At 45.8% G+C, this 144,179-nt stretch overlaps 1 long non-coding RNA gene across 1 annotated transcript; it reads right to left on the reverse strand.

The window, feature by feature from the left end:
• Positions 1-765: 765 nt before the first annotated feature.
• Positions 766-3,317, reverse strand: LOC125934202 (uncharacterized). Its single transcript, XR_007461267.1, has 3 exons — positions 2,243-3,317; positions 1,354-2,100; positions 766-1,006 (listed from the first exon to the last, which is right to left on the reverse strand). It is a non-coding gene; the product is annotated as an uncharacterized LOC125934202 (long non-coding RNA).
• Positions 3,318-144,179: the final 140,862 nt, after the last annotated feature.

Here is a 144,179-nt window from a genome sequence, read left to right on the forward strand (position 1 = left end):
AGTCGCGGTAAAGGGGCTGAGTTTTTCTCTGTCACTGGAAAGACAGAGGTGCAATGGAGTGAGAGTTGTGTGCCCTCCTCATATATGTGCTGCAATCCCAGCCCTCAGTGTGATGGTGTCAGGAGGTGGGGCCTTGGGGAGGCAATTAGGTCACAAAGCTCTCGTGAGTGGGCTCGACGCTCTTGTAAAAGGGACCCCAGAGAGCTCACTTACCCTCTTTCCTCCACATGAGGACACAGGGGGAAGCTGGCCAGAGGAGGGTCCTCGCCAGAGCCCCTCCGTGCCAGTACCCTGATCACAGACTAGCTTCCGGTCTCCAGGAGTATGAAAAGTAAGCATTGGCTCTTTAAGCCCCCATTCCATGGTGTTTTTGTTACAGCAGCCAAAACGGGCTAAGACAGAGGCGGCCGCAGAAGGCCTAGCCCCGGCCGGAGTAGCTCACTCTGGCTCAGGCGGTTCCCTAGGGGGGGGGGGTCAGGCCACAGGGGCATGTGCGCCCCTCCTGCAGCGCTCTCTGGGCAGCTTCCCGCGACATCGGGGACCCAGACACCTAACCGTGTGAAGCCTGTTACCCTAAACCCGCTTCTGTGCAGATGACCCCCGGGGCCGACTTCCTCTTGGCAGGCGGGCGGTGCTCCCTGCCCTGGGCTCCTGGCCACCGGGAGGACCACCGCCCTTGTCCAACGCAGTTTATGTTTGCTTCATCAACAAGTGAATGAACCAATTAACAGCAGGGTGGTTGTATTTTTTCCTTTTTCCAAGCAAAATAAAACAACTCCTTACATATTTACCAAGGCTAATTATGAGAGATGAAAAACATGTTTTCTCCTTTTGTGAAGCCTCTCCCGAGCTTAGAGGCCCGCCTGGCATCTTTCCGCTCTAGACAGCGCTGTCTCCCTCTGCGCCTCTGCTAATTCCTGCAGGGAGAGCGGCCACGTGGGAGGGGGGCCGCCGCGCGGCTCTGTGTCTTTCAGTGGTGTCTTGGGACAGATTCCTTTGGCTCCATCTGCCAGATGCAATTGTGAATTGGACTTAAAGGTACAGCCTGAACACATTATCTAATTAATTAGCATCTAAAGGCTCTCTGAAGAAGAAATCACTGGGCAGGCGGTGTGATACGAGAACATGTAAACGATTAAACGCCAGATTTGGGGAATGTGAGATATTTTAATGGGCGCCCAAATTTATGTGCTCGCTGGAGCCCTAGGGATTCGGGACACGATTAACAGGTGCTGGAAGGAAGCCCATTTTCCAGCTCAGGTTGGAAAACACGAACTACTCAAAGTCAAAGTCAGTCCTTAAGAATGTATTTTTCTTGCTTACTAAATAAACTGTTGGCCTGTTTTCTCTTACCAAAACTACGTCTTGTAGGAAAATGGAAACACGATGATAATAGCCGTCTGTACTCCGTGATGATACCAGGGGAAATGGCGCTAAACGCCATTAACACGGCACACGGTGTATCCTTCTCTGGCTCGCGATGTTTCCTGCAGAGGTTTGGCCTTCTGAATTTGTCCTCACCAAAACAAGTCAGCAGTGGAGGCAGGTAATGAGAAGATACATATTAGGAACATAATCTGAGTGACTGAAGAGTTTCCAGTTGCATCAGAAAAGCAGGCCTATTTTTTGGCTCTGGGGCTCACCTCCCCGCCTCCTTCCCCGCCCCAGGAACCCACTGTCATCTCTATCTGAATCTAGATACATTGTGACCATAGCTTTTTGGCTCAGTGTGTAGAGTGGAGCCAGCGGTGACCCGGGACTTAGAAATGTTCTCTCTCCGCTGTTCCTGCCCTGGGATGACCTCAGTGACATCATGTGATCTCCAGCTGTTAAAATGCATATGACAAGTGCATATACTTCCTCACTGCCCAGAAGTGGCCATAAGACCCCTTCCCACCACCTGCGGACGTACGTGTAGAATGTGGCATCAGAGGGACCGTGACACGCTCTTATGCCGACCTGCTCCTGCTGCGTGCACCTATGAGTGACACGTGGTCTGCTAGGAAGTCCCCCGGTGAGGACAGGACAGCCAGGGAAGCGTTTCTGTAGGGTGTGTAACCAAGTTCACCCAGATGCCAAGGGGAAAGTGGGCCAATTATCCTGCGAAGGCAAAGAGGAGACAAAATCTCTCCTGTTCTTTCCGAGTAGAGCACCTCGATTCTCTGCTCGGTGCCCAGGTACCTGCTGAGAGCAGAGCCCCACCCGCCACCACTTCTCCCCGACATCAGAGAGTCCTGCTCACCTGTTCACCTGGGAAAGCGGTTCAGCAACGCTTCGGAAGTGCACGCAGAGGGGTACCTGGGGGGCTTGGTCGCTGAGGCATCCGACTTCGGCTCAGGTCATGATCTCACGGTCCGTGAGTTCGAGCCCCACGTCGGTCTCTGTGCCGCCAGCTCGGAGCCTGGAGCCTGCTTCCGATTCTGTGTCTCCCTCTCTCTCTCTCTGCCCCTCCTCCGCTCATGCTCTGTCTCTCTCAAAAATAAATAAACATTAAAAACAAAAGAAAGTGTGCACAGAGGGTCTGGGGTGCTGGCAAGCTTCTTCACCAGCACGGAGACCACGCAGGCTGTCCCCTCTTCTCTACAGTCAGGAGAGGTCGGGAGGGGGATTGCTGTCATCAGCTCACCTACAGACGACACTGACACCAACCAGCAGTGTGATTTGGACCAAAATGATAATAATGTTTCTCTGAAGAAGGTTACCAAATACAGGAATCTCAATCTGCTGCTAACGCAGCCTTTTTGCACCACGTTGACCAAGAAGACCCTCAGACGGAGTGAAAAAGTCGGTTCGCCATGGTTGCAAAAGCCTGGGGAGGCAACAATGTGTCACTGATCCGGGACAGTGATACCGATCTGGGCGCATCTGTCTCTCTCTCCAGCTGAAAATGACACCACTGTGACTTCCTGTCACTAAAGCCCAACAGACTCTGCTTGGGGGGGGGGGGGGGGAGGAGGGCAGGCAGACGCACGGGCCCAGCTCCACTCCAAGCTGCACTTCGGGGGCCAGGCATCACTTGCCTTTTGGAGGATGCGCCTGTGGCTCTGGGCACAACACTGCCAACTCCCTGCACACCTTCCTTCCAGGGTAACTCGCCTTCATTTCCATTGGCTGCTATAACATCAACAGAACATTAAAAAAAAAAAAAAAGTAAAAATCGTACAAATCAAGCAATCAGGAATAAAACAACCTTCAAGGAGAGCGGACCTTCTCAAGCTTTGCTCCTCAGGGTGAATGCTGTGATTTATACCTGTTGTTTTATCCGCGGTCCGCAGCACTGGGCTCGTGCAGAATACATTATAGCTGGAAAAACATAAAATACTGTCGGCTCTGTTAATGCCCGTGCCCTGGCGGGAGAAAGTAAGACTGTGCAGGACACCCGGAATTTTGCAAACCCCCATCTAGTCCTGGGCAGATACAGTTCTGACCTCAATGTTTTATTTGATCATCCCTGAACAGCCATGCCGCTGTTAATTGTTACTTTCACCCAGGGCTTTCAAAATATTTTGCAAATGTTAAATGAGTATCTCAGGTTGAATTAGAATGTTAAATGTTTAATGCTTAGGGTTGAGAATGTAATTATTTTAAGAGACATCAACTTGATATATGCTTTATTTTCTCTCTTTTTTTTTAAATGTTTATTAATTTATTTTGAGAGAGAGAGATGGAGAGCAGGAGAGGAGCAGAGAGAGAGAGAGAGAGAATCCGAAGCAGGCTTAGCACTGTCAGCACAGAGCATGACATGGGGCTCGAACCCACGAACCGCGAGACCATGAGCTGAGCCAAAACTGAGAGTCAGACTCTTCACCTACTGAGCCCCCCAGGTGCCCTTATTTTCTCTATATTTTAATATGCACGATATGTATATTTCTTTTTAGGCAAACCACAACTGGACTTACACTGTGGCAATAATAGGAAAGTAAGAGAGTCAAGAGGAAAAGACAAATAGCACCTACAGTAACATTCACTGTTGTGGATTGAGTTGTGTCCCCAGAATGACATGTTCAAGCCCCAAGCAAGCCCCTGTGCATGCAACCTTGCTCAGACAGGGTCTTTGCAGATGTAATGTAATTAAGATGCGATGTTAGGGTATACCCTAACCCACCGATCCGTGTCCTTATAAGAAGAGAGAAAAAAAAAAGACACACACACGTAATGATGGAGACAGAGACCAGAGTGATGGCTCTACCAGCCAAAGACTGCTAGCAACACTGGGGACTGAGAAACCCAGAACAGATTCTCCCTTAGAGCGTTCAGGGACATGGCCATGTAGACACCTGGCTTTCAGACTCCTGGCCTCCACAACGGTGAAAGAGTACACCTCTTTGTTTTAAGTGACCCAGTTTGTAGTAATCTGTAACAGCAGCCATGGGAAGCTGACCTGGGCAGCAAGGAATTAGTGCAAAGAGAGGCCGCGTCAGCCAGACCCCACTGTGTCGTTAAGCTGGAAGCTCAAACAATTCTGCAGAGAAGCAAACGGTTTGACCAACCTTCCGAGAGAAAGTGATTTCTACTTTGGTGTGAGTTACTATAAAAGCAGAACCTGAGTTGCAGATTTGCATGAGTCGTTAACATGAGAGACAGTCCATAGCAGGGGTGTGGACACAGGAAAGGTGGGGTGGTCAATAGTTCAGGAGAGTGTTGGGGGCAATGGGGCACCTTCCTGCTGGGAGGCCGTCCAGAGTCATCCAAAAGAGGGGGATTCAGTCACTCGGCCTCACTTCTGGTCTGCCCTCTGTGGGACAGAGAATATCCTCAGGCAGAATGTCCAGAACACCTAAAACATGGCGGAACATGGCACGTGGGGTAGCTGAGGGCATAAGCGTGGAGGTGTTGACAGCATCCGCCACGTCCCTTCCCGTCAGTGAGTCCACGTGTAACAGCACACAAGCACAACATCACCCTTAGTGAATTTGAGGGTGGTGTGGAGGGTCATAACCTGGGGAAATATTTTTAATTCCAAGAGATTTTCTAAGAAGAGACAGTAAGGTAAAAAAAGCTGGGAATATTCAGAAGTGACAATATTCGTATTGGCAAAAGAATATCTTAGAATATAGATATCTTAGAATGTAGATAATTTACATGATTCTTTCAGAGTCCAGTCAATCCTCATTATGTATAGATCCTATATTGGCACACCCATCTGTTCATTAACATTTATTTGTAAGCCTCCACCCCTCCAAAACAAGACTCAAGACGGTTTTTCCTCTCACTCACACACACGCACAGAGTGGCCCCAAATTTGTGTGGCCCGCCGTGCATGTTCCCAGCTGAGGTGGAAACAGGCTACACCCTGCCTCTGCATCTCAGTTCCCGGGCTGGGACAAGGGTCATCTTTGTGGTATTTAGCGTCATGCCTTCCACATTTTGTGTTTCCTATTGGTAATTTCACTGTTCAAAATAGCCCCCACGTGTAGTCCTGCAGAGTTTCCAGTCGCTCCTAAATGCAAGAAGGCTGGGAGGGGACTTACGGGGAAAATGCATGTTAGATAATGTTTGCTCATGCCAGATGTCTTCAAAGAGAAACACATATAGGACAAAAGTATGGACTGATTGGTTGGTGAAAGTGTAACCAGAGCTTGGAGGAACCCGACCCAGTATTTCCCCTAGGAACAATGGCTCAGCCTTTGCTCATCCTGTGTTCATGGTGGCTTTATGGAATTTAACCCCTGCTAATAATGAGAATTAGCTGTACTATAAGAAGTTTTCAGCAAAACATTTTAGCAAACTGCCTCGGTCCAAAATACAACTACAATCAACTTCTCAGTAGAAACAATACTACCCAAAATATCATTACTCCACTTTCATTTTTGCTCTCCCATTGACTTGAGGTGCAGCAAAGGGGAGGATAATTTTTTCCCACTTTGCTCAACCTTCACCTCATGTTAATGAGGCCCTTGGGATTGAAAATAAACAAATGTGGGTGGCTCAGTCGGTTAAGCATTTGACTTCAGCTCAGGTCATGATCTCGTGGTTTGTGAGTTCAAGCCCTGCACCGGGCTCTGTGCTGACAGCTCGGAGCCTGGAGCCTGCTTCCCATTCACTGTTTCCCTCTCTCTCTCTCTCTCTCTCTGCCCCTCCCCTGCTGGTGCTCTGTCTCTCTCTCTCAAAAATCAATAAACATTTAAAAATTTGAAAATAAGCAAATGCATGCATATGTAAATAATGTTAATCCCCTTTGGTTTTGAGCCCAAGGAAAAAGCAGTTAAAACCAAGTCCTATGTTAATGTCTTCCAATGAAGAAAACCGGAAACACAACCCAAGAGCACTTGACCAAGGAGCTGTTTCTGGAGATTATTACTTACGAAAGCTCAACAGGTAAACAGAGGCAGAATACTCAGAAGGAAGTTACTGCAGCAAAGTTAGGAACAAAAGAAGGATTATGGACTTTTAAGACCAAGGCTGAATTTAAGTACAGATTTCGAATCTCTTATTTTAACTTGAGTGCCCCTCAAGGCAAAGTAATGATGTTTACTGTTGTTAACTGCTGGTTTTAGCAATTCTTTAGGGAATGAAGGGAAATCTGTCAGTGCCCAGCTAGTGGGAGGTTCCTGTGTCCCACTGTCCTGCTTGTGTTTACCCAACTCAAACTCTGGCCACAAGCTCTTCAGATCTCATCCAGTTAGAGAAATTAAGAGCAGAGACTTTCTCTATTATTTCGGTGCCCCAGGTTGAGCGAAACAGGGTATTATTGTTTCAGAGAGTGACTTCTCTTATGGACTTACCCAAGGAGAATATTCATATTGTTTAGAAGGTCTGGGGATGCATAAGAATTTTGAGATTTCTGAGTTTCAGCCTCTGGCAGCCGGTTTTGTTTTTGTTCTTGTTTTCGTTGTTGTTGTTTCTAAAATATTCCTAAACACTTCCTCTCCAGAAGGCACGGCACGCTTGTGTGGGATCCCAGATTGCTCGGGTGGCTGCGGTAGGAGGTACCGTGGGCTTTCAAGGGCACGCATGCAACCAGAAGAATGCGGCCTTTGTCGCACGCCTCCCTCTGGAATTTGAAACCTGTCCCGTCCCTGGAGGAGGAGGCTGACACTGGCCACATACTGTCCTGGCTTCTGTGCCCAGATGCCCCCAACACCTGGCCTGGCTGCCCTCCTGGCTCCCGGCAGGCTCTTTCCTCACTGTGAGCCATACTCACTCCGACACGCTCTTGCATTTTCCGGGTCAGGACGACGCTCAGGCAAATGGGCTGTGTGGGAGTTGAAAGCGTTCCCGATGCTGCACAGGAAAGTTGTGGGCGCCACCACGGCCTGCAGACCAGAGCCATGAAAACGGAAATCTCTTAGTGCTTCTGCGGGAAAAGGCAAAAATAACACAGTTGCGGCAAAAGTTGCCATGCGTGGAGATCTGATTAAATGTCCATTAGAAAAGAGAAATCCAAGAAAAGCTGGCCAGAGAGAAAAGCTGGAAAACATATTAATGCGTGGCCTGGACTCGGCCTCAGCACAGCTCGTAGGGTCTCAACGATTTCACGGGATTGCGCTGTAATGGATTTAATGCACAGCCTCCTCCCTCCCTCCCTCTTTTCTCCCTCCTTCCCTTCCTCTCTCCTCTCCTCTGTCTCTGTGTCTCCCTCTTGGACAGTCTCAGACATAACACTGTGCCAGTACAGATGGAAAGTCAGCTCAGGGAAGACACCAGGAGAGTAGAAAGCCAATGTGGGTGGAACTGTGGACAACCTGACAGCACCTTGAGGGAGACCTCTGAGGCGGGGGAGCTTCTGTGAATGGGGGGCATCTTGGTGATCTTCGACAAATAGAGCAGAAGAAAAGAACGCAGATCCCAGAAGTGATTAAGTGGCGTTTCAATAACCACGTGAAACAGAAGTTCCCTTTGAGGCCAACTACAGACTGGTGAATTTGAAGTAGATCCCTGCGAAGAGTCTAGAACAGGTTGCTAAGATAACAGTCTGAAGAGGAAACCATGGTAACTAGGACCCAGGAAGGGGGGAGAGGATCGTTTCTTTCCTTGACAGGATTCCTAGACTCAGACTTCACGCCAATGTTTTAATGGGCAATTATGTGGACTTCCATCACAGGGTATTATGTCCTTCCAGAGGAGACGAAAGTTCGAAATACGGCATTCGGACAAGCATCTTATCCAGCCAATGTTGTTTGTAAACACCTGCCTTGTTGCTTGGCAGCCTGGGCTACGCAGATGGGAAGACCTGGCCCCCACGCCGTGCTGGTGACGCTTCGGCTCAGAGAAGAGAATCGGGAACAAGGTAACAGCCACACGCGGAGCCCCCTGACCGATGCATCGGTGTCAGTACGGAGAGAAGCGTGCAGTCTTCCATTTGTGCTCTTGGGTGTTTTTCTCAGTGACTCAGTGCCGAGGTGGAAGAAAGACATTTCCTCACACCCGTGAGTCCCAGAGGCACAAGGGACCCAGGGACAGCAAATACAATGGACGGCAGGGTCCGAATCCAAAACTCCTCTCAATGCCCTGCAGGCAAAAGCTGCAGTTTAGGGAGAGTGGGTGTGACGTCCCAGTCCTGAGCAGGGACGGTGCTCCTGCCGGGTGGGGACCAGGGGGCATCGGGCTCCAGTGCGGGGCTGTGTGTGGCTCCCAGACCCTGCCTCTGAGAAGGGGCGGGAGGTGGGGGAGTGACTGGAACAGGGAAGGGAAGGGAAACTTCAGGGAGAGACAGGTGCTCCGGGAAGATAGGAAGTTAGGCCAGACAAACTCTGCGGCTCTGAGGGCGAAAATTTAGACAGCTGGGTGGACGCTCCCAGCACAGAGATAAAGCAAAATAAAACAAACACAAGTAGATCGAGTAGCTCAGGGCCTGCTCAGGCCTCCAAATATGGAAATGTCTGTTCTCAGCCTTGGTGAGTTCATGACTCAGGGGTTAAGATAAGAAGTTGGAATAATTAGCAAGGCAACGCTGGCGGGAATCTGGGCCTCGGATGTCCTCAGAGCGTCGCTTCCCCGGGGCTCCTGTCCGCACAGAGCAGCTTCGCAAAAAGATTCCGCCGTGGGCTCAGGCTAAATCTGGACCCTCGTGCTGGAGAGGGCATCCAAATGAGTGCATTTCTCAGCGGCTCGGAGTGTTTGGTGACCTCGCGTAGGAGGGCCCGATGAGTCGGGTGGCCCTGTGTCCTCTCCTCGGCTTGCATTCTCTGGGCCACATTTCTCCAAAACCTGTCCCTCCGTTTTCACCTTAATGGGACCCATAGTGTGCCACAGGGGATCCTAAAAAACTGAAAATTCTGATTCCTAGCCACAGCGCTGCCTGTGATGTCGTTCTTTACATGTTTCCTCCGTCTACGACACTGCAAACGTTCAGACGACAAGGGAAGTGGGCACATTGTGAAACGGAGGCGTGTGAAAGAGAGTTTGGAGGGAAATGGGATGAAAACAACACGCTATTGCACACCAACATAGAGTGCAAGGAGGCTCCTCCGCGTGCCCTTAGAGGCGGTGGCTCCACTAGGTCGCTGCCCCCTCGCTTAGGGCAGCATCTACTCTGACCGCAGTGGACGAATGGTTGTCTTTCCCGTAACTTCCCAGCAAACAGGTGGACCCAGGGAGTGGAGCAGGATTTGCCTGGAGAGAGGTCCGAGGGGCAGGGGTGGGGGCATCCCAGGGGAGCGCAAGGCCGCTGTGGGGGAGACAGGTGCACACGTCACCCTTGGGACGCGGGTTATGGGTGTGGCACATGCCAGGTCTGGAAGTTGTATACCCTAAATATGTGCGCTTTATATTTTGTTAAGTTTATTTATTTTTTTCGACAGAGAGATGGAGTGTGAGCAGGGGAGGGGCAGAGAGAGAGGGAGAGAGAGAGAGAGAGAGAGAGAGAACCCCAAGCAGGTTCCATGCTGCCAGCAGACACCCCGACTCAGGGCTCCCTCTCGCGAACAGTGAGATCATGACTGGAGCCAAGATCAAGACTCAGATGCTTAACGGACTGAGCCATCCAGGTGCCCCAGTATGTGCACTTTATGATTGCCAGTCGTTCTTCAATAAAGCTGTTAAAATTAAATGCATATCGTTTTTCTCCTAGAATGAGTTGGGGGTTGCTCTGACCTGTTTGCATATTGCACCAAATGTGTAAAGTATTCTACCAAATCCAAAATTGGGTTACTATTTCTCCTTTCACTTAATTATCAGAGTAAATTTTCCAGCACTTTTCCTTATACCTTTTCAGGCTTCACAAATCGCTGAACCATTTTCTTCTTCCTTGTCGTTACGTCAGCTGGATTCCTGGTTCAGCGGTATATCCTCACTCTGACTTCACTATCCTAGGTGCTTTTTGTCAGCATGAAGCAGGATAAAACGATCCAAATGTGTTTCCTTATGACGATTTGACTTCTTGCTGTTTGGTTTTCCTCGTGGAGGCTTACTTCGTCCGGCAGCCTTTGCTTTCCAGGAGGGCAGGAAGAGAAGGAAGATGATGCTGTCAGGAATTTACTAAGCTGGGAGCTTTGCGTGTGGCCCCAAATCGACTCTCTGCATGGAAGGCACTCGTGAGATTTCAAGGTGTGGGTGAGTCGGACCAGTACTCCCGGCCCGGGGCCGAAAGCTGCTGGTATTTGTTTGCTCTGCTGGGGACGATCCTGGAATCATTGTTCTTGGAATAGTGAGAGCAGGCAGAGAGTATTAGGCACCGGGCACCTGCTCTGGCCGTCAGACACCCACTCTGGGCTCCAGCGGCCCCCTCATCAGAGGGGCCCTGACAGCACCCAAGTCGCCCCTGGGGCAGTAGGACCTAGCTCAGCACCTTTCAGCTCCTGACCACACAGCATCCATGTGCCTCGGTCCCCAGAGGTTGTCAGGACAGTGAACACTCGCTGTGATCTTTCCCACTTTCCACAAGGAATTTGAATTAAACCAGAACCGGATTACAAGCAACTATCCAATTGACTAACAGCTCCGATCACTCAGCTTGCCTGTGTAGAGATGTCCAAATGATTGACTGATTTTCAGCCCTTAACTTGTACTTCAACGAGACAAATCTGGTCAAAGTAGAATATCTTTTGCTACAAAAATTCTCTTTTAAAAAACGCTATGTCTTGAAAATGTTCTAAGTGTTCGACCTAGCATTTCACTACTGGGTGGGTGGGGGGTCTATCTGAATGCTGCAATCAGAAACACACATGAAGGGGGTACCTGTGTGGCTCAGCTGAAGCATCTGACTTCAGCTTAGGTTGTGATCTCATGGTTCCTGAGTTCGAGCCCCGTGTCAGGGTCTCTGCTGTCAGCGCAGAGCCTGCTTTGGATCCTCTGTCCCCGTCTCTCTCTGCCCTTCCTCTGCTCATTTTCTCTGTCTCAAAATAAATAAAATAAAAAAAAAGAAAGAAAGAAAGAAAAAGAAACACATGTAAGGATTTACATAAATGATTTAATTGTTAAAATTTTATTATGCTAATATTTGTAGTAAATTACAGTGAGAATATTTACATTATTTACATTAATGAAAATTGGAAAGAGCCAATCTTTGAGTTATATAAACCTGCTATTGATGTGTCCATCTTATAAAATGTGTAGATGTTAAAAACATATTTACTAAGAAATTTTAGTGATATGGAAAAGACTATACAGTAGAGTGTTAAAAAGGCACAATAAAAATTAGTGAAATTTGTGCAGAATTAATTGAATAAATCAGCTGATGCTGACCCAGTATACACCACGGTGCCTGACTGATGCCCAATCAATGCTCATAATCACCTCGACCAATGCACACCTGGACACTAGAAAAAAAGTCAGGCTATGGAACACAGCCTTCAGAACAGGATTTCTGGTAATTTCATTTTTTATATCCTTATGCATTTTCTAAATTGTGTGCAGTGATTTTATAATATAATTAAAACGAAATTATTTACAGAAAGGGGGGAACTATATGTGCATGGCCACGCATTTTTGAAACAATAGCAAAGATTTGGGGCGCCTGGGGGCTCAGTCGGTTGAGCATCCGACTCTTGGTTTCAGTTCAGGTTATGATCTCACAGTTCGTGGGTTCAAGCCCTGTGTCAGGCTCTCTGCTGTCAGCATGGAGCCCACTTCGAATTCTCTGTCCCTCTCTCTGCCCCTCCCTTGTTCATTCTCTCTCTCAAAAAAAATAAATAAATAAACATTTAAAAAAAGAGCGAAAAAAATTAAAAAAAACAGTGAAGATTTCATTCTGATATTCACAAATGAGACAGAGGACTGAAGCTGTCATGCGCTAAAAATAAAACCCATGATTTAACCTCCAGTGTGAACTTTTCTTTCAAAGGTAGTTGTTATTAGCTTTACTGATTGACTTAATTGTTCTGAAAATTTTTTGAGTTATTTAAATCTACTGATTACTACCTGGGAGCTTACTGGTTAAGAGAGTTTTGCCTTTCCAAAATTTATTTATTGGGATTGTGTGTGTGTGTGTGTGTGTGTGAGAGAGAGAGAGAGAGAGAAAGAGAGAGAGAGAGACAGCATGCGTACATGCACGTATTTTCTTCTCAAAGGTGTATTTTGCCCCATGCAGGGGTTTTTACGACAGATTGATTTGTGATGGGCTATCAACAATTACATGTAAGTGGACACTAAAGCGACCTGCCGGGAAAACGCCGTCCTTTGGTGCCTCCCAGAAGACCTGCTGGTGTGAGCTTAAGCCCCCCCTCCTCCTGAGCTCTTAACTTGGTGTCGGGCAGCTCATGCACATCTGTGCGGTTGCCGTGGACCTTCCGTGGGCTCCCTGGCTCTCCCTCTCCTTTGCGAAGGGGGCGGTGGGGACACTACCCTTCAAACTGCTGAATGAGCTCTTAAAATCAGGAACAGTCTGAATTCTTTTAAGGAACATTGTTTCCAGCAGCCCCTGAACTGTGGTCTGCGTGTGTTCTTGTCTCCACTTGTCCCCCAGGCCCTGCTGACATCAGAGCCTCAGGCTCAGGGTGGCCCTGTCTTGCCCTGGGCCTCTGAGCCGCCGTGGAATGCTTCCCGCAGAAATGAGGCCACAGCTCAGGAGCGTTGCTAAGCACAGAACATTTGATTCTCTGCTCGTCATCAATTCCCAGAATACGTGTGTTTCTGTGCTCACTTCCTGATACTTAGAAAGGGCATTAAAACAATGGATAAACCACCCCTAATAAGTCACCGGGTGCAGTGAAATCATTTGCCACTGAAAACTTGTTACTCAAACCTGCATGATTACAAAGGAGGAAAAGCCACTGGCCTTCTCCAGTTATTGCTACATGATTGCAGAAGCTTAGTGGGTTAAAGTTGTTATTTTATTTTTCTTCAGAAACTCATAAGAGGCTCTCAAAAACTGAGAACAAACTGAGGGTTGATGGGGGGTGGGTGATGGGCGTTGAAGAGGGCATCTTTTGGGATGAGCACTGGGTGTTGTATGGAAACTAATTTGACAACAAATTTCATATAAAAAAGAAAAAAACAAAACTCTATTTGCCGGAGAACACAGACTGCACCATTTCCGTGGCTCGTACTGATAACTCCGTAATATGGGCTGTTTTCAGAGGCAAATAAATTTGCAAAATCAGACCTCATCTTCCAGATTATGCTGCCTTAGCTACAAATATCAACAAAGTCAGCAAATAAACAAGTCTCAAAGGAGCTTTCTAGCAAGTTCTGCTAACTTGGATTCCCTTGGGAAGAATTATACTGTTTATTCACTCATCTGTTAATGAAAACACTAAATATGCTTTGCGAACCTACTGTGAGCAGTGCACTGTGCTAGGTGGGAGAGGAGACACACAGAGGCACAAAAGACAGCCCGGAATGTCATAGAGGAGGTAAATTATATATGCAGATACCTAAAAAATAACAGAGAGAAGGTAACTCCCGTCTTTTCTTTTTATTTAAAAAAAAATGTCTCTTTTAATGTTTATTTATTTTTGAGAGAGAGAGAGCAGGGGAGGGGCAGAGAGAGAGGGAGACCCAGAATCCCAAGCAGGCTTCAGGCTCTGAGCTGTCAGCACAGAGCTCGACGCAGGGCTCAAACCCACAAACCGCGAGCTCATAACCTGAGCTGAAGTTGGACACTCAACCGACTGAGCCGCCCAGGAGCCCCAAGGTAATGCCCATCTAAGGGAAACCCAGAAAAAGCCAGAAACCCCACCCTCTCCTGGACCCTCCATATTCTATTCTGTCTGTGCCTGACAATTTCCTCCTCTTTCTCTTCCGCCTCGGAGTAAATGGCACCATGCCAGCCTCCTAGGTGGCCCTGAGCACCTGCCCTTGTTCACTTCCATTAAGTTCCCCCTTACTGCAGTAAGTATAGTTTAAAAGCCCAGATCTCATCACTGAAATAGCTGCATAAAACCTTACATAGCTTCCCATTACATTGTAGAATAAAGACTGAAATTCTCACCATGGCCCACCCCGTCATGGGTGCTGACGTGGACGGCTGGCCCCTCCCACCTCTTCAGGCTCATGCTGTGTCACGCCCCCTCTTCTATGCTGCTAGAGGCACAGCTTGGGGATCTCTGAATGTGCTACATCCTCTCCCATTTTAGGGTCTTTGCGATACCACTCCCCACACCTGGAATAGCCTCCTTCCACTGTGTCTGAAATTCCACGTCTTCCTGCTGACCTCAGCTACATGTCGAGTACCCCTCAAAAAACTCCTTTATGTCACTAGACTAGATTAGATTATACATTCTTAGAGCGTCCTGCATTTTTTGGGGGGTTATTATTTGCCCATATTTTAATTAGACCCGACTGTGTGTGACAGAAGAGTTGAAATACCAATGGCTTAAAACAATCCTATACTTTCTTATCTAAACAGTTCAGTGCCAGATAGAGCCAGATGAAGCTCTGAAGGTGCCAGGGACCCAGGGTCCTTCCAGAACCTTACCCTAATGAGGCTCAATGTTTGGCTTCCACCATATTGTCCGTGATGGTCAACCAAGCTCCTGAGTCCAAACTGCATTCCAAGCAGCATGATGAAGAAATAGGTAAAGGAGAGCCATGCACCCTTACTTTAAGAATACATTCCAGGGGTGCCTGGGTGGCTCAGTCGGTTGGGCATCCGACTTCGGCTCAGGTCATGATCTCACGGTCCGTGAGTTCGAGCCCCATGTTGGGCTTTGTGCTGACAGCTCAGAGCCTGGAGCCTGCTTGGGATTCTGGGTCTTCCTCTCTCTCTGCCCCTCCCCTGTTCATCCTTTGTCTCTCTCTGTCTCAAAAATAAATAAAAAGATTAAAAAAAAGGAATACCTTCCATAAACTGTACATGACACTTCTGTTTACAAACCATTGGCTTGAACTGATTCACCTGTCACACCTAGCTGCAAAGAAGTCTAAAAATATTGTCAACAACAGATGGCCAGTGCCCAGCCAATAATAAGGGTAGACAGGGGATAAAGCTAATAGGGGTGTCTTCTCCTTCATAGCACCTTCTCTAGATTATAAACTCCATGAGGACAAGACCAGATCACTTTACTCACTACTGTCTCCCTGGAGCCCACCTGGCATACTTCCAGTACATCCTAGATGATCCAAAAATATTGATGGACGGATGGATGGATAGATGGATAGATGGATGGATGGATGGATGGATGGATGGATGGATGAAAGCTTTATGGCTTTCCAGAGACAGAACTTACTCCGTTCAGATTGGAGGGAGCAAGGGAAGTGAATGGGAAGTGTCATCTTGAGGGTATTACTTGGACTGGAATAAAAGAGTTGACCCATTGCCCTCGCAGAGGTAGGATATGAAACTTCCAGCCAGAAAAATGATGGGAATAAGGGCCCAGAAAGAGGCAGCCTCAAAAGAAGAGGGAGGAAAAGTGAGAAAGACACAGCGAAGTGGAGAAATGTAAGAAAATATCAGAAATGTAGATGGGGCCAAGACTGTAGAGCATTGTTTAGAGAGTGGAGGCATGTCCTGACTGTGAGGGGCGTATGCAGGGCACTGGTCTCAAGCAGTGTTGGTGTACGGGCATAAAGTCATCCCAGAGCGCACAGGTCACACATGGAAATCATTCCCACGGGACCTCCACCCTGTAGCATCTTCCTAAGCCCTGCACTTGCCTCATATTTCATTAAGAAGACAGAAAGAATGGGGGAAGAGCTCACTCACTGCCACCAGCCAGACAGCGTGGTGCTCCCATGTCTCTCTCCCTCCTCAGCTTCCAGTGATGAGGCGATCTTCTTCACACAGATGGTCACCCATTGGTATCCCCCACACCATGCCTCTTCTCCTCCTGCAGATAGCTACCTCCTCCCCCTGCCACATCTCCGCTTTCTCTGCACTGGCTCGTTTCTACCTGCATACAAATGTGTTCTGGCTTCTTTTATTAAAAAAATAGAAACCTCTTGATTTCTTATTTCTGTCCGGTCACATCCAATGTCTTGGCTCCCTTGGATGACAAAGCTTCCTGAAAGGATCTGAGCCCTCCTCTTCACTCTCGTCACCTCTCACTCTGGCCTGACCCTCTCCCCTCTGGGCTGGTCTCTTCCCAGAGGGTGTCCTTTCCCGGGGGACGACTGGTGGTCATGCTGCTGGCCCTAAGATCTCACCGCCCCCCCCAACTCTCCAGGCCTCTGAGCACACAGTAATATGCTTCACCTATTGAAACATGTCTTCTCTCGGCCTCCAGAACCCCCATCTCCAATATTTGCCCCACATCACAGTCCCCTTGGCGTGGAGTCTGGGTGGGACTCTTTCCCCGTCCTTTCTTTCCAGATTACCCCATTCTGTCCACTGACTTTAACCAATCTGTATACCAATGACTCTCTGGCACTGTTTTATGATTTCTTTCGTGACAAGAAAAGGTGGATCTAAATTAAATGCCTACTGAATCACTTTTTCCCAGGAATAAAGATGCCTGGAAGAGGGTTATAAAATCTGAGAGAAGTAACAACTTCCTGGGTAAAGAGACCATCACAATTTTCCCTCTGATGCCTTTGCTCTTCAGCATGAAAGGAGGGACTGTTGGCAAGGGCCACAGCCCAACAGGTAGAGAACTAGGACCGTCCTGGGCACCAGGGAAAGCTCTGGCAAGGAAACTGAAAATAGTATGAGCAGAGAAAAGAAAGGCGAGAATATGGTGAGACCTCTTGAAATCACGTTACAATGAAAGAGCTCAGTGGACAAACAGTATGTAGTAAACAGTATGTAGTAAAACACATTGAAAAAAAAGCCGCAAAAACGTAAATGAAACCAAGGAAAAGGGCAGCGCTGGAAATTTAAACATCCCTGCAAATAGGCAGTGCTGTGAGCACAGGGCAGAGAAACAAACAAAAAGATTGCACGGGGTCTCGTTGTAGAAAGACTAACAGGTTCAGAGTAACTTGTTTAAACAACCCTGAGTATCGGCCTCCGCGTGAAGGACTCACACACACACACAAGCAGGGCTGTGTGGGAGATACTCAGCCACACCATGGAATATACTTTGCAGATGCTCATCCTTAGTTCATCTTGACACAATATTAAGCAGCAATTTGTCTTCTGATTATTCACTTAAGGCAACTCAGATAGAAAACAACAGACAGCTTCCAATGCTATGGATCATCGCCGATGGGAGGGGAAGTCGCGCAAACAAGGAATCGATGATTAATGATAGGAAATTGCAAAGCAAAGAGAGAGGTCATATTGCATAGGCATAGAGAGAAGGAGGGTAGATGAGTTATAATCCCATCCTGCTGCCCTCAGCTCTATTGATTTTTCCACTCCTTAAACATGAAAACTGAAGAAAGGCCAAGGGAATGACTCCAACAGATTTTTTTTTTTAATCTTTGGTTTGAGTGGAACCCATTAGGGCCCATCATGCTTGATGGACAGGTGAACGTGTGGATCTTTCAAGCGGTAACAAAGCGAAGTTGTGCCTGCTTCGCTTCCTTTGTGCTTTGGAAAACGGCCCAGTCATTGAACTCCTCTGAGAGGGGTTTTGGGGAGAAAGCAAAGGGGAACGTGAGGCAGGGAGGGTGCCCCAGGCAGCACACTGATCCAGAGCCCAGCAAACCTCTAGGGGCTTGGGTGCCTGCCGCCCGCTGGCCCCATTGCACACGCGACAGAGTGCTGCCCGAGAGTTCTTTAAGAAAATGGCGATTTTTTTCTCCCACAAATAACACGACATTCAGTTTCACCCAATATTCACACCTGGCCTTTGAAGGTCAAAGAGGCGGCTGTGTGTTTTATTTTATTAATGGTGAGAGAAGAGTACCAACATGGGACAGCACTCGACACCTGTTTTATGATGTGCACTGTGATTTAGAGGACCCTAAGGAAAAATGTCAAACGTGACCTATGTCATACAAAACAAAGCAGAGATAATCTCTCTGTAGTAGAATTGTCTCAATCATATCATATCCCCTGGTCAACCAACAGTCTTTAGGTTACTCTTTTATTTCCCAGATTTAATTCGCAAACTAAATTTCTTGGAAATGTTCCTCTGAAATGGCTAAAACGTGGTCATATTGGGTCAGTTTATGTTTCTAAATATTTGAGTCTCTTTCTCCTTATTATGTTATCTCCTAAAGGTTTCCAAATTAATAAACAAAATGTTGAGAAAATAAACGTCATCAAAACGTAGGCAAGTCGTAGCTAAACATGATGCATTAAGGACCGCATACACTTGCCGTGATGTTTTTTTCTACTGCTTCCTGAATTTGCGCATGGCACTGTGCTCTGGGCTGCTCGACCCTGTTCGACCCTGCTAGGCCTTCCAGCATTACTCAGCAAAGAGGCAGAAAATGGCCCAGCTTCATCCCCAGTAGCCCTGAAGAGTTATGTGCTAATTACAAGGGAAGTCATCCAGCAGAGACAAGCAAAAAATGACACCGAGCAAGAAGATTTTGCCATTAAGTACCAACAAGTGCCCTAGACTCTGAACCGCAGTTTCCCTCCTCATAAAGAGAAGGGTTGCAACAGATCTTCAAGGTTCTTTGCGAAACCAAAACCCGTTATTGTTCAGTGCCTTCTGGCAATTGCCTAGAAAGCATCTTTTTTTAAGAAGAGATTCACAAGTAGGCAATGCATGAGCATGGTGTCTTCATATATGAGACAAGATCAAACTTAAGACCATGACATAAGTAAACCAAATATAGAGTCATCTGTTTGAGACCTGTAGAAAATGGGAATATACAATCTGCTTTTTCACTTGCCATGCTGGCCCTTCTCTAAATTGGTTCCAAATTCTTGATCTGCCAGAGAGCCCGCAATTAGACAAAACAGGTGAGGAGAAATCTCACCAGTATTAAAGACAGAAGACACACTTTTATAGGGATAGTAAATAAATTGAGAAGAGATCTGTAATTAATTTTTTTAAACATAATTTTGCTGGCTTAAGCACACCTTCCTTTCCCATACCCGCATCACTCTTCTCCCATAGGATAGCAGATAATGAGCTATTTGGAATTTGTTCTCTTTACTTTTCTTCTCTAAATGAATTATCCTTGGAAACATTATTAAGTACCTTTGAAAGTATAATTTCAGTAGCAGCAATATAATTCATTATAATTAAAAAATTCGAGTCCTCATTATTTCTCGATTTTCAACTAAAATAACTAACACTGCAACAAATATCCTTATAATAACTCCTTGCTTCAAGATTATTTATATGATAAATTACAACTATTTTTTAGACCCTAATCAGATTGCAAGTTCTTCAGGCTGGGGACCCTATCATATGTCATCACCATATCATTTAATATTTGTGTTACCAAGTCAGTGATAAGCTGTAGTCTGTAATGAAGGCCTTTCAGGAAGGTGCCTGTCAATTGCTTGGACATTAAAAATTGAGATTTATTTTAGAGAGCCCAGCTCTGAAATAAACGTGTCTCAGAGCAGAGATAGAAAATCAACTTAGAGAAACAGACAGGCTCTCATGTCTACAAAACTTAACTTTAGCATCATGACTGAAAAAAAAAAAAACAACATTGTCAGGGGGTTGAAGGAGAGGGGTGGGGCCACGCACACACTGATAAAATTTTAACAACTGACACAAAGGTAGACATTGGTTCCCTAGCGTTTATGTAGTCAGATTTTTGTGCCAAATACCTCAGAGTGTTCTTTTCCCCATGAACAAAGCCATTTTATTTACAGAACTAATGCCAGTCCTTCTCAAACTCTTCCGAAAAATCGAAGAGGAAAGAACACATCCAAACTCATTTTATGAAGCCTGCGAATGCTTCATAAATAACAAAGATACCCTGATATCAAAGATAGATAAGGACACTACATGAAAAGAAAACTGTAGACTCCGATCTGAATATAGATGCAAATATTCTCATGGAAATATTAGGAAACTGAATTCAGAAACACATTAAAAGGATCATACATCATGACCAAGTGGGACTCACCCCTAGGATAGAAGGATGGGTTCAACATGCACAAATCCATCATTGTGATACATCGCATGAATAGAATAAAGGATTTGTAAAAACACGATCATCTCAATCGATGCAGAAAAAGACGTTTGACAAAGCACAACATCCATTCATAATAAAATCCCTCAACAGACTGGGCATAGAACGAACTTACCTCAACAGGACAAAGGCCATGCATGACAAGCCCACAGCTAGCATCCTCTTCAGTGGTGAAGAAGTTGAAGGTTGAAAGCTTTTCCTCCAAGACCGGGAACAAGACAGCGGTGCCCACTGTCACCACTTCTGTTCAGCATCGTACCGGAAGTCCCAGCTGTGCACAGCTGCTATTTCTCAGCTTCTGTGCCGGCCCTTGGGGATAGACGGACAAGCAAACCCCACGTTACCCTCAGGGAGCTCGCCATCTGAGAGAGTCCCAGCAGGGGGAATAGGCTACTTCAGCGGTAATTCCTGCCACGTGGTCAATCCAGGGGCCATAGAGGTCGAGAGCGCAGGTGAGCTTCAGAGAACGTTTCTACGATGACATAGTAGATCTGCATGAAAATGTCCAGGAGGCGGGGTGGGGCATGAATTACTAGGGTACATGGGTGAAGATTGGTAGCATGGGGAGAAGAATGAGGCAAAAGTGGCTTCCAGATAGAGAAAAGTGCGTAAGGCATTTTGGGGTCAGGAAGCTGCGCGTCGCCCCGAGTGGCTAGCACACAGGGTGTGTGTGACCTGACATCCCATTAGAGGCAGAACACACAGCGCGGGGATCTCACGGTCATGCTAAGGCACGGACCCAAAGGTTTGTAAGCACGGAAGTGACTCGATCGTTGCCTCTTTAAATGTCTCCAGCATCTATTACACTCCTGCCCTGCTCAGTCATGTTATAAATGCGTGCGTTGTGCTACGAGGTAGGAGTTACTACCCTCATTTTCCTGCTACTCCCCGGCCCCTCGCCCAGAGTCACACAGGGGCAGCCGCGGGGCTGGCTCCCTGACCGAGGTCTCGCAGAGCCTGGAGTCTTCCTGTTGTTCAAGCTTGCCGACCACCAAGCTCAGAGCCGGCGACTGGACCCGGGCGAGGGCCGAGTCGGCGTGCGATCGGTGCCCTCCTTGCTGACGACGGTGGCAAAGGCTTCCTAACCCAGGTCAACAATGACGACATGAAGTAACACCGGGTTCAGGGCTGCCCACTGCCAAAAACTGTGGCTAAGTTCCTGTTAGGTCTAAATTGATCTGTTTTTAATGATCTGGTTTTACTTAGCTGCAGGCTCCAGCAAATGTGTAGTTTAAGCAATGCCGAGATGAAAGTACATATGGTCAAGGCCACGGGCTAACCACAGCAGCAGGCTTCATCTGGAGGAGGGAGGCTTTGAAGTGTCCTGAAGTGTATTTAATGGCAGAAGAGAGTGCTCTGGATACACTGTTGAGTGAGAAAAGCAGGCTGAAAAATTGATATGCTGTATATTGGATAATGTGTTTTATAGTCACTCATACACACACACACACACACACACACACACACACACAGTATGACTAGAAGGGAAAATGCTGGAATGGAATGTGTCAAAACAAAAATGGTGTACACAAACAGAATAGCAGATTTATAGATAACGTTAACTTTTCTGTATTTTCAAAATTCTTAATAATGAACATATATTGCATTTTACACTAAAGAATTATTTTCGGGGCACCTGGCTGGCCCAGTTAGTAGAGCACGTGACTCTTGATCCCGGGGTCGTCAGTTCGAGCCCCACAGTGGGGGTAGACCTTACTTAAAAAAAAAAAAAGAATTATTTTCTTCAAGAAATGTCACAAGAGGGGACGCACCTGGGTGGCTCATTCAGTTAAGCATCCAACTCTTGATTTCAACTCAGGTCATGATCTCATGGTTCCTGGGATTGAGCTCCACATTGGGCTCTGCACTGACAGCATCAGTGTGGAGCCTGCTTGGGATTCTCTTTCTCTATCCCTTTCTGGACCACCCCTGTTCTCTAAATAAATAAATACATAAATAAATAAATAAACATTAAAAAAAAGTTGTCATAAGAAACTTACAAAAGCATCTTTTTTATTGAGATATACACCAATAAAAGTACACAAATCATAATGGTAAGCTGGTTAAGTGCCCCAGGTAGACACCTCCATGTAACCAGCACCCAGATCAAGAAAGAGAACATTACCAACATTTCCAGAAGCTTCTCTCATGCTCCTCCAACCATCACCACCTTTCAATCATAAATTCTAACACCACAGAAAAGTTGTTTCTTTTTGAATTTTATATAAGTGGAGTGGAATGCATTTGGCTTATTTAGAGCAACACGAGCTTGTGAGAATCCATCCACACTCTTGTACGTAGCAACGGTTTTCTGTTCTCTGTGCCACATCATATTCAGTGTATGAGAACGCTGCCTTGAGATTGTTTCCATGTTGGAGCTGTTAAGAACAGTGTTGCTCTGAACACTCTCAAGTATACTTTTTGGTCAACATGTGAGTGCATTTCTTTGGGTACATCTTTAGGAGTGGAATTGCTGGGCTATATATATATATATATATATATATATTATTTGAAAGAAAGAGAGAGAGAGAGGGAGAGAGAATCTCAAGCAGCCTCTGTGCTCAGCACAGAGCCCGACACAGTGCTCGATCCCACAGCCCTGGGATCATGACCTGAGCCGAAATCAAGAGTCTGACGCTCAACCAACTGAGCCCCTCGGGTGCCTCGCTGACCATATGTGATGCACATGCTCTCCTTCAGTGGGTGTTTCAGAGTCTTTCCGAGTGACCGTGCCTTTTACCCTCTCACTAACTGTCCATATGCCCTGGTTGTCACACATCCTCACTGACCCTTGGCCATTTTAGAGGCTTCAGTTTGCATTTCCCTCACACATCATGAAGGTATGCACCTTTTCAGATGTCTAACAGCCAGTTGGATATCCTCTCTTGTGATGTGACTTTTCTAGCCTTGTAAACCAGTCTTCCTCTTGCATTATTTGTCTGTGTCTTATTGATTTATGGGAGCTGTTTGCACCTTGCAGATACAAGTCTTTTGTCTAATAGATGTACCTGCAAATATCTTTCTCTGCTGTCCAGCTTATATTTTCAGTCTCTTAATGGTCTTTTTTTGTGAACTGAATTTATTGACTTTAATGTGGCCCAATTTATCAGTTTTTAATGATTAGTGTTTTGGGGGTTTTAGTTAAGATGTGTTTTTGTATTCAGAGTCACCAGGATATTCTTGTATGCTTTATTCTAACAAGTGTATTATTTTACCTTTCACATTTCTGTGTGTCATCCAACAGGGATTGATTTTTATAGATAATGGGATGTACAGGTCAGGATTTGTCTGGCCACTTTTTAAGATCCCCAAACAAATCACTGGAAAATAATTTTAGAAATCTGTACTGCCACCTCTGTCCTCAAAGACAACGATTCTTTCTGATGAAACAACAGTCAGCTGAGAAGAGCCCTTGGTCAGGGGAGAGGGGGCAGGGCCACCAAGGACTACACAGCAGTCACATATGCTCTGCACACTTGTTACTCAGAGCGACGCTGCAAGCTAGGTCTATTTATTCCCACTCTATAGATGATGATTATACGAGAAATAAACCAGTTCGCCCACAGTCATATGTTTAATAAATGCAAGAGGAAGGATTCAGTCACATCTTATCTGACCCAAACCCTTGCTTTATCACTGCTCCCTAAGCACAAAGTAAGAGAAACAGGCAGAGATCATTCACGGGGGTTTAAGTTTACAGCTTACTTCCACCAAGCCCACGAGATCCAGTCACATGGGCCTGTGCACCATCAGTCTTGTGTTTCTGACCCTCCAGATCAATAGGCGGGCAACTGATTGGATTGACTATATTCATTTTGATTTGTTTTCTATGATGGCTTCAGGAACTGGATTGATTCTGCTGTGGCCTAGTTATTTCAGAGAGAAAGACAGTCCCGAGGTTAAAATTATGTAGCTCACTCTGATAAATAAATTAACACGGCATTTGTCACTAGTGTCATTTGCATTTGAATGAACTTTTCAGAGACCTCTCTCTGGAAGAAAAGAGGATTCCATAAGTTACTCAGCTGCTGGGAGCCTTCAGCAACTCACTTCCAAGAATCGTTTATCTGAGAGTGACCCTGATGAAAAAGCATCACTTCCCTAATTGTTGTGAAAATCAGAGCTCTATCTTGTGTTTTCCTAAACCCTCGTTCCACAAACACATTAAGGAGCAGTGGCTGCTTTATGGTCTCAAGCATTTAAGAGGAAAGGAGGCTACGGCTGTTCAGCATTTGCATGAGGCGGTCCCGTTACCTGGACATGTGCAGCAGGATGTTAGGTAAGTGGTTCTCTGATCCACAGATCAGCTGATGCCTGGTATCGGAAGGACATTTCTTCTCCCTTCCCCCTCCTCCTTCCCCCTCCCTTCCCCCCTCTTCTCCATCCTCTCTCCTCCTCCTCCTCTCCTACCTCCTTCTTCTCCACCCCTCCTCGCCCCTCCTCCCTTCCCCCCTCCTTCCTCTTCAATACAACATGTCACATCTATCTGCTGGAACGCACTTTTCTTTTCTCATGACGTTAATATTCTAAGCAAACAGACATATTACATCAATCTAATCAATACACTTTGAAACTCATGAGCATCAAAGTTATGGAAATGTATTTTGTACGTCTTCAATGTTCAGCTAAAAATCAATAAAAATCCATTATCTAATATTTCAACTGCTGCACACTTGAGACAGTTAAAAATAAATATCTCCAAAGAAAAAAATTAAACTGTCTTACGCAATTACTAATTATTGATATTTACTTCTTATAATATTATACCTAGTGGACAATTATTGGTAATTAAATGTATAGAAGGTCAGCCTCAAAGGAGAAGAAATGTGAAATTGTTAGACTGAGACAGTTCAGATACGTTGGTGACTGCTTCTGTGAATATTAACATTTTAAGAAACACCCACTAGTTCGATATTATTGGTCACTGTTTCTAAACATTGATTTAGTTTTAAAATGTGTATCTAGGAATCATAGATAACTAATGTCAAGTTGAAGATAAAATACTTACCATAATAGCCTAAAACTTTGCTGGATTTAAAGAAAAAGTAAGAGAGACACACAGATGCTGAGCTATTTAAAGACTGACACCCAACATCCTCAATGAAACGGAATCTGAAGAAAAAGTTGAGATCTGACCAACTATTTGTTGGGAATGAGGTAGTCAATCGTAAGCTTTGACACCCATAATTGGATGTTGATTTCTTTAAAGCTCTTCCCACCCCCACACGGGGTAGGAATTTGATGTAAACACGAGGACACAGGCTTAGAGAGGTCAGTCCTCTGCTCAGGCCGGGCTGCCAATCTGTCACTGGGAAGCCTCCTTATCCAGCAACCCCGAGATTCGAGTGCATTTCCATGTCCCTTATTATCTCACACCTGAGATGCTTAATACAGGACCAGGTTTGAAAGGCCAAACATCAGTAAAGATAATGGCGCATCTTGTCCTTGACAGTGATGAATCATATCTGACACCTGAATGGCTCCAACACCTATTTACAAATAGTCATAAACATTTGCTGAGAGAGCCTCTATGCATTCACTCACCCGACAATATTTATTGAGTTCTACTATGTGCCAGGCACTGTGCAGGACACTGGGAACACCACCCTGAAATGAGACATGGCTGCCTTGAAAAAGCTTAAAATGTAGGGCAGAAAACAGTGGCGGAGACAAATACATACCGTGCGAGAACCCTGGATAGGTTCCTAACTCAGTTTTGTAGCGCTCAATGGAGTCTTTTTGGAGGAGGTGACCTTAGATCCCAGTTTGAAATAAGAAGTGGGGCTTTGGTTGGGCAGGTCATGGGAGCAGGGCCTCTGGGAAACAAGGGCTGCAAGTTCATTGTCAGGGACACTTGAACAAAAGGGGCTCCTTAAAGAAAGAGCAAGTATTTTTGTGTTAGGAGAGGAGTGGCAGATTATGGAATTGCTGGCCCAGCCAGCAAGTCTGAATTCACCTCAGGGCAATCTGGAGCAGAGAAACAAGGTGACGAGACTTGGTTTAGGAAACGAAGTCATTCCGGCAGCTATGAGAAGATGAATTGGTAGAGGAGGAGGATGAGGGCGACGTCTAAGAAAACCCATCGAGAGGCTCCTGGTGATGGTGAGGGTGAGGAGGGCGAGCACCAGGTTGGGACGGAGGGCACTGCATTGGGCAGAGGCAGGAGGAAGACGAAGGAAAGCCTGAGGCTTCCATGGAGGTCCCCACAGAATGGCAGCCCCGCCATGGCGGACTGGGAATGTGGGATGGGGAGAAGGGGAGTGGAGCAGATGACTCAGGCTCAGAGCTGAAGGTGCAGGTGCTTATGTGACATAGCCTGGGGCCTGCCTGGAGGTGACTGGGGTCTGGGACTGGAGATTCAGCTGTGGAGGCAATCAGAGCATAACCTGGAAGTCAGGGGGGCTGGAAGGCCACGTGTGAGGTGGGACGAAGGGCATGACAGGAAGATGCCAGAGGCCCCAGAGAACAGCCATCACTGGGCTGCAGAGAACGCAGAGCCTGAGAAGGAACTGGAAAAGGAGCGGTTGGGGAGGGAGCTTGCATTCTTTCTAGTCCAGCAACATGTAACGTCTCCTTGTTTACTTAAAAAGATTACTCTGATTATTTTTAAATTATCACGGTTCATTGTTTAAAGCTTGGAAAATATACACTTGTATATATAAAAATACAGTTTCCCATAATCCCATCCTTCTAGAAAGACCACTTTTCACCCTTTTCCATGCATCTCAATTATATGCATCACTTAAACTACTGCCACCTTAAAAAAAATATATATATAGGGACACCTGGTGGCTCAGTAGGTTAAGCATACGAGTCTTGGGTTCGACTCAGGTCATGATCTCATGGTTCATGAGTTCGAGCCCTGCATCAGGCTCTGCACTGACAGCTGGAAACCTGCTTGGGATCTCTCCCTCTCTCTCTACCCCTACCCTGCTATCTCTCTCTCTCTCTCTCTCTCTCTCTCTCTCTCTCAAGAAAAAAAAACACAAAAAGTTCCAAGTGAAGAAAGAATTTGTTTTTTTGTTTTTTGCAGTTGACTTCTACACTTCGACATATAATAATACACACTTTCATTTTGAGGGAAATGCAATTATTGTTTTAGCCTCAAACATAGAGAACTGATAAACATTTCCACAGAACTATGTATAGATGAGCTGTATCTTATCTGCAGAAAATTATTCTTACGGTGGGAATTTTTCAATTAAAATATTTTAACATAGCCTTCTTAAATATATAAACTCAAAAAACATACATTTAAATTTTGCAGAACAAAATTCAAAGAAACCAAATTTCAGCTTTTCTAAGTCAGGTAAAACCTTTGTATACTTTTCAAACAAGTATCTGGAGGGACCAGTTTCCATACAGTAGCTCCTTCCTGTGACTTGAGTAATGTAGCTGCTCTTTGTTGAGTAATGTAGCTGCTCTTTGTTGAGTTGTAGCTGCTCTTTGTTGAGTAATGTAGCTGCTCTTTGGGATCTTCCATTGATTTCGCCATTTTTGTTTGTTTTTACATTCTTCTCTATTCTGATTGCCTAACCATAGGCATTTTTTTCCAGAAAAATTTTAGATTCTACATCAGGGATAGATTTAAGTGCTGGCCCACATGTCCAGAGTCCACAAACCAGACTAAAACAAACGCTCAGCTGTTCGTGGCCACCTGAGGCTTGAGGAGCCTTCATTGTGTCTGGCCGTGTGCAAGCAAATTCTCAGCTTCTCCTTGGCTGGATGCTAAAGAGGGGACACCACAGACTGGAGAGACAGGCTTGCAGCCACAATGCACAAGAAACCACGGATTGCCACGTGGGTGGGAGTGGAAGAGCATCAAGGGAAGAACAGGAAACTGTCCTCAGGACTAAGGTATAGCTGAGCCAGCTTTGGGGCAGGTGGCATGGACTGGGCTCACTCCCTCCAGAACCTCGAGAGGCCACCTCGCTGCTGGGCTAGAGGCTGGTGGGACCCACTTGGTTCCAGGCTCCAGTGATCAGTGTCTCCACGCATTGTCCTGCATAACCCAGGCTCACCCCAAGATGAGCTCAGTCTTGACTCAGGGACTGCGGGCAAGGACACAACCCTCCCGGATCCCCGGGCTTGAGTCCGTGTCCTGCCCTGGCACACAAAGCCCTGAGCAACCCAATGGCACAATGCCCGCTCTGATCCCAGTCACACCTTCCTCTGCCAACAGAATAACTCTTTTAAACCAGGACAAGCCCTGAAAAATTCCCTGCGAGGTATCTTTCAGAAAACTCACCTACCCAGGGAGTTTAAAAATCGCACCTTGAAATAACAGTGACGGAAACATCTACATCCTTACCTTTTAAGATGCAACGTTTCTAGTGAGGCAGAAACATCTTTGGGACTCTGGCCGTGGCTTTATCTCACAGGGTGTCTTGAATCTGTATCATCTGTATCCAAAGGCAAGATATTGCACCAGTCTGTGAGCAGAGGAAGCAGTGTTCATCATTGAACGGGTACCTGTCAGCATGCACCCTGAGATACACTGGGACTTCTTTCCTCCCTGTCCCCATCAGCACAGAGTACAAGTTGCTCAAAGCCACATACATTTTGCTGTGTTCCTTAGAGCAGAAAATATTGAAAGAGAGATTAAACTGCTATCCTCTGAGGTATTCAATAAGGGTCTAAGAGCAAAGTAAGACCCTTAAGAATGAAATGTACCTCAAAAGTCACCCAGACTTTTGTCTTGGATCCACTAATGACCAAGAGCCTTTGCTTGCACTGACACATGTGTCACAGGAGAGACAGGGCAGCCAGGTAATTGCCATCTTTTATAGCTGTGAACCCAGGTGTAAACTGAGGAGAAGTGTTTTTTTTTTTTTAAGTGTGAAATTCACCAAGATTTAAAAACACATGCCTTCCCAATAACATTTCCCTCAATCATTTTTCTCTTCGACACCAAATCCAAGGAAATCTAGGTGTTGCCTACGGAACTGTTTGAATTTGGAGCTTCTTAATTCCGGGGTTTGAAAACGGATTTTAAGATAAAATACCCAAACAAAATTTCGTTTTTCCTTTATAAGCGATCTCAGACTCAACATAATTTACTCTTTGCGGTTATATCATTAAAAAAAAAAACACCAAACAAACCCATGTGGACTGCTTTTGCATCTGGCCTGTGTCTAAATTCGTGTATGATAACAGGAGCCTCACTCAGAGATCTGCACACACACACACACACACAGCACGAGCCGCTGCTGAACCGGGTCCTGCTAATTATCCAGCAGACACTGCGGCTGTTTTCGTGTTTCGCTCCCTCACACGGGGGCATCGTGGGGCGCTCAGCACTGCAGTGGCGCCCAGACTGTCTGGCCTGTGGAGACCTTTCTGTCTGGGACAGTACCATTCTGTCTAGACAGGGAGAGACCGTATGTTCTGGTTTTTATTCTCAAGGCCGACAGCACCCAAGGCAGCTCTGTGATGAGGCTGCCTTTCAAAATGTTTGAAATCCACGAGCGCTCCTCCTGAAGATGCCGCAAGGTCAAAGTTGGGCGCAGTGGCTTCGCGTGTGCCCCCGAGTGTGCAGGGAGGTTTACCCTCTCCGGTGGGGAGCTGCCAGCTGCAGGCGTGGCTCTCCCAGCCGCAGCAGCTCTCTGTGAAAGAGAGCACTTTGCTTGCAAATGATGAGCACAGCGTCCCTTGTTGGGAAGGAGAGGGAGCCTGACCAGCCAGAAAGACGTGTTTAAAAAACACGGTTGCTCTCAAACAGCTCGGCCCTTCCCAGCTCCCAATTAGGCCTCGCCATAAACGCACTCGCTTTAACCTCAGAAGTCAAAATCTTGGACGTGCACGGTGATTCCAAGAAACGTTCAACATCAAATGGAAATGTTATAATCCACGCGAAGCTTACTGCTCTGCAGGTGTTAACCCAGCGGTTCAAAGTGGCTTCTCCTATTTAATGAGGGGAATTAGCTCCATAAAAGTTTATATGCTGGGTGCTCTCCATATCGTGCGTGCATTTTTTCTGTCCTGTGTTATTCTCCTTGCTCTAATGAAACCTTCAAAGAACTCAAATGCCCTGTGGCTATCAGATTTTCCAGATCAGACACCGTGGGACAAATAACTTGCATTTTTTTATTGTACCTAGTGAAAGAAGTTTTATTTTGTTTTTCATTGTTCTTGGACAAAAATCCAGAATTCCGTTGCTCGGGCTTTTTAAAGCATCGCTCAGGAAAAGGGGAACTATCATAAATTCCCATTTCAAAGAACTAACTAATATTCCCTAAAAGGTACTTTTTGAAGAGATGTTTTGCATAAGACGTCTTATGATAGCTCGTAGTGAACTAAAAATAAAACCCTACAACTGTACATAGAACTCATTTATTTCCTCAGAAGATAAATTTTAAAGAGATATCTTTTTTTTTTTAAGAAAAAAGAGCTAACTATATTCCTCTATGTGAGCAGAGTATAAAATTATCTACATTTGCAAAATTAACTTGGAAAATTCAGACTGGCTTCGCTAGGGGTTCCTGGGGATAGAGTTAAATCTCCTTCTCCACCCCCAGTCACAGGACACGCACGCACCCACAGCTGACCCACCATTTTTCTCGTCCTGTTAGCATCTCCCTCTGCTAAGGCACATGTGTTGCCCTAGGTATGACCACGTAGTCCACATTTATTAAATATTTGAGCCTTGCAGACCCTAAAGTGAAGTTGTGTGGTTTTTTTTTTTTTTTTTTTTTGCTTCCGTCTGACTGATGATAGTAGTAACACAGAGACGTGTAGGCTAGTACTCAAAGAGCACACATGTGGGGAAAATATTTAACTCTTACCTCAGACCCTAAACTTTTACATCCTTGTTTTTATCAAATCTGAATGATAAGCATATTAGATAGCATAATTCTTATCTTGAATAGCACCTTGCACTTTTAAGGGCATTAAATTGTGTGTGTGTGTGTGTGTGTGTGTGTGTGTGTGTGTGAGTGTGTGTGTGTGTGTGTGAGAGAGAGAGAGAGAGAGAAAGAGAGAGAGAGAAATATATAGAGAGAAATGGAAGGAAGGGAAGGAGGGAGGGAAAGAAGGAGGGAGGGAGGCAGGGAAGAAGGAAGGAAGGAAGGAAGGAAGGAAGGAAGGAAGGAAGGAAGGAAGGAAAGAAGAATTTTTAACAACAATTGTTGGCCAGGACACTCAGTGCTTCCAAGTAGTGAATTCTTGGGGCGCTTCTATAATTCCTGTCTAATAAAATGAAAACCCAAGGATCCACAGAGCAGTTTCTTACAGAAACTGCCTTTTATTTTGGCACCTGGTACGGTATCTCAAAGAAAATACCAATTTAACTGACAGTTTTTAAAAGAAAGTGGATATCATAATATTTTAAGTTTTCCAAATATTATCTCGTGCTTGGCTGACTAGAACATGTGTTCAACCTAATTTTGCATCCTGAGAAACTGAGGCAAGAAGTGAGCACAAATCATTTGCATAAAAGCAAGAAAATTTGAAAACAAAATTACCCTCTCAGAATTCCAGTGTCAGAGGGCATCTGATCTCTTAATCATGCCTTGCCATCATAATCGTCACAGTTTATCCTGAGATCTCTCTTCTTTCTCCTGTTTTAATAATAAATTTCCCAGGAAATTGCTGTATATCTGCCACATAAGGAAGACAGATGTTCCAGAGAAAGGAACGATTTTATAAGGTATCTTTTAACATATGCACGTGAAATCTCATAAATTGTCAAAGAACAGCAGCATTGGGTAAGAAGTAAGGCTAAAACAGAATTGGGAAAAGGCGAATTCGGCAAAAAGCTAATATGAGATAATGATGTGTGCCTCTAAGGATCAAAATTTACCAAAGAAAAGGATGCTGGGTACCTACAGAAGGATGTGCTTGGAGCTGCCTCACCTTGCCCGCACACAACCCCTTTCACTCAGTGTTATGTCACCTCTTTGACTCTGATCGCTTTGAAAAAGGGGGAATTTTTGTCCTGATTACAAAAGTAAGTAATATTCCTGGTGAAAATTTTGGGGAAAAAAGTGAAAGTAAGAAAAAAGAAAGAATTTCTCACCCTGTTATTACCTGTGCAGAAACAATATTAATCTGTCATAATTTCTTCTAGTTTTTTTTTTTTTCTAGGCTAAGGAAATAGGAGAAATCGTTTGAAAAACATGAATATAAATGTGTTGGGGGATCTTTCGCTTTTATTCAAGAGACAGTCTGTCTGCAGTTTCCCAAATACACAACTGCTTTGGGGAAATTGAGATTTTAGACCAAAAGTGCCCAGAGAAGGTTCCGCTTTTTACATTCAAATGAGAGTTTTCCCTGTAAGACACGGCTGAGAAAGAATTGTTTCTTTTCATCTCAGGCTCAGAGGGGTCACTGATTCACCTTCTAGGTTCATGGGACATTTTCGTATCGTTCTGCCCTGAGATTTTTCTAACTTCCACCGTCTGATCCTTTAACACGTCAAGGGCCAGGCTTGGTGACTCAGAGTCCAGGTTTATACTGGATGGAGCTCCAGATCATGAGGAAAGAAAAGGTGGGAGCTGTCTTTCTGGTGGGAGTAGGCAGCATGGAAAATCCAAAGGTTAAGAAATGAGTGCAGGCTTGAGCTGGACACTTCCTCTCCACCTCTCTCTCTCCACCCTACTCGCTGCTGGAGTGGTGGGAACGGAGAGAGGGGGCCAGAGGCCCCCTGCCAATCTCTGGGCATTGGGGCATCCCTCCACAGCAGACTACTGCTCCCATCAGCTTCTTGGAGTCTTGGGTGCTCGACACCACTCCTCCCTCTTGACCCATCAATTTAGCGACCACAAAGGCATTCTGCAGTTGCTAGCTCCAGCATGGCTTTCCACCCTGAGGCTGTGTCTCCAAACCAACATGTTTCATGCCTCATGTTTGAAATAGTTACTCTATTTTTTATCCTTTAAGTTTTATTCACTGTTTACTTATTTTAGAGACAGCATGAGCAGTGGAGGGGCAGAGAGAGGGAAGCAGAGAATCCGAGGCAGGCTCCAGGCTCTGAGCTATCAGCACAGTGCCCGACGCGGGGGTCAAACTCATGAACTGTGAGACCCTGACCTGAGCTGAAGTCAAACACTTAACCGAGTGAGCCATTCAGGTGCCACTGAAATAGTTACTCTGGTAAACACGGTTTAACTTAATGAAATTTGAGCAAGCCCTTTGTTTCTTGGAAGAGATCTTGACCTACACAGAACAGACACTTGGGTCCCAATTTTCCCTACCAAATGTGAATTCTTCGGAGGAGGCAATGTAATTGGAAAATGGGGGACATCAAAGATAGACAGATCCTACCTGCCTTCTTGAATGAACTTCTTGAAAGAGACCCATATGCAGAAAACCCATGGTCCACAGCATCTAGATAAGAGGTCAAAGGATTGGACTCCTACCACCATAAGAATTAGTTTTTACTCCCAAGCTTGCCTAGATCCCTTATCCCTGATGCAGCGTGGGGTGGCTGCCTCTGTTAACAATCAGTCCATCTCTCTGTCTCCCTCCATCTCTCCCTGTGTCTGGGTCTGTCTCTGTCTCTCATATTTCTATCCTTCTATTTGTATACCCATGCAAAATTTGTAAGGACATTGTATATTGTAGCTTGTATTGGTATCATGTAACTTTTCCACGTGTAGTGGCTATGAGTGGTTAGTGTCTCAGACACTGGTGGTGACTGCGAAGTCACCAGCAGCCATGTACTTTACTTAGAGGCTATTTGTACAGAGGGTTTTTGGTGTGTGTGTGTGTGTGTGTGTGTGTGTGTGTGTGTCTTACACCAGTCTTTACAACATTTGGAGAAGTCCTAGAAGCTCAAATAGTCACCACGAGGTCTGTGCAATTCTCTGCGTCTCTTCCAGGAGTGTTATATTTTTTAAAGTAGCAAGACACATCTGAACACATCATCATTGTAGGTCTATTTGCTAATGAAATGTACCTGAACTCTCTCAACTGATTCTTATCCTTGGCTACGTATTCTTCCGGGGATCTTGGCAAGGCTTGGGATTTCCCTGTGTATAAAACCTCCATCAAGCTCTCAAAAAACCATGTCATCAGAAAATATTTAAATAAATTTTTTTGTTGTTTCCACAGCAGTCTTTCTATAAGTATATTGCATATATATGAAAATTAAAATGTTATGAAAATTTTTATAATGTACGGTTGTTTTTTTTTTTTTTTGCCCACAACTCTGATTATTTCTTTAGAGTTGTTCTCCAGAAGTACAAAGTGGGAAATGGTGAAATGGTGTCCTCAAGTATTTCAACAAATGATTTTCAAAAGGATTTGAAAGGATACATCCTTTTCATCTTTAATTCTTTGTTTCTTTTTAACTTTTCATTTAGCAAAAGTATGTTGACTTTAAAAGTTACAAAAATACTACAAAGAATTCCTGTATATCCTTCACCGCAATTCTGCCCACGATAACATCTTGACTAGCCAGAGCACAGAATATAAAAATTAGGGCAAAAAAATAACACTGGTATATTACTATTATCTAAGTTGTATATTTCATCCAAATTTCACCAAGTGCCCCACTCATGTCCATTTTCTGGTCCAGGATGTCACTCGAGATCGAGTGTTGGTTGCACTCACGGCTATGTCTTCTTAATTTCCAAGCCGTAGCCTCAGTCTGTCTTTTAAGACCTTGACACTTGGAGGATAACTGGCCAGTTACTTCACATAACGTCCTTCATTTTGGTTTGTCTGAAACTTCCTCATAACTAAATTCCAGTGTTGTGTTCTTGACAGAGAAGGTGTTGGGTTCTTGGCATATACACCTGGAAACGCGAGGCGATGTGCCTGCCCCTACCGATGTTTGCTGGGATCATTCGGTTAATGTGGCTTCTGCCTGGTTTGTCCACTAAGGGAAAACTCTGTCTTCACAGTGGAATCCCAATTAATATGTGTTGAAGGAAAGATAGAAATAGAAAATCGCCATTTGGTAGACACCATAGGTGGTGTTGTCTGCCAGGTTTCTCCACCAATAGAGAAACCTGACCTTCGGTAGCATTCCAGCGAATAAATATAGAAAGAATGATGAACATAGAAAACCCCCATTTGGCAAACACCTCCGTAAACATTGTTTCAGGCAAAAATCATCCCTGGATGCTAAAAGTAGTACCCCAAATATGATGAGAAACAAGGTTTTTACATAATCTCAAATTATCTCTCTATGTGATACTCATTAATTACAAAGAGGGAAAATAGTAACTTTATGAGGGGAAAACACAGCAAACCGCGACATATTTTCGTAAGCCTTCTCAAGGAAAAAAATGTTATTCATATGATCTTAAAAAGTTGTTTAATGTGAAAGAAAAGATACTACGTGTAACATACACTGGTTAAATGCTTTTCCTTTAGTAAATGGCCCGTTCACATTCTTTGCAAACTTCTCTCCTAGCTGTATTATTGTCTCATCTATTGATTTGTGCCCCATTTTCATGCATGAAGGACATTCATCTATTGTCTGCCGTATTTGTTTCAGTTCTTCCTAGGTAGTTGTTTGCCTTTTAATATTATTTATGCTGATTTATGAAATAGGGGAGCTTCTTATGTGGTTGACTGTATCGATCGCCCCATCACTTCATGAGCATAAGATTCGTCGCCATCTTGAGAACAGAAAAATAGTCCCCAGTATTGTCTGTCACGTGTAACGATAGCCTGATTCGTTTTTTTCTCTCTCAAAGAATAATACATTGCTTCATAAATGTAATATGGAATCCTGTCTTTCTTCTCTTCATGTTGCTTTTATTATTATTTGCTGTTTTTGCAATATGTCAATATGTCTCTAATTCATCTCTTCAACCCATCGACCCGTTCACAGGACCAAAGTGATTCATCTCTCAAGGCTTTAAGTCTGTTGGAAAATGTCCCTCATTACTCTTCTTTCTCAAAATTTTACTCTTCGATTTCTTATGGGTGATATTCCGGGTAATCTTCAGGATGAATGTGCCTATAACCCCCACCTCCAAAGATTTCCCACAGGGATTTTGATTGAATTTGTACTAGACATACAATATAGGATGACTCTGAGAGGAAAAAAAGATTTTTATTCAGTTTCCTGAGTAAGTTTTTAGCTCTTATTTATTTAAGTATTTTTATGTACCTTTGCGAAAAGTGGTAGTTTTATGAAATTGAAAATTTTAACAACTGTTATTAAAATAGAAGTATATATGAATCAATGTATGTGCCACAGAGTAAAAATACGTCCTCCTTTGTGCATTAACTAGTTGAATTAAACTATACATATTTTTAAATGTTTACCATGTGATATGCTTGGCATAACTTTCTCTAAAAGTTTCAAATTATTTGTGGATCGTTTGGAAATTGTTTCTATAATATTTTGGATACTGCTATCACCGTTTAAATGATGGTCCAGTCTATGTCATGACTAACATAGGCAAGTGCTTCAGAGTCTTCCAAAGACAACCCTATTTTTAAAACAAATTATTTATTTATTTTTTAGAGAGAGACAGAGACCGAGATAGAGTGTGAGTAGGGAAGGGGCAGAGACAGAGGGAGACACGGAATCCAAAGCAGACTTCAGGCTCTGAGCTGTCAGCACAGAGCCTGATGTGCGGCTCGAACTCATGAACCATGAGATCATGACCTGAGCCGAAATTGGACATTTAACCGACTGAGCCACTCAGGCGCCTGGAAGACGGGAATCCTATTGAATGGACAGTCACGAGGTACCTTGTCGTCTGACCAAGGAGACACTTTATATCCTCACCCACATTTTCAAACTGCTACTGAATAAACTCTTGCTCACAAGCAGCAGTTAAATTTCCAATAATTTCCAGGTCCATAATTTCTTTATACTTTCTCTGTTATCAAAGTGGCAAACATCATTTATTTTGGCGTGTTCTGTGTATTTGTTGACTTACCCTTGCTCATTAGGTCACTTTCGATCCAAGGAGATTTTCAGGAACATCAGCAGCCTTACTGACTGAGGACATGGGTGTATTTTCAAGCCAGAGAGAGTAATGACTGTTTCCGAATGAGTTTTGCTGAAGTCAGATTTCAAAAGGGATTGTTTACTAATGTTTTCCTGTTTCCACATTCAATTACTATTAAAGTGAATGTACCAAGTGTGATGGAATTTTCAACCCGTTTTTGCAACTCCCGCACTTCTCTGCTACAAGTGATACCCCAAAATTCTTCCAGTTTTCTTTCATTGAAGCCCTATCTTTTCAGATACGTTATTTAACTTCTCCGGTTTTATTTGGTGCACAGTAGAAACATGAGATTACCTGTGCAGGTGGTAAATAAAGTGCTTATTTAATTTGTATCTTTTAGAACACATTTGGATGTAGTTAACTTATCATGGCTCTGGTGTTGCAAATGTAAATGTGTAGAAATGTTTCTAAATTTTGGTTGCAACTTCAGATTTTCTCCATAAAGTAATCTGGATTGCATCTGTACAGAATCTGGTAAAATTTTATTGTAAATCTTTCACTTTAAAATATTTTCCCTTGTACCAAAAAAAAAAAAAAAAAAAAAAAAAGAGGGACACCTGGACGGCTCAGTCAGTTGAGTGTCCAACTCTTGATTTCGGCTCAGGTCATGATCCCAGGGTCATGGGATTGAGCCCTGTGTTGGGCTCTGTTTTGAACGTGGAGGCTGCTTGGGATTCTCTGTCTCCCTCTCTCTCTGCCTCTGCCCTGCTCATGCACACACACTCTCTCTCTCTCAAAAATTAAAGATATATATATATTTTTTCCCATGTACACTTGATTTTTGAGACTTTGAGGCTTAATTTTATTTTTCAGATGACATTTCTTGGAGGTGCCGGGAAACAAACATCACTAAGTTCAAAAATAACTGATTTTCACTCGAAATTATTAAAACAGTTTTGTGCGAAATGTTTTTCATCAATAAAAATTGAAATTTTACTACCTCAATGTTTATGTTTTTCCGAAAAGGTGCTGTCTTACTTGAATAGAAAAAAGTGCTTGGTGTCAAACCTCATAATTTTAATTTGCAGTGAAACATGCTTATCGATATTAATTTTTTTTAAGTGGTGGTTAACATTTACCTTCTAAAATACTCAACAGTTTCTAACAATTAAATAATGGTAAAAATCCTGGTGGTTCATTCTATATATTTTCCTCTCCTTTATCAACACTTTTTTGATATGTATTTTTGGGAGATTTTATTTTTTTATTTTTAATTTTTTTTAACGTTTATTTATTTTTGAGACAGAGAGAGACAGAGCATGAACAGGGGAGGGGCAGAGAGAGAGGGAGACACAGAATCTGAAACAGGCTCCAGGCTCTGAGCTGTCAGCACAGAGCCCGACGTGGGGCTCGAACTCACGGACCGTGAGATCGTGACCTGAGCCGAAGTCGGACGCTTAACCGACTGAGCCACCCAAACGCCCCTTGGGAGTTTTTATTATGCCAATACTTGATAGTATCAAAATGATCCATGATGTTATCTTAATATTCTTTATTTAGGTGTCTTGCTTCCCTGCGAGCCTTTTGCTGGCGAATTAGGGTGAAGGGTCACTTTTGAGAGAAGGGTGGGCTTCTCCAATCTCTGACTTCGTTCACCTGTCCCCTGCAGTGACAGACTACCTTTAGATTAGCAGACACTTTGTGCAATTTTAGAAATATCACAGCCTCTCATCTTGTGTATGTGCACGTGCTGGATGGTATTTGGATTTATGTCTGTTGAACAAATCCCCGCCCCCCCACACACACTCAGTAATTCATTAGTTATCAAACCATGAAAGGATCCTCAGTAAGAACCTCAGAATTCTGAACTTGGCTCTGCTCTGTCCGATACCCATTTTCCGTAAAAGGTTTATTGAGGTATAATTCACATACTCTGAACCCCACTGAAGTGGACAATTTGTGTTCTTAGGATAGTCGCTGGGTTGTGTGACCCTATTACCATCCACTCCTCAGTCCCCTGTCTTCAGCCCCTGGCCCCCGCAAGTCGACTTTTGTCTATGGATGTCCTGACTCTGGACATTTCATAAAAATGGAATCATGCAATATGTGGTCTTTTGTGACGGACACCTTTCACTCAGCACGACGTTTTCAAGGTTCCTCTACGTGGTGGCTTGTGTAGTGATACCTCATGCTTGATCATGATCATTGTCTCTGATCACTGTCGCAATAATCACTCAGATAATCAGAGCCCTAGAAACACACAGTTTGCCTTTTTGCCTTGCTTAAGACAAAGCACACTTTCCAAATCAATGCTCTCATTTATTTCATCACAATGATATAAGTTCAAAAGCAAAGCTGTAAGGTAAGTAGGGGCCAACGCTTACTGAGTGGTTATGACACATCAAACCCCGGGACGTATGGACACATCTCGTGTGAATAAATTTAACGACATCCATATGAGGTGGGGCTGTTATTGTCTTTCTCCCCCAGCTGGGGAAAATGAGACTCCGCGATATTAAATACCTTGCCCAAAGTCAGCTAGTAAGTTGTGGAGCTGAATTCCAAACCTCCATATCACAGACTCTCTGCCTGAGAAGGAGCAGGAGGGAGAGGGAGGGAGAGGGAGGAAGAGGGACAGGAGAGAGAACAGAAGGAAAGATCTAGACCCCCTGTTGACTGCACTCATTGTCAGTTAATTGTGCAGAATCTTTTCAGTGTTCTTGCGTGACAGGGACAGGCAGTTCTTCTGCCTCCTTCAACGTGCGATAGGCAAATACCTCTTCTAAAACGATTTTTTTTCTGTTTTTTCCCCCCCATCTCTTCACGGCCCTAACAGGACCCTCTTCTCGGTGCAGGTAAATACATGACGTTGACAAATACCCCAGGTGAGCAGTTCCCAATACACGTGTGGAGCCTCTGGGGTGTTATATTGGAAATGGGAGCCACACCAGGATGAAATGCTCGGGCATTTAAAACAATATTCTGGAATTTATGGGTTGGTGCTTAAAAATAATGGCCCCAAAATACCTCAAAATATGCAGGCACCAAACAGGATCTCCCTCTGTATTTATTGTGGGGTAATAAAAATGTGCAGAAAAGGGATTTGATGGTGAATAGTCTTATTAAACATAGGAGCCATGCAAACAGCCACGACGTAGCGTTGGGCCACATAACGTGCCCCCAGCTATAATTCTGTCCAGGAGCGCACATAAACCGCCGGTGGAATTAGGGGCTCACACGGAATGGTAAATGGGCCTTATTGTTTATAAATATAATGTCAGATTAGACTGTGGAGGGGACCGTTGTGTTATAACTTCTTCGAAGCAAAACGGCATATGGAATTCGGTAGCTTTTCTCAGGAGAAGTGAAAGTGAGATGTGAAACGGGGCTGCGGTGAGGGATCCAGGCTGCTGGGCGCAAGGAACACGGCAGGGAAGTTCTCTTTGAGGGACATATACAAACGACACAAAATTGTGAGCATGACAAAGGATTAGCTGTGACATGGGGTAGGGGATTTTTTTCTTTGTCATTGTTCGAAGCTGAATAGCAGTTAAGACCGTAAACTGCCCTGCTTCATAATAGAACAAGGCCACCTTGCATAATGAGGTTCATTATAAGGGACGCGCATAATTCCAATCCTGTCCTGTGGTGGCTCCGACTTTTGTTGCCGAGACAGGCCGCTTTCATGGGCCCAAGGAGCCACACCACACTTAAAACACACTCAAAACTGTTTCGCGGGAGCGTTTTGTCGTCTTTCCTTTCTCAGCTGGTCAGGCTACACTTTAGACAAAAATACCCATCTGGAGGTGGTGTCTTTGTGTGATAAAAAGTATTTCATCCCGCATACTCTTGATAAATTCGCCGGTGATGACAGTGCGCATGTAAACATCGCCTGGTGAGTTAATTTCATCTGCGACTAACCAAAATATGCAAACGACATCAGGAAATTGTTTGATTAGTGTGCATTTCCAGGGGCTGAATATTTATGTCTGCCAGCCACCACTGTGCTACTCCCACCTTCGGAGGAAATCAGCCCGGGTGAGAGCTGGCGTGAAAACAAAGCCATGCCGGTGAAATACACGCGTGGTCCCCTTGACAATGGGTCGCAAAACCCCATCACGTAAAATAGGACAAAGACAGGGTAACCACAGTGCAGAAACGCCCCCGCGCCCTGTCCGGCCACCCTCCCTGCCCTCCCCCCGACACATTGGTCTGCCACGCGGTCCCCCAGGACATGGAGAAGCACATTCCTAGGGATCCGGCATCTGGAAGAAGGCGTCCAGGAGGGGTCTGCCTCCTGCCCCAAGCTGTTTTCTCTGTCTCCCAGGTTGTCTCCTTTGCTGTTTGGTTGGGCCGGAGCAAAGAGCAAAGTCGGCAGGCTTCCGAAGTACTTTTGGAGCGTGCTGTCCCGCGCTAAGCACATCTGCCCTAGAGCATCTTAAATTTCCAAGTGCGTTCCCCACGTGCTTGCCTAAACTTAGGCGCAGGGCAGAGGATTCTGTGGTGTGAGTGGCTCTTTCTGGAGCTCTTCCTCGGTCGTTCTGAAATCTGGTGAATTTCAGTAGCGGCCAAGGCCGCCAAGTCTTAGACGCACACTCCCTCCTCTTTTCAATAATACGAGCTGTTTGCATCAATATTTAATGCGAATGTGCTACGTCAGATCCAGTCACAACCAAAGAGCAAGACCACAGATTCCATGGAGAAGTCACACATTCCTTTGGGGTGAGGTTCTATATCATTCCTCGCTACTGACACCCACTAAGTTTTTTCCTGCTCTGCACAGAAAAAGAGTTTTCTCTTGAGTTTCTTCCTTCTCTGTTAAATGCGCAGGGCTGCTGTGGAGAAGTTGACAATTCAGCAAACGTCTCCTGCATGGATGGATATCAGAGCTGGAGAGAAGACGCCGGAGAGAGTCACAGAGTGGAGGCAGGATGGCAGGGTCCCAGGCACACGGATGCTGGCAGCTGGGGATAAAACCACAGGAATGGCGTGCCTCTATAATTAGAATCCTATAAATTAGACATGAAAGAGACCGATTAGTTCGTCTCAGTCATCCCTAAAGGGACCAGCTTGAGACTGTTCCCTGCAAAGCATTTTCTATACTTCGTTTATATCATTTTTAACAGGCTTATGGCATGACGTGCTCTCATTAGCTGTGTGGACAGGAGCTTTACGATGATTAAATGACACGGGATCTTTGATCTTAGCTGTGTGAGCCCTGAAATTTTAATACGGAGTTGACGCTCGCCAGGCATATATGAAAACCGTGGATGTCCGTATTTTCAAGTTCACTTGAAACTCTCCCCCCAACCCTGTCGTTTCACACTCCCACACTCCTGGGGACGCGTGCTCTGTTCTCAAGAATCAGGAAATCAATAGACCCAGGAAATAATCTCTTATCTGTGAGAAGGTAAAAAGCGGTGTGGGTGGGAGATGGCTTCCTTCAATTCTTGAGCCCAAGATTCTTAAGAAAGGACAGAAGAGGCAGCCGGGAAAGGGGGCGGGCCCACTTTCTCCTCCTGAAGACCTCAGCACCTGAGCCATCATCTTCAGCTGCCCAAATGTCACCCACAGAGAAAACAAGCATGTCCTACCATACCCAGGACTGGAGGATGGGTAGGCGATTCTGACTGAAACCCTAAGCCATGCTCTGAACCGGGTGGGTGGTAAGCCCTCCCGCAGGGAGCTGTGGTGCCTGGACCACCAATAGCCCGCAGGGCCAGGAGGGTCTCAGAGATGGGGACAGACACCCGCTCTCATACCCAGTGGCTGGGAGGCCTCTGGTAAGTTCCTGGATCTCTTGAAAGTCACTCTCTTCATTGCAAAAGTCCTTCGTTTTTCTTTCGAAGTGTTCCCATTAAATACTACAGTGGGCCGGGCCCTCTGTGGGGTGCGCCCAGCCCCCGGGGTTGCCACTGCATTGCTGGGGGAGGCGCATTGCCCTACACGTGACAAGTGCCCAGACTGTATGCTCTTAACCCCTGGTCTTATAATAGTATCTGGGCTGGGTAAAGCATTAGAGCAATTTTGTAGGATTTCTTGATGCTTCTCTCTGAGGACAAGACAGAGGACTATGGACTGTAGGATAACATATTTGGGAGAATTCCATGTCTTCACTCTTTCATTTGCTGAAATAATCACACTCCCAGGAAGACTGGTTTACATGTCTCTAATCCCTTCCTCGCCTTCTCTTCCCTAACCCCTGGGATCTGGGTTCTGGGACTCTGCCGAGTCCTAGAGCTGGACAGTCCTTGAGTCTCCGTGTGGCCGCCCCTGCAGACAGGGACTGCAGGAACTGAAGGGACCTCCAGGCAAAGGGGCAGCACCCCAGTTGGAGGAAGGACCCTGCATGGATGCTCTGGATCAGGGCTGGGGGCCCAGGAGGCTGAGACTCCTGGGGAGAGTGGGGATGGGGTGCTGTACGGGGCTGTAGTTGGGTGGGGTCCTGTAGGGTTGGGGCTAGCCAGGTGACCCCCGTGATGGACAAGAGAGTCTCAGGCTTAGAATAACCTTTCTGCCTGTGGCCGGTGGTCTCGCCCTGGCAGGTTGACAGCATCCTTGTGCTGTGCTGTGTCCCTGGGGGTCCCAGGAGCTGCGGTCACTCCTCTGCCAAACTTCCTCCTTCCCAGCTGGTGTTTGTTTGCTTTTTGTTTTTATCCTTACCTCCAACTTCTCCTTCTTTAACTGCAATTTTTTTAATTTTTTAAAATTTTTATTTATTTTGGAGAAACAGAGCATGAGCAGGGGAGGGGCAGAGAGAAAGACACAGAATCTGAAGCAGGTTCCAGGCTCTGAGCTGTCAGCACGGAGCTTGAGGCTGGGCCTGAATCCACAAATCTTGAGATCATGACCCGAGCCGAAGTCAGACGCTTAACCAACTGAGCCACCCAGGAGCCCCTCCTTCTTTAATTCCTTTCCAGACTTTCCCTTTCCCTGACTCCAAATGTTTAATCTAGGTGATTTCTCAAGTTTGGTTTGGTTTCCAGGATCGGTTCTCTTCTCTCCTAAGAGCTAATATTTCCCCCAGGATTCCCTTGCCCAGCACACCTTGCTCAGACACCTGTTCGAGGATTTCTTTTTCTGTCCTATAACTTGGCCGGGTTCCATACACGGCTTCTCCCATGTGTGCTGCCTGTGTCCCACATTCTACAGTTGTGTGGCGAGCACCTATCCCGGGGTGAGCGCAGTTCCAGGATCTGGGGACACGGCACCCAAGAAGGTGGACAAGATCCCTGCCGCTGTGGAGATAACATTCTGGAGGGAAGAGACAGGTGATAGACAAGTAAGCAACTGTATACATAGAAACTCTCCTTTAATCATGGACATGAAGAAAAGAAAACAGATAGTGATGGATGCCTAGGGCAGGCGCGGCCCCATCTCTGTTCCCGGGACTTCCAAACACCTTCAGAATCAATTTGCAGTCATTCAGCAAGTATTGAGCTCCTACCAGGTGCAGGGAATTGCAAGAGGACTGGCTTCATTCACACGTCATCCCAGGTCATCTCTGAGTGCTCCCCGCTGTGACGGGCCACCCAGAGACCTGAGCATCTTCCTAAAGGCGGCCTTCTCCCTAGAGCTGCCATCTAATCCTAATTTTCTGGATTCTGTCCCTTAAACATTTTTGCAAATGCGTCCATTGCTTTTCTTTCTCTGCCGACATATTGTCAATGCAGACACACCCTCTCAGCTATTGTCATGACTCAGGATGTGACACCAGTCTCTCCCTCCATCGGGGGTCTCTCAGCCTGGGCATGAATTACAACCTGGGCTGGTGATTTCCTTGTCGACAGTGGTGTCCTGTGCATTTTAGGAGGTAGACTTGGGGTCTACCCGTGAGTTATCAGCAGCCACCCCCTTTTGTGATGAACAAAAATGTCTGCAGACACAGTCAAAAGGCCTCCTGGGGACAAAATGGTGCCCAGTTAAGAGCCGCTGCGACGCTCTTTCTAAGGTCCATGCGTGTTCCGCTCACCTGCCTCCCTCAGGTGTTCTATGACATGTCACAGTGTTGGGGAGGCCATGCGTGGCCATCCTGTGGCAAATCCACCCACCTGCACCCAGACTGGACTCCCACGAGCTTCTCCCGCTCACTGGATTTACTCCCTAGCACTTACCACCCCCCTCTCTTGCTTGTTTATCTGTAACTCCTCCCCAGTAACAAACACAAGTCCCATTTGTGTCTGTTTCCGGTGGTTTATCCATACGGTGCCTCCTTACTAGTCTCTTCTTGGCTTTGCTACGGCGCCCCCCCCCTTTCCCCCAACTCTAACTCCCAGATCCCCAAACGTCTGCAGTCATCATTCAGTCAAGAAGACGAGATAGCAATGTCCTGTGCACAGTTTCTCATCACACCCATATCCACAGCTGATCATTGGAGGCCTGTTAGGTCGCCCTTCCTGCCGGCTCACCCCGTTTGACGTTTTCAGCCTCAGATGCTGTCTCTCCCTCGATCCCAGCACGTGTCACTGTATTTTCTTACATCTTTCCTCCTCACCCCGAATGCCCTTCTTCCATCTTTCTGCCCATTCTTTTTTTTTTTTTAATGTTTATTTATTTTTGACAGAGAGAGACAGAGACAGACACAGAGCAGGAGAGGGGCAGAGAGAAAGGGAGACACAGAATCCAAAGACGCTCCAGGCTCCGAGCTATTGGCACAGAGCCCGACACGGGGCTCGAACTCACGGACCTCGAGATCACAACCCGAGCTGAAGTCGGACACTCAACTGCCTGAGCCGCCCAGGTGCCCCTTTCTGCCCATTCTGTCTCTTTGCAAGTATTGACCTGCTGATAAATCTCTTCTGATAAATCTGATAAATTTCTTCTGATAAATCTCTTCTGATAAAACTCATTCGGAGTTTGGCTCTTTTTTTCCTGTGTTCCCAATGCATTTTTCACATACCTCCCTGAAAATTAAAATTTGACTGTATTTTAGCTACTGCAGATAGTTATTTTCTCAGTAGCCTCTAAGGTTCTTGAGTGAGGAATTGTGTATCTTTACATCCTGGGCTGCGCTCAATTCATGCTTGTTGAATAAGTGAAGGGGTCCTCCTTGGTGTATTAGTTTGTATCCTGTACGTCTATAACACTTTATATTATCCTAGAGCCCTGATTCTTAAACTGCGTGCTGAGATGCCCCCAGGGAGGCTCAGGAAACACAGGGGAACACGGGATATTTTGCACACTTGAGGGGGGCACAGCCACGCTCCACATCAGTGGGCCATCTCATGAACTACCAGCTCCCAGTAATTCGTCTCAACATTACATCACGTTACTTTTCATGGGATGACGTCATACCTCAGTAAACCAGATTTTTGGTCTCACGAGGATAAAAACGTGGTACAGGAACATCAACGCCAATGGGAAAGGAGGGTACTGGACTCAGTCCAGTCCAAGATTAAACGGGTTGTTCAGTGGCCAACAGGTGCGCATGTCCCGCGGTAAGTGACTGCTTAGGTAAGAGCGAAATCCATATTTTTGCTTTCAGTATAGCTACATTATTTTTCATATGACGACTAAGTTGTTAGGGTGTAAATACTCATTAAAATGTTTGAACCTGTTTAATACATTTTAAGTGCCCATATGAATTTAACAAATACATACTGTCAGACATTTCTTTCGGCCTCAGCATGCTGTGAAAAACACAACGGCATTTCGGATGCTTTGAATAGAGAAGGTTTGGGAGGCTCTTCCTTAGAGTGAATTACTAGTTGGAGTCCTTACTTGCAAATAGTAGAAACTGGTTCCTGCTGGTGTCCCTAAAATAAATGAATTTGTGGACAACGTATTGTGACGTTCACAGAACCAGTGAAACAGCTTTAAGCCCAGGCTTGGAGCTAAGAGTCCAGGAACAACGCTTCAAACCACACCTTCCAGAACTTGTCAGAACAGCAGCTCCATGGAGATTTTCGTTGCTGGAAGTTCAGCGCTGCCCCTGCAGAGAGAGATAGAGACAGAGACAGAGAGAGGCAGAGAGACATTGAGGAAGGAGTAGGGACAGAGAGAGACGGCCTCCCATCCCCTGCCCCCAGGTCAGACCCCAGGTGGCCACAGCTGGTCGGCAGAGACAGAACCCACACGCACCTTTGCCCGCCTACAGTGGAAGTGGAAAGGGGGGCCTTCCTGCATTAGACCCCCCTCCAGATGCGGGTCCCCGCTAGAGACCGAAGTGTGGTGGGGAAGTTTTGAATTATTCCATTTCCGGGGAGGAAGGACCAGGCAAAGAGGAAATTCAGAATGTTTCAAGAACTGTCTTCAGATACGTCAGCCTCTCTGAAGAGCTGACTTGGGCTTGTTTCCTGGGGCCACATAGACACAAAACGGACACAGGCAGGGAGGCTGGAGTCCAGGACAGGAGGCAAGGCCCAGGGCCAGGCTGTCCGAGGCTCCCGTCCCCTGCCGGGTGCAGGTGCAGCCGAGGTGACTGGGGAGGACAGGCCAGCGGTCTCGAACAGGGCTCCCAACTCCCTGACAGTTGGCAGCTGGGACCTAAGAGCATAAACGTGTGGACGCATAACCTGTAACGCAAAGTGGTCTGAATAATTACGGCTACGTCAGTGAGGGGGCTTCCCAATCTGTACTGGCAGGTTTATGCTGTCGTGATCTGCTGACACGTTCTCATCGGTGACAAACCGAGCGTAATTGTTAATGAGACTTCTCTCTCACGGCACAGTATCCTCTCACCGAAAAATTAGAAGGGACAAAAGAAAACAAGTCAGGTAGTATTCACACCATGTGACCCCACAGAGGTTACTTTTTGGGTTATTTCCCTCTGGATTTTCCTTTCTGGTTTTCTTTTCAGAGTTGTGGCCCCATTTCACTGTTTTTCTCATGTGTCCTGCTGTATTGAGCATACCGTGTAAAGTATAACATACTTTATCAATCGAGTGTCTGCCTTTCTTTAGAAAATGAACACCGGATTATCATACAGCTACTCGTATTTAAAAGCATATCAACATAGTGAATTAAATTCTTACTACGTTAAGATAAATATTTTTTTTTTTACTTTTTTAATATTTATTTATTTTTTAGAGACACAGCATGAGCGGGGGAAGGGCAGAGAGAGAGGGAAAGCTATTGGTATTTAAAAGCATTTCAACCTAGTGAATTAAATTCTTACTTCACTATAATAAATATTTAAAAAAAATTTTTTTTACATTTATTTATTTTTTAGAGACATAGCATGAGCAGCTCCAGGCTCCAAGCTGTCAGCACAGAGCCCGACACGGGGCTCGAAACCACAAACTATGAGATCATGACTTAAGCTGAAGTCTGATTTTCAATGCTGTTAAACGACATGGAAAGAAATGCACGTGAATAAGTCCACATATCTGTGTAGATGGAAAAAATGACGGAATTCTTAAAAGACATAAAAAGAGAGTTTCACAACAATAGGCCCTCCTTTCCAGAGGGCACACCCTGGCTGCTGAAACCCTTCTTGGAAGATCCCTCTTAAAGAAAAGGACCCCTTATCCAGCGGAGACCAGTCTCGTGTACGCAAGGACTCCTGCTAATCCATGTTCAACAAAATAACAAACCAAATAAGAATGGACTTCCAGGGGGCTGGGAATAAAAAAAAACATATTTTCAGAGAAAGAAGGGCCCTCGCATGGATCCGTTTGAGTCCGCTGCTCCAGGAGGAGTTGGGTTGGAGTTAACTGAAAGATGAGAAGACACCTGGAAAGAGGGCTGAGCTAGGACTGCTGACAAGAGCTTGGGGAAACTCTTTGACAGCGGGAGAACGTGAGTCCTGATCATTCCTGTCACCAGCCGTCACCAGCCGTTGAAAGCGTGTGGTCTGTGGAGTGCCAGGAGCAGAGGAGAATGAGCTGGAAGCTTGCCTTCATGTTGTGGATTCATCCCAGTCTGGAAGCGCTCAGCCTTTGGGCAAGTGCACTAAGTTTTCTGTGTCTGGCCACGTCCGAAGAAGCACCTGCTACTTTAGGGCAAACCACAGCCTCTGATCACCTATCCCAGGGTTTGCACACTGACATGCTCCAGTGGGGATGTTCCCCAGGCAAGTGTGGGACAGCACGACCATGCTTCCTAAGGCCATGTTCGTATTGTTCTGGGTGGACAAATCATCAGTCTGTCCGGCAGGTGTCTGTAGTTTGCTCATGAATGCTTCCATGCCTAGGACATCAATGACGCCCGGAGACGATGAGCATTTCTTGCCATTGAAACATTTCAATTTTCCTCAGTGCATTGTCTACTGGTCTACCATGAATTAGAATGTGGCTGTCCCAACCCAATCACATCGGCCATTGTCCAAAGCAATGCCCATCACCCTGACGAACTCCATTGTATGCAACTCAGTCACATAGGTTTGCTTTGAACTAGAAGACATTCTACATTATTGCAACGGTGCACTGGGTTATCAAGACTCAGCTGGTTTCTCTTTTTGAGGAGTAGACTCACCTACACCAATAGCTAGTTGTTTAGCACCGAGCCTCACTACAGAGTCTGTTGGAAAGAGTATGAATGTCCCAATCCAGAGACCCAGGTCTGAGCGGAGAGTCAGATGCCTGCTGGTCATGCAACCTTAAAATAGCTCTAAGTCCCCCTGTGTGTTGGTTTTCTGTATGGAAAACACAACCGATATCTCCTATGGTTTCCTCTCATTACGCAGTGAGAATTTTTAAAACCTTAGAATTCCTAGGTAATATTACATTTTCTATTCAAACTTTTTGACATCCTCAGTCTTGTTTATCTGAATCAATTTTTAATTTTCCTTTCATTCTGTGCTATTCTTTTCAGCCTTATTACTACTGACTTTTTTAAATTTTTTCATGTTTACTTATTTTTGAAAGAGAGATAGAGAGTTCACGCAGGGGAGGGGCAGACAGAGAGGGAGACACAGAATCCGAAGCAGGCTCCAGGCTCCAAGCTGTCAGCACAGAGCCCGACACTGGGCTCGAACCCACGAACCGCAAGATCGTGACCTGAGCTGAAGACAGACGCTTAACCCACTGAGCCCCCCAGGCACCCCACTACTTAATTTTGAATGTTGTGCAACTTGTCCTCGTGTTTTTGTTCTTACTAGTTGGTTAATTATAAATAACAAATAAATTGATCCCTGCCTTATCTTCCAAAGCAAGCATTTGCAAAAATATAAAATAAATAAGTAATGTATGTGAAAATATTTTGGAATTGTAAGGCATATTATATACACAGCTATATATAATGCGTATACATTATGCATGCATAACACATGGACATACGTACGCGTACGCGTGCGTGGGTACATACTGAGAACAAGGGAGAGGGAGGAGAGATTACCGACGAAAGTGCAACAGTAACAACAAAAGAAACACTGTCATTCTTTGCTTCTGTTCCGGGCTTGAGTTCTCATCCTTCTTCTGTAACTTATCCGTCCCAGCAAACAGAGGTGGCACGGGAAATAAGGCCAATGGAGCTGTGTTGACAGGAGCTGGGATTCATGGCCAGGGGTGCGTGGGAAGGTCTCCTTACGTGGCTGACCACCAGCATTATCTGTCACCTCTGCATGCCACCAATTAATTCTTCAGTTTCATTAGATAAGCTGATTAAATAAAGCAGCCGGGCACCTCTGAACAGCAGTGCCATTTGCCTTAATGTCTCAAGTAGCTTTGCCTCCTAGAAGATAAATCTGTAAATACAAACGGAAATCAGGGTTTATGGGGGGACCTGGGTGGCTCAGTCAGCGGAGCGTCCAACTCTTGGTTTCGGCTCAAGTCATGAGCTCACAGTTTGGGAGTTCGAGCCCCGCATTGGGCTCTGTGCTGAGAGTGTGGAACCTGCTTGGGATTCCCTGCCTCTCCCTCTCTCTCTGCCCCCTCCCCTGCTCTCTCTCTCTCTCTCTCTCAAAATAAAAAAACAAAACTTAAAAACAGAGAAATTATGGTTTATTTGTGAGATGTATTCTAAATGGCCTTTTCTGACCTTTTTTTGTTGTTGGGGCAACACTAGTGTCTTGCCTCTGCTGGATTACTTTAATTTTCTGCTGCTTTTTGGTATTTTGTGTTCAGGTGTTTTGTGGCCTTCATTAAAGGAAGGCTTTAAAAAGTAAGCATCTCAAAATGTCCCTCTCATCTGGTTCCATAGCTGTGGGGAGGTCTCAGCCACACCACAGCACACACATGCACACTCATGCACACTCATACGTGCACACACACGGAGACAGAGAGGTTGGTTTATCTTTCTTTCCATTCATTTTATCCAAATACACTTCAGCCGTAAGAGAGACTTCAGCCTTGACCTTATCATAGCATCCATGTCATTGGAATTTGTGCTTCATGTATAGTTTCTAATCTAAATTTGATGCATAACTTACGGACAAAAAAATGTATATGTTATAACATCTGTTTTTCCCCCTTCAACACACCCATTCTTTTTTCTTTCTTTCTTCTCTTTCTTTCTTTCTTTCTTTCTTCTTTCTTTCTTTCTTTCTTTCTTCCTTTCTTTCTAGCTTGGAAAAGGACCATTGTAAGGACTTTGTTCTCTGAGGTATTATACACTGCGTCCCAGGCATGGGAATAATATATCTCAATGGGGTTCCGCCACGGTGAGCCAGTCAGAAGCTGGGCTCTCCCAAGAGCAGTCCCAGGAAAGGAAGGGACCAAAAGTTCCTAGATGCTGCCAGGTGGTGTTGAGAAAGTTGAGTCAGCTGAGGAGCCTGCCCTGAGGGGAGCTAAGCCTGCAGTGGGACCTCCCCGCAGACCTCCAGCCTAGGGCTCCGCACACAGCACTGTGGGTCCCTGGGGACCCTGTAGGCCCAGCAAGAGTCAAGACGGCTCATTCACGCGGACTCAGAGCTGAGCTGGGGGAGAACAAAGCAGGAGTTGACCAGCCTGTGGCTGGGCAGTAGAGGTCCCATCACCCGGGGGTACAAGCGACATCCCTCTAGAAACCGGAGGAAGAGGAGGCAGTGTAAAGACCAGCACCTTCCTTACCAAACTCGACTCAGTGAGCATCCCAGCATCTCCTGGGGAGTCCACCAGGGGAAGGGGAGGGACTATGAAAGACTGAGCAATTGCTCTAAACAGACCAACTTCAGTTTTCCAAAGAATGTTCATTGAATGCCAAGGACATGCCAGACACTGTTCTAGGGGCATCGGGTGCCCAAGAGACTGGTCGAATCCTACCGAGTACGACAAATTTGATTACATTGCTCCCATATCCAAACTAGAGAGAACTTGTGAAAAACACGGATTTGCTAGAAATACAGAGGTTGCTTTTGGTCCTGCGCCTGTGGGTTCAGTGCTGGTGACTTTGTGACCAGCCCTCCCCTGCCCTCACCTGCCCTCGCTGTGTGTGGCTTGGCTCGCTTGTCTCTTCCTTCCCTTGTTGGGCAAGTATGTGTGGTGTCCTTATCATGTGCCAGGCGTAACCTGCCTACTGGGTACACAGTGGTGGTCAACACGGATCCCCAGCCTCCGACGAAAGAGAGTGGGGAGGGCATCAGACCCAGACTAAATAACTGCAGAATTAGAAATGGAGGAAAGTGGTATGTGAGTCAAGAACACAGAGCCCTGACTCAGGGTGGTGTTGGGGGCAGCTGGGCTGGGGGCCAGTTGGGAAGAGGTCTGGCTGTAGGTAACTGAGCCTGGGGGTTTGAAGGTTGAAGAGGAGTCCATCCTGTGAGCTTGCATCATCAGGACTCAGCTTTCCAAGAACTAAGGCAGAAAGGAGACCTGTTGGAAAATCCAGACACGCTCATAGAGAAAATGGGGGCGTGTTCATTGTTAGCATTTCACAACACACCCTTCCTGACCTCACACACAAATGCACATTGTTTACTTACAACGTGGGGAGAGTCGTTGCGTATGGTTGAACATTCTTCAACGTGACCGGAGTGGCTTGCAAAACCGTGCTTGTAAGGATATGCTGTCATCGATACACCCTGCTTCGGGATATTGAAATAGCCTCTAATTTTTTGCTATTGTGAATAGTCCTCTAAAAGAACATTCTTGTTATCCCACAGATACATTTCTAAACATGAATTTGCTGATTCAAAGAGAATCCAAAATTGGCTTGAAAACATAGTATGATATTGTAAGATTTTCCTTATTTAAACCCTGGCTTGCTCCGTGCTGTGGGCAATTTATATTTAGTTGAACATTTTCAAATCAAATACATGCACACGGTAAACAATTTTAATCGGGCGGAAAGTCAGGTAATCACCAACCTTGGAGCCCCCAGCCCTCCAGAGGTCTGCCTCCCTGGATGCTGATGTGATCCCCAGATGTTGATGCGTATTTGCAGGTCTGGGTGATTACGGATACATCTTTTGCAAACATTTTTGTAGAAAACTTACCGTGGTCATTGGTTTCCTTTCTTTGAGGAGTAGAATTGTTGGCCGGTACAGTAGATATTTGTTCAACTTTTAAGAAACTCCCAAGTCATTCTCCACTGTGCCCTACCATTTTAGGCTCCAGCCAGCAATGGGAGAGTTTCTGTGAATCAACACCCTCACAATGATTTATTGACAGACTTTTAGAAGAGCTGTGCTATTGGTTGTGAGGTGGCATCTCACCGCGGTTTGAGGTATCATTTTCTAATGACTAATGAGGACACAGCATCCCAGGCAGAAGAAACAGCACTTGTGAAGTCCCCAAAGCAGAAAGGAGGTGCCTTTTGGAAAATTCCTGTACCTGATCTTAGAGAACATCCAGGCGTAACCATTACTAGCATTTCAGGTGGTTTATTTCCAGATCGCTCTCTGTCTCTCTCACATACACACACGTTTCGTTTAATGTAACACGGGGAATATCTGTTAGGGGCTGAATAGGTCCTTCCCAAATTAGTATGTTGGAGCCCTACCTCCCAATGTGAGGGCATTGGGGGATGAGGCCCTTGGGAGGTAATTAGGTTTAGATGAGGTCAAGCGGGTGTGACGGGAGAGCCCCCTCTCGGCTTGCACGCATCAAGGAAGGGGCCGTGTGGGGACAGGACCCAAAAGCCCCCACCAGAACCGGACCATGCTGGCACCTGAGCTCAGACTTCCAGCGTCCGGAGCCATGAGAGACAAATGATGGCTGTTGAAGCCATCCAATCGGTGGGACTTTGGGATAGAGGCTCCGGCTGGCTAAGGCAGCACCCTGGCCTGGGTGGTGGCCGAGTGCCCCGGGGCCAGTGTGGGGCACTTTCTCTCTGCCTGCAGCATCCCCCACTGCTGACAGCTTCCCGGAGCTGCCCTTTCCCAGACCCAGCCACCCCTCCACCCCCCGCCCAACAGCATCACGTTGCCTTTGCCCACAGACGTGCAAGGACCGTGGGCAGTTTCTGGAGCTCTTACACTGCACACGCTCCTTCTCCTGGGTCCTGTCCCCAGATTCCAGCCACTCGGAAGCAGCCCCCCCCCACCCTCATCCCCTGGGGCTCCCTTCCTTGCCTTTGGTCCACCAAGGGGCTGGGGGCAGAAAGGTGGTTGACCCAGGACCACCGTGTGTCTCTTTTCTGGGGGAACCCCGTTCTGCACTTGCGCTGTCCGCTGCAGCTGGAAATAGTTGCCTCTGCGATTTTGTGCAGCTTCATAGTTACTTTTACCAGTTACTGTATGGCAGCCGAAAGCCCTTGTCTTCTTTTACTTATAAAATCGTTCTGCTACTACAGACAAATCTTCAGCGGATGCATATGTAGCTCTTTGTATTTTATTTGGCTGCTTACTGAAAGTAGTAACACTAACTAGTATCTAGTTTTTGAAATTGGTCTCCTAATGTTACCGTTTCTTTTAGCTGCATCCTGGCATGCTTCCAGTAAATGGGAAACTTTAGTTAATTAGTTTTGCAATTAAAAGCAACAGGTGTACATGGTATGCTTTTCCCCCTGCAGAGTCAAGTAGAAGTATAATGAAAAAGCCACCTTGTCTCATTCACTATCTTTGGAAGAAACTAGCACGAACAGTTTCTTATGTGTGTTTCAGAGGTTTCTACGTCTGTGAACACCTATATATATATTTTTTTCTTTGTTTTATGGTACAGATGAGAGTTTATTCTTTGCATTGCTGTGCATCTTTTAAAAGTTACACCATATCTCGAATAAATTTCCATACTTGCACAGATTTATCTATCTTATTTTTAAAAAAAAACAGCTCTACTTTCTAGATGTGCCATCATTTAACTAAGGAATTCATGTGGATGGACACTTACCGAGTTTGCATTTCAGTATTTCAAACAATGCTACAAAGTAAATCCTTCATACAAATACACAAGGTCACAAGGTGCCTGGGTGGCTCAGTGCGCTAAGCGTGCAAGTTCGGCTCAGGTCATGATCTCACGGTTGGTGGGTTCGAGCCCCACATCGGGCTCTGTACTCACAGCTCGGAGCCTGGAGCCTGCTTCGGATTCTGTGTCTCCCTCTCTGTCTGCTCCTCCCCCACTCACACTCTGTCTCCCTCTCTCAAAAGTAAATAAAAATGTTAAAAACTAAAAAAATAAAACAAATATACAAGGTCACAATGTGAAACTGCCAGGTCAAAGGAAATCTGTCTTTCATATTGTTAGGTATTCCCAAAAACGCTCTCCCGACAGAGTCTGCCGAGTTTCACACCCACCCAAGGCAGGTAAGACACTTGTCCCACATCCTTATACGTTGTGAAATATCGATTTCTCAGTCTTTGCTGATCTGAAAGACTAAAATAATATAGCATCTCCTTTCTATTTATTGTTACTTAATTATAAGTAATGTACTGCCTACTCCCCTTTCTTCATATTGGTATTTATTTAAGTTGCTTTTTGATGGCCTTTGAATAACAAACTTTCACGGGCCAAGCTGGGTCAGGCAGCTACAGCGAATTGTATGAAACCGTGTGAACGAATCTCCTGAAGCGTGTGATTTACCCTCAAGAAGACGTTGCCGAAGTTGTATGGCTTTCTGCCATTTATGGGAGCTTGATTTTAATAGATTTTATTCTCTAAATTCTTAATTCACATCATTTTTCTTTGTAGTGTTTGATGACACCAATGTTTTTCCTTCCTGTCATATACAAAATGGGTGTTAAGTCCTCTTTAGCCAATCTGGTTCTAAGAACAGCAACACCCTTCCATCACATTTAGACCCCTGGATCTTCTGATGTCCCTATACAGTCCAGGCACAGCCTCCTTCCCATGACTCAGGGGGCTCAGGTTGATGTTGGCTCTGCAAGGGTTGTTGGGTTTGTGACAAGAAGCTGGGTCTCCCATTGGGATCGACAAACCATGAAGGCATCTCGGAGCAAGTGTTATCTGTGTGGCTCGTGAAGGGCCCGGCCCCAGCTCTTGTGGGATTGGAGCAAAGCTGACCACGGGCACTTGTTGCTTGGGGCTCCCTAGGGAGCTGCCTAGCAAGGCTCTGGGACGTACTCTGAAGACCATACTTGAAGTTGTGTAGACCAAGCCCTCAGATGGACTTCTGCCTCAAATCTTGGGCTCTGGCAGCCCCAGTATGTAGCAATTTGATTAACCTACATGTGATGTCACAAGAAGGAGAAAATGCTATAAATGGCACATGGCATCTCCAAGGCTGCAGAATGAGCCTTGGTACCAGTGGCAATATTTCCTGGCCAAAAGAAGGTCCAAGGCAGGGGCTCAGTTCCTTAAGCATCCGTCTTCAGATCAGGTCATGATCTCACAGTTCGTGAGTTCGAGCCCCACATCGGGCTCTGCGCTGACAGCTCCGAGCCTGGAGCCTGCTTCGGATTCTGTGTCTCCCTCTCTCTCTCTGCCCCTCCCCTGCTCACGCTCTGTCTCTCTCTGTGTCTCAAAAATGCGTAAATATTAAAAAAGAAGAAGAAGAAGAAGGTCCAAGGCAGAGAAGACCAGGCTGAACCATAGGTGCAACCACTCATGTAAGTCCGTAAGCCCTCACCTCATTAATCTAGTGATCCGAACATCAGACATTGCCACCTCCTATGAATAGGCTTTTTTTGGTGAATTCTCAAATAGCTTCTGAGCCTCCATGTGGCTTCATAATTGTGACCTTATAACAGTTACCATGGAAAGAATTCCTAGATTATAAATAATGACAATGTGAGTTTCCTAGTTACCAAGTGTATTTATAAAATGAATTCCAAAGGTACATGACATTTAATTCCAGCCTATTTTTAGAAACCAAAAGATAATAAAGTAACATACCTTTTTTTTGCCCAGAAAGAAAGAATTGTACTATTTCTCCAAATCTAGTTATAGAACATTAGATCTATATGGCTATTAGCAAAAATTAAGGGTTTTTCATAATACACTATTCTTGGAGGTTTAAGAAAAGCATTTACAATGACATAGATTGCAGTGTTAAATCAAGTTACTATGACCATGTATCAGAATTAGATTCATAAAAGTAATGTTGGCTGGAAACAATGTAGCATCCTTCAATTTTCTCATCAGACACTTAAATTAGGAGAACAAATATGCCTTCTATGTTGCAAAATACTTTTTTAATAAAAATCACTATCTTTTGGGGCGCCTGGGTGGCTCAGTTGGTTAAGTGCTGACTTCGGCTCAGGTCATGATCTCAGGGTTCATGAGTTCGAGTCCTGCCATCGGGCTCTATGCTGACAGCCTGGAGCCTGTTTTGGATTTTGTGTCTCCCTCTCTCTCTCTGCCCCTCCCCTGCTCTGTCTCTGTCTCTTAAAACTAAATAAACGTTAAACAAAACAAAACAAAACAAAACAAAACACTATTTCTTATGCAGAGCTCTTGAAAGCAGAGGCTTACCTGGTCAGAGGAGTCACGAACCAGAAAAGGGTAGTGAGGCTTCCCAAGGAATACATCACAGAAGGAAAGCCACTAACTAAATGGGCTTTAAGCCACTTTTTAATGCACTGCAGAGACACAAGTTGAAAGAAGGTATTAAAGCAATGGAAATGCAGTAACTTTTATGTCCTGCCTAATATTTTGTCTTTTCCGAACATTATTCCAGGAGATGCTCCAAGGAAATTGATTCTTCAGCTTGGCTGCCATGTCTCCTAATTGGGAAATTTTCTCCCTTCTGAATCTTAAATTGAGCCCTACCTTTCCTCTTCTACCCTGAAACGTGACGTTCAGGAAATTAATGACTAGAGCCTCTGGCATTAAAACTCTTCTCCTCCTAGGGATGTTTAGTGCATCACATATTATATATTTGCAAGCTTTTGGGGTTCAATTTCAATAAATATTTATTAAACACTGTATCCTTTTCCTGCGGCTGCTATAGCAAATTACTACAAACTTAGTGGCTCGAAAGGACATAAATTTACCATCTAATTGTTCAGTAAGTCAGAGTCTGACAGGGACCCGCTGGGCCACACTAGGAGTGTCCCTGCTGCTCTGGGATGGCTGCTTTGGGAGGCTCTAGGGAAGAACCTTGTGTCTTATCTCTGCTGTTTCCGGAGGCTTCCGCCTCCCACGGCTCATGGCTCCCTTCCTCCAACTGCAAAGCCAGCAATGACGAATTGGGTCCTTCTCGCATCACGCTTGGACCTCTGCCATCATCACCTCTCCCTCTTATGAGGACTCTTGTGATTACCCTGGGCCCACCTAGATAATCCAGGATAATCTCCCCATCTCAGGGAGATTAATTTGATTGCATCCACAAAGCCTCATTTGCCATGAAGATAACAACCCATAGGTCCTGGAGATTGGTCCACGGATACCTGTGGACGCTTGGGAAACTGTTCTGCCTCCAGTAGCGTTGTTTTCTCCTCATCCTCCCCCTCTCACTCCCCCTCCTCCTTCTCTTCCTCCTCGTCCTCCTCCTCCTTCTTTTTTAGAGAGAGAGAGAGAGAGAGAGAGAGAGAGAGAGAGAGGGAGGGAGAGAGCTGGGGAAAACGTGAGAGAAAGAGAAACAGAACCTTAAGCAGTCTCCTCGCTTAGCAGGGATATCAACACAGGGCTCGATCCCAGGACCCTGGGATCATGATCTGAGCCGAAATCCAGAGTCGGACACTGAAATCCAACTGAGCCACCCATGTGCCCCAGCATTGATTTATTCTTTCAAAAAAAAAAAAAGTTTCTTGAATACCCAAGGTGTGTTCAATACAGCTGAGCAGATGAATAGAATACTGAAATATTCTATTTCTATTTCTAGAATAAATAGCGTTCTATTTCTAATACTGAAATAACGGATCATGCTTTACATGGTCACAATCAAAGCAAATACTAACTAGCTCAGATAAGAGACAGGGTCTCTGTGTTCACCCAACACTCGCTGTGTCCACTGGGTCCAGCCCTCTTCCCGGGCTTCTCCCACGTCTTCCTTCTTGTATCTGTATCTGTTGCAGTCTTAAGCGTTCTTCTCCACCAAAGATCAGTTCTCCAAGTCCTGCAAAGCAAAGGTGGAGATGTGCTGAGTACACAGTGGGGAATGCAAACTGGTAGTTACTTCGTACCACTGTATAAGGCTGGGAATGGAATCCCAGCACCCTTCTTGTTTTTCCCTATGTGTTAATCGTTTTGTTCTTTCTTGTTTTCTAAATCTGTAGGAAGTCACACTGTTGTAAAATTCAAAAGTATTTTTAACTGAGTCTAATAGTCACATTAATCAGTTTAATTAATAGCAGGTAATTTTCTCAGGGCGCCTGGGTGGCTCAGTCGGTTAAGCATCTGACTTTGGCTCAGGTCACAATCTCATTTTTTGTGAGTTAGAGCCCCCCGTTGGGCTCTGTGCTGCCAGCTCATAGCCTGGAGCCTGCTTCCGATTCTGTGTCTCCCTCTCTCTCTCACCCTCCCCCCTGCTCATGCTCTGTCTCTCTCTCTCTCAAAAATAAATAAACATTAAACATTAAAAAAATAGCAGGTAACTTCTCCAAGTTACAGCTCAATATTAGCTTCATAGTGAGGAATAAATGAATATGAATTTTATAACGATGCAGGTTACAGGTCAAGTCGAGCTGCAGAAGAAGGTAACTGCTGGCAATGGCATGCTTTCCTGCCTTCTGAGCGCTGTCACCTTTAAGACAGCCCCAAATGCTCGAGATCGAATTGGGACAGATCTGGAGGCCAAACCTTAAAGAAAAAATAATAATAAAACAAGAATCATCACCATATTCTGAGCAGTCCAGTGAAATGAAGTCAATTATCTAAAGTCTTACAGGGTTTGGATTTATGAGACACAGAAGTGACCATCCTATGTTGGAACAATGACACAGCAGGTTCTATGAATGACCAGGACATTGGGTAATGTTCAACCAATGTCCACCTAACTACAGTAGACTCTAATGCCAACATCTTTACCACCAATAACAGTGGTACCTGGTAGGATGTAGACTTGGAAGTCGGATCGGCACGCTTTGGGTCCTAGATAGCACCAAGAACCCATGGAAACTTGGACAAATGCCTTAATTTTGGTATGAATTTTTTGTTGTCAAATGAGGATCTCGAGCTACTGTAAATGAATTTTAAGATTTTTTTTCACTTAAAAAGTATATGTTTGGTCTTCAATGCCCAAATATTTGGGTCTCAGGTCACTTTTATACCCTTACAAAATCATTGATAATTCCAAAAAGCTCTCGTTTATGTCAATTCTATCTAGTAGCATCTTCAGTGTTAGATAATAGAGCATAGAAAAGATTGTAAATATTTATGAAGTTATTTGCAATTAATAAGACATCTATTACATGGTAGCATAAATAACATATGCCTGTGAAAAATAACTAAAAAACAAAACATTTCTTGCTAAGATGGCCATTGTTTGACATTTTAAAAAATTCTTTTAATGCCTGGCTGAATAAAAAGAAATTGGATTCTTATACCTGCTCCTAAATGACTCTGTTGTTATATCAAAGGTCATGGAAACTTTGGAAAACACCTAGCATATATATACCCTTATGCAACAAAGAGAGTAAAAAGGCAAATGATGTTGTAATATTAATGCAAAACCTGTGGGTTTTTTTCTTCTTTTCTTAAATTTAAATTCAAGTGAGTTAACAGACCATACAGTCTTAGTTTCAGGAACAGAACCCAGCGATCCCTCCCTTATACATGACATCCAGTACTCATCCTAACAAGTGCCCTCAATGCCCACCCCCCATGTAGCCCACCCCCGACCTGCCTCCTCTCCAACAACCCTCAGTTTGTTCTCTGTATTTAAGAGTCTCTTATGTTTTACCTCCATCTCTGTTTTTATCTTTTCCTTTCCTTCCCCTATGCTCATCTGTTTTGTGTCTTAAATTCCACATATGAGAGAAATCATATGACATTTATCTTTCTCTGCCTGACTTATTTTGCTTAGCATAATGCCATCTAGTTTCATCCACGTTGTTGCAAATGGCAAGATTTCATTCTTTCCATTCCGTTGTATATAATACATATATAATATATATGATAATAATATATAATATTTCATCATATATATATATATATATATATATATATACCACATCTTCTTTATCCATTTGTCAGTTGACAGACATTGAGCTCTTTCCATAACTTGGCTATTGTTGATAGTGCTGCTATAAACATTGGGGTATGTGTGTCCCTTTGAATCAGCATTTTTGTATCCTTTGGATAAATATCTCGTATTGCAATTGCTGGAAAAAGTAGGTCTGTACTCTCAGAAACCTTAACGGTATCTCAGGGCCCCCCCAAGATGTTTAGTCATCAGGAGTCAGCAATGCCTCCCACTGTTGAAGCAGGACACATCGAAGTCTGGTTCATTGACCTGCAGTGTTGACCCTTGTTTTTGATATGAAAACCATAGCTCAACAGTCCAGCAAGTTCTTTAAGGTCAAAACAACACGGTGGCTTTTCCCATTCTTTGTTTTGCTTCTCATCCTAATATTCCCAGTTGCAAGGTAGCTGTCCTGAATCCGAGCATCACAGCACGACTTTACTGGTTCTTTACCTCCTGGTGGGGTTTTGTAAAAGCAAAGAAACAGTTCCCAAATACCCAGCGAATCTTCTCTTTAACGTCCTTGGCTGTGTTCACACCACACACCCTTGCCCAAACTCAACTCTAGAGAGAAGGATCAGTCCCTAGGGCTGGCTTAAGAAAGAGCCATCCCCAGAAGTGGGTTTGGCCCTATGGTACCCTAGGTTGTGGCCACGCTGACGAGAGTATGTGCTTTCCAACAAAGGAGAACTGGACACTGTGAGAAGGCAGGCGACCCCCTGCTGCTGCCCCCAAGGGATTCGAGAAGTATAAGGTCTGATACAGTCAAGGCATTACAAGTGGAGGAGTATTCCAAGTCCCTCAGCGATAAGGTGAGCCAATTATTCATCGCACCAAAGCTCCTTTCTACATGACTTCCAAATCACCGTCTTCATGCTTGGGTTGCACAACATCCAACAGAATTTAGTATTATTTCAAGGCTCTGGTGAATTCATGAAAAGTGTTAGAAAAGTGCGAGGACCTCCTTCCCACAGCTAATTTTTCAGCATCCATCACATGTACTGTTTCCGCGAGAAGCTAGAACTTCAAATAAAGAAACATCAGTTTGGGGCTAGTTTATTTATTTATTTTTCAGTTCTGCTTATTTTGGATTCATGTTAGAATTTGTGCTGGCTTTTCTAAATATGTTTATAAACTTCTGTAGTTCTTTATTATTTTTATTTCAAGCTTAAATAAACTGTGTATCCTGCCCTTAGCTATTTGATGCGAAAAGGCGATTTCAAGTTGAAAAGGCAATGGCAAGTAGTTCCTGAGGCTTATTAGCGTCTTATTGTGGGCATAATTCTTCTTTTTCATCTTCCACTGTGATTACCTATTCAAAGGAAGCACTTAGTCTCCACTTAAAACATAGGAAGACTTTCCATTACCATCCACTGGAAGATTGTGAGCCAAGCAGTAAGAGACTTCATAAGCACAGTACAAATGCCCTAAAGCAGCACATAAGAAGCCACAGCCCCTCCATCCCAAAAGGACATGTGAAAATCCTGATTTTTTTGCCGAATAATCAATCACAAAAATAATTTTCCCATGCTTAAAATGTGTGCAACACAGTGAGAGTTTCTAAAAAACAAACAAACAAAACAAAACAAGACAAAAACTCACTTTAGGCTAAAAATAGCAACTGACATGCCAAGGTACATTCATGAGTGTTTACTTCTAATGAATCTTTAACAGACACCACAGTGATTAGAGTCTAACCTCACCCCTTTGAAGTCAACAAAACCCAGGGCATCAACTTTCTCCAATCACGGGACGCTTTGATCAGCTCTCGGGAGGACAATCTGGGGGGTATGTAACAAAGTTCCTATATTCATGCAGAGCAGATGTGGGTTTACACAAATAACTCATGGAGAGCTAGGAATCTTTCAGAAATTAGGCAGATATTTTGTGCTGATATTGCCTATCAGCACCGGCAAAACATGGGACTAGGTTCTGCATCACATGATTTGGAGAAAGTCTTCCCTGAACTCTTACACTCATTGAAATGACATTTTATGGCTTCCGTTTAATTTTTTGGTAAGAGTAAGAAAGCGTTACTGTAATCTGCAAAGCCTTGGTGCATCTGATTTTGAAATCTGCCTCCAGCACGGCTGTTTCTTCTGGTGTCCATCCATGTGCTGGAAGAGAGGCTCCACACAGGACCTTGGTGCAGTTGCCATGAGAATGCACCCCTCGGACTTCCTACTACAGAAGCATAAATGGCTGGTGCTCCAGCTTCTGTATCCATGACCACAATCGCCACCCACAGGTTATTCAGAGACAACCACCAAGCCTGGCGGGCTCTCCCCATAACATACAACATGCAGTCATTGGCAACTTTAGTTCAAGTCTTCTCTTGGAAGGGTCTTCCCTGTGGCCCAAGATTCCTCCTACCCAGCTCCCCCTCCCTCCCCCCGCCTTTCACAGGTGTCAGATCCACACGTGACCCACATGCCCTACTCCATACCAGCACCCAGCACTATCATTCTCTTGCATGTCTAGTCCTGTCTTGGTGTCTGTATCTAGGCAGATCTGGATGAACTCACTTTGCTTCCTGGATGTTGACCAGAAGACACCATACTTGAACAGAATGTGAAGCCTCTGGTAAATTATAAACACAAAAATAGGCTCAAAATATGAATTACAGAATTTTCAAGGTGTAAAGTTTTATCATCGCCTGATACATGCACAAGAAAGAAGTTAACAAAGGCTTGGCTGACAAAAGACCTTCAACAACTGCACACTAAAAACTTGTGAATGTTCGAGAACTTGTTTTGGATGCAGTTGGGTCCACTCAGTGCATGGGTGCAGGATAAGAATAAGCTGCTACTGAATCACAGCCTCGTCGGGTTGGCCCCGCAAGCCTGTAGTGAGGGGAAGTCCTCTAACTGGGCAGAATGTCAGGTGTCTCACCTGCTTATCCATATTGTATACAAAGAGAAGTAAGCAAGGCAAGATGTATAAGAACTCATTGGCAGTGACAAATGGCTTGGCTACTTAGGGGCCTGGATGAAAAAGATTGGAATATTGTGTACAAAGAGGTCCGGGGCCTATGCAAGAAGAGACATCTATGGGGATGGTCAAAAGCAAGCGAGTCTTCATATCACACATTAATGTGCCCCAGAGAGGGTCCGCCATGGATTAATGTCCTTCGGAGACCATCCACCATGGAAAAAATACTGAGTAGCCATTTAAACAAAAAGGCTAGACCGGACGATGTCAGCTGGCTTCCCTCTTGGGTTATCCTGGCTCTGGAACAATGAGCACATAAACAGAGTACCACGGTGTCACGAATCAAGGCTAGTTGGGCCCAACAGCAAAGTTTCCCCTTCTCCATGGCTAATTCACTACTGGTGCTGCAGAACATCCAGCCTGAAAACAATGAAGACCAATGCTGAGCCCCCCTGGTAAAACACCAACACTTGAGGAGGTCAACTAGCCTCTCAGTAGCAATTTGATTCCCCTGGAATGGACAACAACTTCCCTCGCCTGGCCTTGATACATATGTTCATTATGGGTTTGCTTTTCCTGCCTTGTAGTACCTGGGCCAGCACCTCTCCTCCAGGACCCGCTGGAGTTTAGTTGTCTGAACCATGTCATGTTGGACGGAGCGACCCCCATCACAGCAGAACTCCTGAGGAGTGAGCACCCACCATGGAATCCAGTGATCCTCTCCCATACCACACTACCCCCAAGGTTACTGACCTGATAGGGTAATGGGGTGGCCTCTTGAAGGCAGAGCTAAGGTGCAAGCTTGGGGGTGATACCATATGATAATGGGATGCCATTCTCTATTACATATCATATACCCCAAATCAAATACCACTATAAAGTGTTGTGTCCATAATGGGTAGAATATATAGGTCCCAGGTGTGAAAATTAGAGTAGCCCCATTTTCTTCACCCCCAGTGACTTCCTTAGTAAATGTGTCCCTCTTGTCTCCAAAATTCTAGGGTTTAAGAGTGAAACACTTCCATCATGATACACAGAGTCCCATAAACTGTCAGCTACACCTCCTGGCCAGTGGCTTCAAAGTCCTTGTGCCAAGAGACTGGCAGACAAGAAAGAGAGGCCATCTTTACAAGCATAATTGACTGCAATCATCAGGAGGAACTTGGGCTCCTATCATAAATAGGAACAGGTAAAAAATAGATGTGGTACCCAGGTGACCGAGGAGGGCATCTCTTCACGGGCCCCTGTCCAATTTTGAGGGTAACTGAATAAAGGCAGTGGCCACAGCCTGAGAAAGGAATGGGGAACAGGAACTGGGTTACCTTAGGGAGAATGAATGGGTCCACAGATAAGCTGCGTGGACCAGCAGCGATGCTGACCAAGACAGAAGGCGATCTAAACAGAGTAGTGGAAGGAGTGGAGCGACTTGAATCCTTTGAAGCTCTGTGAGCAGCTGCAGTGATGGGTCCACATTTTGTAACACTAGCCCGATTCTTGACGGGTCCCCAAGGCAAGGCCAGCCCAGACCTTGGAGGGGTGACAGGTGGGACGAGGAACACAGGTTGGGGGGTGGCAGGGGGGACTCAGTGGGGGACGCAGCGTGTCTCCTAGGCCCCCTTCAGGGCAGAGTGAGTGTTTCCCCACCTGCCAGCAGCACCCCAGCCAACTTCTACCCGGGGAAACGGCCTTGGCTGAAGGGCAATGTGAGAGAACTAGGTTCTGTTCCCTAAAAACTGTGGGCCTGTTTTCAGGCTAGTCAGCTTTAAGAGAGATTAGGTGAGGAATTCAGGGATCTTGAAGGTGAGTCTTTCAAAGCTGCCCGTTTGCCCCAAACACATGCAGGAACTTTGTGTACCTCCCAGGGTATTTATACCCCAGTATAAAGAACACCTGTCTTTATCACGTCTCACCTGGACTATCGCCACACGATCCCTCCTGGAGTTCTGTAGACACTTTCCTCAGACACTGATTGCAGCCGGAGGGGCATTTTAAGAATGGAAGCCACGCCTCTTCTCCGCTAATCCTCTCCAGCTGGATTCCCATTGTTCTTGGGATAAAGAAACAAATTCTCAGCAAGGCTTACTGGCTGTGCAGCACCCGGACCCTCCAGGACTCCGCAGTGTCCCTTGCATTCCCTGCGGAGGAGCCCCCCGCCCCCGACCTGCAGCTCCCTCCCTTCCAACGTAGTGTCTCTTTCACTGTCTTCCTTCTAGAATATTCTTTCCTCCTTCCCTTTTTACCTGCGGCGTTCTATTCAAATTTCAGATTTTCTGCTGACATTTTGCTTTCTTGGGAAAATCGGGCAGATAACCAGAGAGGTTAAATCCTCTATAACAAAGGTGACGGTGTGTCCTGACTTCCCTGGGACCATCCAGGCTACTGAACCCTCTCATTCACTGATTTAATCTGTCCCCCAACCTGTAATCTACTCAGTTACAGTTACTTGTGTTTCATCAAAAGTATCCCAACTATTGAAAATACGTATTATTTTATTTTTTTAATGCCTGTTTCCTTAGAACAACTGTACGAACTATGAAGGCAATAATATGCCTGCCATGTCCATAATTGAATTCCCAACGGATGTTAGCATCACTGGCACATGTAGATGATCAACAAATATTTCTTGAATGAATGAGAGAGTGACTGAAACATCATGGCACTGGAACATCCTCAAACTGCTTTCACCAAGAAGAACTGTATCTGTTTATAGCACCACCTATTTTTTATGGCAAATTTCCAACAGGCTGAAGAGTGGGGAATACTAGCATTTACAAAAGTATTAGCAGGGATACGATGGTTGCAAGCCTTGTTTTAATTTCCGTTTCTTTGATAACTAGGAACATAGACATTTTATCCCTAGTAGTTACATTCCATTGTAAATTTTCCATTCATTTCCCGGGCTCTTTCACTTATTATTGTCCTTATAATGTTATTTTTGTCTGCAAACAATTTTATTTATTATAGGTATTAATTCTCTATATGGTTTATTTGATGCAAATATCTTCCCTATTACTGTTTTCATATTTCTTTCATTTGGGCTTCTTTTCGTCTTTTATATGATTAACACTTTAATGGCAAAAATCTGTCAACCATTTCTTTCATGATTTCATTTCTTGTCTGGCATACTTTTTCCGAAATTGTGATAAGTATTTTGTTTTCCATTCTTTTTCCTGGTTTTTCATAAATTCTTGGTTGATTTTTAGCTCTTGGCCAAATGTTGTTTTGATATGGTATACTTTGTGGTTTTAAATAATTTTCTCTGTGTGATTTTTGCCTACATAATGACTTTAAAAACAGCTAACTACAGATAAACCTTGGTCCAGCTCCTTCCAATTCAGAGCTATGATAACACTTGCAAAATACTGAGGTGCTGTTTTGTGTTCAAACAATATCATGAGATCAGTCCCTGGGCAGGGATGTCTGGAAATCTAGGAAGGAGGGCACGTGCAAATCTTAGGAATTAGGGTGTGTGCATGAACGTTTATGGACCTCAATGGCCCCGTTTTGTGTGAGGCTGCATAAAGTCCTCTGAATCAATGTGTTCTGTAAAACGCTGAGAGCATGTAGCACGGAATTTATGTGAATGATACATGGAGTTGGGGTAGCTTCTCTTTGTACACAGGATAGTCATCCTACTAAATGCTGTGCAATGAGGAATGTGATCCCTAACAACATGACTTGTCCTTAACCATAGGAAGTGAAAGTCTTGGTCTGGTAAAGCTTTGCACAGGGGAGGCGTAGGGAAGGAAATTATAAAGGCTCGACTGGAGGTTTTCTTTCCATCTAGACTTCAGAAGAAGTCAAAGATGACAATAGTAGTCTGACGTTCTTTTAGGTCGAGTTTTGTCAATTGTTATTTTCTTGATATCTGCTGATTGATACCTTCCTGGACTTGCACACACACCCTTGTGGGGACGTGCAGACACTTGGATGGCATCAAAGGTGTACTTACAGTCCCAAGGACCGTCAGCCCTTATACACAGCAGCTGATCCAACCGAACCAAGATGGTGGCTCAGAGACGTTCTACGCACGTCTGGAGTGGGGAGAGGGTACAGCTACACATAGTTGAAAATACTCACACTCTTACTCAGTGGGCAGCACATTCAAATCTCCGCAGCAGACACACACCCTTTTAGGCCAGGTTGAAACTTAACGCAAGATTGAGATTTCTGCACTCATGACCTACACGCTGTCAAAGAGTGTGTTCCTACAGCTAACTTTCCATCATTAGCTTCCAAAAGCCTCAGAGTAAACCTCATTTGTATTCTTTCTTTTTTCTCAGAGAACTAAGGAGATTTCAGCCCATTTCTTTTCATTTATTTGAAATAAAGATTAGGACTCTCATTTGTTTCATTGCTTTCATTTTTGAGGAAAAAAAAAACGATGAATGCTTCCATGCATTTTTTTTCAGCACAGAATAAAGATAGGAATTGTCCATTAGCCACAATATAGCCGTTGTCTTTCTCACTCTCTTTTTAGTTAACTGGATTAAAATTTGCTTTTATGGATATGATTATTGCTATTTCCTTTTATGATGATTGCCATGTTGTTTTCTCGGTTCATCTGACCTTGCCCTTTAAATGTGATGGTGACTTCATTCAGATGGTGTTCCAAAATGCCAAACTTGAGCATGAAAATAGAAATCGTAAAAAGAAAAAAATAGATCAGTTTTTGTTTGCTTAAAAAAAAAAAAAGATTTAAGGAGTATATCTCCAGTAATTAATGCATTGTTAACCTGAAGATCAGACTCAGGCAATATTGAATCCTGCTTTTAAAAAATGTCCCCAAGGCTGGCTTGCCCTCTTGTAAAATGCATATCATCCATTCAACAAATCTTTATTGATTATGCCAGTCACCATAATAGGTTTTGGCATTACAGCACTAAACAAAACAGACAAATCCCTGACCCTTTGTCTGAGTTTTGGATACTCAGCAGATGGGATCCACCACATACACTCATTCAGCGTTCTCTTTCCGTAGCCCAGAGTATTCTGGTATCTCTCTTGTTTTCTTTCCTCTCAGCCTTTTGGGGAGAATTTTCATAGTGCATAAAACTGAAACAAGGTAAAAAGATATCTTGAGAGACCAAGGCTGTTCCCCCAAAATGTTGCAGTGTTTAAAATGGTACCATGGATACCATGGCTGAATGGTACCATGGAGTCCTCCATTTGGCTATAAAAGGGAGAAAATGAATGTTGCTTTTGGACCCCCAAGTCACAGTGTGGGCTCCAGCAAAGCATCTTTTTTCTTTTTTTTTTTTTAATCCTGTTTGATAATCTGGTATCTACAACAAGTCGGATGTTGACATGTCCAGCACTTAAGTTTTTTAGAGATTAATCAATTTGTACTGAAAAAAAAAAATGACAATGGAGCAAGGACAGTCCCACAGGACTCTGAAGAACCAGGAAGACAAAAGCCTCAGACATTCTGTTCCTGGATAAATGAGACTTTCTCACGGGTCTCTGCATGGTGCTTTGGCCCCCAGACTGGACACAGAAAACAACTATTTTCCAGCCCCATTTGCTGTGGGGTAAAAACTAATTACCCAGCTGTTGCTTCTGGACGTGAAGAGAGAAGCCTTACGTGTACTCAGTGATCACTGGTGATTGATGAAGTTGGCTGAGACCAGGGAAGAAAGGTCCAAACACAAGCCTAGATCTGTAGAAACAGGAGTCCCTACATGAGGCAAGAGCTCAGCGCCCATCCAACTCAAACGGATCTCGTAGACGGAATCCTCAAACACCTGCCGTGGCTGTGCTGGGATTGGCCCATTTGCCAGATGATCTCCCAGGACGGGATGCACTCTTGTGTGTGGAGTCACAGGGGGAAAGGTCAAAACAGTTGGGAGGGATGCTGGAAATTTGGACAGGTTTTCGTAAGCTGTTCTTGTCACAGATGATGGTGTATTTCTGAAGTCAGGGGCTCGGGGATGAAGGGAAGGCTGTGGAGGAAAGTTCAGGGGAAGATCCAGGACTATGACTCACAAGCCTTTAGGGCTGGATTATCCTCTCATTGTGTTTTCAACATCCTCTCCCCCCTGCAGAAATCTCTTGCAACAAGGTTGAGTGGATTTTTAAAACATTAAAGGGCATGGGGTTCCTGGGTGGCTCAGTCAGTTAAGCGTCCAACTCTTGATTTCTGTTCAGGTCATGATCTCTCAGTTTGTGAGATCGAGTCCCATGTTGGGCTCTGTGCCGACAGCGTGGAGCCTGCTTGGGATTCTGTCTCTGCCACTTCTGTGCTTGTGTTCTTTCTCTCTCAAAAATAAACATTAAAAAAAACATATCAACGAACATGAAAATATATTTTAATTGCCATAGATTGAGATATTTACAATAAATGTAATTAGACGTGTGCTGTATTATTGCAAAGAAAGAATGAAAATCACTAATGTACGAATTTAATGCCTGCTGTAAATAAACAGAACAGAACAGAACAGTTTGAGCTGATAGGCTGCCAGTTTCCTATGCACACCTGGCCAACTTTTTAAATGCAATGAACCCCCCTCAGTAATGTTGTGCCCTTTCAGCCCAGAAAAGCACTATCTTTCCCAACTTTCTCAAGTTTTTCTCTCTTTGCCTATTTTTCTGGAAGCCAAACCGACCTGTAGCTGAAGCTTTTCTTCCGGATCTTCCTAGGTAATGAACTCTCAAGCTTAATAAAGGAAGTGAGAGGCCTTGGGGGTGGGGGTGGGGGGATGGTTCACTTTGGTGAGATTTGTGGTGATGCTCCGAGCTCCTTGGCCCACCGCTGGCTTTTCTGTTGCCCTCCACATGCACGTTCTACCTTGTGACCGACCGTAAGGGTTTCCTTATTCGAAGTACTTCCCCCAGAGATGTCGAGGAAGGATGCCCTTTGGCCATTTCCTTGGTCTCACCCTCTGAAGCTTAAGCAGGAGGCCAGTGCCCAGAACCAGCGTGCACCTGTTCGTCCCGTTTCTCCAGGGCTACTGAGTTGTGGTCCAACTGCTGATCCTCTCTGGAGAGCGGCATTCAGGGGGATGGAGACCACCAGGTCAACACCACATTCTCCCCGACACATCTGGGGCATGGCTGCTGTCTCTGGGGAGCTCCTCGCTCACCGGCGACAGAATGATGTGCTAAATGCGGGTGTTCAGCGTACCTGGCCACGTCCCCTCAGTAGGCGGGAAGGTCGGGCGAAGGGAGCAGGGGAGCAGCTGAGTCGATCACTAAACCTCTGATGTTCACCTGAACTTCCCATGCCCCAGCCTCAACCACAAATCCCATAGACACAAGTGGAGGAGACCCTGGGCTCCTGGTCGCCCGCGTCCTTCCACGAGGCTGAAAAAAGAAACAAATGGGCAATGTTTGCTATTTAACAGTATTACTGCTGAGTGCATAAATGGAAAATGAAAGGATCTTAATTATGTAGAGCATGGAAGACGGAGAAGCCTACTTCAGTGCTTCTGGCTTTGTTTGAAAAGTGATGGTTCCAATAGACCTCAGGGCTGATCTGTCAGAGCCCTGTCCTGCCTGTGAGACCAGGTTCTCTCTGGGAACATTTGGTAACTGGGTCTCCACCACACACAGGGCTGTTGTCTCAAAGGCCTATTTGCCTATCTGTTCTCCTCATTCCCTGCAGGGCCAAGCATGGAGCTCTATGTGGGAGACGACGGGGGCAGGACCGATTCTTCCCCCGCAAATGTGAGGAGCCCCCTGAGCCCCTATATTCCCCAGACGGCGGGGGTCTGTGGAACAGTTTGTTTTCTGTAAACTGGAGAAGCCGTCTCTGTCTGCGGTCTGAGCTCAGAGCTGTTGATTCCAAGCTTTACTCTTTTACTGGCTCCTTCCATGGCCTTCAGCCACAGAATCCCTCAATTTCCTCATCTGTATAACTTGGAAAAACAGCCTGAAACGCCCAGGGATTAACCAATTAGGGATTTCATAGGATCTAAAAATCTCTTTCATGGTTTTTCAGTATTACTTTACTAGGGGTCTTGTTAATATGCTTCTTCTGTTGCAGTTTCGTAAATTATAAGTAATAAGTGATTTTTCCTTTGTTACATTCACCCCTATTGATCTTTATTCTTGATTAAATTTACAGTTAAATAAAGCCTTTTCACTTGGGGTTTTCCTTTCTATTTCAAAGAATTTCTCAGCACAAGGAAGGCTATGCCTTCACACGTCTGCTTCCAAGATAAATTGCTTTGTGTTTTTGAAGCTATCTATCTAAATGTTTCTACATCATTTCACTACAGAGGAGGACAAATTTGAGAGAGGGAAGAAAGGAAGAGAGGGAAGGAGGTAGAAAGAAAGAAAGAAAGAAAGAAAGAGGAAGGAAGGAAGGAAGGAGAAGAAAAGAAAGAAGAGGGAAGGAGGGAAGGATGGAAGGAAAAAAGGAAGGAAGGCGGGAGGAAAGAAGGGAGGGAGGAAAGGAGGGAAGGAGGAAAGGAGGGAGGGAGGGAAGAAAGGGAAGAAGGAAGGAAGGAAAGAAGGAAGGAAGGAAGGAAGGAAGGAAGGAAAGAAGGAAGGAGACAGGAAGGCAAGCATATTTAAATGCTTGTTACAGAAGAAAAGAGGCTTGACAGCAGGCTGCCCGAATGCATAAAGGTTGTTCAGTGTATTTCTCTATGTTGAATGTAATAGAACAGAATTGATAGATGAAATATTCTAATACAAGTTATGAAACCAAAGATGTATCTACTATCCATGTCCAGAAGCACATACATGCAATGAAAATACTTCCTAAACTGTAGTGAAATAAGGAGTTATATGACTGAATTATTTTTAAAGTAGTACTTTGTTTATAATAATGTCTTCTTATAATCCCTAATTTCTAATTAATGCAAACTAGGTCACCCACCTAGCACCCTCTGTCATTACCCAATTACTGCCCTTCATAACAGAATCATTCTGTATTACGTTTAAAATCAGAAGTGTCTGAAAATTTCTTTCACTGATGGCCTTTTCCTAAGTATACTAATAGCACATGTTTTTCTGTACACCCTAATGACTACAATTTATTTTTATACAAAAAGTTTATTCCTTTCCAGCACCATGAAAAGGGTATGTTTCCCTTTTCTGAGACCAAAACATGCTCCCTTTTTATCCAAGACTTTCATGGCTCTTCCATTTAACTCATAAACACATTCATTCTGTTATATAGTGTGTCCTGGGAATAATTCCAGGAACAACAAGTCCCATCCTTGTCTTTTCAGTTTTAAAGCAACTTTATTTACTTATAAAAAACCCTTCCAAGACACAGGCAGCCCTGCAGCCCCCAGGAGGCCCTGCGAGCTAGCGTGTTGGGGCTCTGTGAGGGGCCTAGGTGCCACCGTGACCCCGAACTGTTTCCATTGTGGCTCCAGGAGGTGCAGAGAGGGCCGTTGTCTGGACTTTTCCCTCATGGGCTATAGGCATCATGGTCACCCTGAGAGGCCGCATTCTGGGCCCATGACTAGGATACACCTTGACCTTCATGGTTCCTCCCACTGCTTCTCACAGATCAGAGGGAAAGAGGAAGAGACCGTTCCATCCCAACTGGCCCTACTGGGTTTGGAAGGAAAGAAATGACACTGTGATGCAGACAGACAGTGGAGTCCAGGGGATGTAGGGAGGCCAGTTCACAGTTCAACTGAGTCTTGAAGAACAAATAGCCTACAGTCCCGGGAAGTTCACGGGGTGAGGGGGGGTGGAGGTGTGTTTCCAGGTGCACAGGGTGGGGGGGGGGCATTTCCAGGTGCACGGGGTGGGGGGCTGGTGTTTCCAGGTGAAGGAAGCACAAATGTAAAGACTTCTTGTGAAATAACGCCTGTTGTGTCCAAGGACAGAAGACAGCGATCCCTAAAGATCCAACACTAAGTATAGTTAAGGTTACTTGTGATCTCTCAACGTCTATCACTGGCCACGAGGGAAAGGTGAGCCCATCAGGAGCAGTAATGTGAAAACCACAAAGGTGATGTGAGTTCCTGTGGAAGGAAGAATGGCATATACATGTGCCCACCTTGTGCAGGGACGTAGGTGCAAGGACATCAGAACTGGCCACCAGGGATTCTGTGTGTGGTGGGAAAACAGAAGTGCCCTAGGCGGGGGCAGGAAAGCCAGAAAGAGGAGGTGATCATCGTCCAGATGACGCACAGAGAGGCTTGAGGTGCCTAGAGCATGTCTATGGTCTATGGCAGTTGTGCTCAGCCAAAGAGCACTGAGGACCAATAAACACATCCTGGTTTCTTTCTCAAGGCCAGCACAGTCGTGAAACAAGGCCGTGCATCTTTATGAAATCATATATTCCCACACTGTCTCCACACCTGCAGGCACACATCCCTGACCTCTCTGAAGATCCTCATCTGGAAACCTTCAGCATCAGTTCTACAGTGTCCTCACATGTTAGACAACGACGAGAAGTTTCCTCTTTTCTGTGTGCTTCATGAGCTGTTTGGACTCAATGCGCCTTGTCAAAATCAATGTACTTCATGTGTAAATACACAGACAGACAAACATCATATGTCCACAAATTTCATGTAGCGGTTCAGTTCAGAATATGTTTTTTAAGAGATCAAGTTCCACACAGCCGAGTTCCCTCAGTCCATGTCCAGCACTGTTGAACATGATGTGTGGAAGTTGGATGATTCCCCGGGCAATGGTGTCCATGGATTTCACTCATCATTCCATGACTTTTAAGCTTTGATGTAAATTTGTACAGGCCAGAGTTGTGGATGGAATATAAACCTTGGGTACAATGTAGAAGAGCAAACTGTTTGTGGCTTTTGTGTTTGAGAGGCTCACACATCCTGCTGTTGAGCTCAGCACCCCCTCCCCCTGCACTGAGCCTCCACTGATCAGCTGACCCCCAGGCCCAGCAGATGTCTTCTTGGCCGCTGGCTTCTGCCCTGTGGACGCACCCCCTTCTCCAGCCCATCTCAGCCCCTCTCCTGGGACAGTGTTTTCTACCACCAGCCTTGTCTCTGAACTGGAAACTTTTCTTTCAAAGTCATTGCACAACTTTGTAACAAAAGAAGGTACTGAGGACAGAAGGATCTGTAGCAGCTCCAGGCTCTGAGGCATGGCGACTACAAAAGAAATACTCACAGACTAGAAAGTGTATCAGTCAGGGTGCAGCGCTTGCTAACAAACACTCTTCCCCTCTCAGGGACTATAACAGCACAGGTTGATTCCCTGCTGGTGTTCCACGTCATTTGGGGCCAGCCTTGGCTCTGTTCAGTGTTATCTTCAGTCTGGGGTCCAGTCTAATGGAGTTGCCATCTGCGATGCTATAGATCTTGATGCAGAAGGAAAAGGGAGATAAGAGGGCCTGAGCTAGCTTATGAAGCCTCTGCTCAGGGATGACACATGCCACTTTGTCTCACTTCCCAACGTCAGCACAAGTGACTTGCACTCAGCAAGGTGGGGGCCGGGCTTTCACGATCCTTCCAAATCTTCTCTCTGAAGGAACAGTTGATGCTCCTTGGACAAGCCTGATATCTATGGGCAAAGAAGTATCATGTCCCCAGGGAAGGAAAATGAGTATTTTGAACAATAATAAAATCCACCCCCAAGACATTGGGCTTTCCCTGTTGCACCACACTTCTCCCTTGACTTCAAGTACTCAGTCAGCCCGGCCTTTTCCCAGCAAGAGCGGATCTACAAATTGCAAGACCCTGGGCATGGCGGCAAAACACTCTGGAACATACAGAGCTGCGAGAATTGGTGTTGAGTAACCAAGTCATTGCTCCCATCAGCATGTAGAAAGACTACTTTCAGGGTGGGAAGGGCTATCAACCCAAAGATCATATGAGCAAGAGTGTGGGAAGCTGAATTCTAGCACTGGCAGTTACCACATGGGTTTCAACTATCCCGCCTGACACCCGCAGGGCAGCATTCAACTCCTACCCTGTCTTGTCCGTGTAACGCAGGCATGAAAAATTCAGAACATAGATGTCAGTCAATAAAGAGAGTAAAAGTCTATCAGGGACTTGAACAAAGATGTTCTCGCAGAGTAAGGACCTCATGGCCCTGGGGAAGCAAGGTAAAATGGAGTTTAATTGTCTCATTTAAGAAACTGAGATTATTTTATTCACATAAAAATGCCTTCGCCAAAAAAATATAATTGCTGAGACCATAGACAACACCCAAGAGAGGAGTTCTCTGAATCTGTAGCAAGCTTTAAAAGCTTCATTTCCCTCTTCCGAGTGTGGTGCAGAAGATCAATTTAGCTATAGAATTAGCAGCAGCAAGAGGTATAGAAAATTGCATGGTGGAGCCTGCAGGAAAAGGCTGACTGGGAGAGGATTTCTGGATGGTGTGAATAATTTTGAAAGCAGGACACGCAGCATGGAAACAAGTTTTAATTGTCCTGCACGACCGTTGCAAACAGCCAGGCTGGTGCGTTAAAGACTCCCCGGCAGAGAGGGTCAGGTGATTGGGCAGGACCTCAGGCTGGCCAGCCATCAACTCCAGACACCGTCACTTCCTGGAAAGCCTCCACACAGAAGGGACCAGTATTGTCACTGTAATTGCATTCTTGTTGTGTTGTGCATCGTCACAAACAGCACACTGGTCTGTGACAGAGACATGCCGTTACCGTACGAGTGTGCATTATACTGACGAGCGAGTATTCCTTCTCTCTAATTTTCCATGGAGACATATATGTGTAATGAACGTTGGAATGATGAATTCCATAATTACAAAAACTCTAGAGTCATATGCAATGTGTCCACCCCCTGCCATGAAGTTCACGAGCAGAAAACTGATGCTAAGTAAGAGAAGTCTAACAGCGTCATCAAAATGGGGAATTTCCAACACCCAAGTCCACGGAGGCTGGTTTGACCCTATCGCTCACAGAAGCGTCTGTTGTGAAATGAGGGCTCCAAGTCTCTGCCCTGGTATTAGGGGGTGGGCAGAGGACGAGAGCAAAGGGCATGAGGAAACACCAAGTGGGGAACCCAGAGTCTGGTCAGGAATGGGGCACTCATCAAACATCAAATGAAAAAGTGAGGATTGGAAACACGTCTGGAGCCCTCAACAACTGGTCCAGGGGTGATGTGAGGAGAGTTGTAGCCCAAATTCATTTGCAGCATCCAGACGGGCCGGCCCCCATGTGTGCACACCGGGTATGGACTGGTGTCAGGTGGGGCAGGACCTCCCACTGCACCGTGATTCATGGCAGGAACACGTCTCCCACAGGAGAACACATGTGTGCACACACCCCCAGCTCACACACCGCTGAAGGGAGGTTTGAGTAACACCCGTCTTTATCAGCCATGATGAACGCTGGCTCCTTCTCTATTCCATTCAGTTATTCCATTCAGGTCCACAGCCTTAGACAGGTGGACCAGGGTCTGAGCAGAAACAGACATGGGTGCCCCGTGCGAGGGACAGAGGCCAGCAGTCCGTGGACACCACCCTTTGGTGGCTTCTGCTGGGCCAGGGGGCCTGTCCCGGGGGAGCAGGAGGCCTGGTGGCCTCAAGGGGAGGGAGCTCTCAGTTGCAGGAAGTGCCGGTCTCAGGGGGGAAGAGGAGGGGAGGCCGGGGAGGAGCAGGTGGGAGGAAGGAACCTGTGCATCCAGCCCCAGTGCTGCAGCTGAGGGCAGGGGGGCCAGGGATCTCCACCCCAACATTCTCCTCTTTCCAGGGCCTCCACTATCTCCTACAGGGATAACTGCAGCCATGGAACTGGGCCTTCTCTCCAGCCATAAGTGATTACCCAGGGCTGCAGTGATTGTAGCCGAGGGGACAGCTGAGCCCCTCCTCCACCGAGGACAGCCGGGACATCGTGCAAATAAAGGAGCCTTCCTCTCATGCTCCTACCCCAGCCTACCTTCTGTCTGCTCTGAGGAACACACCGGTGGCTGGTTCTTGTGCCCCTCCCTCAGTGCCACAGGCAGAATTGGAAACGCCCACGGTCCCCCCAGGACCTGACACGAAGTCAGAGGACACAGGTGTGGTGTTGACTCCGGTGCTGCTCTTCTGGGTCAGGAGGATGTCTCCCTTCTGCACACCCCCGCCCCTTGTCCAAGGCCCACTGTTCCCCAGAAGGCAATGTCCACACTGCAGGTAGAGGGTGCAGGAGACGTATGGGGTGGGGGGCGTTTCTGCATTTCACTGGGCTAGATCTCGCGCTGCCCAAGTTAAAAAAAAAAAATCGGATGCACACAGAGATAAATATAGCATCCCAGGGAGTCCGTCACAGTGCCAGCACTCGGCAGGGGACGCCGGATGGTGAGGTCACCCTGCTCCCCCTTCCCGGGGGCACACGCATGCACGGTGCAGACTCGGACGCTTGCTGGCCCACGTCCACTCAGGGCTGCCCATGTTCCAAGCTCCACCCTTTCCAGCTTCATTATTCTCTTGGCTCCTTTTTTCCCTCTCCTGCTTCCAGCTGACCTGGCAGCGAACCCAGGTTGAATCCTCTGGCCATTTTCTATTTAGTATTCCATCCCGGTCTCTCCTTGGTTACTCTGCTCCTGGTGGAGAAGGTTCCAGTGAAAGAGAAGTCCGGAGAAACAGGGGCACCGTGGAAAGGATGTTGACAAACCGTTCTGCCTCAAAATGTACAAAAGCGATGGAGGTATTTTGTTCACACCAATTACGAAATCCCGTCAGGCCAGCCACACCCCCTCTAAGTCCGAAGCAGGGTCCGGGAGTTTTCACTTTCCAAATTCTTCTCAAAGTAGGTGGTTCAAAGAGTGCTTTTTAAAATAAAAATATGTATATATTTTTATTTTTAAGTTTATTTATTTTTAGAGACAGAGAGAGAGAGAACAGGGGAGGGCAGGGAGAAAAAGAGAGAGAGAGAGAATCTCAAGCAGGTTCCAAGCTATCAGCACAGAGCTTCATGCGGGGCTTGAAGCCATGAACCATGAGATAATGACCTGAGCCAAAATCAAGAGTTAGATGCTTGGGGCGCCTGGTGGCTCTGTCGGTTGAGCTGTCGGACTTCGGCTCAGGTCATGATCTTGTGGCTTGTGGGTTCGAGCCCCACGTCGGGCTCTGTGCTGACAGCTCAGAGCCTGAAGCCTGCTTCGGAGTCTGTGTCTCCCTCTCTGTCTCCCCCTCCCCCACTCATGCTGTCTTTCTCTCTCTGTCTCCCTTTGTCTCTCTCTTTCAAATAAATAAACATTTAAAAAAAGAAGAGAGAGACACTTACCTGACTGAGCTACCCAAACACCCCAAAAGAACACTTCAATAAGATCAAAGACTGATTCTCAGATGTTAGACATGCTCAAATCTGCCATTCCTTACATATATAATTTCTAGAAAATTCGAAAAAATTTAGAAATGTAGAAAACACACTTCAATTTCTACATAAATATCCATTTTGTGGGGAAATTGCAATGCTGAGCACAGAACCTCTCCTAGTAGGTGACGTTTATTGAGCATTTATGTCCCAGAGATATGCTTTGCTCCATTTTGCCAAGAGGAAATGGAGACACACACGGACTAACTAACCTGTCTGGAAGCAGGCATAGTGAATGGGTCCGTGATACAAACCCAGTTTGTCTTGCCCGTCTGCATGCTTAACTACAAAAATATAGCCTCTCAGCATTTAACACCCCACTCTAGGGAGCTAAGAAAAGAACCACTGTTTATTATCCGTCCGTAATTATTGTCCTATAATGTTGCTTTGTAAGCATGATATAATGAGCTGAGCACTGTTATGTCAGGAACAAGCAGATACCATCTATCAGGAAGAGAGCATTTGAAAAGGCAAAGACAATCATCTAAATTAACTCCCCAAGCTGAGGGATAAAGCTAGCTTCACTGGAAGGCTTAGGGGGAAAAAAGTTCTTTGTTCATTAACAAATGTAGACAGAAATTGGCCACACGGCCCTGTTTTGAGAAAACCTCTCTTCTGGTGGAGCACTGGTTATGAAGACCAAAACCATTATTTTTCCACTGGACGGAGTACGGGCCATCAGGTTCACCATCATATTTACCAGTGGGTTTGTCGGGGGGCAGAGAAAACTCATTTGATTTTTCTATTTATTGGCAAGGATAAGGGATTAAACGGGAATAAACTGTAGGCATCTCATTTGTGGGCTGAGGGAAACAAGCTGGGCTCTGTCTGTGATCCCTTTGGCTTTATCTTTTCTCTCACCTGGAAACTTTGATGTCAAAAATATTATCCATTTCCAAACAGTTCTGATAACCCAGCAACACAGGCTTGAAGGGTTTCGTTTATAAGAAATAGATACATAGCCTTTTTCTAGAAAAAAAAAAAAAACACAACACTCTGATTTTCCTGGGATTAGACAGTCAGCATACAATACGGTTGCTTAGAAACTTTCCTTTTTCACACACAAATGCTACATAAAATAGCTTCCAACAAAGGAATCGAGTGTTGCTAAGTAAAGATATCTTCCCAGTGACCAAATCCTTTGCCAGAGGTGACAAATATCGGTTCACAAAGACAGTTAATATCTGTTAATATCTGTTCACAAAGACAGCCTTTTGTCTTATGTCATGGATACGAGCTGGAACCAGGCACAGATTTTATTTTTGTGGTTTGTCTTAAAAGCACTCATAATACAAGTTTAAGGCACCTAGATTTGGTTCAAGGGTCTTCTATAAAGTTCTTTTCTTGCCAATGCTGTTAGGGAATGTTCTGGCCAGACTTTTGGCCATTTGACATCTTCTGCTGCATTGTAATTGATGATTTGACCAGTTAAAAACCTGTGGGACAGGGGATTGTCACAGTCCCCTCCTCCCCATCCCTGCCTCACTGGCGACCAGGTCCGGAGTTAGTTTCATTACACCTGCGAGTGGCGATCCTTTCTGTCACGTCCCCGCTTCATCTTCGAGGGTTTTACCTCTACTTTCACATTGGTTGGAATTCTGAGCAAGATTTTAGAAAACCACTCCATTGGATGTGATCCCAGGTTTCTGAAATTTCCCAAGATTTAATCTGTCTGCCCACCTTTGGCTCCCTTTGGACAATATTCAGTAGAGTCTGTGCCCGGCACATTCAAAGTGCTCTTTATATATTTGCTGAATAAATACAGAGATGAATGTAAATTACATTTCATAGTAAATTCTCTTTTAGTTTTGCATTATAGACTAAAAAGAATATTTTTTTTTATTGTAAAATAAAGCCCACATGCAGAAAAACACCCAGAACAAAGATACAGCTTAGTGAACCGTTGTAAGGCCCACACCAGCATGCACGAACAGGATAGAAGCTCTTCCGTGGGGCCTGTGCCTCTCAAAGACTCTCCGTCCTCACCGACTTTTGTGGCAATTACTTCCTTGCATTTCTTGACAGTTTATGCGTCCAGCTGGGCATCCCTGCATGCAATTATTCAGGTTTGCTCATCAAAAAAAGAATTCATATTTTTTAAAAGTCTCTTTTTGGTCACGTTACCTTTCCCATCTTTTATTTCCCTTACAATTACACTGTTCAGAAGATCTGGGATACGTTATTTGGCCCGCAGAGCCTTCCACAGTCTGGATTTCGCCGACTGCATTTTCTTTGTGCCGTTCAACGAGCTCGTCTGTCCTTTGTTTTTCCTGCGAACTGACAGCTGAGTCCAGATTGATGCCTTTGGCAGGAGCACGGGCGATGTCAGATTGTTTCATCACAAGGCACAGAATATCTGGAATGTTCTTCCTTTTTGCTGGGTAGCTGTTGTTTATGCCCACAGCCTAAGTCCCTTCCTTCACTGGGGTTGCAAACTGATGCTATTTCAATTCTATCATTTCAAAAATAATGCGGAATAAGTTTAAAGCAAGAAACGTTCTCTCATCTCTTATTTGGTTAGCCAATGCTACATTTCATATTTTAAAAACCAGGACAAATGCTTCATTCTTCCCTTATGCAGTTGTAAAGACATCTCCAAAATGCAATTATTATTTTTTAATATCGTTATGAACTTATGAATTTAAATCTACTCGATGAGGGTTGTAATTCATTGAGTTTTTTATTCTTTTTGAAGTTCAGATTTTTCTATTTTGGCCAGTGGAAGTCTTCTGAAATTGGCTGCTGAGTCTTTTGACTTGATTCTGCTAACCTTGATAGCCTCCTCGCGGTCTGGTATTGCAAGGTGCTCCAACTCTACACTGAAGGTCTCCTTCTGCGGATCTGGAGTCAGCCATTTCTCTGAGAAGGCCAGTTTTCTTTCAAAACAAGGCCACAGTCTAGGCATTGGGACCCTTCATTGCTACCCGATGGATTATTGTTTTGATGCTTTTCGGTAAAAAGAGTTTTCAACTAGATACTTAATAGATTGAGAGAGATGATTAATTATCTATTTAATCATAAAAATATTTTAAGTATATATCAACGTTTTCAATTATTTTTTAAATTTTTTTAATGCTTATTTATTTTTGAGAGAGAGAAACAGAGCAAATGAGGGGCTGAGAGAGAGGGAGATACAGAATCCGAAGCAGGCTCCAGGCTCTGAACTGTCAGCACAGAGCCTGACGTGGGGCTCGAGCCCACGAACCATGAGATCATGACCTGAGCTGAAGTTGGCCACTTAACCAATTGAGCCACTGAGACGCCCCCCACCCCCGTTTTCTTCCCTCAATGTTTTCAATTTAAATCCAGGTTGAAAGAGTTTATATTAGACCAATTCTATATTAAATATATGCCTACTTATTTCAGACTAAGAATCCTGGCTCTGAAAGAGGAAGATGGTGAAAAGCTTATAACATCCTTTAACTACCGATCGCTTTCCCACATCACAGAAATAAGAGTCTCAGAATAGTAGTAACATTAAATGACCAGTCCCAATTTTGATGATTAAAAATAGTTAAAATCCACATATGTATCCATATTCTCTCTCTGTCCTTTCTTGTCCTCTGCTCTGGAGGCATTTTGTGTCAGCTCCCCATCCCTCGCTTGGTCTGGCTCCCCTCAGTGATCACAGACTCCATCGTCACTACTGGGACTTCCGTCAATTTTTCTGTAATTGCTTTGGCTGCCTGGAGCTAGTTCTTTTGTAGATTCTGCAAGAAGAGAGCAGGGAAGAAAAGTCTCCAGATTTGTCCATGTTATTTATAACATTTATATATTTATAAGTCTGTCAACTTATGAAGAACTCCTTCTTGTGCTGATCTGTACAGTTTTAGAAAACATGGCAGGGGCACCTGGGTGGCTCCGTCAGTTAAGCGTCCGACGTCGGCTCAGGTCATGATCTCGAGGTTCCGTGAGTTCGAGCCCCATGTCGGGCCCTGTGTTGACAGCTCGGAGCCTGGAGCCTGCTTCGGATTCTGTGTCTCCCTCTCTCTCTCTGACCCTCCCCCCCCACTCTCTCTCTCTCTCTCAAAAATAAAATAAAATAAAATAAAATAAAATAAAATAATCTAGATCGTGTCTCTAGATCTGACCACAGACCCTTCACAGTCCGTCAGAACGAACACCACAGATCAGCACCCCCCACTTCCTCTCCTGGCTCTTTGGGGTTTCTTCTATATATCACCCCTACCGCTGCTCACACTGCTTCCCACACAGACACAGAGAGTGTGCAGGCCTGTGTGGGGGGACCCCTCATTCTAGCAACTTGTGTTCAGGCTTGCTAGAAGACCCTTGCTATTTCATTTTATTGTAAATGTTGTCAGTGGATTTTTTTCTTTGATCCTGTAAGTGCTGTTTCCATCAACGTATTTGGGGAGGTTCAAAACCATCTTAGTACCATCATCACCATGACCAATAATCATTCTTTCAAAGTCTTCTGATTATCTCATGTGCTTATGTTGCTGCTTCAACTGCATTCTTGAGTCCTTCAGGGTTAAGGACTTCAACACAGATCTTTGGTTTTATGTGCCCAGGGAAGCCTGTGTCTATGGCTCAGTGCATGTGAATTATATTAAATGCATTAAGTTAGTGGAAATTTAAAGCTGGACCGAATTGAGAGGTTAGCTAGTCTGATGTTTTCAATTTCTAGCACAGGAATTTGTGTTCTGTTTTTTCTAACTATGCCATTACTCTGTTTTTTAAGTGTTTTTATTAATGAAAGGTCCTAAAAAGTATAATGTAACAAGTTTATCAGCCCGTTCTTTGAGTTTTCTGAGTTTTTAGTGTCCTTAAGAAAGCTTTCTCCTTCCTGAATAATTGTGAGAGAGGTCTTTGTGGGAATCTGTATTATTTGTATGTTTATAAGGGTTTATTTTTGTTATTGATTTTAACAAATGTTTAACCCAGCTGAAAGTTATTTTGGAGTTGGCAACGAGGAAGGGAATGTCACTTCGTTATTTTTTCCTGCAGATGGAGATTCAATTGTTCCAACACCATTTGTTAAATAATCAAACCGGTTTTCCCCTGAAGGACTATAACTACTATTTATATTAAAGTCATGTATATATTAAATTTGTTTATGAATTTACTTACTTTTTCCCCTTCTTTCCTAAATTTGAGTCTCTTATTCCTCCCTCCTATCTAATGATGCCGCGAGTTTCTCCAAACCCATGTTACAAGGGGAAGGGGGTGGGCAGTGACGATAAACATCACTGCTTGCGGCTGATGTTAATGGGAATGTTACTAATGTTTGCCTGCTCAGCATGATACTATGCTGGCTTTGGGGTTGATATATAGAAGCATTCGTATCTAGTTATTATCTATTTATTCCTATTTTGGTAAGATATTCTGTTAAATTAAGAATAGATGTTAAATTTAAAAAAAAATTTAATGTTTATTTATTCTTGAGAGACAGAGACAGAGCACGAGTGGGGGAGGGGGAGAGAGAGAGGGAGACCCAGAATCCCAAGCAAGTACCAGGCTCTAAGCTGTCAGCACAGAGACTGATGCAGGGCTCGAACTCATGAATCGTGAGATTGTGGCCTGAGCCAAAGTCGGACACTCAACCAACTGAGCCACCCAGGCACCCCAGATGTTAAATTTTATTAAATGCCTTTTCAGCTTCAATGGAGATAAGCCTATGACTTTTTTCTTTTACTACTTTCTTATAAAAATTACATTGATAAGTTCTCTAATATTAAATCGTTTTTGTATTCTTAAACAAGACGTCCCTACTTCTTCATAGGGTGTTTTTTCATATAAATTTGGATTTTGTAAGCTAATATTTGGTTTAGTATTTCTGCTTCATTATTCCTCAGTGAAACTGACCTGTGGTTTCTCTTTCTTTTCCTTTTTACTATCCATGCTAACATTTAAAAACAATTCAAAACTATTTTCTCTGTTCTGAAGCAGTTTAAATGGCATGGAGGTTGCCTGAATATTGGTCGCTCAGTCAGTTGAGCGTCCGACTTTGGCTCAGGTCATGATCTCACGATCTGTGAATTCGAGCCCTGCATCAGGCTCTGTGCTGACAACTCAGAGCCCAGAGCCTGCTTTGAATTCTGTGTCTCCCTCTCTCTCTGCCCCTCCCCTGCTCATGCTCTGTCTCTCTCTGTCTCAAAAATAAATAAAAAACATTAAAAAAAATTAAAAAAAAAAAAAGAAAGATTGCAGGGAAATCCCCAGTGGAGCTTATCTGCTACATTTTAAGGGTTACAATTTGTCAACTGTTGCCTATTTGTCTGCTCTGTTTATTCCTGTCATCTGGGGTCAGTTCCATTACTGCTTCCAAATCACCCATTTATCCTGATTCTCCAATTTGTGTGCATAGATTGGATCAAAACAGTGTCTGATAGTTGATGTGATCTTTTTTTGTAGTTCTGTCTTCCCTTACTGAATCCTTGAGAAACGTGTGTATTTGTGGGTTAGCCCTTTTGTCCCTATCAATGACTTAGTTATGAGAGAATCTGGTTTTAAGTTTTTTTTAAATTCTTGAACAATTGCTACTACTATTCTTTCTTTTTTGACTCCGACATTTTTATTTGTATATTTGTTAGTGTTTCCCATATGCTGCATTAGGTGAACTTTATTGTTCTTTTCTAACTTATTGAATTTTGTGTTTATTTATTTGGTTTTAACGCCTTGTTTATTAGTATAAATAAATACTTAAGCCTATTAATCATCCTTTCGAGTGTTGTTTCGGCTGTGTGCCACAGATTTGCATAGATTGTATTTTATTATCATTATTTCCAATGTATCTCACAAACTGTGAGATCATGACCTGAGCCGAAGTTGGACGCTTAATCAACTGAGCCACCCAGGCACCCCCAGACCATAGTACTTTAAAACAGAGTAACACCTTGCTTGAAACAATTGTACAAAATACAAAAAGTGATAATTACTTACCAAATATCAACTGTTCTAAAATCTGATGGATTTTTTTTAAATTTTTTTGTAACATTTATTTATTTTTGAGACAGAGAGAGACAGAGCATGAATGGGGGAGGGGCAGAGAGAGAGGGAGACACAGAATTGAAAGCAGGCTCCAGGCCCTGAACCATCAGCCCAGAGCCCGACGCTGGGCTTGAACTCACGGACCGCAAGATCGTGACCTGAGCTGAAGTCGGACGCTTAACCGACTGAGCCACCCAGGCGCCCCTCTGATGGATTTTCAAATTTTGGTTGTGAAATTTTGAATTAGCAGCAAGTAATTGGGTGCTAATTTACAGTTGTTTTCCCAGGTGTAAGAACATTAAACCAGTGATTTTGGGATGACAGACCTGATTTTTCTCATTTGATAGTAAATCCAGCTAAATAATCTTTATACGTTTTGATAATGTAGATCGTGTGTGAACTGAAAATAGTGGTAAACAAATTAATTCCAACGACTGTTTTCTTTTGCTAAAGTAAAGTGTTGGACTTGGAAACCATATGATACTCTAATTCCCATTGGCTTGCCCACAGGAGACAGATCATGCTGTTAAGATAGGGCACGCTTTTTTGTTGGTAGAAATGGACAGCGTGGACAACATGCTCATGTGGGATGGCCCAGAGACAGATCTAAGGGCCTCAGGAAGGCCCATAAGGCCCACAAGGTGGACTCTGCTGAATATATATTTTCGAGCTAGGAACATTTATCTTCTAGAAATCTCTTTGGTAAGTCTTCTAAAAAATTTTTTTATTTTTTAGAGAGAGACACACACACACAGAGTGCAAGTGGGGTAGGGGCCGAGAGAGAGAAGGAGACACAGAATCAGAGCCAGGATCCAAGCTCCAAGCTGTCAGCACGGAGCCCGATGCGGAGCTTGAACTCAGGAACTACGAGATTGTGACCTGAGCTGAAGTCGGATGCTCAACCAACTGAGCCACCCAGGTCGTTTAATTCTTGTAACAACACTGAAGGGTGGATAGCTCTAGTTTCCACATTTCACAGATGAGGAGACAGAAGTGTGGAGACCGTCACTTGTCCAGTTTTCCAGCTGGTGGGTAACAGCCAGGCTTCCAACAAAGTTAGGTCCAAAGGTCCCCAGAGAATGAGCTTGTAAGTGTCAAGGCCCCCGAATGCGTCTCTGACGCAACCCTTGACAGTCCTTGCACTGGGGATCTCCCTCCTTGTTAACAACACATTTTGAGAACATGGCCTGTGAATGATTAAGAAGCACATGAGGCCTGCGAGTCAATGTTGTTCTTTTACGTCTGCTAACGCAGCTTCCACTGAAATGAGATGAACTTTGAACATCCGCCTGGTCAAGCCATTTTTAACTCTCTGGCCCATGTTGTTTCACCAGAGGATGTCTCAGTTTCAGAATAGCGTACTGCTCTGAAATGTTTTCTCCCCTCGGGGTTGCAAATTTCTGATTACTCTTGTCAAGGCGCCTGGTTGCTGATCATCTTGGTGAACATCCCACAGTGCGTGCATGGAACACCTTCAGGGGAGCGGATATGACTCGGAATACAATGTTCATACAAAAGAGACCGGACGAGCCACCATGTTATTGTGGGTTTATCTGTCAGGCTGAAGCATTGGGAACATCTGGAGAAAGCTGTCACGTCTCACAGAGAACAACAGGCCCGGAAAATGTGACTTATTTACCAAAAGCAGGAGGAAACATCCACAACCAAGCCACTGGAGGCTACAGAGCACTTGAAAGTGTTTCTGGAAACCCCAGGAAGCAAGCTGACAATGGTCCAGTCAAAGGTCTCGTTCATAGTTTGGACCATGTCCTTGCTGGATCTTTATGGGTAACTTTCACTAGAATTATGGAGATAATCAATTAAGGTCCTACGATCCTCAAAGACTAATGCCTCTTTCACACAGTGATCAATGAACAGTGGAACCATCACTCTCTCCCTCTCAAAAGCTAACCAAGGGTAGCTACGGGAAGAAAGAACTTAGACTCTAAATATTCAGTAGAACTTAATTTTATCTCCCAACTGAGGTGGCCTCTGGCTCGGGGTCCTCGGTAGCAGGGCAGACCCCCCCACTCTGGGCTCCCGTGGCCTTTCACCCATCTCCAGGAAATTGTGTGTTCCCATCCAGTTGGAGTCTCCTCTCTCCTGAAGGTGTCATCAAATGCCATAATGTACACATATCTTATTTGCCAAGGATCGCTTAGCAACGGAACCCAGTGTTCTGCCAACTTTCTTTTCATGCTGACAACCTAGATTTCACAGAAATTGTGTTTTCTAGAAGGCTTTGGGGATCGGGAAGGGTGACGAAGAGATGCCTCATTACAAACAGATACTGGCACTGGCTGCCCCTGTTTATGATTTCTGGGGATATTTTCGATGTTATTTTAATGACATGCCATTCAACAACAATTTATTTTCAATCACTGGCTATTAATCAGCGGCATATTGACGTCAGTTACCTCATAAAGCTGATGGCATAAACTGCTGTGTTTGTGCAGAAATATAAACTTGATTTTTGCCACCAACATTAAAAGCCAGCATAAAACTAACGTATTACCAGGAGGATGTAAGTGCACCAGTGGTGTTTACTCACCTTGTGAAAAATGAGGCCACATTATCTTATACATATTCATTATAAGATCTTAGATTCGTCCTGCGGGGTGAAGGATAAAGTGCAGGATCCGATATGTTATTTCCTCTTCTTTCTTTCATTTCTCTCTACTCATGCTGTAAAGGGAAAGGAGGTGAGGCTGCTGATATGTTACCAAGTAGACGAGTATTAGCTACGTTTGAATGTAATAAATGCTCCTCATTTTAATGACAGGCCCTTATGGAGTGATTTACTATGTGATTCATTTTAAAAGAGTATCTAATCGTGGCAATGACAAAGTACACAATGGGCAGAATAATATTGTTCCTTCTAAGGAAGTCTCTGCGTCTCATTCCTTATGCTACCTACTAATTCTACTGAGATTGTGTATGGTTAATTGAGTTCCCCCCACATTTCGTCATGAGATTATTATCTGACGTTAAGAAAGAAGATGATATGGTTCTTTTTTCATACAAGTCAACCTAAATGTGGGTCTGAATGAGTCATAGGAGACTTCGTATAACATTATCCACCAACTTTCTGGAATCCCTTATCACATCAGCCATTACCAGAGATGAACAGAGGTTTCCCCAGGTAAGTGTCCAGACCAGTGAAGCATTTTTCACACTTCTCTTTTAAGGTAGATAGGACTAAATTATTAAACGGCTTAGTTTATACCCAGCCCATCCGAGGCTGAAATTGGTTACCTGCTGGCACTGCCACAGCAAGCTGACAGGCAGGCTGGACTCTGGAGTCTCTTCTAGAGTACGCACTGAAACGGGCCATCGCTTCAGTGTTTTCTACCAGACACGTGTTTGTTTGCGATAATCATTCATTCCACAAATACTTACCAAGCATCTGCCAAGTGCCAAACTCAGTAGAGGCGGGAACGGTGTAAAAAGTCAAGCTCTCCTGGAGCTTCTGTTCCACTCGGCACACACACACACACACACACACACACACACACGGACGCACACACACGGACGCACACACGCACACATGCACACACGACTTCCCAGACTTCAGGCCGTTAAGCAAGCTGAAATGTTCACATAATTTACTTTATGAAAAAATCCAGCTTTTCAAGTTGGAGCCTAGTGTCATGGAGGTATTAGTCAATGGGAGGGGTCCTCCCCGGGAAGAAAATTGCTTTAATTTGTTCAGACGTTGGAGAGGATGTGGGTAGTTTAGGGTGTATACTTTGAGTTAGACAGACTAGGGTTTAAAATCTAATTCTGATGTCTTCTCCATGTCACCCTGACAATCTAAATAACCTGTCCAAGTGTCAGTGTTTTCAAACACAAATCGTGGAGGACGGCAATTTCCACCGGATCAGGCAGTTTCTGTGAGCATGTAAGGAGCTAATGCGTCCACGTGCTCTCCACGGGGCCTGGCTCACAGCAGCCACTCAATCAATGGCGGGTCATTTTGTGTCTCCACTTCTCTGATGTCAGGCTCAGCTGCCCGCCCTTCCAGCTTGGATATTGGCAGCTGTGAATTTATCTCTGTTGTCCCATTTAAGGAACACAATTACACACCTGAAAAAGCTGTGTGAGGAATGGAAGAATCAGAGGGGGACAGATATTGGTGCATGGATGAAGTATAGTCGATTATTCGCATAGTTCTGGTCTACCTGGAGTTCTCCAGGAAATACAGGGTGAAGTTCCTACCCGCCTCCGGTCACCATATTTCCATCAACTGATCAATACGTAGCCGTGACTTATATGCCTTTCTCTTTAAAGATGCCTTATTTGGTATAGATTGTTGATTCACTAACACTGAACTCAGGCCCAACAGCGCTGTGGCTCACGCCGGAAAAAGCTCATCTAAGACCTGTGTTTTTCCCCTAGTGGACAGCCCTTCAGCACTATGCCTGGGACATTGTAAAACAGTGAAGTCACACACAAAAAATGTGACAAACGTGGCACTAAAGACACTGCAAAAACTATGCTTGTTCACTCTGTGAGAGCTGAGACAGGAAGTCAGGGCTCCATCTGCTCAGCCTCGGCTGGGAACGTGCACCAGGAGCAACTCCAACATTCGGCCGCTCAGCACATGTCTGCAAATGACCGCACGAGCCCCGTGGGGGAGGAGCTGGGGTCACAAATAAACTTCTGCCTGTAGGTTAATTTGCAAATACGGAATCTGTGAATGAGGAGGACTCACTGTACATGACACCCCAGCCATATACTCAAATGCATGAAGATCGTAAAAGCCTGAGAATGGTCATAATGCGGTTGAAAGAGCTTCTTTTCATTTATAAAAATGGACAACCGGGAAGTCTTGTGATTTGATAGAATCACACTTGATAATCTTAGGTGCGAACGAACCTCAGTTCATTGGTGAAAAAAGCAAATTGGAACAGTGAAGAAAAGTAATTTCAGGGATGGCGAGTGGCTCAGTCAGTTGAGCGTTTGACTGTTGATTTCGGCTCGGGTCATGATCTCACAGTCATGGGATCGAGCCCTGAGTTGGACTCTGCTCTGACAGTGTGGACCCTGCTTCAGATTATCTCTTTCTCCCCCTCTCTGCCCTCCCTCATCCGAATGCATGCACGTGCATGAGCACACACAAATGCTCTCTCTCTCTCTCTCTCTCTGTCTCTCTCCCTCTCAAAATTAATAAAGAAGGCACCTGGGTGGCTCAGTTGGTTAAACATCTGACTTCGACTCAGGTCACGATCTCACTGTTGAGTTCAAGCGCCGCGTCAGGCTCTGCTGACAGCTTGGAGCCTGGAGCCTGCTTTGGGTTCTCTGTCCCCGCTCTCTCTGACCCTCCCCCTCTTGCACTCTCTCTCTCTCTCTCTCTCTCTCTCAAAAATAGATAAACATTTAAAAATGCAAAAAAAAAAACACTTAAAAAATAACTTCAGCAAGATCCACTTAATTTTAGTAGAACAACCTCTTGAAAATGGCAAAGAACATGAAAGTTTAGGATTGCTTCACCCATTATTCTTGAATTAGTAATTAAATGCCTACAGCACTCCTACTCATTTAGAAGGTGTTACAGGAGATAATAGAGGAGAACCAGAATAGCTACCCTTATTGAGTTTACAACAGTACCCCACTTTAAGTAGTATATAGTCCATAGTCTATATTTGTATCAAGAGGGCCGGTGCTTATATACATGCCCAGACAGTGGCCCAGGACCTGGGGAGTCAGAGTTGGTGGTTCTCAGTGGTAGAGCCAGTGACACCCTGTCCCGTCCACACTCTGTGGGCAGGCAGTGTGCACAGACGGGGATGCTGGAGAGGGAGGTGTGAACCTTCCCAGGTTCCAGACTTTGGAGCATCCTATCTGAGCTTAATATATGACACTTGGGATATATGATACTTAAACTGCCCACTCAGGCTGTCTGCTGCTTGTTCCTAGAGGTACCTCAACAGATGCCAGAACCAAGATGCAAAGAAGGTTTGATGGTGCCTACTGCAATGGCGAACTCTAACAAAATGAAATTTAACTCTTCACCTGGGTCTTAAAAAATCGAATTGTATGTACCCAAGATAGAGGGCAGCAGTTGGCATAAAAACCGGTTAGGAGTTTCATAGACGATAAGCTGAGAGAAACTCATGGGCTGTGGGAACTGGTGTCAGTTTGACACAGTCGGAAAGACAGAATATAGCTCTGCTTGTCCCTGCAGGGAAGCCACCGTGGAGAAAGACGGAGAAAGAACCTGAAACCACACAATGTGAGTCACAATTGGAAGTCAAGCGGTGTTTTCTCCTGAAGACTGAAGAACACAAAATGATGTGAAACATCGGAATGATTGTCTCATGAGAAAAGAATTCACAGGAATGGTTTCCTGGGTGCAGGGTGAAGGGAAGGGTGGACTGAGGCAGAACCAGTTGTAGCTCACTGAGGCAGCCATCTTGAAAGGTTAACAACAACTCCCCATCACTGCAAGGACCAGGTGAGAACCATACCAATGTTCTGATCACCGTCTTCTGAGATAACACATTGGCGTTTTCTTTCTCAAAGTGTGGTCAACGCATCACCAAAATAAGAGAGATGCCAGGATGTCTTCTGGGGGCCTGGTAAGCATGTTTCATTTCTGCGGGATTTCTATGGAAACACCAAAAAAGACAACTGCTTCATGTAGGGTGAGCGGCAGGTATGACGGAAGCTCCTGAGCACGAGCCAGGTGTCAGGCATGCCCAGACAGATATGTCCCACCCTGAAGGTCAGTGGCCACCATGGGAGGGGAGGCTCAGAGATGGTAGGGTGTTCTCAACTTTCCTGGGCTTTCTTAGCTGCCTGGAGGAGAAGATTGATCCGGACTTGTCCTGTGGGGGCAAAATCAAAGCCTTCACTTCTGGAAAAAGAACATTTTTGAATAAGTCAGGGTCAAAAGAATTATTAATTGCTTCCTTGTTGGAATCCACACAGATCACAGGATAGGAGCAAACTACTACCATGATTTTCAAATAATATATGTAGGAGTCAACAAGAAAAAAATTAATGAATTCTATTTCTTTTTCATTTGTTAATATTTTAGCTTTGTTGCCTTTTAGCATGAATGGGGGAGGGGCAGAGAGAGAGGGAGACACAGAATCCGAAGCAGGCTTCAGGCTCTGAGCTGTCGGCACAGAGCCTGATGTGGGGCTCGAACCCACAAACTGCGAGATCATGACTTGAGCCGAAGTTTGGCGCTCAACCAACTGAGCCATTTAAAAGAATCTTAAAAAATAAAAAGAAATATACATATAAAATGTTCATAAAGTTTTATTATGGGAAATTCGCAATCTACACCAAGCAGAGAAAATAGTGTAATACATTCAAATATGCCCATTCACTGGGCTGTATGGATGGTCAGCTCAGTCAATTTTGTTCCACGTATATCCCCCCTGACACTTTCCCCTGCTGCAGACGCCAGCTGATTATTTCAGTCATGAGGTCACCTGATTTGTAAATATTTTATTATAAATGGCTAAAAGACAATGACTTCAAAATGTAAATAATAACAATGTGATTATCATATATAAAAAATAGAAATAGTTATTTCTTAATTTTATTAAATGTCAATATTTTAATGTCCCAAATTAGCTATCTATTGTCTTAAATCAGAATTCAAGACAAAACACACACTGCAATGATATACTATGTCTTTTAAGACCCTTTTAACTTTTAGGTCATTTTTTTCCTTTTTTTGTTTGTGACAATGTATTTGTTGAAGAATCTTGCTGACTGCCTTCCTCAGGTGCTGTCTAATGTGCTTTCCTGCCATATTTCTTAGGAACTGAAAATACCTGTGATGCTAACTGATGTCAATCCATTATTCCATCATCAGTAGTGACACGGTGATGTTCTGAATCTGTCATTACTTTTTTTCATTCAAAAGCCAGAATACTTCCATAAGATGAAACTTGAAAGGCAGGATAAATACTTGAGTTTCCCCCCTTTCTTCCAGTTTTCCAAATAGGGAGCTGTTTCTCTAGCATCTTCTAAGCAGGCAAGAAAGCCAATGAGTTGGGTTTTTTCTTCATTATGAACCAGTAGATTGGAACATATTTGATGTGTTTCAATGCAGTTACTCTTACTGATGTTTACCGATGTTCACATTGCCCGTTGGCCAGTGGGGGTGATTTCAGATGGGCTCCCACGTCTACCTCCATTACTCCTATGATCTCAGATAGCTGTCCTGCTGCCCCCCGATGGCCCTGTCCTGGCTTCAGAGCCAGACGGTATCTGCCTCTCACCGCCAGAGTCTCTCAGCTCAACTGAGCTCCTCCCCACTGTGCCCTCCAGCTAGTCTGCAGAGTTTCTGAACCACAGAAACTGAGGCACTCAAATTATTGTTGCTACTTTTTAAAAAATATTTATTTATTTGATTTTGAGAGACAGAGTGTGAGTGTGGGAGGGGCAGAGAAAAAGAGAGGGAGGGCAAGAATCCCAAGCAGGTTCTGCTGTTCAGCACAGAGCCCCATAGGGGGGCTCCATCCCACGAACAGTGAGATCAGGACCTGAACCAAAATCAGGAGTTGGATTCTTACCCCACTGAGCTACCCAGACCTCCCTGATTGTTGTTACTTTTAACTCATTTAGTCTTCTGACAGGAATAACCAATAATTCTGCATTATTAACCAAATAAATGCTATTAACCAAATATTATTAACCTAATACGATTAACCGAACCAAATGTAACCAATAAAGAGCTGAACAGAACGTATTAAATATATGCATGTGTATGAGACATATGTATGTCCACATACATCTATCTGTCAAAATATCCAGATGAGGCAATTCAGAAGTGGAGAGAGGGAAAGAGAATAAGGTCCAGGGGACTGGAGGTTAAGCTTCTTTGCCTATACTACATTTTTTAGATTTAATTTTGAAATTATGTAAATGTTTTATGTAATTATACATAATTTTACAAAAGCAGTCCCTGAAAACTAAAGAGAATGGGGTAAATGAACCGACAGTATATTGAGATGGAGGCATACATAGTCACACAAAGAGGAGTTCCTTCAAGTGACTTTTTTTTTAACGTTTATTTATTTTTGAGACAGAGAGAGACAGAGCATGAACGGGGGAGGGTCAGAGAGAGAGGGAGACACAGAATCCGAAGCAGGCTCCAGGCTCTGAGCTGTCAGCACAGAGGGGCTCGAACTCATGGACCGCGAGATCATGACCTGAGCTGAAGTCGGCCCCTTAACCGACTGAGCCACCCAGGCGCCCCCCTTCAAGTGACTTTTAAGCAGTAATTTCAATGTGCCTTCTCCATGCCAGAAAATAGAAAGACAAAAAGAACTAAACACTAGAAACAAAATATAAAAACATTAAGCTTTTTCCAAAATCATATTTAATAAGAACATTGCTATTCTTTTGCTGGCAAGCATTAAATATATATACAATGTACAGTACAGCAAATAAGTAATTATGTTATTTTCTTTACAAATCAAAATTGATAATACAGCATAAAAGAAAAGCAAATATAAAATCAAAGAAGCCTGTTCTGTTGCTTGGAACCCCAGAAACTTACCTGCCCAGTTCAATTAACCAATTCTGTCTCCTGAGCTGCCATTTTGGAGACGATGTCAATTCTCCCATCATACCCCAAAAATGAGAGGCAGTGGAGGGGGAAATCCAGAATGTACTTTAACCCTTGCTCTGGAGTGTCACCGAGGTGACAACAGTCCTCTCCTCTTTCCACTTCAATGTTCAAGACTGATGGCATTAGGAATAAGTGGGAGCAGGTGCATGGCAGGGGGCAGGGGAGGGATGTGAGAGTGTTGGGGAAGGGAAAGCAAGGAGGAAGGAGGGGGAAGGAGGGGATGGAAGGGAAGGAAGGAAAAAGAACACACAAGAAAGAAAAACAAAATAATATGAAAATTGTCTGCTTTTTGATTGAGTATCGACTTAAGCCACTTTCATGGTGCCAGGGGGTGCTCATCACCACATGATTCACACTTGTGTTCACACCTCAGAGCTTCAAATAATGAGAACCACGACACTTTTGAGAGAGCTTGAACCATTTTTGTCTTCACCCCAGGTATTAGGCTAAAGCCCAGCTTACACTTGCTCATTCTCCCAATAGTACACCTGGAAGGTTCTAAAGGCGTCTGAGAACCTGACACAGCTTAGGGACCCTTCCAGCTGTACCCTACGTGGTCGCTCTTCACCTTGGATGTAAGGATAGGGTTATGTGCCTAAAAATCTACTGTAATTTCACTTCCCGTTTTAAACAAAGTGTGACACAGTCTACTGTCTTTAAAGGGACAATGAGACTTACAAGATGGGACCAAGGATTGGCCTGTGCTTCCAATACTTTTGCTTCCCAGTGTTGAACTTCACACAAGCTTTATGCAGGGGGTTCCCTCTACCACGTAGCCAGGACCCTACGACTATCTTCTTGGTGGTCACTGATTCTCACTGTGGGCTCACATGAGTCATGTGGTTGCAAGACACAGCATTTCCCAATAATCAGAGCGGAGAAGCCCGTGTTTCCCACCACCTACCTACACAGGATTTTAGGGGCAGAGGGCACAGGTGCTGAACAGCGACATTGCGTCCACGTTCTGAGTTTTTCATGGTTCCTGTTCCAAAGAGTCAGAACTCACTGGGCACATCCCTTTGGTCAGCGCTGTGAAAATGTTAAGTCCAGCAGGAAAGAATCACTACAACAAACAGGCACAGATCGGAATAAATATTTTGATCGAGGAGAGACCTTCATGCAGTTTCCTTGGCAACATCCAGCGTTGCTCACCAGCTTGTTTCTTATTACTCTTCCTGAGCCCTCGGTGACTGGTCTCTGTGTTTCGGAACTGAACTGGCTAAAATCTGGAGAAGGGAGAAGAGTTCTAGACAGTAACTGGAGGAGAGCAGCCCAAGGTACAGGGCGCCAGAGGTGAGAGACTTGTGAGCTCGCTCGCGGCCCCGGATCCCGAGTGACCTCTGCTTTTCACAAACCCGGCTGGTTGGTGCCAGAACATCACTGACAACTTTATTGGTCTGAGAGTGCCAATACTCTAGAGGTAACTGAGCAAACTTGTCCTTCTATTATAATACCCTCTTCCTTAATGAAAGAGTAGTTTAAGCAATCTTGGTCCAAACCAAGCCTCTCCATATTCTATTTTTGAACTGCATGGACTTATTCCCATCTATTTCCTGGGTGGGAGCTATGACCATCTTTTGTTACCTTGGAGTAAATATGACTTCTTTCTGTTGCTACACAAGCACCATTTAATATCTACAGTATTCCGGAACACCCTTTCTGAACCACAGGCCTTGCCTTTCCTTTTTTTTTTTTTTTTATTTTTTTTATTTTTTTTTAACGTTTATTTGTTTTTGAGACAGAGAGAGACAGAGCATGAACAGGGGAGGGTCAGAGAGAGGGAGACACAGAATCCGAAACAGGCTCCAGGCTCTGAGCTGTCAGCACAGAGCCCAACGCGGGGCTCAAACTCACGGACCGCGAGATCATGACCTGAGCTGAAGTCGGCCGCCCAACCTACTGAGCCACCCAGGCGCCCCAGGCCTTGCCTTTCTTGAACCTCCCTTTCTTCTCATGAAATCGGTGTTAAAGATGCCTTTTCATCCAGATGAATACCTGTATCATATGTGCTAGCATCTTGTGAGATCTGGAAAGAGAAAGCAGTGTAATAATTAGCAATGCAAAAACCCCTATTCTCATTCCTATTTATTAAGCAAATGTTCTTGGAAAGGCCCTTAAATTATAATTTATATGTTGCATATACATACATATTCTTGGAATTTTACTCAAATTTATTCTGCATAATTTTTAATGCCTTAAAATGCTTACATTTTCATGTAGCTACTCTTCTGGAGATTAATAGAGCTCAGCAAACAGTAATCAAATTATGAACAATTTAAAAATAGGAATTTGAACGTATATGCCCAGGTTTTTTTTTTCCCCCCTCTTCGTTTTTCTCAGCTATCGTTTGGCCTGAAGCCTCAAAGATTTGAGGAAAGGGGAAAAAAAATCTAAATTACAAAAAATCTAAGTTTGTATCTTAGATTTCACCTCTTCCTTCTTTGTCCCTGTATAGACACAGTTGTGGCCAGCCTTGACTTAGTGGTAGGGCCCGTATCACTGGCAAAGGGCAGCCGCTGTCCCCCCGCCAAAGGATTCCACTGGTCCTGTGTGTCTGCGGCCAGCGGGACAGGGAGCTCTCCGGGGCCCAGGGGAGACAAACGTGTCTGTTGGTCAACTCAAACTTCACCAGCTCTCCTTTCTGCCTTCAGTCCTTGGTGAGTGTACCCTCTCTCAGTGAACAAAACCTCATGGTATCATTTAGACTGTTTGATGGCGAATAATCCTATGATGAGCATAGTTATTCTGAATCCCACGTGCGGCAGGATGACATAAAGGGCGGGCTTCCTCCGAGTCCCAACCCTGGGCCGACTCTATCGGCACAGCCTGGAGAGAGATTTCAGAGTTCCCCCAAAGAAGCAATAAATCAGAATTGATGTCATGGGGCGGGGCGGGGCGGGGGGGCATAAGAACTGCATTTTACTGAGTCCCTGGCATTTCTGATGCCCTGGAACAAGTGACTGAGTGTTGCACAGCACATAAGCATATGTTCTTGGAGTCCAAGGAAAGTACAGTACAGGGAGGCCACGGTGTAGGGAGTAGGAGGCCACCCCGAGGCCCTGGCGATCCTGGGGTGGGACACGAATTCTGTGACTTAGAACCACTCCTGATGATTAGCGGCATGTAGTATAGTGATGGGGTCATGTTTTTTGTTGTAAAACCAAGATGCAGAAGACCCCAGCGTATTGACCGACACATTGGAGGGTCCCTGTAGCATGGTGTCGCTCTGATTATATACTGATCGTGTATCGTCTCTTTGATGCTCGAGCCTCCTCTCAACGGGTTACCCAAAAAGCTATGCGGGAGAGAAGTGGGAAATGACTGACACAGTGAGCAGACGAAGGCATCACGGCATCGACTGGGAATGAGAACGGCTGCCCCAATTTCTCACGATCCACCTTTACGTCACCGCTTGAACTGGGCTGAGAACCACCCCACCGACATCCACAGCGTGCCCATGTCTGGTCCAGGAGACTCCTTCAGCTCTTGGGTTACGATCCAAGAGCAGCCTCTGACCTGGTCGATCACGACTTCCTGGGCACGCGCTTCTCTGTGTGCTGAGTCTTCCCACTTTTCCTTCTCTTTCTCTGGGGCTCCTTCTTCATCATCTATCCAAATCTCAGGGTGGGAGTTTCTCGATCCTGAACTCTGTGCCCTGCTCTCTGCAGTCTTCCACTGTTCGTGACCAACAGCCCATGGGGTCCAAATTCCCACCTGCACTGGACGCCTTGTAACTTCCAGTCTGTACCCAGAGCTCACCTCCAGGTTACAGACTTGTGTTTCCCACCAGGTCCCCACCTGGCTGTCTCCAAAGCGTGTCCACCTCATGCGCATCTACGCCTCACCCCTCCTTGGTCCTTCTCTCTGTTTCCTCCCCGTGAGTGGCCGTGCCACCTTCTATCAACCCATCCCCCAATACCTTTGTCTTCCTCACTCCCCACACCTGCTCCTCAAGTTCGGTGGTTACCTTCCAAATCTCAGAGCACCCCCACCCCCACCCCTCCACCAACCCTGTCCAGGCTGCATCCAACCCTGCTCTGCACTGATGCAATGGTCTCCTAATTACTGCTCCCTGCTCCTTGCCTTTATGCACAGACAGAAACGGCTTTAGAAAAAGACTAACTTGGTTGTGTCCTTCCTTTAGAGCGACTGAAGTCCTGAGTTCAAGCCCGATCTTTCTTGGGGGCTGCTGGACCTGGTTGACCGAGCCCTGCTCCTCCCCTCTCCTTTACTAGACTCTGGATCCTCAGGCCCCGTGTTCCCTCCCGTGGGCAGACACATGGACACACAGTTCCCTCCCCCTACCTGGATCTTCTCTTCCTTTCCTTGACTGCCTGACTCCTCACCCCTGTTTAAGTCTCAGACCAAATATTATCTCCCTGGCATGGCCTTCCCTAACCACTGGGCAAAGTCAGGCTCTTAGCACCCTGGGACTGCATTTTCTTCCTTCTTCTAGGAACTCTGTCTTTCTGAGGAGACTCAAAGCTCCATGAGGACAAGGATGCAGGCTGTTTTGCTTCTTGTCAGCATCAAGACAGAGAGACCCCTCTCCAGCTGGTTCTCAGTGAAGTTTCAGGGAACACAGGACAAAGGCAGGAACCCATGGCGTCGGGTAAATCCTCATTATCCACAGCATGCTGAAGCGACTGCCTTCCTTCCTCAAGGTCCCCGCTGTCACTCACAGGGACCTTCTACCTCTGCCAGGATCTCCTCCCCTCACCGTGAGAAGTGAGGAGGAAGGTGATGGCCGGGGAGCCTGGAGGCACAGATGTGGAGCCCACCAAGGAGGCAGAGCGGGGACTGATGCCCCAGTGTTGCCATTGTTACCACCGTCACGGCCAAGGGTTTCACCTCTGCTCCTGAAACATATTTATCCTTCCTTGTTATTTTTTCATACTTTGCTTGTTTCATTCTGATATCAAGAATGAGTGGAGGGATTTTCTCTCTTCTCTCTTTTTATTTAATGTTTATTTATTTTGAGAGAGAGAGAAAGAGATACCATGAGCAGGGAAGGGGCAGAGAGAGAGGGAGAGACAGAGAATCCCCAGCAGGCTCCACACGGACAGCATGGAGCCAAATTCAGGGCTCAAACCCACAAACTAACAGCGAGATCGTGACCTGAGCTGAAATCAAGAGTCGGACACTCAATGGACTGAGCCACCCAGGAGCCTCAGTCTTTTTGTTTGTTTGTTTCTTTTCAAGAAGAATTTGTAACTGTGTTTTCCTTGAAAACTGCAAGAATTCACCTGTAGAATTGCACAAGGCTGATGTGTTCTTTGAAGAAAGATTTTCAAATACTTACTCAATTTGTCTAATGCTTATGAGATTGTTCAAGCCTTCTAATTCAAATAGAGATAATCTCAGATTTTCAAAAGCCAACTTCAGTAGATCTCTAGGCATCTGTCCATTTTGTTTAGATTTTTATAATTCTAAAAAACCTTCCAAGTCTCTACTTTTGCTCCCTTTGCAGCCCCAATGGGGACCATCTGTGCCCCATGCCCCCCACCCTTGACCACCACTTTTCTTGATCAGTCTTGCTGGTGGTTAAATTGCCATTTTGTCCAAGAACACTGCCATTTTGTTTTGATATTGTTGACCCTCTCCATTTGTGTTTGCTAATTTGTTTCTTTCTTCCCACCTTTATCACATCTTTCATTCCACTTTCTAGACTTCTCTTGTTTTGCTTTTCTTAATTTAATATATATATATGAATAAATATAATAAATAAATACGAATAAATACAATTCATTGTCAAGTTAGCTATCATACAGTGTGTACAGGGTGCTCTTGGTTTTGGGGGTAGACTCCCATGGTTCATAGTCTACACACAAGTGCCCTCTTCAATGCCCATCACCCAACCCCCCCATCAACCCTCAGTTTGTTCTCCGCATTCAAGAGTCTCTTATGCTTTGCCTCCCTCTCTGCTTGAAACTATTTTTCCTAATTTCTTAAATGTCAAGCTTAGTTTATTCATATTTCATTGATTTTATTTTCTAGTATAAAGCCCGGAATGTCCCTTCCAGCCTTCCTATGCTGTCCCACGTGCGCGGATCCGCGCAACTTTCGTTAACGCTTATTGGTGCTCTGTCCCTTTGCATCTGGCGTCTCTTTAGTTCCTGTTTGGTATGTGAATTAGAAGTTTTATTTTTCTTTAATTTTTTTAAGGTTTATTTATTTTTGAGAGACAGAGAGAGACAGAGCAGGAGTGGAGGAGGAGCAGAGAGAGAGGGAGACACAGAATCCGAAGCAGGCTCCAAGCTCTGAGCCATCAGCACAGAGCCCGATGTGGAGCTCAAACTCCCAAACCAACCGTGAGATCATGACCTGACCCGAAGTCGGTGGCTTAACTGACGGAGCCACCCAGGCGCCCCGTGAATTAGAAGTTCTAAAAGTTTCTGGGGCGCCTGGGTGGCGCAGTCGGTTAAGCGTCCGACTTCAGCCAGGTCACGATCTCACGGTCCGTGAGTTCGAGCCCCGCGTCAGGCTCTGGGCTGATGGCTCGGAGCCTGGAGCCTGTTTCCGATTCTGTGTCTCCCTCTCTCTCTGCCCCTCCCCCGTTCATGCTCTGTCTCTCTCTGTCCCAAAAATAAAAATAAAAAACGTTGAAAAAAAAAATTAAAAAAAAAAAAAAAAGAAGTTCTAAAAGTTTCTCAATATATTCTGTTTTTTCAAGTACTCTTCCCCTTTCTGATTTACAAGTCGGTTGCACTGTAATCTGAGACCGTGACCTGCTCTATTTTGCTTCTTTGAAATTCATTTAGACTTACCTTGCGGCACAGTGCACGACAGTTACATCAATATTCCTTATAGTAATGAAAATAACAGAATTCTCAATTGTTGACCAGAAGTTTCATTATGTACCCATTACATCCAGCCTGTTAATTGTGTTCTTGAAATCTCCCTCCCTGAGCCACACATTTTCCACCTGACCCGTCGGTCGCTCACCAAGTTAGGTGAGTGGGTCTCATTCCACCGAAGGCTTTGCCCACATCTCCACGGGATTCTGTCTATTGTTTGCTATTATATTTGCAGCTGTTTTATTACATCCATAAATATTTAGAATTTTTATGCCCTCCTGGGCAATTTAAACTTAAATTAAGATATAATGACCCTCTTCATCTGTAATAATGGTTTTTGCCTTTCAGCCTTTTTTCCTCTTATATTGATATGACTATGTCAGATTTCTTTTGGCTGCTGTTTGCCTGGCACACAGTTTTCAGTTAATTACCTGAGCATTTCTATGCTCTTGTGCTCTAGGCTTATCTCTTGCAAAGGGCTTATAATTTGATTTTTAAAGTCTCATCTGGAAATCTCTTTCACTTCACAAATGTATTCCTTGTGATTACTAATATATTTGGATTTATTTCCACCACCGCCCTGCATGCTGTTTGTTCTTCCGTTTTCCATATCACTTTGTTTTTCTCCTTTCACTTAATTCATGTATATGATAAAATATCATATATATATGATTATTATATATATATATAATTTTGTATGCATTTTGTATACTTCCATTTAAAATAATAAGCCTAACGTTAATTCAGTATATCTACTCTTCTCATGAATGAGACAAAGACCTTGGCATCTCTCCTCTTACCCCATGATGCTTATGTGCTATGTTGGCCATACGATCTCAGTATTAATTTTACCCCAACTGATGAGACATTTCAATTACTCTCTCACAAGCCAATGTTAGCTAGGTGCTCCCATGCTCTCCCAAGGCCAATGGCTTGGTGCACTTTTTTGGAGGGTGCTTTTTATTCTTTCTGAAGTATTCCTGCCAAAGATCCTTTAGGATAGATCTGGGTTTGGGTGTTCCTACTGTATGAAAGACAGACAGTATAAATGTGAGCTTACAGGTTTCGTTTTGTCTGAAAAATCTTATTTCACTCTTGATCTTGAGAGATGATTTCGTCATGTACAGCAATCTAGACTGACATTTACTTTTCTCATTTCTTTAAAGGTGTCACTCTACTTTCTTCTGATTTCATTTATTTTAATCAGCTCTGAAAAATTCCCAGTTATCAACTCTTTTTTATTCCCTCCCTCATCTTCTATTTTCTCGCCCATCTTACATTTTGAGTCTGATTCTTATGGTACGTGAAATCTTTGAGAATGGCAGTAAGTTACTTGTGGCTTCTGTTTAGTCTCCCTTGTAGAGACTTGTTTCCTTACAGTATGGTTATTTCCTTTTTTATTGTGAGCTAATACTTGGCCAAGTGTGATGTATAGAAATCTCTAGGGAACAAGGTTGAGGGTTGTTTGCTCCAGAGGGTATTTGCCCTAAAATATATTAGATGCCACCTTCTAGAAGGATGTTCATATAAATGCCGTAGCCTGGAGTTTCCGTGAGTACAGGGTTGTGTACAGTTAGACTCCCGATCCACATGAGACCAAGCTTCTGCCCCCATATTCTCAGAGGGCACTGTTTCCTTCTGGAAAAGAACAGGGTTAGAGATGTTGTTTTGGGTTTCCTTGCAGAAAGGTGATCAGGCTTTTTTTTTTCACTTCTCTGAGCTACAATTCCTTCAGTCGCCCTAGCTCTGGATAGCGGCTGGAATTCAAGGAGGACACTTCTCAAGCATTCCCAAAGCCCAATCTCTTCCCACTAAGTGACCCCATTAATCCCAGAACTAGGCTACCACTTTGGTATCTGTCTTCAACTTTGTCACATTGACTTCCGTGCTTACTTTGGGCTCTGGCTTCATTTTATCCATAGTTTTTTTTCTAGCCCTTAAAGAGTTCTGGGACATGTGTGTCTGGGTGTGCATGTGTGTGTGTGTGTGTGTGTGTGTGCATATGTGCATATGTGTGGTGAGCAACAGGTTTTTTTTTTTTGTAACTTATTCAGGATGATGACATTTTGGAAAATGTGTTCTTCTGTAAAAGAGGGGTTTTGACAATCAGATTTCCTTAAGTTTCTACTTTCTAGAGAATGTCTGAAGCACTGTTAGGACAAGATATGATAGCACACGTGTATCTAAAGCAGAGATTAGGTTAAGGTAATTGAGAAAACTTTTTGCCTAATTTCCTCTCTCTCCCATCAGGGAAGAGATTCAGGTGAGTCACAGCACACTGTAATTCCTGGTCTATCCAAGGACCCTCTGCTTTATTTTCTTCATTGTTCGCCATGGACGCAACCATTTCCACACCAAGGCACTAACTCAGATGTGCTTATTAAATGTCCTTGGATACAAATGCATCCTTGAAAGACACACAGTATAAATGTGATCTTAAAGCACACAAATAATTTTGTGGTACAGATCCTGCTTTGTTTCTCCACTCAATGCTATGTTTTCAAGATCTCTCCACGTTGCTAAATTTTGCTTCACAATGTGGCATAAAACGCAACCATATGCTTTCATCAAATGCACTTCTCTGTTCACCTAGTGATGGGCACCTGTGTTTCTTCCAAACCCTCCTCCCACAAATAACACACACACACATCTCCATATGGACCTGTGTGAACTCCTCCGACTCATGGGGTACATGCCTTCTTGCCTTTCACGAACACCATAGGAAGCTCTCCAGGATGAGTGAATCTGACTTCTCTCCCTACAAGGAATCAGGTAGCCCATTTGCTGTTTCAACTAGTAGAAGGATTAGGGATCAGGTTTGGACCAAGCACTAGCAGGGAAGGGATAAGAAACAAGATTATGGGTATATTCTGAAAGTGGACCTCAAAAGCATTTCTGGCAGAACCAGTTAGGGGTGTGAGAGAGACGGGGAGCAGGGGAACTCAAGTAACCGGAACCGAGTCCCTAAAATTGTTGCAGCTGCAATCATCGCACGAGGACGAGATGCAGGAGGAAGACAAGGCCGGAGACGCAAAGATCAGAGGAGAAGACAGAAAAGTCACCCTGGAAGTCAAAAGAAGAATGTATATCAAGGAGGGGGGAGGAATGTGCTTTGTTCAGTAAATTTGGAAGGTCAAGCACGAGAATGAAGATACCTGCCGCCCGGAATAGCTAGAAGGAGGCCATCAGTGACTGGGGGATGGGAGCTGCTCGGGGTGCCAAGCATCTATATTGTAGGATTGGGTTCAAGTGAAAATGGGAGACAATATAGACTATGTTTTTAAGACACTTTACTTTCAAAGCCATGTCTGTGAGGATAGAGAGGTCCCAGTGTTTTTTTTTTTAAGTTTTTTTTTTAACATTTATTTATTATTGAGGAACAGAGAAAGACAGAGCATGAGCAGGGGAGGGGCAGAGAGAGGAGGAGACACAGAATCTGAAGCAGCCTCCAGGCTCTGAGCTGTCAGCACAGAGACCGATGCGGGGCTTGAACTCACAAACCGTGAGATCATGACCTGAGTCGAAGTCGGACGCTCAACCGACTGAGCCCCCCAGATGCCCGAGATCCCAGTGTTTTGTACATTATTTTTTCAAACAGGGAAACTTGTAATATTGATGTGGTGACAGAACTGGTCCAGGAGAGGAAAACTCAGGGGTATGGGAAGGAGGAGTCCAGGCTGGGACACTATCTGGGAGATGGGGCCATGCAGAGGGTGTGGACTTGGGTGGCAACAGAGACAGGTAGGAAGGAACAGCCACTGAGGTGAGCCAACAAACAGATGAACTACAGAAATACAGGGCAAATGCCGGAAGCATCAAGGGCCCCCTCGAGGTCTGTGACCTTTAACACAAGACCAGAATCACAGTTGTTTTTTCTCTACCCCAATTTAGGCTGAATTGATGTCAACAAGGATTTGGCGGAAAGTTCTAGTTAGTCTGTGATTTTGACAAGTGAGCATCAAGAAACAAGAAAGGGGAGAGGGGCTGACATATACTCAAGGGCGTGGCAGTTGTGGTTGGCCATGGAACTTCTGTGGGATAGTGAGGAAAGAGAGGGCCTCTGCAGACAGAGGGATGAGTAAATGAGGCCACGGAGTGTGGTTGCAGGTGGACCCATGCCCATGGGGGGTGGGGGAGGGTCAGGGAACCAGGGAGAGGGTTCTGGAAAGAAGGGAGGTGGTAGTCAGAGTACAGCAGACACAGATTTGAGATGAAGGTGAAATGGCATTTGTTGGCAATGACAAAGCTAGACTTTGACCTTGAGGGTGAAAATCTGCAGCGAGAGGGGAACAAGCTCAGAGGCGGGTGTGGGAGATACCTGCAGCCTCCTTTCATGGCGGCCCCTGGCTCTCAGCTCTCCTGACCTTCTTGAACACTGGGGGTCCCCTGGGAGGACAGAGATGTTCTTGAGAGTCGGATGGAACTCACTTTACTCATCGCTCCCCCCGACTTTTTATTTGGCCTGAGAAACTCTTTGATTATCATTTTAATTTCTTTAATGGTGATCTGACTACTCAATTTTTCTATTACTTCTGATCATTTGGACATTTTATGATTTTTTTTCCCCAGGAATTCACCCTTTCAACAGGTTTTAAGGTGTATTATTCCCAATATTCTTTTTATTTTTAAATCAATTATATCTGCCATTATTTCCCCCCTTTACTTCCAACATTATTTTGAATTTTCTTTTGCCAGAGCATATCTTTGTACTAACATTTCAGAGGAGCAAAACTTGTTGATGTTTGTGTTATCGATTGTTGCTGAGTTGCATTGATTCTGCTCATTTTTATGTTCTTCTTATTTGTTTTTGTCCAGCTTTTTGATTTGCATGCTGATTTCTCCTGTCTTTTTAAGTTTTTTTTTAAATTTTGTTTGTCTAATAAATGTGATCACAGCTATAAACTTCCTCAGGCACATTAACAGTTTTCCGCAAAATCTGACATGATCTGCTCTCACTGTTACTCATTCGTAAGCATTTCCCAAATTCATTCTGCATTTGTTTTAACAAAAGACTTGTTTAACATTTTTTTGTTTGTTTCTTCATCTGTGGAATTTTAAAACTACTCTTTCCAGGGATGCCTGGGTGGCCCAGTCAACTTTAAGCTTCCAACTTCATCTCAGGTCATGATCTCATGAGGTTCGAGCCCCGCGTCGGGCTCTGTGCTGACAGCCCGGAGCCTGGAGCCTGCTTCAGATTCTGTGTCTCCCTCTCTCTGACCCTCCCCAACTCGTGCTCTATCTCTTTCTCTCTCTCTCAAAAATAAATAAACATTTTAAAACATATTTTTTTAATTTTAAACTATTCTTTTATTGGGTTACAATTTTAATGAATTATGGACACAGAATCATGTCCGGAGGCAGCTGAGAATTCGCTGAGGTTGTATTCATAGAGGAAATCAGGGTGGGTCCCCACCACTGGCCCCTGCGTCCTGGACAGTATGTCTTCTGTCTATGGGGTCGTGTCATGCCCAGCATCACTGTTCCCTACTTTGTCAAATGAAGTGTCCCCTTTATATCCTTTATAAGTATTTTGCCCTGAATTTTCTTTTGCCTACTGACAAAATCACTATCTTAAGTTTCTTACTGGCGTATATTTGATGGCTTATCTATTTTCAGAAAATGCAGCATATACTTGTTTTCAATGCGTCTTTTGTAACATCTCATCGCAGGATCACTTCCCATGTTTGCCTTTTTCTCATCCAGCAAATCTGAGCAGCCTGCCCGTTGGTGAGCTAATTTGTTTACCCTTACAGACATTACTGATACCTTCTTTTTATTGTCTTTGCTAAATTTTATTTTTATTTCTTTTTTCCTCCTCATTATTTCTAACTGGGTAGGTTTTTTTTTTTTTTCTGGTGCCTTATAATGTGATTTATTCTACCTTTAAATTTTTTATATTTCTCTTTATTTTATTAAGACCTGTAATTTTACTTTTTTACTCCTTTCTTACTGAGCACGGTCCTCTCTCCAGCTACCCCTCCACCTGTCTAGGCACCCGCCCATGCCCCCTACCACACTGCTGTCACCCACAGTTGGGGTTTTAGATTCCTACAGGCTTGCTTCTCCTTCTTGCTGTGGTCACCCGTGCGGTGTGGGTTTGGGTCACAGCTGACTGAGAAAACAACATAATGTACTAATTTATTGACTTCCCTTGCTGCCCGTATATCATAGTGTGCTCCTGAGTTTACGTCTCTCTGTAGAAGTTCACAGCCTCCAAATATGTTTCCAAAGACGAATTTGAGTGCAAACGTCCTGTGGTCCTTTGTGCCAGAGAGCTTATCTACCTCATGTGTTTATGTGGACACAGACAGACGCCTGTGGCTCTCTGTACTCCAACATGGGGAAATCTGACTGTTGTCTTCCTGCATTCGGTTTGCCGTTAGCTGGCCGCCCACCAGCCTGACTCTTTCCTCTGTGGGTGACGTGCTTATTCTCTCTGACAGTGTTCTCTGTTCTTCATGTTCTTAAATCTCTTCTCACATAAGCAGGTGTGGGTTTTCTCTTCTCTGCTCTGCTGGGTGCCTTACGCATCCTTTCAGCCTTTGGTCTTAATCTTCCTTTAATACCAAGAGGCCTCCGTCTTTGTCTATTAAAGTATCTCACCTTCTCTGTTCCTTATTTTTCTCCTACTCGTCCATCTACATTACGGGTCTTTCTCCTGTTCAACTTCTTTCCTCCGTTTCTCTTAACTTCGTTATTTTTATTAGCGTATCTTCCATACAAAATATTTCCATTTGCTTTACATGGTGATGGCTTGCTCCCAGCTCAGACTTCCGTTACGTTCTCCTGTATCTGAATTCAAGTCTATGGGCTCTGGCACTGGGCTGGTCTGAATTGAGCTCCGCCTCCTACTGTGTGGTTTTCAGCAAGATGCTAAACTGCCCTTTGCTTTAGAATAGAGGTTAGTGGGGACATGGGGAAGAGCAAGTGAGATAAAGTCGGAAAGCTGCTTAGAACAGTTCTTGATGCATTTTAGCCGCTCAATAAATGTGAGCGATTATTATTAATATTAGCTTTCATTCAAATTCCAGTTGGTTAAGATACAGTGTTATATTCGTTTCAGGTGCAGGATACAGTTCTCAACACTTCCATACATCACCCGGTGCTCATCACGACAAGTTTGCTCCTTAATCCACATCCCCTACTTGCCACCCCACCCCCCACCTCCCCTCTGGCGACCATCAGTTTGTTCTCTACAGTTAAGGGTCTGTTTCCTGGTTTTCCTCTCTCTTGGCTTTTTTTTTTTTTTTATCTCTTTGCCCCTTTGTTTTGTTTCTTAAATTCCACATATGCGTGAGATCCTAAGGTATTTGTCTTTCTCTGTCTGACGAATTTCACTAGTGTTATATTCTCTAGCTCCTTCCACGTCACTGCAAATGGCAAGATTCCACTCTTCTTATGGCTGAGTAATATTCCATTGTGTATGTATCTACATGGATATATATACACACACATATGTATATATATAAAAGAGGTGCTATATATCACCCCTTTTTTATTCATTTATCAGTCGGTGTGCATGTGGGCTCTTTCCATAATTTGGCTATTGTTGATAATGCTGCTATAAACAGAGTAGTGCGTGTATCCCCTTAAGTTAGTGTTTCTGTATCCTTTGGGTTAATACCCAGTAGTGCAATTACAGGATTGTTGGGTAGTTTCATCTTCAACTTCTTGAGGAGCCTCCACACTGTTCTCCACAGCGGCTGCACCAGTTTGCATCCCCACCAACGGTGCACGAGGGTTCCTCTTTCTCCACGTCCTTGCAATTAGTATTATTTTAAGTTAACCTCTGCATCATCCATTAAGTCTACTCTCCTTTCAAAAAGTTATTCAGTCCCTGTTCTTTCTCCCACTGGGTGCCAGTGGTCAGATGCCTGGTTAGTTTTTTTCTGGGAACACATATCCAATGAACACACAATCAGCTTCTTAACCACCTGGGGCTTCTCACTTTGTTGACTTCTGATTTCCATTGATACTCTGACTTCTCTGCTGTGGCCCAGGGTGGATTCAGAGAGAGCGTCCCCAGTTAATTATCCTTCTTTTCTTGTAAGGTATCTACTGATGCTTTATTTTCCTGTTTAAATTATTGACCTGAATAAAAAGAGGAAAGTAAGAATGTGGAATTCTTGAATAATTGGCAGGGGAGGCGATGAGAGATGAGATAGTGTGGATCTGGAGCTGTGGGGAATGTCTCCCCCTTAAATGTCATAATTCTCCCTCGAATCTTCAGTGCACCTCCTCGACTCCCTTCCTCCCACCTCTGCTCCGAAGTGCATGTCACTTCGCCCGGCACGTGCAGGCAGGTATCAGGAAGAGGGTACCAGGAGGAGAAAAACAGGCAGGGACAAAGAAATCTGGTTTTAGAATCACAAGCGTCCCTGGTCCCTGTGTGGAGACACGACTTTGCAGGAGGAAAGACCACCCACCCACATTGGCTGCTTCCCGGCTGGCCACTTCCTTCAGCTCAGAACCGATCAGCAACAGAGTCAGGATGTTTGTCTTGCATGCTCAGAAGACAACACCACATTACAGTTGGGGCAGATATTCTCAGTCATGCCCGTTGTTTCCATGTATTCATTAATGCCACTTTCTTTCACTCCCAAGAAAGTGTCCTGGTCTGCCTGAGAAATTGTATCATGACACTGGCTGTATACTTCCTAAGCTGTGAAGAAAAGCCCACTTAAGCTGCAGCATTTCAAGATGGCGGGGGGATATGTTCATTTCCGGTTGCTGCTGTAGCCGACTGCCACAATCCGAAGCTCAGAAAACAACGAAAATTCATCCGATTACACTTGCAGTTGTTGGGAGTCCGAAACAGATCTCACCAGGCTGCAACCAAGCCGTGGGCAGGCTGGTTCCTTCTGGAGGATCCCAGCCCTCGTCTTACCCAGCTTCTACAGGCTACCGTGTTCCTTGGCTCACGGCCCCTTCCTCCACCTTGAAAGCCGGCAGTGGCTAGTTGGGGGTGTTCCCCATTGCACCACTGTGACATTGTACCTCCTACCTCCCCCTTGTGCTCACGGGGACCCCTGTGGTGATACTGAGCCTGTTCAGATAATCCCAAATCATCTGCCACCTGAAGATCTGGATCTACTCAAAGGGGACTCTGCCATGTGAGTTCACTCGTTCACAGGTTCTGCGGACCAGGACACGGATTTTAGGGGTGGAGAGAGGGCATTCTGTGCACCACAGGCGCATGCAGATGAGCCGGTCCAGGGCTGGGGTGCGGGCAGATGCATGTCTTTTCAAAGTCCTAGAGAAATAACATAGCAACAACAGCCGCAGCTCCAACCAACAAAGCCTTCTGTGCAGAATTGACAGTGGGGTAAGCGTGGGGTGGGGGCTTGGAGACGAACATCAACAGCCCGGAACAGGCTCCGTGAGTCACCAGCACCCACTCTCGGTGCATGAATAAGCACCGAACACAGCGCTAGAAAAGGTTACATATGAATATTCAGGGGGTTATTATACTCGACAAGGAACTGAAAAAACTCAGTGTTTTACGTTGCCAAGTGCTTTACTCCCTAGTCCTGCTCAAAACTGCTTTGCTTTTCTCTCTTCTGTTGCATTTTAGCCTGCACTCAACTTGTGGAAAACCAGCCCCCAGAGGCCCATGCATGTCAGAGAGCCCAGGGGCTGGTGGGTGGGCGCCTGTGGCCCCCTGATTCCCTGACCACGGCAGCCCCAAGCACAGGAGGGATCCATGGGCAGGGCCCCAGGAATGCTCAGCCTTCAACAGCCTGTGCTGGATGGACTCCCAGTGACCGGCCATTCTCTGCTGCTTTCCAGACTCTTTGGGGTGGGGCATGAGGGGGCAGAGCCTTCTGAGTCTCCTTGTCACATAGTCTCAGGCACCGCAGTCCCACTGGTACCTCCCTCCTAGTCTGGAAAGAGCCAGGACAAATTTCTTCTAGTTGTAAGTTTTATATATTTATATAAATTGTCTTTCTTTGGGGGGAAACATATGGCTGCTGGACGTTACTGATTAGAGAGAGTGCAAAGCCCAGAATACATGTGAAGGGTCACGTCAGGGCTCCAGGAAGAACCTGCAAGAGGACCAAACCACAGGATAAAAACACCAGAACACAGAACAGGCAGGGAAAAAAGAAATGTCAAACCAGATTCTGGAGTCGAGCGCTTAGCAATATAATTAGCAATCAAATAAGAGTGGGTTTAATATATGTTGGACACTCTTCTAAGAATTGTTCACATATTATCTCATTTGATGCTAATAAGCTATAAATGGGCTTGATTATTTCCGCTTACATGTGATGAAATGGGAACAGAGCCATGGTAAATAACTTTTCCAAGGGCATTCCTGTTAATAAGTGACCGATTTCAGAACATATATTAACACTTACATGTCCTCTTTCTTTGTACGACTGAAAACAAAAACACGGGATGGCATTTAGAAATGGAAGCTTTCTAGAAATTCTGGTGCCACGATAGCATCTTTTCTCTCCTCACCAACAGGCACACTTTGAAGGAACTGAAATATTTGCACCGTGGACGTCTTGGTCTGCTTTCCAGATCATGTCTCCGTCAGCGGTTTCAAACTTGAAGAGAACATTCATGCCACTTTGGCATTTGTCATTCAAGTGACTTTGTTTGATTCAGGGAGTCTTTCCTAAGACTCTTCACCTGAAAGTGTTCCCTGTACATACGCGCTGGGAGGTGTACCTGTTCTCCGGGGCTGCTGAAACACAGCACCACAACCCCAGTGGCTTGAAGCAATGGAAATCTAGCTCTGAACTTCGCAGTTCTGGGGGCAGAAGTCCTAAGTCACCGCATCAGCAAGGCGTGCTCTCCCTGAGACCCGGGTTGAGCACTCCCTTGCCTCTTCTGACTCATGGTGGTGGCGGTGACCATCCTCAGCATTCCTGGGATTGTGGCTGCGTCCCTCTATCCCCTGCCTCTGTGTCCTCGTGGTCGTCTCCCCGTGGGGCTGTCTTCACATGGCATTTCTTCTTCCTGTAATGACACCAGTCATACTGGATCAGGCCCCCCCCCCCCTTAGTGACCTCATCTTAACTCCATTATATCTGCAACAACACTTCCATCAAATAAGGTCACGTCCACAGGTACTGGAGGGTTAGAATTTCAACACACCTTTTTGGGGAATATCATTCGATCCATAACAGGAGGCTAGAGAGCCCTTAAAATACAGTGATGTCTGGATTGCAAAGATCCGTTTATGTAACACAGGCTCGCATGCCTATTATGTACAGTCTCGGGCTGGATACTGGGAATTCATCTGGGAGTAAAGTTGGTACCTGCCTCGCGGTGATTCCAGCACAGCGAGAAAGAGGAATACATAATGGCACGTGTTTGTGTATAACTAGTCTGTAACGACAGATAGAGCACCCGTTAGCTTATTATGCTCAATCTGGGGGAAACGGGGCAAGCACGGCCTCCCAGGTTAGAGACAGTTGAGCTGCCTTCAAAGGGGAATAGAGTTCACAACCGCTGGGGGTGAAGGAGATGCTGAGATCCTCCCAGTGGGAGGGACTAGAGTTTGCCCTGTCCCTGAGGTAAGAAGGAGCATGAAAAGCCAGCGACCAAGATCAAGACTTTCTCATTCACCTCATCAATTGTAAGGCAATTGGGCAACCATGGAAGAGCTTTCCATCAGGACATAAAATGGGACAGCTTTCTGGATCCCTTTGGAGCCGCCTCCCTGGGTGGGGAGTGGAATCCGAGTCTCCTTGCATGGCTGGGGGGCCCTTGTCTGTCTCTGTCCTGAGCCCCCTGTAAATGCACTCACATCCTCGCTTCTGGCATGCGGGGCAGAGATCCATACGTGGTGTGCAACTGACACTGGATGGAACCAGCAGAACTCCCCACCCCATGTACAAAGACCAGAGAGGATGCTTGCTCTCCGTGCATGGCTGTGGGATGGCAGGAGACTGGAGCCAACTCACCATTCCAGCCCACCGACGCCTGGGGACACATGGGGACACTGAGCCCAGGGTCACACAGCTGCACGGTGCCAACTGTCCCGGCTGCTGTTTCTCCTGCCACCATATTGCTCTCAGGCGCCTGGCCCAGTGTGGTGCTGTCCATCTGCCTGCACGGACCTGCCTGGCCTGCTCATTACTATCTGTCCCACAAGACAACCTCTTCACACAACACCTCGACCGTCCTGAGCTCTGCTCTCTTCTGAGCTGTGTGTGTGAATGTGCCCCCATGGGAACACCACGAGGTGGAGCGTGGGTCACAAGCTGATCCCACCCACACCATGCCCACTTTTTCACCTTTTACGACTGAGTCACCGTCACGCTCCCCCTCACTGGTGTCGCCTCTGTTCTCCCAGCGTGAATCATCTCCGCTTGACTCGCTCTCCGTCTTCCTGATGGAAACGCTCTCCCTGCCCCCATATAATTCCCACATCGTCACACCGGCTTCCAGTCAGCGGAATGCATCCACAATGATCAAGGTGTCTGCAGAGGACCCCATAGGAGGGGCTACGTCGCCTCTCCAGACAACCAAGCGGGTAGTCCCCAGCACCTTTCTAGGTCCTGTGGCTTCAGTGAGCGTAAGGAAGACTTCTGACTCCGTCGTATTTTTTACAAACACCTTTGCTCATCTGGGCCGTCAGGTATCTTGCCTGTGTGCGTGTGGGAGGGCGCCGCACAGAAATCCCCCAGGCTGGGTGGCCGCCACCACTGCAATGGAACCAGTGACACGAAACCAGAAGCATTGCCTCTGACGCCCGAAGGCATGGGACTGGTGGGTGTGAACTGGGCACCAGGTCGCCGTCCCCCCACAGGACTGGGGGCAAGAAGACATTCGGAACGTCTACGACGTTTGATCTTCCTGTTACGGGCCCAGCTTTCAAGTCTGTATTCTTGTCCCTGTACACCTGGAATCCCACGTTGGCTGAGTATTCTTTATGCCACTTCTTTCCTTTTCCTCCCTTCCTCCCTCCAGCCTTCCTCTGCCCGCTTTCCCAGGTATGTGTTTTCCACTTCCCTATTTTTAGACTTAGTGACAGATGGTTGGAGTTTACTCCTCTGTATACGGAAAATCTGAGCTAGTTTACCTGTTCATAAGGCGTTTTAAACCACCCCTGTTACATTTTGTAAAAGGAATAGCAGCTCCATATCAATTATCTTGATTTCTGTACCCGTTCTTAGATTGTACACCTTCGTCTCCATTCCCCGGTTTCCCCCCACCCAGTACATTCCAGCCAGCACGACTGTTCCTTCCATGAAAGCCGCACGTTCTCTCCAGCCTTCCGTCTGGCACCCTCTCCTCTCACGTCCTTCATCGGTGCCTTTGCTGGACTTCAGACCCATCTTTGACACTCACTGGAATGGCCCAGCCCTGGAAAATGGTCCTCAGCCCTCCGTTCCCTGCAAACTTTGCTTCCCGACCCGATAGGATTACGCACTGTGTCGAGTTTCTTTGTGACCGAAGAAGTCCCATGAGGTTAGGGATTATTTCATAACCAGGCATGTAGCGTGGTTCCTGGGACAAAGCGTGATCAGGACAGATTTGCGGAAGACTTGGGTGAATAGTTAATTGGCCAGATGCCCTTCCAGCCAACAGAGTATGGAAGATTGGAGGAAGGAGCAGCAGTCTTTCTGCTGTACGAGCTTCATCTTGGTTCAGCCTGGCTTTGTTTTGTGCCTGAAGTCAGCTCATAGTCTCCGCGTCCATGTCCAAGTGGCCCCTGTGGAACCCGACCCAGCAGGATGGAGGCATTATGGCAGTGGGGTGGGAGGGGGGTCATTGCTGTTACTGGGGGTCTGGCTCTGAGCTCTGTCAGGGCCCCTGAGCCCCGTGCGTTCTGACTCCAAGTTTGATCATTAGGACTCACCTCTGCTCCCACCTTCCCATCACCAGTTGCACAGGAACAGGCAGTGACACCCTTGACTCACTTCCCTGATATGCCGGGAAGTCTACGGTTTTAGTTGCCCACATGGATCGAGTCGCACCACCAAGGGCTCTACATCTGGCCCATGTGGCTTTGATTATTTTTATTTTTATATTTATTTATTTATCTTAAAAGAGAGAGAGAGCGCGGGTGCACATGCACATGAGGGAGGGGCACAGAGAGACGGAGAAAGAAAGAATCCCAAGCAGGCCCCATGCTCAGCACGGAGCCCGACACAGAACACTTTGATTTTTTACAGAACTTCATTGATGGATGTGTTAAGAACCACCCTCCCAAACTTAAGCTATTTAATGTGTAAATGTTCATATGTTCACAGGTATTGTTTTTGAGGACCGGTAGGAAAAACCCCCACTCCTATATAACTTTCAGAAGATGTGTTGCACCTGCCTGGATGTTTCTTTGTTGTCCGCTTAATCTCAACACACTGTGAATCACTTCTCTGTCTTTGATTTGGCTACTTGGAGGCCCACCCATATGGGCCATAATGTCTGCCTTTCTGGGTCCTCGCCTTACCTTGTCCTATTTTCTTCTTTGTTCTGATCACCAAAACTCTTGATTTTACCCAATTTGTCTTCTACGTGCATTTGTAAACCTGTTTTAAAAAATCAGATGAATTTTTGAAGCCTAAATCCTCACTCTATATGCCTTTCCCCATCGGCATAATGAATAAGGTACTGATAAAACTTTTCCTTTAAGTCTTCATGTTCATACCGTCTGTTACTACAATGAATATAATCTGCTACTAAGGGAAACTGAAGACTTCCCTTTCTCTCTTCCTTCTTCTTTTTTCTTTCTTTCTCCCTTTCTTTCTGGTTTATGTAGTTGCTTCTACGGGACCCAAATTTCTCTCTTCTAATGTCAGTTTTATATATTTTAAAGCTGAGTTCCTCTCACCGTGGCTCTGCCAGACGGCCACATATGCACAGGGCCCAGAAATGGAGAGAAAACTTGAGCTCTCGCTGCTGCTTCTATGTCAGTAGGGATGCTTTCAGGACAGGCACAGTGAAGGCTTCCTTATTTCTCACCAATTCCCCGCTTGCAAACTGTGTTCTTCTTTCTCCTTTATAAGAATAGTACCAAACCTTCTTACAGGCTATGAATGCCTACGAGAATGTTCACATCTCTTTTGGCAAACACAGTGAGGCCACACACTTTTTCACCCTTATTTTCACCCTCACTCTTTCACATGACAAAGGTAAAGCTCAGGTGGGAAAATCCTGGGTCTGAGATGCTTTACTTGTCCAGGGGCAGTCAGTTGGCTTGAGGACATCCTCTCCGGGGCGGAGGAGAACAGGATTCAAATCCTCCCCTCTTCCCCAGCTTCTCCATTTTCATGGTGGTAAAGATGGATAATGAATGAATCTGCATTAGAGGTGTTGTGAAGTCAAATGAGATTATGAATGCAAAAGGCTGGACTTCAGCGCCTAAAGAAAAGTAAACTCTCACTGGGTGTTTGTTTAAAGATAAATAAAACACTGGATTTGAATCTAGGATCTGATTCCAGAGCCGGTATCCTTTTTCATGAAAACATGTTCTCCGTCTAGAGGTGGTCAAGAGAGATTTGCGAGTCCAGTGGAGAAGATCCAAAGGTGGGTGACGAGGAGTGAAACCAGAAGCCAGGTCAGCTGACACCATGTAGGCAATGGGTAAATGACTCCGCCTCACTTCTGCAAATGGAGCCTCTGATCTGGTGACATCTCATGTGAACAATTGGCTGGAAAAACACATTCCTTCCTGTGGGGCAGCCCCTGAACGTTGGTATTTCAGACCCATACTGGGCAGCTGTCACACAGAACGGACACTGGGTTGTAGGAAAGGATGACCCTTGGAGTCTTGCTGTCTGCAGGCCACACACCAGTCCAGCAAGGAAAGTCTAGAAAAGGTTTCCAAACACTGACTTGAGCCTTCCTAGAAGAAGGGGAGAGGAGAGGAGAGGAGAGGAGAGGAGAGGAGAGGAGAAGGAGAGGAGAGGAGAGGAGAGGAGAGGAGAGAGGAGAGAAGAGGAGAGATCAAGCCCTCTAAGTCCATAGTGACCCAAAGAAAGACTTACTGACTTAGATAAGGTCACACCAGCCTCTTCCATCATTGGGTAACTGGAGCCCTGGGCCAGAACAAATTCTAACGTTGCATTTGGACCACGTGGAAAACTTCCACCCATCAGTGATGTCTGCCACGAACCCAAAATAGGGGACAACTTTGCACTGTCCTCGGCCTGGGGATGGAGTCTCCCCCTTCATCCTGCCTATTGAGTGAGTGAGTCATCACCGGTAACCGGAGAGAGGACTGCGTCTTCCTCTCCTCTGCCTCCTCCCACGAAACGACACAGCACAACGGAAGTCAGGTATCAACAAGACATCGTATTTTTGAATGGCATTATATTACTGCAGCTTTTCTAATAATCCAAGGACCTGAGCTGTGCAAAATGATTCTCACTGGGAATAAAACATTTGCTTCAGGAGGTTCTAAAGGTGAGAGCGAAACAATTTGTATTTGTTTAAAACATAATGTCATCCATAATTAATGGGATAGCTCTGGCTCAGCAGAGCAGGAAACCACCGAGTCTATTTGAAGCTGGATTTCTAGTTCTTGAGATGAGGAATACATTTACCCATACGCTTTTATTTTCTTTTTTCATGGAAAAGGTGATTTCCAGTGATAGAACTTTTGGTTCCTTTCCAGCGTGGTTTTGACTCATGTTCTTTGCTACTGACTGGTAAAGGCAAGGCCAGTCACCGGCATCTGCCGTGAAACGTGGTAGCGGCCGTGAAACGTGGGGGTGTTACCTTGGGCTATCACAAGCTCTTTTCGTGCCCTTTTTCTATACCACAATTAGAACTCTTGACGCAGGTTTTAAAAAGAAAGTTTTTAAAAAATCAGTGAAAAAGTGGTTTTTTTTCCTGTCTTGAAATGGATTTAAAAAAGATTAATAGGGATGCCTGGGTGGCTCTGTCAGACGTCTGACTTCAGCTCAGGTGTCATGGTTCGTAGGTTCAAGCCCCACATCGGGCTCCATGCTGACAGCTTGGAGCCCAGATCCTGCTTTCGATTCTGTGTTTCCCTCTATCTCTGCCCCTCCCCTGTTTGCACTCTGCCTCTCAAAAATATATATTTTAAATTTTTTAAAAAAATAATAAAGGCTTCCATTTTGCAAGTTTGTGTCCGGAAGAAAAAACAACACACTTTTGAGCCATCGCACTGTTATGGAAGCCTAGTCCTCAGGACAAGTGCACCTGGATCCAGGACAACATGACACAGGAGGACCCGGATCCCCCTCACGGGGCCCCTCCTTCCCCCCGGAGTCCCCTTTGCCCTGTGAGGCAGGAGCACAGGAGGGGCGCCTTTCTTGTTCGCTTAATCAGTCTTTCCAGCACTTCTCCACTGGGGGCCTACGTGCTATGTCAGTACGGCCACCTCCAGGGTGGTCCCCGAGATTAGTTAAGGTGCAGTCCCCGTGCAGGATGGCTGTGTTCAGCAGCCAACAGCAACACGGGTACGAGTACGGTCCGTCATGCTTCTGAGGGAGGCAGGGATGCAGGGAGGGTCCCGGAGGAGGCGGCCTCCTGTGTCGTGGCTCAAAGGGCGGTAGAATCTTGACAAAAGTGGATGAGAAGAGAAAAGGGAATCTAGGTAGGTGAACAGTTGGAGGAAAAATACAGAAAACCCTGACACTTCGGATCAGAGAGAGAGGTGGTGCCGGGCCCACCTGCCCGTTTGACCTTCACGCCCTCACTTGGGCTGTTAGAGGACATGACCTTAGCTGCTCCTTTTTGGTTCTTCTCAATCTCTTAGCTTTCAATAGCATTAAAAAAAAAACAAGGCACGCTGAAAGTTTTCCACACATCTCTCCTGATTCTATTCACTCCGTTTTGGGTAAATCCTTTACCTTCTCTCCGCTTCGGGGACTTCCTATGTGATGGCTTTCAGATGCGTGAGCAGTGACAGTCTCCCTTCCTCCAGGAAGCCTCCTCTGGTTTGTCCAGGAGCCTGTGTCTTGCCCTCTGATGTCTCCTCAAAGTTGTTCCCGTAATTTCTTTACCACCTCCGGAGACAGCACAAGAGTTTGCACTCCCTAAAGTGCCCAGGGCACTGAGAAAACATCCTGCATACAGTAGGGCTTTTGATAACAGCAAATTGATGAATTGATGCCAGACGAAAATACTACAGAAATGTCCTTGTCTCTCTAGTAAAACATAAACCCTGGTGCGGAAAGAGTTGTCTCCTGGCATTTTCATCTCCAACTGGACAAGAAAGGCTAGAAATTCAGCAGATACCTATCAACAATCAGATGGCAACAAAACTTGTTTGAAAATGGAAAAGGAGCAGTATTTAAATGTTTGCAAATATCCAACTCTTCTTAACCCGGTAGCATTTTACATAGAATAGCTCAGGAGGCATTAACACTAAGAATCTGGGGAAAGTTCTGCCTTCTTTTCCCCTGTAGGAAGAAAAACACTTTCTTCAGTCTTACCCTCAAGATTCTTCTGGAACATAAAATCATCAGGGGCGCCGGGGTGGCTCAGTCCATTAAGTATCTGACTGCAGCTCAGGTCATGATTTCATGGTTTGTGGGTTTGAGCCCTGCGTCCGGGAGGGGGTGGGGGGCTCACGCTGACAGTGAGGAGTCTGCTTGGGATTCTCTCTCTCTCCCTCGCTCTCTGCTCCTCCCCTGCTCATGCTTTCTCTCTCAAAATAAATAAATAAATAAACAAATAAACTTAAAAAAAACCTTCAAGAACTTTCTGAATTCAAGCCAGGTCTTGACCGCATCTGAGATTTTTCCACATTAAGCTTTCTAATTGCTGGGCAGTCTGTCGTAAGAGGGACAGTGACATTATAAGATGCAAATCGGCAGACACAGGGCAATAGAGAAGGTTCTGCTGATGGTTGGGCTTTGTGATGGGTCAAAGCGAAAACAGGCCTGACAGGCAGGCGCGGCCAGCGTCAGAACAAAACTGTGTCTAGGGCTCCTCACGTGGGGACAGACACCACACTGCTCTCTGTCACTCTCAAACTCGGTGTCCTCCGGAAGCCATCAGAAACCAAGAGCACTCCCGCCGTACCCATTGGGAACATGCGGCAGAGAGGGGCAAAGTCCCTCATTCTAGAAACTGACGACCCAGTTGTGTTCATTTCCAACTCTTGGTTTCCAGAATGTGTTCTGCTCTTTAGAGAGCCGGCCTGTGCCGTAACCCTCATTCGGGTCTGCGCTTAACTCTCTGAGAGGCTCGGAGTCTCCCTGCCATGCGTCATATCTCCTTCCCCAGCTCTCCCGTTGCTCCTAGATGTGGCTGATTCTGTGGAGCCCCAGAAACTCCTTCCAAGGCCTTCTTACCTACCTGAAGCAGAGAACTGCTTTTCCATTGTTAACCACAGCATGTCCTCTCCATCCAACATCTAGCAGGTCTGTTTCCACAGTTAAGCCTTCACTTTTTCCTCTTGTAGTCCGTACCCTGGTGCTCATTTTGATGCTGATGACTGCTTTATTTAATTGACCATAAGCCAGGCACTATTTTAGCTTCTTGGGATAAACACTACTGAACAAAATCAACGCAGCGCCCTGCCCTCACAGAGCTGACCTTCTATCCCAAGGCAGGCAAACCATCAGTACCAAACATAATGGGTAACTACATGATAGAGCATGTTATACAGTGCTAGGAAATACAGTAGAAAAAAAAATGGAGAGCAGAATAAAAGGGACCCAGAAATACTAACAGCAAATCATAATGTTACACGGACTTATCTGAATAGGTGACCTTGAGAAGGTAAGATTTGGGCAAAGACATGAAGGAAATCTGGTGGAAGAGTATTCGGGCCTAAGAGCCCCGCAGTGCAAAGGCCCTGTGGCAAGTAACTCTGGGTATGTTTAAAGAAAAAGGAGGAAGTCAGTCCAAGACAGAGCAGGACAGTGCAGGAAGACAGTGCAGTCCTGCAAGACAGAGCAGGAGGGAGAGTGTTGTTGAAATGAAGTCAGATTTAGGGTCTTGTGGCCATTATAAAAGAACTCTGGTTTTTATTCCGACTAAAATGGCAAAGTGCTGCAGGTTTTAAGGAATTGAAGGGCCTAATGTGCCTTGTTTTCAAAAGGTCATTCTAACTTTTGGGTTGAGAATAAAGAGAAGAAGAGGAAACTGAGGCAGAGTGGTCAGGAGGCTATTATGGTGGTCCAGGCAAGAGCTTACAAATGCTCAGAGCAGGGACAGCAGTGCAGGGGGAGAAGCAGTTGGATACTGGGTATGAAGTCCTCTGAGAGCAGAACCCAAGGTGACAGATGGTTGTGTGGCCTGAACGATCAGGAAAAAAATGTCGCTGCCACCACGGTAAGATGGGGAAGGCTGTGCAACAGCTGAGGACGGACAGACCAGAAGTCAGAGTTGGCTGTGTTGAGTCTGAAGTGCTACCAGACAGACAAGTGGAGATGGTGGGAAGTGAGGTGACCGGGCGAGGGTGGGCCTCGGGAAAGAGGTCTGAGTCAGGCCCGTACACGTGTGAGCCCCGAGCACACTGGGGGGTGGATAATTAAGGCCCCGAGACTGGAGGAGAATCCCCAGGAAAATGCGTGGTGATCTGGGAGAGAAGAAGGGCCAGACATCCGTCCTTGGACACTCAAACTCTAGGAAGGCAGGCGGAAGAGACATTGCCAGCAGAAGAGACAGAGAAAGGACAACCAGTGTCATCGGAAGACAGATGGGAAGGTGCGGTGTCCTGGAACGACCAAGGTGGAGGCAAAGACCAAATGTGTTACATATTCGGGTCAAGAGAGCTGAAGACTGAGACTGGGGTGGTCCTGGGGGTCTTGGTACAGCTTCGTGCAGAAACTGACCTGTGGGCTCGATCTGGTCGTGTTTGGGAGAGGACGGGCGGGGGGAGTTTACCCAGAGAGCAGAGGCAGCTCTTGCGAAGAGTTTTGCTGCAAAGCAAAGCCAGAGGGGAAATGGAGTCAGGAGATGGTCGGCTTAAGACCAGAGAGATGCCTGCATGTTTCCATGGCGATGGGACTGGTGCAGTGGAGAGGAGCAAGCTGGTGATGGAGACCGTGGGGTGATGGAGACCGTGGGAAGCTGCCGGGGAGGCCCTGGGAAGAAGGGGAGAGGGCTGAGAGGCACGAGGGGGTTGGAAGTCACTGCGGAGGCAGCAGGGAGGAGGCTCAGGTGGGAAAGGAGGCCAAGCCCAGCATCCAGGTGCAAAAGAACGTCTCCCCTCCAGCGGTGAAAGTCACATATCAAAATAATAGCAAAAATCAAACTCATCCTCGATTATTTTTCTCGACTCCACCCCCTCTCGTGCATTTGCTGGGTCTTGTCATTCACCGAGATGCCTTCTCACCGTCCTCACCAGAGCCATGGCTGGCAGGCAGCATCAGCTAGGAGGGCACATGCCCTGGGTGGAGAGAGGGACCAGGAGTCCATGGGGAGGACTGATCGTAATGGAGTCATTTCCCAAATCCCTGCTTTGCATGGACTCTTTCCTCTGGCTCAAAATGGCACCCTGGAAGCCCCTCTCCATAATCACCCCCTCACATTTGCCCGTCTCGTCTCCCACAGCACCGGAGGCCCACGCACGCCCGCCCTGACTGCGCTGGTGCTGGGCTGGGAGGGAGAACCCCCAGGTGCAGGGCAGCCAGAGTCCTTGACCACAAGCAGAGGAAGCCTAGGAAGGAGGCACTGAGGGGCAGCGCCCCGAGTCAGGTGGGTGACAACTCGTGGCAGCTCTGTGCTGGCTGCACCTGCCAGCCCACCTGTGATGGACTCAGAACAACACGGTTATCACAGGAGCATGATTAGTCGAAGTACGAAACCAAGATAGACTTAGTCTGTCAAAAATAAGCCAACGTTCGCCAACTGGTTTGACCTTGGAGATTGGCTCATCCTGTTGGAGTATGCGATACTCATTTTACGTGAGTGTGTGGGGGGGAACCTTCAACTCCAAAGTTTTTGCTTGCTTGTTTGTTTGTTTATTTTCAGAGAGAGAGGGAGAGAGAGTGGAGCCGGGGAGGGGCAGAGAGAGAGAATCCCAAGCAGGTTCTGTGCTGTCAGCGCAGAGCCTACCGTGGGACTCGAACTCGCGCACCGTGAGATCATGACCTGAGCAGAAACCGAGAGTCAGATGCTCAACCGACTGAGCCACCCAGGTGCCCCTTCAACTCCAAAGTGTTTTCAAAACTACGTCCGGGACAAATACACCGCAATGCACGTTCTAACGGAAAGTGAATCCATGCAGCTGTGAAACGTGATAAAATGCTCGTTTTCAACTTAAACGTGTACATGCTGTCCCACATTCCTTGAGGAGCCACAGGACCAGAGATGTGTGCAGCCTCCAGGTTCTCTGATCCTGTCCTCAGATGCTGGAGCAGCTTGCTCTCCACGTACAGGTCCTGGGGGGTCGCCTGAAGAGAACTCCAGATGCACAGAAAAGGCTTTCTGTGCCTACCGGAGAAGAAAAGTTTCCACTAGGCCCGTGAGTTGCTTTCTTGCTGCCGTGTCCCTGGTAGTGACATCGCTGGGGAGGAAGTCCCAGTCTGGTCACTGTAAGAACCTGGCAAGCTGAACAGCCAAAGTACCTTAAAATCGTTCATAGGGGTCCCAGTGTCCACACACAGAGGCTGACCACCCGTTAGGATGTGCTCGTTGCTGCGGCTTCGTCACCTTCCTGTCCATCCCTAGGACATGAACAACGCTCTGCCTTGTGCTCTCTAGACACAGAAGGGTCTGTGTGTCAACTGGATTCCTAGCACCGTAGAAGGATCAGTTTTCTTTGTTTTCTTTTTTAATTTTTAATGTTTATTTATTTTTGAGACAGAGAGACACAGAGCATCAGTGGCGGTGGGACAGAGAGAGAGGGAGACGCAGAGTCCAAAGCAGGTTTCAGGCTCCAAGCTGTCAGCACAGAGCCCAACACGGGGCTCGAACCCACAGACCGCGAGATCATGACCTGAGCCGAAATCGGATGCCCAACCGAGTGAGCCACCAGGCGCCCCTTCTTTGATATCACCCTAATGTTCGCTTCCCCAAATGATAATGCTAAAAATAGTCTTTTTAAAAAAAATGTTTATGGGGCACCTGGGTGGCTCAGTTGGCTAAGCGTCCAACTTCAGCTCAGGTCACGATCTCGCAGTCTGTGAGTTCGAGCCCTGCGTCGGGCTCTGGGCTGATGGCTCGGAGCCTGGAGCCTGCTTCCGATTCAGTGTCTCCCTCTCTCTCTGCCCCTCCCCTGTTCATGCTTTGTCTCTCTCTGTCTCAAAAATAAATAAACGTTAAAAAAAATTTTAAAAAATGTTTATTTATTTGGATAAAGAGAGAGAAAGAAGGAGAGAGAGAGAGAGAGAGAGAGAGAGAATCCCAAGCAGGCTCCATGAAGTCAGCACAGAGCCCGACACAGGGCTCGAACTCGTGAACCATGAGATCGTGACCTGAGCCGAAATCAAGAGCCAGACACTCAACCAGCTGAGCCACCCAGGAGCCCCTCAATACAGACGTATAATAAGGCATTTCTCCCCTGGGGGCAAAAACAAAACAAACCCCTCAGCATTTTTAACTCAAGACAGAGAACAGACTCAGACTGTTCAGAGAGCATTTGAGTCAAACCCATTTTTATCCCTAATTGTTACAATAATGAATTTACAAAAGGAAGTGTACGTCAAGAAACACCTTGGGAGGCACACGGAAAACATGAGAACTTGAGTTTTTCCCTTTTATGGAAACTTCTGTGGAAGGAGATAGCATGTCTCCCTTCCCGAGTGTCAAATGCTGAATGTGTAGGTGGCCGGGCGAGGGCATCAGAACCGTTTGGGGGGACGCCCCTCTGTTCCCACCTGAGCCACAGGAGGGGACGCCCACCTGCTAGACGAGGCTGCTGGTCCTCATCCAGAGCATCGGGACGCGTGCCCCGAGGTCTTTCCATGTGTGTTTCCTTCCGGGAAGTGTCAGCCAAGAGCTGCGTGAAACCTTCCCCAGCTTCCCTGTAATAGCCTGAAAGCCCCAAAGGGAACGAGCAAAGGTCACCCCGAACCTCTTCAGAAGGAAGGAAGTGTAACGTGTTGAGGTATTTGTCGTCACCCACACATACGTGTGGAGGGTACGGGGTGTGGTACTTGCCTCTAATTTTAAAACCTACCCCGCTCCATGGAACACAGCTCACATTCTACTCTTCGTGCGGCACGAGGACCTTTCAAGTGGTGGCAAAGCTGGAGGAAACTACCTCCTGAAGCAATTTTGCTACCTCTGTAACGTGGGACATTGTCCTTAGCGAATATTTAGTTAACGAGTCACAGTATCTGCTGCTGTGGGGGAGGCACGACAGGTTCATCTGGGTTTCTCACCTTAAAGAGTTGATGGTCTGGTAGGAGAGACACGTGAGGCCACGCCAGGATCATTAAGTGGCTTCCCTTTGCTTTTAAAACGAAAAAGCGTCCTCTCCTCGTGACCCCTCAGGATAGGCATCACACCCATACCTGCCCTTGCTCCGCGTCGACCACACACAGTTCCCATCTCTCTGGGACGTGCTGTGCTTGGATTCATCCAAACCACCCTTTGGATCTCGGCTTAAAGGTTACTTTCTCAGCGTCCTCAGTATCCTGAGGATGAAAATCAGATGAGACGCTCGTGCTGAACTTCCTCCGTACGCCCCATTCACAACGTGCCTGTGTTGTGCGGCCCTGTAAAAGCATGGTGTGCATCTCCTCTACTTAATTGCACTCCGTGAGAGACAAAGAACGTGGGTTGTGTTCACCCTCATGCCTCGGCTCGCATGATTCCCGGTCCACACTAGGCACTCTGTAAATAGGTTTGATCCGTAGACCAGTGCGTTGGAAAATGCGTGTTGAAGCAATCCACCTACACATCCTCAAAATGCCATGCCGGATAAGTGGATAAATGTTATTATTCCCAGGGTGTGCGGACGGAGAAGCCGGGGCTGAGAGAAGTCTGGGGATATCTGGACGACGGTTTCTTAATAACTGATTTCCGGGAAAGCATTTTTCCCAAAGCTCCATAAAGATGTCAGTATCTCCACCAGAAATATCAGGATCACAAATCAGGGAGGAGAGGAAGTTCGGGAGGCGAGTTGGATGCAGCTCCCAGGTATTGCTGTGACGCGAGGACAGTCTCAAAGCCGTGCCTGCAGTCTTGGCGATGGATGAGAATCTTGACTGCGGGATCGCGTTGTGCACTGTGCGACAGGACTCGATCCACCCAGGCTCTAGTGCATCAACAGCTGCCTTACCTGAAGTGGGACAAGGAGACCCAGCTCTGAAGGGCAAGCGTGTCCCCTCCGTGGGTGAGTCTTCCAGTGCTGGGGGCACCGTTACTTTGCACCTGTGGTCCCAGCGTCACCTCCAGGAAGTAAAGTGATTGAAGACACGGAAAGTGTTCACTAGTGTTCAGCGGCTGACGTGCTGGCCGTGGCTTGTCACGTACAGAGCCGTCACGTGGAGGAGGAGGAGCCCTGGGTGAGGGCCGGTTCCCTGGTCGCGTCCGTAAAAGCTACATTTTTTTGTCTGTAAAACAGGAACGAGTGTTTGATGTGAAATTATCAGGCTACCTGGTCATTGCCACCACTTTGTGACGCCAAACTCAAAGGATTTACTGAATAACTAGTCAAGAAATTGGACATTTGATATTGCTTTTGGCACATCTATCTAAAATGCCACTCTGGGGCGCCTGTGTGGCTCAGCTGAGCATCTGACTTGATTTTGGCTCAGGTCAGGATCCCAGGGTCGTGGGATCAAGCACCACACTGGGCTCCGTGCTGAGTGTGGCACCGGCTTGGGATTCTTTCTCTCTCCCTCACCCCTCCCCTTGTGCACTCTCTCTCTGTCTATATAAATATAAACAAACAAATAAGCAAACAAATAAATAAATAAATAAACAAAAGGCCACTCCTGGGATGCCTGAGTGGTGCAGTCAGTTGAGTGTTCAACTCTTGATTTTGGCTCAGGTCATGATCCCAGGGTCGTGGAATCAAGCCCCTGCCTAAGATTCTCTCTCTCTCTCTGCCCCTCCCCCTGCTTGTGCCCTCTCCCTCTCTGTCTCAGTAAGTAAATAAATAAATAAATAAATAAATAAAATGCCACCATCACTTTGTTTATTGAAACAGAATCCATCATCCAAATCTTAGTTAAAACCTTCCAAAGAGACGCCAGCTCGGGGAACTCGAGCAGATCTTGTTGGAACCCCTCCATCTCGTCTATAGGGCTAGTGTGTAATCATTCCTGAGCAGTTTTACTTGGGAATCACTGCTCCTGCAGAGACTGCAAGATCCCTGGCAGGAGAGTAACTTGTTGGAAGGAATCCGGCTCTCGTGTTATCTCCTTCTTCCCCATCATCCATGGCCACAGCATGGCTTGAGGCTTTTGCTCTGGGCCCGCCCAGAGAAGCGTGAAACCCTGGCTCAAAACTGTCCCTCTCTCTCTGTCTCTGCGGCACACACCCATGCACACGTATGCACACACGCCCCTCCGAGCCACCCTACCTCGTGCCACAGTTGGAGGACACTCTATCCCAGGGGTTAGACCCCGGGACCTGGGTCTTCTGGTGGGCGGGGCTACGGCATCTTAGAGCAGCACACAGCCAGCCGTCGGCCACTCCTCTGCCTCCTGTCTTCTGTGAAGTCCTGAAAGGTGGCCGGATGGCTGGGCATCGACAGACGAGAAGACCCATACTGTGCCGACGGACCCCGGCCTCCCAGCCCAACTGGCTGTGATGCCCTAGGTGGCGGTGGGCTCGCAGAGTCCATGCAGAGGCCACAGAGGAAGGAGAAGGGAGCATAAGGCTTAGGTCCCATAACCTGGCTTCGTCATTAACCCAAATTGTTGAACTGAGCATTCACCAGACATCGGGGGCCAGCGGGAGGGGTGGGTGTCGAAGGGGTGCCCACTGTTTGTAAAGTAGTATTCATTTGCTCTTGGGTGTAGACATTCGCGAGCCCGGCAACCCCGGCAGGGATTCTCCAGGCGACGAGGGCAAGAATAAAGCCTGCCTCTGAGGCCCACCCCAAATTGCTGGAACCTTCTTCTTCATAAATATGGTTGAAATGAAGATCTGCTTTCAAATTACAATGATCAGAAAGCTAGCACATTCTCAGCTGATGTGTTGGGAGGTCCCCGTATCTGAAGATTTCTCATCCATTGAGTCTCCGCAAAAGGTGGGTCCTGGTGTTTTCTGGTGTCAGGCCTGTGTTCCCCCTGTTCAAGGAGAGGCAGGACATTTGATAAACACTAACTCCGTCTTTGAGGTCAGACGTCACTGGAGCGTCTTCTCTGTGTCTGTAAACAAAGGCAGGCGCTCTCCCCTTTGGGGCCCAGGACGTTCCTGCACTTGTCTGTCCCCATACATGTTACACTGTGTTATGAGTTCTTTAACTCTCTCTCTCTCTGTCTCTCTCTCTGTCTCAGCTGTGCTCTCTCAGATGGTACAAATCACGACCGATGCTTTCCTGTCATCCCAACATCTGTCCCAGTGGCAGATATGGGAAGTGAGTGAATCGGCCAGTGACAGCCACCAAAGCTGTCCTTTCTCACACTTGCACCAACCAGATGAAACAGGTTAATTTAAAATAATCGGTCCCCCACATAACGTAAGATAGTATTATACTTTTCTTTGAAATACCTTCTGCTGCTTTTTCTCCCATGGCACAAAATGATGTGGATAGTAAACAGATTTCTGGATTGAGACTTGCCAACACTTTTCATAGGCTCTTTTTCCTTCTAGGTGCTCTGTCAAAGCACTTGACATAAGGCACCCTCATCAGGAACGGATAGATGTGTCTCCCTAGACGTGAGGTTCACAACAGCAGGTGAACTCCGACCAGTTTCTGCCAGAGCCTCGGCGGTGCAGGAACAGACGGGGGGCTCGTTCTTACTGGGGGACTGAAGGTAAGCCACCTCCGCCATAAGCTCACACCTGCAGACAACCGTTGTTCGCGAAGATTTCTCCCCTTCTTTCTGAGTACTCCTTCTGCGGTTACCCTGTGTACAGGTTTGGGAACTTACAAAGCAAATCACAAAACATAACAGGATGGCTAAGGGCTGATGAAGGTAACGTTCTCATCTAGAGGTGGAAGAGAATGGAGAGAAAGAGGTCTTTGTTTCTAGAAGGATCTCAGAAGTCAGAGACGTCCTGCTCCGAACAGTGAAAGCGTCCGCCGTTTTCAATGCGAAGGTACTGTTGTCGCACGATATCCCTGAACCGTGGGATACAGACACTTGCAATTATTTATATCTGCATCAAAACTTTTGCGGAAAAGCTCTGCTTTCAGATTCTCACTGAGCAGATTGTAATTTCATTGTTTTCAACAGACTTATTTATGTTTACCACCTCAGGCAGCTAAGCAGAAACCCAGGGGAGGTACTTTTAACTGAAAAACAGTACGTGGTAGATGCACGTTGCTCTGGATTTCCTCAAATTATTTCCCCCTTCTTTTGCTAACGGAAGAACTCTCCTCGTGGGGGCTTTTTGGGTGGTAGAGACGACAAGTGACGCTGCTCCCCAGTGCGCGGTCACACGCAGGCTGTCCCATCAATGCAACCCCCACCCCTGCCTCCGGGCCAAGTGCGGGCAGACCAGAGTGTGTGCAAGGACTTCAATACCAAAGCTATCAGGCTGACCAATTTTGCGAGCACTGGTAAGCTAGTAGTGAGTCACAACTGATGCGGGGCCTCCCGCCTGCCAGTAATCTTGGCCTCTGCCCATCCGGGCTGCCGAGATGCTCCTTCACGTAAACCATCTCCCGAGGCTTTGCCACAAACCCTTAACTGGTCCGCCTGCTTTCTCCCTGGCGGGCTCCAGCCTGTTCCCCACACAGCTGTCAGAGTCGGCTTCTAAAGTGCAAATGATTGTTTTTACTCTTTTGGTTAAGAAACTTCAGGGCCCCAGGCTAAAGTGCCAGGTCCCGGAGGTTTGTAAGGTGCACCCCGGTCTGTGTGCACCGGCTGGACCCTTGAACAAGCCACCCGTGCTCCTGCTCCAGCCGTACCCAGCCACCTGCAGATCCGGGAAGACTGTGCTTTTCTGTCTCCCTGTCCTTTCCCCTTCGGCTGCACCGGCTTGGGGTTCCTGGGTGCCCTGTCCCCTCTCGCTGCAGCCCTGCCATCTTTCTGCAGTGAGCGACCACACTGTCCTGGGTGGCCTCAGTGCACACTTTGCCCGCCCCCCCCCCCCCCCCCCCCCCCCCCCCCCCACTCCACTTGTCCCACATTAGCATCAGGCCCAGCAAGTGCCCTGCGGTTAGCAGCTCCTCATCGATGGCCGAGAACCTGCAGCTTGAGGAGCGAAGGGTGAAGTCCCAGGAGCACTCATGGTTATGGTCCAGGGAGGGCCAGCAGACTGAACGAGCCCTGTGGACGTGAGCATCCCGAGACAGCTGCGGGCAGGTGTAGGGGGACCACCCCGGGGCCTCTGTGTGTCCCACTCCCTGCCCGCTCCCAGCCCTGGGCACCTGTCATACAGGAGCCGCTGCTTCTGGGGCACTGAGAGGCTTCAGGGAGGCTGTGGGGGCGGCAAGGGACGCCGGGGCCGGAAGAAAGACAGAGGGAAAGAGCACTGGAGGATTTCACGCACATCGACGATCACTTGTGGGGCTGGGGGTCGCAGTGCTCCCCTCTGAAGATAAGAGGCACGCAGTCCTGCAGGAGAAAGTCACCGAAGAGCACAGGAAGGCAGGGGAAGTGGGGGCGAGCAAGGAAGACGAACACCAGTGGGGGAGGACCGCGAATAGCCAGTAACCCGGTGTGTTCGTCTCGCAAATTCCGAGGCCAGCTGCTGAGAGCTCAGGGTTTAGGTGGAGAGCCCACGGGAGGGGAAGCATGCGGGGGTCTCTGTGTCTCTGGCAAAGACCCTCAGGGCTCTGCGGATGAGCACCAGCTCCTGAACACAGGGCTGAGGAGCATGTTCAGAGAGGGCTCATCCAGAGAAGGCACCTTAAGGCTTCCCAAAGAGTTTTTAAAATCAAGTATTTTACAAAAACAAGCAGGTGTGTGTGCGTGTGCGTGTGTGATGTAAAAAGGGCTGTATGTGGATTATCTCCCCCAATCTTTCCACCCTTCCTCCCCGCCAAAAATGGGAAAAGTTTTTATTTGGTTGAAAGGCTAGAGAATCTCCAAGTTCAATGATGCTGCTTGGAAACCTTTATGCAGACTCAAATCTGGTCAGTCCCCCACACTGGCAATGAAAGACTCCTCCGTTGTACCTCAGGACATGCGACCTTACAAAAACCGTCAGACAAACCTCTAAAAAGAAATCTATCCCCAGCAAACATGCAGGGTATGTCAGATCACATGGTAAGAGCGGCCCTAAAACCCTCTTTCTGGAATTAGTTTAAACACCCACCTCTGTGTGTTGGAAACGAAATCAACATGGCAGTCTCAGAGTTGCATTTCTGGACCTTTGACCTGACGTTTTTAAAGATCTTTGCGAGTGTGGTTTGCATGTGTAGAATTTGAAAGCGTTGGCCATCACTGCGTTTGACCTCAAACCATTTTTTACCAGCTCTATAAATAGAAAGTATTGATGTTTTTACAGAGGGCTGTTCACTGTCTTGCATTTTCTCAGTGAAAAGGTAAGTATGGGAGTGTGTTCTTCTGTCTACAGCGACAACTGCCCTCACCACGGAATCAAGTTTCCATTCCTTCAAAAGAATAAAACACAAAAGGAATGCATCCAGCCTGTTGAAAGAGCGTCTCCTGTGGGTGCCTTCCCACTTATTTTAGAGGCACCCCGTCTTTTCTCTCTCCCCCGACCCATGTGGCCATCAACGCCCAAAGCCGTGCTGTCTTTGGAATAACGCACTTGGTTCTAGAGCTTCTGAAAGATCCTTAAATGCAGTGCAGGCTTGGCTTCCCCCGGGGAACAGAGGGAACAGAGGGGCCCCGGTCTCTGATCATTGGAGCCTCCCTCAGCCCAGGGGTGCAGGAATCAGTCACTTCCTGAACGGAGCGTCACTGTCACACTGCTTTGCTTCTGAGCTTCAGGAGGACTTATAAATATGCATTTACAAATGCATCCCTGCGGTGGGGCAGACATAAATCCCCATAAACTGTCGCCATGCAGAAAGTAAATTTTACAGTGCTTGCCACGAAGACCGACTCCTTTCTCCTTCTCCAATTAAAACAACTTAACGTTTTGTTTTTGTTTTTGTTTTTGTTTCTGGAGTCTGAGATTCTCTCTCCCTCTTTTCCAATTTGATTTTATGACCCTGGAAAATTTCTCCTTGGAAAATTTGTCTGTTTGTTTGTTTGTTTGTTTGTTTATCTTTTAGCCTACATCCTGTCAATGTTCCCCAGACCCCAGTCTGTTCACCTACATTCTGTTTATGCCTCTGTCTACAATATTCATCATAAGACAGTTCGCAACGCAGCGTTGTCCGCAGCATGACTTCCATACACCCCTGCAAATATCTGCTCCCGGCCAAGCATTACTGAGGAGTTTCTGTGAGCTGTTAATAATAGATGTAAGGCTCCTGCATTTTCTCAACTACAGATACAATAGAGAGATGCAAAGTGATATTGCAAATTACATCTACCCCCCCCCAAAAAAAAAGGTAGAGGGAGAAATTAGCCACTGTCCTTCCTCTGCCCCTCCCAGACACCCTCCCCTCCCCCATGCCACCATCTGTGCTGGCTCTGGCACTAGATTTCTCTATTAACAAAGCCCCACCTAGTGATTCTGCTTGAATTCACCACCCCGGCGCCCCTCCCTCTCCTTGTGCCCCCAGAAAATACGATTCCTAATGCTGATCCCTTTGTCTACAAAGTCACGATCTGAAAAGGAGTGCTGCCTGCCCCCCTTCTTCCCGGGCTAGGTTTCCAGTGCTGATTCAGGTCACAAATCAGGAGAAAAATCAAGGGTCCTGTCCTTCCCGATTCCTTTCAATAGTTTCTAGAACCCACCTCAGACAGAATTCAACTCAGAGTGCGTGTAACCCGAGAAAACAAGGACACGCTTCCTGGTGGCTACTGGGCTCCTTAGAAACACCACTTCATCATGCAATCAGCGTTTTATTAAAAAATTAATGCCTGTGAAATGAGCTTTTGATACAAAGCCGTGTGCCTGTGACTTTTTTTTTGTTTTAAAAACATCAGTCTCTTCAATAATTCATCTTTTATTTCTTTAGCCTTGCTAAATATTAAACAGGTTAAAGTTAAATATTTGAAAACTCGAGGCAGCTCGAGTCCCTCAGAGAAGGTCCAGGCGAGGCGCCCTAGTGCGGCTGCCTCCTGGTAGCGTTTGTAACATGCGGTGACGGGTGCTGGTGGCCGCTGTGGGCCAGATGTGTCCTTTGCTTGGATCTTCCCTGTGGGGCAGGCGACGTGGGTACCCACGCGTGCATGCCAACCTCTGAGCGGCTGCCAGCGTCCCGTTACCTGAGATTGAAGGTAGAAACGAGGATTCTAAAACACGGGAGGATATGTACCTGTTATCAGCGGCTGGGCCCACTCAGCTCCGAGAGAGAGAGAGAGAGAGAGAGAGAGAGAGAGGGCACTCCCCATACATGGTCAGCTCAGCCACAGGGTTATCCGTCCCCCCAGCTTTAGTTCACTCACTTGGGGGGTCACCACATTCCCCGCCCCCCAATCTGATTCACTGAGGCAACAGCAGGGTCCCTTTCTTGCTGAATCATCTACATGATTTCACCTGAGTTGATCTGAGCTAAGAGATGTAAATGCCTTTCCTATCTGGCCCCCTGACAACACACACCCTTTTTATTATTAGCCGTGTTAGTTTCCAGTCGGCCGAGGAATTAATTTTAGAGTGCGTGCTTGGGACATAACTTCCAGGGTAATTTTCCTCGGATGGTTTCTAAGCTGGCTATCAACATTGCTACCTCTCCCTGACACCTTATGAAGACTGATGGCAATTACTACACTATTGACGTTTAAAAAAATTCTTTTCCTTGCAAATAGCACATGCCCATCGAATGAGAGATGGGGGTTGCTTTAAAGTGTGTTGGGCTTTCAATGTCCACCATGGCAGAAATGAATGCTTGCTCAGAAATGGCCACTCAGAAACCTCAGCGCAGACGCAGAGACCGTGCATCTCCCAGTCAGAACAAACATCAAAGAACAAATCACTGAAGGTCAAACCGTGCTGTGCTGACGGCTCTGGATCCAGCCCTCAAACAATATTTCCACCTACTGGAAGAGAGCAAACTTGTAAACTTGACCATGTCTAATCTGACCTTCTGCGTGGAGGGCATCCATAGAGGAGCCTATGATGTCATCCCCAGGAAAACAGGTGGAAGGAAGGGAGTATGGCTTTGTGAAGAGCGTAGGTGCTCGGCTAGCAGGCGTGGTGCTGACTCCACCCAGGGTTCCCTCCCTCTGTCCCCTTCTTGGTCCGCGGAGCTCGACCAGCTCTGGAGCACACACACTTCTGATGCTCTTTCAAAAAGAGCCTTCTGATGACAGCAACAGAGCTTTTCATGAGGCAGAGAAAGCTGTAGGCAGCCGAGTGGACGGAAACACAATGAAAATGCTAATGGGAGGCTCAGATCCACTGCCATGTTTTATTAATGACATCTGCACCATATTTGTAAAATAATTTGCATAATATGTTAATTCTCTGAAAGAAGGGGGGGATGGGAGCTCATAATAGCATAGGAAATCAGCACTTTCCCCCACTATTCCAGAGCTTCGTAAGGCTTTCAATTGTATTTTTTTTTTTTAATAGGGATCCTTATTGGGCTTAGGTTCCATTTAAAAGTCAGTCAAGATTAAAGTTTGAAATCTACTTTTTGGGATATAAGCTCATTAGTAAATGTTCATCAAGGCTTCAGACCCCGTAGAGTAGTTTTGTTTTTAAGACGAAGGAAAGATTCAGCAGCGACTGAGCCGCACGTGAGAGGAGACCAAGAGGGCTGGGAGCTCACAGAAGCACTCAGAATCTGGTCCTGCCACTGGCATGAGGCTTCCTGGGTTCATACTCGTTTCAGTCATCAATTTGCTACTCTGGCACTTTTTTTTTCTTTCACACAGTATGGAAATACCACACTACAACTCCTTTCTTAAGTAGAGGGATTTGTCAAAATTGTTCTAGAACTTTCTAAGGGGGCAATGAAAATACCGGGCAAAGGAACCAGTTGAAGGAAGTCTTTTGACTTTGGGGCAGCGCAGCGCCCTTGAGCACAGGACAAAGCTGAAGAGATGCAGATTCAGGGACTCTGGAGTAAACGCCAAGGCGGCTTTGATTCTAAGGATGCTGGGTGATGACTATGCTGATAGCACCCTTGCCCCCTGCCCATGCACAATTGAGCTTCCCCTTTTTAAAGTTTAACAGGTTACCCTTTATTAACACTAATGAGTGCTGGTCACGTAGGTATGCCCATTTTTCAATGGTTTTAAAAAATAAAATTTGAATTCTCCTTGTTCCTAGTCCACTGAAGTTTTCGCAAGTTAGCAGAGTTCGTTCGTAAATTACTCTGCAACTTTGCAAGCCAGGGTGCTACGTAGAATCCCCGTGATCTGAAGCCTAGAAAGGAGGCTTTCTAAAGACCATTCCTCAGACCAGAAACACTTAGTCGCTGGAAAATCTGGGCAAATTTTACACTGCGTCCACTGCTGTAAACTGATGAGGCCCAGACAGAACAGTGCAGATCCCTCTCTTTTTGCCTTTGAATTCTGGAACACGCTACTCACAGAATCAAATTAGTATTTAAACATGGCCACATAAGGGAGCACCCAGGTGGCCGCCAACTTCGGTTCAGGTCGTGATCTCTGGGTTCATGGGTTCGAGCCCTGTGTCGGGCTCTATGCTGACAGCTCGGAGCCTGGAGCCTGCTTCAGATTCTGTGTCTCCCTCTCTCTCTGACCCTCCCCCCTCTCAAAATAAATAAACATTAAAAAAAAATTTAAACATGGCCACATAGGTATGGGTAACAACCAAATACTCTAAGAAGGTACAGAAAAAAGAATGAAAAAAAAATTGTAGGTGCATCACCAACTCCTCTGTTTCAGGAGTTTTGTGGCCATCCAGCACCAGTAACTGTTGGGAGGAAGGGGTTATTCTTATCGGTTGGTCCAAGAGAAACATTTGTTATTTTGAGAGTTGCCAAATTGCCCTGAGTACATAGCTTCTCCCTTGACTTTTTTTTTTTTAATTTTTTTTTAACGTTTATTTGTTTTTTGAGACAGAGGGAGACAGAGCATGAACGGGGGAGGGACAGAGAGAGAGGGAGACACAGAATCAGAAGCAGGCTCCAGGCTCTGAGCCATCAGCCCAGAGCCCGACGCGGGGCTCAAACTCACGGACCGTGAGATCGTGACCTGAGCTGAAGTCAGAGGCTTAACCGACTGAGCCACCCAGGCGCCCCTCTCCCTTGACTTTTAACATGAAGCTGATTTCAAGCTCTTGTCATAATTTAGTTATTCTAGTTACTGAATGAGCTTAACACACATACTTCGTACACATAACTTAACACACGTAACTTCACCCATTCCTTTCTCCTCCATTGGACACCTACTGTGCGCCCAGATACTGTGCCCTGTGGTAAGGCTGGCGTGTGAGAAGGTTCCTCCTTGAAGGCTGGGGAAGTGTGTTTCCCCTTTCTACCCACACTGTATTTCTCAGGTCAAGTTTCTGAGGCTTAATTGCTAACTGGGACTTGCCTTTGACAAGCTGATTTCTTTCTATAAAAATGGGGAAAGGGGAAGCTCAGCATTTGGGCACCCGTTCTGTGGATAATAGCTGTCTAGAGGCATGCTGTTTTGTTTGCCTGCAACACTAGAACACCTGTAAACTCACCAAGAAAACAGCGGACCATGACCCGAGAAGGGGTGGTAAAGACTGTGGGACGCCCAACATTTCCTGCAACAACAGAACTAAGTCCTCCATTGGAAAGCTCAACAGACTTACGGGTTCTTCAAGCACCCTCTCTGATAATTCCCCCGAAACAAGCCAAAGACTGATGCCAACATCTCGTGGAAGGCTGTGCCTTCTTCCAAACTCGCCCCTGCCATGGGAGGCACCACTGAATGTGTGTGCCCTCCCCCCCAAATTCATGTGTTGGAATCCTGACCCCCAAAATGATGGGATGGGGAGGTAAGGCCACTGGGGAATGATCAGGTCATAAGGGCAGAGCCCTCCTAATTAGGATTAGAGCCCCTTTTTTAAATGTTTTTTTAATGTTTATTTATTTATTTTGAGAGAGAGAGAGAGAGAGAGAGAGCACTCAACGGAGGGAGGGGCAGAGAGAGAGGGAGAGAGAGAATCCCACGCAGACTCTACACTATGAGCTCGGAGCCGGACGCAGGGCTCAATCCCATGCCTGTGAGATCATGACCTGAGCCAAAATCAAGAGCCAGACACCCAACCGACTGAGCACCCCGGGCGCCCAGGATTAGCGCCCTTTGAAAAGAGACCCCACAGAGCTCCCTCACCCCTTCCACCGTGTGGGGACATATAGTGACAAGCCTGCAGCCGGGAAAGACCCCTCACCCGCCCAGCCTGCCACCCCAGTCCCAGATTTCCAGCCCCAGAACTGTGAGTGATGACGCCGTGCTGTTTACAAGCCGCTCTGCCTGTGGTATCCAGTTCCAGCAGGCCCAAACAACTTAGACGCTAGCAAACTGCTGAATAAAATGCACTCTGTCTTCTGCCTTGACAAACAGATCTTCATAATTACAAAATAAATTAAACGTGCCTAGGTCTAGATGTTCTGATGGTGGGGCAGACATGTTTGGGGAGGGAATAAAATATTCACACACAAAATTAATAAATTATCATGTATTTATTTCATGCAATTTTCCTTGCCTTTATTTGAATCAAAATCACTGATTATGGTCGTATAATGAGGATATTTTTCACATATTTGTGTTCTACTGATGATAATGGCAGGTTAAGCAATCTTTCTTGGGTCATGGTTTTAAGAGTTTTGTAGGCAAGGTTTTGTTATTTCAATTTGGAAAAATATCACGCCACCGAAGCAACGGAAGTGGAAATGATAAATACAATAGTTTTAAAAACACTTTTAATATTGATTTTTGTGAGAGAGAGAGAGAGAGAGTGGGGGTGGGGAGGAGAATGTAAGCAGGGGAGGGGCAGAGAGAGGGGGACAGAGGATCCGAAGCAGACTCTGTGCTGACAGCAGAGAGCCTGATGTGGGGCTGGAACCCACGAACTATGAGATCATGACTTGAGTCAAATTTGGGCACTTAACCGACTGAGCCACCCACGAGTCCCTGATAAATAAAATTCTTAAGGCAATTCACAGGTTGGAAAATAAAGCATGAGCTCTATATGTCATATCTGAACATTCCAATGCGGCTGTATGGGATGAATCATTATTGCAGAAAATATTGAAATATTATAATTTTGTCATATAAATGACTATTATTAACATAGCAATTTTCTCTTGAATCAGTAGCTGGGCCCGACGCGGGGCTCGAACCCACGGACCGTGAGATCATGACCCGAGCTGAAGTTGGACGCTCAACTGACTGAGCCACCCAGGCGCCCCTCATTAACTACTTTTATTAAAACAATTCACAATTTTGTGTTCAATAACCACTGAGTTCCCATGTAAAAAATGAGTATCGGGGCGCCTGGGTGGCTCAGTCGGTTGGGCGTCCGACTTCAGCTCAGGTCACGATCTCGCGGTCAGTGAGTTCGAGCCCCGAGTCGGGCTCTGGGCTGACGGCTCAGAGCCTGGAGCCTGCTTCCGATTCTGTGTCTCCCTCTCTCTCTGCCCCTCCCCCGTTCATGCTCTGTCTCTCTCTGTCTCAAAAATAAATAAACGTTAAAAAAAAAATTAAAAAAAAAATGAGTATCATGTTCAATCTTGTAACATCTAGACCTACATATATATAGATTTAAGATCCAACTGGACTTATTTAATGTTGCAAAATATTCCTCTCTGCATCTTTCTCCACCTTTGTGAAATGTGCACTAATTCACAAATACCTTTGAAACAAAAACTGATACCTGAAGAGAAGCGAGGTATGGAATCTCCCCGTTGCTGGGGAGTGACACTTGATTATGCAAGAGTCTGTAGCATCTGTGCTCTCTGAGAAGAAGGATTTGACAAGCTAATTAATTTGTCTTTTCTTTTACCTCGGTCTTTCTGACTCACACTCCCTCTGAGCTGACACCCAGCCCCCACCTTCCATGCTGGCGGCTCAACGCAAGCCTTCCCCCATTTAGTCACACCTCTCATGTCAAGGTCATAGCGATGGGTGCGGAGAAGGAATTCTGGGGATCGCACCGTGCTCCCTGATGAGCTATTTAGGGTTCTGGCCCGCCCGAGACCACACTAACAGCCACAGTAGCTGACCAGGAGCTGGGCACCGGCTGAACTAAGGAAGGGGCGACTTGAACAACTGTCCAGCCATGCCATTGGGAGCCAGCTGATGACCACATTTGCCTGGCACCTGTAAGGCCCTCAGAATATTTATTAAGTGGGTGATGAGCGAATGAATGAAGGCAGGAAAAATGAAGAGAAAGTCATGCTTGCCATAAAGGCAGACAGGTGCATCACCAAAGACGTGGCAGTTTGGGGAAGGGTCTCGGAAGTGTGGTAACTGGAGGAAAAGGCATCCACCTCCCAAGGAAGGTGAGCTTTCCTCTCTGGACTTGACCACCAGGCATTTTGTCCCTACAAAGGGACAGGATCTTAAGCAGGCCGGGGGCTCCACCTGTTTACGTTGAGTGCTGTCCGGTTATAACAATGGCCAACTTTTACACATTTGGTTAACAATTTGAGGCTCTGCTTCCGAAATCTCAATGCTTCCTTTGCAAATTCAAAGAGAAATCCCAGAATCTAGCCAGAAAGTGAGGCTGGCCTTATGGTATTCCCACGCCCTGCTGAAAACAGGAAGACAGCACAGTGATCATGACCACCCCACACAAGGGCTCCCGCCTAGACCTGTCCTTGGCTCCAAAAGCGGCGAGGGCTTCTCTCACTCTGGACGGGCGACAGGTGCAGGCAGGCAGCAGAAAGCAAGATGAGGTCAAGAAACCAGAATTGATCTGTAAATAGAAAACAAACACTCCTATGCGGTCACAACCTACGGGGATCACGGAAGGGCCACGTTTGTATCTGTTTGGCCCGCTGTATCTGCCTTCCCCGCTGGGTGCTCAGCAGCGCTAGGGAAGAAACTCCGTGTTTTCCATCTTTGAATTCTCGGAGCTTCCCACTCTGCCTGGAACATAACAGGTGTGCAAGAAATGCCTGCAGTTGGATGATTCTCCATACCTTCCACAAGTTCTGCATTAAGCTCTCACAACGCCCGCCATGTCCTGGAGCTTCAGTTTTGTTCCCCCCTCCTTTTTTATACCAAATAGGCAGAATTTCTAGATGCCTCAGTGAGTGAGGTTCACCTCTCCCAGGTACTGTTTTTTTTTTTTGGAAAAAAATTATTTTGGGGCGCCTGGGTGGCTCAGTCGGTGAAGCGTCCGACTTCAGCTCAGGTCATGATCTCACAGTTCGTGGGTTTGAGCCCCGCGTCCGGCTCTGTGCTGACAGCTCGGAGCCTGGAGCCTGCTTTGGATTCTGTGTCTCCCTCCCTCTCTGCCCCTCTCCCACTAGCGCTTTGTGTCTCTCTGTCTCTCAAGAATAAACAAACATAAAAAAATTTAAAAAAATTATTTTGATACAGCCTGTATTACATTAAGGCCTTTAAACTCGAACTTGAATCAGAAACAGCCCAGAGTTTTATTATCGGGGACCAGCAAGGGTTCTATTTTCCATCTATTTTCAGAAGGATGGGCTGAACATTCACCACACCAAAGCAATGATCTCCAACATTTAATTAAAAAGCTTCAAAAAAAACCCCACAGACCGGTTTATTCCGGTACGTTCCTGGGGCTTCATGTGCTGTTAGAACTTCCACTCGTCTCTGAGCCTAAGGCCTTCATGCAGGGCCTCAAATATAGTAGTTGCTCAATAAATGCACGGGGAAGAAAGAAATGTAGTAAAGGAAAGAAGAGAAGGAATGGAAATCAGGCATGAACCCAGAGGGTCTGCTTGCCGCCCTGCCTAAGTGGCAACGCCAACTCTGAGACTTTTTTCAGGCTCTGACCTTCGTGAGCAAGAGTTCCTAAACTTCAGAGGGTCCGTGGGTAGCAGCTTGTTAAACCACAGACCCCAGAGTCTTTCCGTCACCCGCTGTTAACATTCCTATTCAACAGGTCCGGAGTGGGGGCTGGGACTCTGCTCTCCTCACAAGACTCGGGTACCAGTGATGGGGGCGGCCCGGGGATCAACAGGGACAGAGAACTGCCGGCTCCCAGGAGCACAGGTTCACGCTCTGGCACAGACCCCAAACTGCTTCCTGAGAAAGACTACAGCTTTGCATGCAGCTGTGCCTACAGCCCCACTCTGTGCCGAGTGGGGTAGCCTTCCCTTCGGGTTTCCTGATTTTTTAAGGGAAGAATTAACTCTGTCCCTGTTTATCTGGCCACCAAGGTTCCTGTGTCCGTCCCCACTCAGCAATTAAGGCGATCCGTTTCCATGCTAACGACCGTCACTGTTATCTCCGGCCGTCCAGCTGCCATCCACAGCCTGCTTTCGGGGAAATAATACTGGGGAAGATAATCCAAGGGAGGCTGTGATGTAGATATGCTAAGTTCCATCTTTGGACCCAATTAATGGCTAGAAAAAATAAACGTGTTCATGAAATTATACCTCCATATCATGTCTGATTTTTACTAAAAGCTGCCCCAAGCTCTATGCAAATGAATACTATCGATGTACTTGCCGTGAAATGGTGGCGATAAGACTGTGCAGTGTAGTGTCTGAATCTTGCCAGCCGGGCGTAGGCCACGTGGACAGCGATCTTCCCTTCTGTGAGTTACCGGGAGCTGCTACCTCTCACGTGCTATGTTTCCTGCTCCCCAGGGCCGCCAGGAAGCTCAAAGTTTGGGTTTATTTTATGCACCTCGCCGCTGTAGCCCGCTTTGTTTCTGATGCACTGAATTTTTCACGTGGTGTTTGTTTGTTTGTTTTCTTCTGTTTTGTTTGCAAGATGCCTGAACTCCCTTTTAGAGAGAGGACAGATAGGGGTTCCCGCGAAGTCACAGTGTTACTGTAATAAACGGCAAATGCGTGCAGTGTTACTTTATTATCAGTTATTACGATGAACACGATGAAATAGTCGCCCATGGTAACCACGAACGATCCTCGTGTGTGGCCCCCGCGGCCACCGCCCGGCTTGTACTGCTCGCGTCCGTCCTTTCCTCCCCACCCTCTTCTCTCAGAAGGGACCCAGAAGGTTCTCCTGTTCATCCTCTGTGGAGTTCTGAGCTGCCCTCTTCCAACTTCTCCCCGCCTGAGTTCATGGATTCACCTCTTGGCGGGTTTCACCTGCCTCTGAGCCCACAGCTCCCAACCCAAA

The sequence above is a fragment of the Panthera uncia genome (assembly GCF_023721935.1).
Source record: "Panthera uncia isolate 11264 chromosome A1 unlocalized genomic scaffold, Puncia_PCG_1.0 HiC_scaffold_16, whole genome shotgun sequence".
Classification (NCBI taxonomy): Eukaryota; Metazoa; Chordata; class Mammalia; order Carnivora; family Felidae; genus Panthera; species Panthera uncia.